This window comes from Lissotriton helveticus, chromosome 3_1, assembly GCF_964261635.1.
Source record: "Lissotriton helveticus chromosome 3_1, aLisHel1.1, whole genome shotgun sequence".
In the NCBI taxonomy this organism is placed as follows: domain Eukaryota; kingdom Metazoa; phylum Chordata; class Amphibia; order Caudata; family Salamandridae; genus Lissotriton; species Lissotriton helveticus.
In genome coordinates, this window is record NC_136061.1 from 709239084 (window position 1) to 709383262 (window position 144179).

General features: G+C 47.2%; 1 protein-coding gene across 1 annotated transcript; it reads left to right on the forward strand.

The window, feature by feature from the left end:
• The first annotated feature begins 52363 nt into the window (after positions 1–52363).
• Positions 52364–116071, forward strand: LOC144823713 (uncharacterized). The gene is made up of 5 exons (XM_078682464.1): positions 52364–52437; positions 53155–53251; positions 53337–53431; positions 71523–71658; positions 110408–116071. Exon 5 carries the CDS (start codon positions 114053–114055, stop codon positions 116069–116071), a length of 2019 nt encoding a protein of 672 aa, XP_078538590.1. The 5' UTR covers positions 52364–52437; positions 53155–53251; positions 53337–53431; positions 71523–71658; positions 110408–114052.
• The last annotated feature ends 28108 nt before the right edge of the window (positions 116072–144179 follow it).

Here is a 144179-nt window from a genome sequence, read left to right on the forward strand (position 1 = left end):
GAGCCGCTGGCCAATCTCGACCCAGACAGGCAATAGATATTGCATCATCGAAATAGGGGGACATACTCACCATATAGCATTATATGCTGATGGATTACTGTTGTTCCTGGGAGCATTGGAGGGAGCCAGGGAGCTGATGACCAAATTCAGGGAGATGTAGGGACTTAAGGTCAACTGGCAGAAGTTTAGGCTTTTCCCACTGACAGGGGTAAAGACCCACCAGATGGGCTGGGACGCCTTCAGTGGGAACCTCCATTTCTTGAGTATCTCAGTGTGAAAATATACTATTCTCAATCTGACTTATCACATTGGCACTGTAGGAGGCAGACTTAAAGGGGTCAAATGACTCTATAGAGCAATGGGTGAGGATGCCTTGCAACCACTAACTGTGCTGAGGGAACGCTGGACGGAGCACTTGGGCACCCCTGTTGATGACAAGGACTAGGAGAATGTTTTCAACAGGAACCCCAAGGTATCAAGAAATGCCCAATTTAGGCTAATAAATTTCTTTATTTTACATTAAGTCTAGGCGTAAAACTGTGCTCCGTTTGCAGAGTTTGCGGAATTCAGCAACTTCGCTTTCCAGAGAGAACACAGAGTTACTGTTAAACTCTGCATTCTACAACGGAGCAAAGTTTTGTTTTTTTAGTCCGCATGTTTGAATTGAAATTTCAGGCATGCGGGATTGACTTGCCGGGTGCTAGAAATCACCTATGAGATTTTCAGGGCCTTTCGCGGGCGCCACAAGATTTGCTAGCTGCCCGCAACCTTCTGTGAGATTTTGCATTCACCAACATGTCATTCAGGCATGCCTGCTGTTAGCGACCCCGAAAGCGCAAGTTCTACCGCTGCTACAATCTGGGGAAGATTTTCTCCTCGAGCAGCATCAAAATCTTCCCGTAGTGATGATTTGGAGTTAAAAACCTCTTCAAATTGACATTTGGTGGTGTGTTTTTCTGTCAGGTTTTTTTTTTAGTTTTTTTAACTTGTTTTTCAACTTGAAGGAAGTTCCTTAGAGTCTCACACTTCCTGTTCCTATCCAGGAGCCTCCTCCCAGTGCTTTGTCCATCTCTGGTCACTTTTCATTTGGATTTGGAGCTGTAAGGGTCACTCTTTGTGTCTGCTGCATATCCTGTTGGATTTAAGGACTTTGAATTTGTGATTTCACAAGTAAGTTGAAAATCTAGTGTTTGTTTGATTGGGGCCATGCACCTGGATTTATTTGTACTTTTAATCTATTTAAGAAAAAATGTATTGTGGTGGTTGCCCTGTTATTTCAGTAGGGGCCTAGTGATTTCTTGGCATTTCATTTTTCTTCTTTTGTAAAGGAAAAAAGTTTCACAGTTTAATACAGTTTTTACCTGTTTTTAATACATTACATTTTGAATGAATATGATCCCTAGCAGTCTGCCAATTGGCCTTCCAACCAGCAGGTCCAGTGCTAGCCATGGGTGTATGAAACAACAGTTTCTGTGGTGTTTACAGCATATATGTCAAGGTTGGATGGATTTGGATTGAAATACAAAATGTGCTTTTTGTGGTTTTTAGGTCTTGCCTTCGCAGCGCGCATGCGCTGCAAGGCAAAAAGACCTTTTCCGAGCGCTTAGGCTTTTGAGCCAAGCAAGTGCACACGTTCCATTGCCATCAATGGCAACGCGTGCACCTCAGGAGATTGACTCGTGGGAGAGCGCACCACCATCTGGCAGCAATTATCGCTCCCGCGAAAGAATAGCGCCTGCCCCCCTCCCCCCTGCTACTGTGCGAGCGCTTATTTAGGACTCTGTTAGGGCTATCATCTGGAGGGGGACGATGCCTCCAGCGGCCTGATGAGGGCAAGGGCTGCACGCGGATTGGGCTGTCAGCTGCGAAAGGAAGTAATGCATTATTACCGTTTAAGACCGGAAGTGCCTCGGGGGGCTCGTCCAGTTTATTTTGCGCTAGCGGCCTGTCCCGACATTGTCCAGGTATGAAATAGAATGTGTGTAATGTGTGTATTCAGATACGGTCATTCGCGTGTTCCCCCGCTTGAGGCCCAGCTGCAGCCCCCGTTGATGTTAGCAGGCGCGTGTCCCCCCGCTTGAGGCCCAGCTGCAGCCCTGGTTCATTTTAGCAGGCGCATGTAATTAGTGTAGTGATCCACCGCCTGAGCCCGGCTACAGCCCTGGCTGATGTTAGCAGGCGCGTGTAATTTGGTTTGATGTGATAGTTCAGTAACAGCGCGCATGAGAGGCTGCAGTAATTGTCTCCGCAGACACGCTCAGTCGCGTGTGCCCCCGCTTGAGTGCCAGCGGCGACCGTCTAACAATTAGAATTGTGTGAGTCTTGAATGATTGTTTCCCACTGTTCTTATTTTTTTATGACCCACACCGACGCTCTTCGGCCTGAGTGCTTTTTAGACGCACCCAGGCCAAGCCACACACTGCGTTCGGCCCTTTCAGACACACCCAGGCCAAGCCACACACTGCATTCGGCACACCCAGTATGTGTGAGACAACGGGCAGTCCCCCAAGTGAGTCTTGCGAATGGTTACTTACCAGGCTTCAAGGTGAACGCCATTGCGACGCCCCCAGCACACGGCCACAGCAGACGATCTGATTAATGTACGACCCAGATGGCATGAAGTGCGGAATGTAAAACATGCCCCCAGCGTTTGTCACGCCCCCAGCGTGCCCCTTGATGCGGCGCAATTGCGTAATTGGCACTTCACATAGCATGAAGGGCGGACACACGCCCACAGAGCGGACACACGCCCACAGCGTTTGTCACGGCCCCAGCGTGTCACGCCCCCAGCATGTCACGTGCCCAGCTTGCCCCTTGATGTGGCGCAATTACGACTCACATGGCATGAAGGGCGGAACGTACCACACCCCGCCAGCATTTTTCACGCCCCCAGCACACGCCCACAGCAGAACGCAGCGGTACAAAAGGGGGTGGAGATGGACGGAGCATCTGAACCAATCAAACACTCACACCCAGTCAACAGATCTGGGTTTAATCCATCACCGTTCTTTAGCCCACTCTGACACCCCAGTTCAGACATGGCCATATGCAAATCAGTCTGACCCTGTGCCTCATGGGAACAGTCCAACCCAAACTGCCAAGCCATGCCTTCCCTGGACCGGAAACAAGCTTCCTAGAACCGGTTTCTGGCATTGCAGCCGTCTTCAGCCAGGCTTGCTTGAATCCAGTGGCAAAGTGATCAAAGGACTCACGGCTGAGCATACCCTGCCAACTTATGGCGAACAAAGCGGTACAAAAGAGGGTAGTGATGGACGGAGCATCTGAACCAATCAAACACTCACACCCAGTCAACAGATCTGGGTTTAATCCATCACCGTTCTTTAGCCCACTCTGCCACCCCAGTTCAGACATGGCCATATGCAAATCAGTCTGACCCTGTGCCTCATGGGAACAGTCCAGTCCGAACTGCCAAGCCATGCCTTCCCTGGACCGGAAACAAGCTTCCTAGGACCGGTTTCTGGCATTACAGCCGTCTTCAGCCAGGCATGCTTGAATCCAGTGGCAAAGTGAGCAAGGGACTCACGTCTGAGCATACCCTGCCAACTTATGGCGAACAAAGCGGTACAAAAGGGGGTGGTGATGGACGGAGCATCTGAACCAATCAAACACTCACACCCAGTCAACAGATCTGGGTTTAATCCATCACCGTTCTTTAGCCCACTCTGCCACCCCAGTTCAGACATGGCCATATGCAAATCAGTCTGACCCTGTGCCTCATGGGAACAGTCCAGCCGAAACTGCCAAGCCATGCCTTCCCTGGACCGGAAACAAGCTTCCTAGGACCGGTTTCTGGCATTACAGCCGTCTTCAGCCAGGCTTGCTTGAATCCAGTGGCAAAGTGAGCAAGGGACTCACGTCTGAGCATACCCTGCCAACTTATGGCAAACAAAGCGGTACAAAAGTGGGTGGTGATGGATGGAGCATCTGAACCAATCAAACACTCACACCCAGTCAACAGTTCTAGGTTTAATCCATCACTGTTCACAAGGGTCTACTTTGCTGGCACGGTTCTTTTACCTTTTAAATGTATATGGTGGCCGGCTGCATAGCCTATGTCCTTCTGCTGCAACTGCCCTTTCCAACGCTGTATTGGGTGTTGTGATTGGTGCTGTGGTTACTGAGATTACCCGCCTCAAAGGTTTGGGCTCTCTCATTATAATATTAGTATGGATTAAATGGTCCTGCGCCGTTTCTTGCTTCCCCGCAGCCGCTCTCGTTCCCCTTAAGCATATCGAAGATCTGCTCCAATCTCAGAGCTCTCGTGCTACTCGCTGTTCATGTTGCCTTTGCTCCCACCCCTCCTGTTGTCAGTGTTCCCAGTTTCCCTTGTCCCTCATCCTCTCACGTTTCTGGGCACGTAATGTTTTTTTGTTTGTTAAATTTTTTTAAAATTGAAAATACAGTAGGAGACGCGCCAACATCCATGCTGATCTCCTATCTCCACAGTGAGCTGCAGGAGGTCTCACAAGCTCCTCCTTTCAGCACGCTGTCACAGCCTTACTTCCTCCGGTAGGCTTACTCGGATCCTGTTTACTAGCTAGACGGGCCTCTCCCCCAGTCCCACCTTCCTGTTGGACCCGGCCTCATGGCGTGGTCCTACCCCTCCCGCATGGAGGGCCCAGGCCGACATCGGCACTCCACCCAGCATCGGGCAGCCCTTTTGCCCGACACTGCACGCCCCAACATTGCTGGTCCGGTCACCATCCCGGACCCCCCCTACCGGCCTGGCCCCATCGTGGGCCCCTCACGACCTAAGCACGAGGCCGCGCCCGACTCCATCTTGGGCCCACCACGTCACGACCACGTGGCTCCGGCCCCGGCCCAGGCCCAGCGAAGCCCAGACATCGAGGCGCCAAGATCTACCCAGGTGGTCGAGTGGCCACTCGACAGAACCCGGAGGAGGGGAGTTTCGATGGCCCTCCAACCGTCCCCGGACGCCTGGTATCGATCGCCCCCGGCATCCCTGGGTGCTGGCCCCACCCCCCTGCTGGGTGTCTGGACACCATCTTCCCAGCCCCTCTGACCCCCAGGCGCGAGGGTCCGTACATCAAAGGACTCCAGTCCTATATCTGGGCCAGCCCCGGAGTAGGACGGCAGTTGTATCCTGGACTGGAAAGCCCTGCTGACGCTGTCACGGCCGACCCCAAAAGAACTCATTTCCTGTAACCTGAAGAGAACCTGAGAGCCTGCTGGCGCTGCCGCGGCCCACCTTTGCCGAACCATCTTGAGAGCCTGCTGGCGCTGCCGCGGCCCACCTTTGCCGAACCATCTTGAGAGCCTGCTGGCGCTGCCGCGGCCCACCTTTGCCGAATCATCTTGAGAGCCTGCTGGCGCTGCCGCGGCCCCCCTTTGCCGAACCATCTTGAGAGCCGGCTGGAACCCCGGCTCGAGGATTGAGAGCAGTGCGCAGGGTATCCCTTCATACACCCCAACCGAGACTGTCCCGCTACCCTGGCCCCCCTTTTACAAGACTTTACAGACCCCTTGGTCTACTTGTACATATCGCTGGGAACCAGCGGCCTTTATTTCCTGATAAAGCTTACGAACTCAACCTCTGGTGTGGTGTCCATTTGTAGTGTGGGGTTACTCTGCTGTGCGTTCCTAGGAGAGGGCCCTCACTCAGGAGGCCTCTCAGTAACGTTCGGCTACTTCTTGACGGAGAGGTGGACCTAGGGGTGGTCAGTCAGATATCTTCTGCCTCCCCCGGGGTCGCCTTTCTAACATTGGTGGCAGGCGACGGGATCCGAGCCGACGCAGATCGTACAGAGAGTAATTCACTCACTACCGAGAAAAACACACCGCGACCATGACTACTCAGGAAACCAGACCGACGGCGGAATTCCAGAAAGAAAAGATGGAAGATTACAGCCACAAGGAATTAAAACAATTCTGCAAGGACCTAGGAATCGCTACCACGGGCCTCAACACCAAAGAGGACTTTAAATCAGCCCTGCAAGCCTGGGCGGACGCCGATAATGCGCCGCCCCAGAATGAAGATAACCCGGGCCCGAACGGGCGCCCAGAGACCGACGCGAACCCAGCGGGGGAAAGACCCGCAAACCTGGACACGGGCCTCCCCCACGGAGACGCCCGAGAACAAGAGAGGAACCGGCTCCACGAGTTGGAGCTCGCCCGACTCCAACAAGAAGGAGAGATACAGCTGGCAGAAAGGAAATTAGCCCTAGAGCAACTACGGCTAGAAGGAGACCTAGAGGAAAGGCGAAGACAACGAGACCTCGAAGAAAAGAAACTCATGCTCGAGCATGAGCGCGGCCTCAAAGAACTGGAAATCAAGGCCAAGACAACAGAAACCGGCACCGCCGGGGGTAAGACCTCACCCCCGCCGGTGGACACGAAGGTGCACATACCCAAGGAGGTCGTCAAAGAATACTATAAGAACGACGACATCCAACAGTGGTTCAAAGCCTATGAGGTCGCCATGACCGCCTATCGAGTACCCCTCAAAGACTGGGGCGCCGGCTTATGGGGAAAGTTCATCAACGAGGGGAGAGACGCCCTGCTAGAGCTCCCCGACGCCGAGATGACCTCGTACGAACACATGAAGACTGCCCTCCTCACTCGCTACGGACTCACCCCCGAAATGTACCGGTAGCGATTTCGAGACTGTAAAAAAATCCCCGGTACCACTTGGGTGGAGTACGTGAACTTTTACAGCAGAGCCTTCGAAGGGTGGATCAGAGGCTGCCAGGTCACCACCTACCAGCAGTTGGTCGACCTCATCCTATGGGAGCATCTTTCCAATAATTGCTTCGTCGAACTCCGGCAGCACCTCCTCGACAGCAAATTGACAGAGCCACGAAAACTCACTGTCGAGGCGGACAGATGGGTGAGCAACCGAGTTCCCCGGAGTCCGATGGGAGACTACGGCCGGGGATTCCCGGGGAACCACCGACCCCGAGGCGGCGGAGGAGGCCAGAGCAGGGGCCGAGACACCCCCGCGGGGTCATCCCCTACCTCCCCGTCGCCATCCCTGGGTTGGAGGGGAGGCCCCCCAGCAAGGCCCGGGCCCCGCCCGAATGTTACATGCCACAGATGCCAGCGACAGGGCCATTATGCGAACGACCCTCTCTGCCCGATGAACCAGCGACCCGGCACCACCAGTCCCCCGAGCCGCCAGATCGCGGCCGCCGCCCTGAGTGCAGAGGGAGGCGAAGAAGAGGGCGACGACACCAAGCAGGCCGAGTGGGAGCCCGCAGCCATGATCTTAGCATGCCTGGGTGATCGAGCCATGATCCCCCGAGACCCGATCCCAGGTAACACCCAGAAATACCACCAATGGGTCACCATCAATGGACGCCGGGCCGAAGCCCTCCGGGATACTGGAGCCAGCGTGACGGCGGTCCGCTGCCACTTGGTGACCCCCGAACAAATTCGTCCCAACGTCTTGTGCCCAGTGCGGTCGGCGGACAACTCTGAAAGTTTGTGCCAGATGGCCCGCATCCCCTTCGAGTGGGGAGGGGTGTCGGGCATGCTGAAAGTGACTGTCCGAGACGATGCCCCCATGGACTGCCTCCTCAGGAACGACCTGGAAAGTTCCCTTTGGGCCGGCGTAGAGCGGAGAGAGCATCTGGGGATGCTAGGCCTTCCCGAGTGGGTTTGTGCGACCACCCGCTCCATGTCCGCCCGGGCCTCCCCCCCAACGGAGGAAGCCCCGATCGAGGAGCCGGAGTGGCCCGCACCTTCACCGCCCGCCGTCCCCGAGGACACCGACCCTGAACCCGTCCCCCAGGGGCCCAGCCATGAGGAAATCACCGAGCTCGGCCACCTGCCAGAACTAGCTCAGTGGCGCCAAGAAGGTGGCCCCACCCGCGAACAATTCCGACAAGAACTGAGCACCTGTCCCTCCCTCGATGGAATTCGACGGCAAGCCGCCACTCAAGCCGCTGGAGACCCTGCGGGGTCCCACTGGGTCTATTGGGACAACGACCTTCTCTACAGTGAACAGAAGATTGCCGAACTAGGGGCCAGCCGGGTGCTGGTCGTTCCCCTCCGATTTAGAGACTTCCTCTTGAACTTAGCACATGATGTGCCCCTCGCCGGGCACCTGGGGCAGGACAAAACTTACAGCCGCCTGGTGACTCATTTCTACTGGCCGAAAATGCGCAACGATGTGCACAATCACTGCAGATCCTGCCCGACCTGTCAAGCCAGCGGGAAGAGCAGGGGGAAAGTCAAAGCCCCGCTCCAGCCGTTTCCCGTGGTCACCACCCCCTTCGAGCGAGTGGGGATAGACATCGTGGGGCCCCTGGACCCCCGCACCTCTCAAGGGCACCGCTTCATCCTCGTTCTGGTGGACCATGCCACCCGCTATCCGGAAGCCATCCCCCTCCGAACCATCACGGCCCCAGTAGTAGGCCGAGCCCTAATGGGGATCTTCTCCAGAGTCGGCTTCCCCCGAGAAGTCGTGAGTGATCGGGGCACAAACTTTATTTCCAAGTATATGCGATCCCTGTGGCAACAGTGCGGGGTCACATATAAGTTCACCACCCCGTATCACCCCCAAGGAAATGGACTTGTGGAGCGGTTTAACCGAACACTGAAGGGAATGATCAAGGGCCTCGAGGAGCCACTACGACGCAAATGGGATGTTCTGCTGCCTTGCCTCCTGTTTGCATATCGCGAAGTACCCCAGAAGTCCCTGGGGTTCAGCCCCTTCGAACTATTGTATGGGCACCCGGTCCGAGGCCCCCTCAGCCTGGTCAAAGAAGGCTGGGAGACGGCTGTCCGAGGTGCTCCACCAGATGTCTACCAGTACCTCCTGACCCTCCGCAACCAGACTCGGAAGTTCCGGGAACTTGCCGAAGCCAACCTTGAAGCCAGTCAGGAGGAGATGAAACGCTGGTATGACCAGAACTCCTCGTCCATCGAATTCGAACCGGGCCAGCAGGTCTGGGTCATGTCCCCGGTTGAACCTTGTGCCCTCCAAGACAAGTGGACGGGCCCTTCAAAGTGGTGGAGCGCAAGAGCCTCGTCACCTATCTGGTGGACATGGAGTCCCCCAGGAACCCCCTCCGGGTTCTACACGCTAACCGGCTCAAGCCGCACTTTGCCGGCACCGAACTAAGTCTGCTGTTAGCGACCGATGACGGAGCTGAAGACGACTCCGAACCGTTGCCAGATCTCGTGAGCACCACTAAGAAGGACGGCTCCATCGAAGGGGTCATGCTCTCCTCCACCCTGACCCCAGAGCAGCACCATGACTGCCGGCAGCTGCTGGGGCAGTTTGTAGATCTGTTTTCCCTCACCCCTGGAGTCACCCGGTGGTGTGTCCACGATGTAGACACCGGAGACAGCCCGCCTGTAAGACACCGAGCTTTCCGAGTGCCCGACCGAGTGCGGGCCTGCATCCAGTCCGAGGTGGCCAAGATGCTAGCGCTAGGGGTAGTCGAACCCTCCGACAGTCCGTGGGCCAGCCCAGTTGTCTTGGTCCCTAAAGCCGCCACCCCCGGCACGCCCCCGGAGCTCCGGTTCTGTGTTGACTACCGGGGGCTGAATGCCGTCACCAGGACCGACGCCCATCCCATCCCCCGGGCGGATGAACTGATCGATCGCCTGGGGGCTGCGAAGTATCTCAGCACCTTCGATCTCACGGCCAGGTATTGGCAGATCGGCCTCACCCCTGGAGCGCAAGAGCGATCAGCCTTCTCGACCCCTGATGGCCACTACCATTTCAAGGTGATGCCCTTCGGCATGAAAAACGCCCCGGCCACCTTCCAGAGACTCGTGAATAGAGTGTTGGCCGGGCTAGAAGAGTTCAGCGCCGCCTACCTAGACGACATTGCGGTGTACAGCCTCCGCTGGGATGCACACCTGACCCACCTCCGGGAGGTCCTGTCGGCCCTCCGACGGGCCGGACTAACAATAAAGGCCAGCAAGTGCCAGATCGGCCAAGGGTCCGTGACGTATCTGGGACACCAGGTGGGGAGCGGCCTGGTGGCTCCCCTCCAGCCAAAGATTGACGCCATCCGGGCCTGGGAGCCCCCAATCACCCAAACAGCCGTCCAAGCCTTCCTGGGGCTCACAGGATACTATCGGCGCTTCATCAAAGACTATGGAAGCATTGTGGGGCCCCTCACAGAACTGACCTCCAAGAAGCTACCCCAGAAGGTGTGCTGGACCCCAGAGTGCCAAGCAGCCTTCGAGACTCTAAAGACTGCCATGTGCACTGCCCCTGTGCTCCAGGCCCCCGACTACAGCCGAGAGTTTGTGGTCCAAACCGACGCCTCGGAGCACGGCATTGGGGCGGTCCTCTCACAAGTGAACTCTGAGGGAATCGACCTTCCCGTTGCCTTCATCAGCCGGCGGCTGCTAGCCAGAGAACAGCGCTGGAGCACCATCGAGAGGGAAGCCTTCGCCGTCGTGTGGGCCCTAAAGAAGCTCCGACCCTACCTCTTCGGCACCCACTTCCGGGTCCAGACCGACCACCGTCCCCTGCGGTGGTTGATGCAGATGCGGGGAGAAAACCCGAAACTGTTGCGATGGTCCATCTCCCTGCAAGGGATGGACTTCACTGTGGAGCATCGCCCCGGCAACGACCACGCCAATGCTGACGGCCTCTCCAGATTCTTCCGCCTCGGCGAGGAGAATCCCCAAGAAGATGGGTGACTCTCCCCTGCCTTCAGCTGGGGGGGACGCGTGTTGGACCCGGCCTCATGGCGTGGTCCTACCCCTCCCGCATGGAGGGCCCAGGCCGACATCGGCCCTCCACCCAGCATCGGGCAGCCCTTTTGCCCGACACTGCACGCCCCAACATTGCTGGTCCGGTCACCATCCCGGACCCCCCTACCGGCCTGGCCCCATCGTGGGCCCCTCACGACCTAAGCACGAGGCCGCGCCCGACTCCATCTTGGGCCCACCACATCACGAACACGTGGCTCCGGCCCTGGCCCAGGCCCAGCGAAGCCCAGACATCGAGGCGCCAAGATCTACCCAGGTGGTCGAGTGGCCACTCGACAGATCCCGGAGGAGGGGAGTTTCGATGGCCCTCCAACCGTCCCTGGATGCCTGGTATCGATCGCCCCCGGCATCCCCGGGTGCTGGCCCCACCCCCCTGCTTGGTGTCTGGACACCATCTTCCCGGCCCCTCTGACCCCCAGGCGCGAGGGTCCGGACATCAAAGGACTCGAGTCCTATATCTGGGCCAGCCCCGGAGTAGGACGGCAGTTGTATCCTGGACTGGAAAGCCCTGCTGACGCTGTCACGGCCGACCCCAGAAGAACTAATTTCCTGTAACCTGAAGAGAACCTGAGAGCCTGCTGGCGCTGCCGCGGCCCACCTTTGCCGAACCATCTTGAGAGCCTGCTGGCGCTGCCGCGGCCCACCTTTGCCGAACCAACTTGAGAGCCTGCTGGCGCTGCCGCGGCCCACCTTTGCCGAACCATCTTGAGAGCCTGCTGGCGCTGCCGCGGCCCACCTTTGCTGAACCATCTTGAGAGCCTACTGGCGCTGCCGCGGCCCACCTTTGCCGAACCATCTTGAGAGCCTGCTGGCGCTGCCGCGGCCCACCTTTGCCGAACCATCTTGAAAGCCTGCTGGCGCTGCCGCGGCCCACCTTTGCGAATCATCTTGAGAGCCTGCTGGCGCTGCCGCGGCCCCCCTTTGCCGAACCATCTTGAGAGCCGGCTGGCGCTGCCGCGGCTCAACCTCTCGGAACCCCCGGCTCGAGGATTGAGAGCAGTGCGCAGGGTATCCCTTCATACACCCCAACCGAGTCTGTCCCACTACCCTGACCCCCCTTTTACGAGACTTTACAGACCCCTCGGTCTACTTGTACATATCGCTGGGAACCAGCGGCCTTTATTTCCTGATAAAGCTTACAAACTCGACCTCTGGTGTGGTGTCCATTTGTAGTGTGGGGTTACTCTGCTGTGCGATCCTAGGAGAGGGCCCTCACTCAGGAGGCCTCTCAGTAACGTTCGGCTACTTCTTGACGGAGAGGTGGACCTAGGGGTGGTCAGTCAGATATCTTCTGCCTCCCCCGGGGTCGCCTTTCTAACACTTCCCCTTATGAAACATTTGCGCAGCCTGCTGCCAATACTCCCTGTGCTCATTTCGTCTACCGATGCTTTCCATATTCCCAGTCTCTCCTTCTCTACATCCTCACCCTCATAGCAGCCTGTTTTAAGAAGGCAACATGCAGGCCAGGTCTGCTCACGGGGTGTGGTCGACCTGCCCTCGCTTCAGCCCTGGAACTGCTCTGTGGACTGCATCTGGGTCAGAGGCAGCTTTATTTAAATCCCCCTAAACCTCGGCAAACAGCCATGGTTTAAGTTTAACAATGGTGCCCATGCGCAATTTTCAGTGGTTCGGCTCTTCTAACATTTTTGGGCGCTTTTCCTACATTACCGCGTTGGCTGTTCTTTTGTCAGGACGTTCCTCTGACATCTTAGAGCCCCTGCAGACATGACAGACTGCGGCAGCAGGTTTATTTGCTAACTAAACACCACAACAGAAATGCAGCAGGCAGCTGAGCCCAGAGCGGGGGGGGGCAGCAATATAGCGCATAGCAGCTCTGGGGGGGGTTCACAGCAGGCCGCATGCAAGGCGAGAGTACACCATGCATAGCACCACTTCCAAGTAGCCAGCCCGGCTGACAACGTGGCCAAAGGTGTTTTTTCATTCTCCCCTTTCCCACCTCCCCCCTTCTATGCATGTGTGTACGCGATTTCTGCTGTTACCTTCATCATTGATTATTTAAAACTGTGCGCCTTAACAAATGCTCTTTTTAAAAATATGTCTAGAGCAAAGCAACCCCGGCCTTCATCTCAGACCAATGTCCCAGCGAGGAATGTCCTGTCTCCAGCAGTTCAGTATTTCATTTTACACCTTAATTAAAAAATTTGAATCTAATCTGGGAGAGAATAAAGCTTCTTTTCCGGGAGGGGGGCTTCTTACTAATAGTCGCAAGATGTGTTGTAAGGGAACAGCTTATTATCCTCCTAGTGCAGCCCCCTACCTGTCAGTGCTGTCTACTTTACATATTGCGTCTCCTTAGTGCATGCTTTGGCCCTGTGAAGCCGTGTAGACTATAAGGCTAGGCTGTGGCAATCGGAATTTAAAGATCCGGTGGAGGGGGGTAAATCCCACTTTCGAGAACCTCAAGCTTGATTTGGAGGGTCATGAGGTGAAACATAAAAGAGCCTTGTCCCGACTGACATCACTAACCTACTTTTTATCTTCCAAGTTGTCTTTCTCTCGGACTAGTAATCTGCTAGGTTACCCATCTGCACTACCAGCCGTTTGGCATGTTGCCCCTCTGCCACACTAAGTCCTGGTCGACTTTCTTTATGCCAGGCTAATGCATTGCCAAGCTTTTCCTTTCGCCAAACTAACCATCCTGTCCACGCAGTGTTTTTTATTTGTTTAACTCTCTGCATGGCTGGACATCTGTCGAGCTAACACTCTAGGGCGATTTTCCGCATGACTAACCGAGGCCACAATGTCTGTCATCTATACTTACCATTTACTGGCCTTCAACCTCACCACTAAGCATTATTTTTGCAACTACTGTTATTGTTGTGAACACCAGCTGGGGATAGTTTTGGATGGGCATATGTTGCTAGTAGCCCAGTTTCCACAAGTCAATTAAGTGAAGGAGTAAAGGTGTTTAGGAATTACGGTCTAGTTTCAGAATTGGAAATTGTTAATTGGTCATTTTGTTCTCAATGTCAGACAATACGGAGACAACTATGCAGATAATGTGTGTTCTAGTAAGAGGAGTCAGTTATCTGCAGCAATTTTTTAAACATTTCTAAAATTAGTGATGTAACATTCTGGGTTTGAGCTGCTTCTCAGGTTCCATTAGTAATTCCTCTGGTCCCTGTGGTAATTCCTCATTCTCTGGTACTCTAGGCAGTGCTGCAGCTGTGTCTCTGTTCATACATCCAATACACTTCAAACCACAGCATATAAGTAAAAGACATTGTCATTTACATCACCAGTAGATCTAACTCTGACAAATGCAAGACCTTTTGCATTGCAAATGCTTGTTTATGTTTGTTTTTTCATGCAAACAGTGTGTAGAAGTCAGGTCTCGGTGGGGTAATGCCTTTGAGAATGTGTTTTGTTGTAAAAAATAATGTTTTGCCCAATAATTGGCATTGCTGAATTAACAATGTTTTACCATGCCTCCTTTGTCTGGCCAGTGTGTGTGTTTGTGTGTTTTCCAAAGGCCAAATTTGCCTTTGTTCCAGATGATATATGGCCACTGGCCAGGGGCCATTTTGTATAGTTAGTGCACTGTCCCGGCCTAGGCCTGCATGTGTTTTTTGAATGTTTTACAAGCCTCCTTCCTCTTGTTGTGACCATGTGGCTGGCAGCCATTTTGTGTAGGCAGCCAGTCTGCTTTTGCTATAGGTCTGCATGCGTTCTTTGTTCTAGACCTCCAGCTGATTCTTATGACAATGTGGCTAGCGGCCATTTTGTGTCAGCAGCCGGTGTGCATTTGCCTTAGGCCTGCATGCGTACTTTGTTCTAGGTCTCCAGTTTCTTGTTGTGACTATGTGGTTGGCGGCCATTTTGTGTAGGCAGCCAGTGTGCGTTTGCCATAGGCCTCCATGTGTTCTTTGTTCTAGCCCTCCAGCTTCTTGTTGTGACCATGTGGCTGGCGGCCATTTTGTGGATCCAGCCAGTGTGCTTTCCCTCTAGGCCTGCATGTCTTCTCCTTGTTCCCAATGAATGCCTTCCTGGTCAGTGTTGTTGTTAAAATAATGTGGCACTGGTTGGCAGCCATTTTGTGCATCTAAACAAATTCCTTTTTGCAATAGGCTGCATGGATGGATGAGCAATGAGATAGCAGTTAAATAATAACGTATTATATCTTTGAGGATAACTTCACTTATGTTTAATTAGTTAAATGTTTCCATTTTTTAAAATGAAATTGTAAAAAAAATATTCATTGTTCACATTTTTGTATAATTAAAAGATATATATTTATTTATACCTTTTCCCACTACATCTTGCTTCATTGAAATCAACACCATGTCTGCAATAGATGCACAACAGCATTAATTGTCTAGGCATTTTTCCTTCCATTGTCATTTGTCAGGTGCACCTCCCTCAGAGTCAGTGGCACATCACACGTCTTGAATGGCGTGGCATCACATGCCGCAAATAAAGCAAACAGTTTTATCTATATGTTGTTGTTGTTGTTTTTGCTTTCTCTTATTCTTTCTGACTGGTCAGTGACCATGAAAGTAATTATACACTGGTGTGATTTTCCCTTTTACGAAGGAGCAGATATAGTTACACTGCATTGTTAATTAAAGGAGTAACAGCAGTGACCACACAATAAATGATATTTTTTTGTTTGTGCTACTAATTGAACAGCAACAATGCCACGTTTCACTGATATCCTTCTTGCTTCTTTTCGGTGTAGGACAAGAAGACAACAACAAGAGACATAAACACATCACGCACAGTACTACCAGAAAGAAGGCCTGTACACGGCGTGACACTTGAGTGACCCACACATCAGACATCTCTTTAACTTGTGAAGCTAAGTGCCACTGCTATCTGCCAGCTTTAGGATGGCCCCAAAGAAAGGTGCCACTGCTAAGCCTAAAACTGTTAACAAGAAAGTAGCCAGTGAGAAGAAGAAGGAGCTTACCACCACCACCACTGGTATGTTGCCCCAGATGTTTTTGGGAAAACATAAAACTGTGCCTGCCACACCGGCCTCTGGGGAGCAAGCTGGGAGCAGCACCCTCATATCAGTGGATCCACCCCAACCTAGGCCCAAGACCATGTCTGTCACAGAGGCAGTCAGTCTAATCACTGCAACGCTGACAAACTTATCTCTATCGCAAATTAGTACCCAGTCATTGCAGAAAAATCAGAGAAGTGGACAACAAGAACAACAGCCACCACTGCCAATAGTAGTTCCTCACTAGGTAGGAGCAGTTAGAGCTTCAAGCTGAGGAAATGGAGCAATCAGCTCCAGAAGATCCATTGTCTTCCAGAACAGGTTAGTGGTGCATCAGCTACTTCTTCAAGCCCTCCTTCTGATGACCTAGACGCTTTAGAGTTATAGAGGCAGATGTAGAAGAGGGGCATGACGACGAACCAGTCATCTTGAATGTTAGCCCAGCCCCAGTGGAGACCGACATTGCCTCATCCCAACTTCTCAAAGGGATGTGTCAGTGGCACGTTTGTTCAATGCAAAGCTGGCTAAAACGTTAGTGCTGGAACTCCTTCCTTTTTCTTTTGTTGAAGGGGTGGGTCTTCTTGAATTTGTGGCAGCCCTCTGCCCAAAATGGATGGTTCCCAGCTGGCCCTATTTGCCAGAGTTGCTGTTCCAGCACTACATCATGATGTGCTTGAATTGCTTGGGCAAGTTTTGCAGCAGAGTGCTGTCCACACTATCCACCTGACAACAAACATGTGTACCAGTTGCCAAACAACTGATTACATGTGCATCACAGTGCACTGGATCTCTTTTGTGGGGGCTGGAGCAAAAATACTAAGCATGGGCGGAAAATCCGTTCCGCTTGCTGATTTTGCAGATTTTCGGTAAGTTTGCAATCCGCGAGATTCGCGAATTTCCCGCAAAATCCGCGAGCGGAACGGATTGGGTCAAAAGTTCAAGCTGACTTTTTGTAACTATTTTAGAATGGTGCCGGCAAGCTGCTAGAGCCTCTAAAATAGTTACAAAAGTCAGCTTCAACAGGAGGCACTAATAGATAAAGTAAAGCAGGTGCTAGAGTTGAAGCTAAAATTCAGTTACACAATCATTAATCACCCCAAACTTGGGGTGATTAATGACTGTGTAACTTAATTTGACCTTCAACTCGAGCACCTGCTTTACTTTATCAATTAGTGCTTCCTGTTGAAGCTGACTTATGGCTGAGGGCAGAAGGGCACAAAGTGGAACAGAGGGCATAGGTTAGGCAGAGGGCAGAAGGGCACAGAAACCAGTGGGGCAGAGGGCAAAAGGGCACAAACAAGAGTGGGGCAGAGGGCAGAAAAGCACAAAAACAAGTGGTACAGGGGGCAGAAGGGCATAAAAAACGAGAGGGTGGCAGTGATGAACCAGGCAAAAAAAAACTTGCGAACACGCAAAGCGCCCCGCGAACACGCAAAGCGCCCCGCGAACAAGCAAAAATAAAAAATCCGCAAATTCGCAAAAGTTCGCGAATTTTGCGGATTGCGAATACGCAAATACGCAAATTCGCGAATTGCAAATTCGCAAAATTTGCCCATACTTAAAAAATACCTGCAGGTGTTGACACTGCTGAGATTTTTAATGCTGCTCGGAAGCATGCCTCAGTAGAGATGTTTGCAATGGAGATTTAACATAAAGCTGCAAACATTTTGGAAGACTTTAACAACAAGGTCTTTAAATGGCTGTGGCCAAGAGGGCTTAAGATTGGATTTGTTGGCACGGACAATGGCAGTAATATAGTTCGAGGCAGCGCCTTGAAACCTTCATGGGTGAGTAGTGCGCTTTACAAATCCCTGATTGATTGATTGATTGATTGATTGATTGATTGATAGTGCAGGCCATGGCAGATGGTGGTTATTTCAGGGTCCTTTGTTTGGTGCACTGCATCAACATAATTATACAGGACTTTCTCAACAAAGAAGATCAAGTAAACAACTTACTGTCCACCTGTAGAAGAATCTGCACTCATTTCAGCCATTCATTAAAGCCCGGACACAGGTAAGGGTCATTCAGCGTGATAATAGAATGCCTGTTAAAGCACTCATATAGGAGGTGCCTACACACTGGAACTCCACTTATTACATGCTTGACCGGCTGTTTGAGCAGTACAGATCTCTCAATGAATATGTCATTCAAAGAGGAGAGGCAACTGTAAAAGGCATAATCATTGAGATTGACCAATGGGGCCTAGTCAAATGCCTGACAGTGATGCTGCTTCTTTTTGAGGTGTTCACACTGGAAGTCAGCAAAGAGGGCAGTACCATGGGCCAAGCCATCCTATTGTTGTACATGCTACAGGAGGTGCCTGCAATGTATTCAGGTTTGAAAGGAAAAAACAATGTGTATGACTTGGTGGAGAACTTAATCCTTCACTTGTCTGCTAATCAAGGGTGCAAAGAGACATTGAGCCCTCCAAACATTATAGTTGTGCCACACTTCTTGATCCATGGTACAAACAATTACTGCCCACTATCATTCCTTTTTTAGACAGGGATGTTAGAAGATACAAAACATAGACAGCTGAGCAAGGCAGTGAGCTAGAAAAGGAATGTCAGGGAATTAGAGGCCCACTGGTCCAGGGCACAAGTCCTGTGGTGCAGCCTACACGTTCAAACCCTGAGGGCAGTTGTTGGCTCACAGCAGCCAAAACCAACAACAAGAACACCATTAACAACACCAAGACCAAGAGCATCAGCCCCCAAATCTGCAACTGAGCGGTTTCTAATGTCAGGGCTTAAGTCCAGCGCAGAGGCGAAAGAAAAAGAGATCGAGCAAAGTGGAGCAGCAGCAATGAATATTGAGCGAATGGTCCAGGCCTATATGGATGAGGCAACAGAGGTCTACCTTGATCAAAACCCATTGGTGTATTGGTATGGGAAGAGGCGCCAATGACCAGTGCTCAGCAGTCTGGCAATAAATATCTGGCTTGCCCTATAGCCAGTGTCACTGCTGAGCGTGTTTTCAGTGCTGCTGGTTCCATTGTCACAGTGAGAAGGACCAGTCTCTAACCCCAAAATGTGGAGAGAGTAACCATGAACAAAAAGTACCACAGGAGGAAGATAACGGAGACTCAGGTCATGGAAGTAGTATGTTAGATGACCTACATCTGAGTGTACCACCTGAGTTTGAGGACAAGCTCGACTTCCCTGACTACTAAACTTTCTTTCTTTGAAGTCCAAAAGCAAAAAAATATATAGCTGAGGATTATTATTTACTTTATTATTTGTGTGTGTCTGACTGTCTGGTTGACCAATTCATCCCCACTGACTTACTCATAGACACATTTTTATTGCTGGATTGGAGTTGCAACTGTGTCTAGTCATTGAAGAAGTCAAACTCCTGACTCGTCCTCCAAAGCCATTTCCTTTAAGCCAGACATTAAATGGAGAATACAAACAAATGTGCCTCCAACCCTGGGCCCTGACTATCTATGCTTTCCTACCTTAGGGGGACTGCCCCACCCATATGTGACATTAATAATTCGATTTAGACTGGCAATTCTCTACTTCATGAACAAACGGAGAATCTGCATTCTGCAATGTACCACCAATCGAACACGGTGAGCACACTGGAAGAACAGGTAAATGCTGACATGCATTGCATGCTGAGTGATTGTTGTTTGTTGTTTGATGGTTTAACTTGCAGTGATATGTCATCATCAATGTGTTAAGAATAGATTGAGAAGAGATGAGATGATTCATGTGCTGGCAGGCAGTGTGAGACAGGGTGTTTATTACGCTGTGATGAATTTGAGATTCCCGAAATGTTGGTGGCCTGGCCTACTGGTGGCCGATCAATGATTTAAAATTTTCCCCTGAAGGTTCTTTTTTTCCCATCCCCTTTGAAAGATAGGATATTAAGATTCCCTCATCGGGTTCAACTCCACTCCACACAATCCACAATCCACACTGCTTCATTTTTTATTCTTTTATGCTTTATATTTATACTCCTCAAAGACTTAGACCTGACCCGTTCCTTAGATAATGCAAAGTTTGCAAACACAAATCTAGTCTGCACAAAAAGTGACTCAATATTTCCCTTCTTGTTGTTCAATAACAAAATTGTACTACTACAGGCTGATCTATTACATTTTGAGTCGGGACACTGTTGGTATGAAATTGGATACCATATTCGGGGTCACACTCAGTAGGATCAGAGATGATGGAATGACTTTGAAGTGGCCTAAAGGTAAACAACAGCAACAGATCTGCACAAGTCTGTGTAGTGGTGGTGGTGAGTGGTGTGACTGACAGCGGCGGGTGGATTTTCTAATTGATAGGAAAAATGATGAGTTGCTGTGTGTACTCACTGCTCAGTGGAGTCTGGCTCAAATTCATTGTTTAATCCGAAGCAAAGTCGTGGCTGGGTGGGGGGCCCGTTGTTGAGGTAGCCTCTGGAAACAGACATTTAGGCTTGCTGCCTCTAAGTCTTCTCTTCTCTTTGCGCACTCCTCCTTATGCAGTTTAACTTTTCTCCTTGACTCTTCTATATCATTTTCAATCTATAGGCCCTGGCCTTTACCCTGTGCCAAACTGGAAAAACAATGTAACATACTCACACTTACCTTACCAAACCGCATCTACCAGGCACCCAAGATTGATGGACAGTCCAAGAGGAATGCAGATGCAACTCCCAATTTGGCAATGCAGTATCTTTTTTTCTCTTTAATCATCATTACAATTTGTGTTTTGTGAATGTTTGTTACTTGGCTCCTACAGATATTTTAATTTTATTGGATATATTTCAAAGCTCGGTTCAACAGTTACAGACTTAATGTAACTTGTGTCTCTCTGAGTGTAGACAAACAATTTGATTTTGTTTACCTGTACTAGTACTCATCATCATGCATGCATTTCCTTTTCTTCCCATAACAGATTTATGATGGTCGGCTGCCAAGATGAATGGTTGTCCTTGTGTAGTGTTTGTCTTTGTCAAATCTTTCCCTCAAATCCCCCTTCCCATCCATTCATTGAACCCCTAACCCTCTTCCCCCGGGCTGTGTGATTTTTTGAGGTGTGACTAAATTAGATTTACACCATTAATTGATCACACACTTGGTGGGAAGGATGTTGTGAAAGCAATACCAATTCAAGGCAGGGCAAGGATCTTCTTCTGCTCTAAGTATAGCCCACACTGGCAATATTATTATACATTAGATTGCCCTCTCATGCACAGTCTTCAATATATTATTTACATTTTTTTCAGACAAACATAATTCATACCTGCCAACATCATCATCCTTCCAGCACTAAAGGTTAGGCTTGTCCACTTCATAGCTCAAATCGACTTCAGTTTGTAACTTTTACTGGCCCACCATTCTGAGTTTTAGTTTAGCATTGCTTATCATGTTTTCTCGTTTGACGATCTTCTTCTTGTGTACTACTAGTTGTACTCTAGTCTCTCTCTGGTGACTGTCTCAATTTTTTGTGCAAAGCTTGCATATAAAATGTCATTAACTCTGTTTTTAACGCTGTTTTTTATTTAAAGGTAATTAGTTCCCTAAGAAGAGTATTCCTCATCCTACATTTTGAGTTTGGCTATGAAGGAGTGGAACCTCGCTTCTGGATCTGGTGCTTTCACCATGATTCAACAACTAGTCCGCTAGCATGCTGCTACTGTCTGCTACCACCACCATGGTACCTTGGGAAGCCATGCAGCCATCGCTTCGCCTAATCACAGGTAATAGAATAACTGTGGGGAATTGCAGAGCTACAATAATCTATATACTAGGGAAATTTAAATTAAATACCCATACCCCCTATTAGTCCTTAGGAGTTAATATAATTGCAGACTGCAGAGACTAGGAGGATAGAGAAACAGGACAAGTGAGGGTACCACATAATTATCTGTTGGTGTGTTACACTATCGGCAGATTTTGAAAACTGGCTGCGGGCCTGCACGGCAAAGGAAAGAGTGCGAAGCAAAAGAGTAATCCCCAAAAAAGAATTGAACCATATGTACAGCCATAAAAAATGTATTTCCCTAACAAATAAACTAAAGCCCACATCACCAGGCCCACCCTTCTCCCTAACCTCAACCAATGTCCAAATGAAGTCCAAATTGCTCAAATGTCCGTAAAAAGATGCCAAAAACCTCAATAATCAGATTTCCACAACTCCCACACTCCCACCCTCTCCCTAATAAGTCCCACCCACCAAACAAAAGATTTAAAAACGGGCAAAAGTCTAGAGACCTAGCAGCGGGCTAGGACTCGGAGCTGCTGCTTCAACCAGTCAAACCACTTCTCCAGCCTGGCTTCCATTTGCTCCATCCTCAAGAGCATGCGGCACTGAAAGGCTCTATATTGTCAATGAGGAAAGCAGCAGTGGTTGATGAATGGCAGCGGGCAGCTGCCTGACCACGGGCCGTACAACTGGAGGCACCGGGGCCTGGCTGGGGCCCTGGGCATTGGAAGTTGCAGCTGCTACCTGCCGCCTCCTCCTCCAGGACCACCAGCCGCTGAGATTCAGCCCTGATGGCCTCCAGCTTCCTTAGCCGGGCCCTGGCTGCTATCTCTTGCCTGTTGTGTTGTGTTGTGATGAGGATGATGGTGGATTGGCAGGAGTAGCAATATCATGAAAGGAAAAAGACAAATTGTAACCAATACTCTTAGCAAAACAGTAACACATTAAATTATATAGAGGTACAGTAGCAGTACATAACATTTGCTTTTATCATTGATTCCTCTGCCCATTCAATTTTGATGTGATTACAGTTCCAGGCATTTAGCACTATGGAGTATACAAGTATTCTTCTCTCTCGTTTATCTAAATTAATGTAGGCATGCAAGCTCAGCTTGCGCCTTAGACAGACATATTTGTGTTGCGTTATACTTTGCTACTTTCTGCAAGTGGGGCAGCTGTACCACACAATTATCTCTTTTCCTATCATGACCATGCTCTGTAAATCAAATGCTCACTTACACCCTGACTACAAGAAGGCAGATGAATAGTTACTAATATATGAATGTTATATGGCGTAATCCGAAGTACTACTATTGTAACCATGCAGCGGATAGGCCACCTATGGCTGACAGTGGCGAAATACCATAGGTAGAGAGTGGGCCTCGGAGGGAGGCGATTGATGATGATGGATGGGTACGGTACGGGTACATAATATATTGTGCTTGAAAACTACTGTGAGTCAAGGGAGTAGCCTGTAATACAAACTCACTCAAACCGTTGAATCAAATACCTTGCTAAAGAAACATTCCTTGTTTACTCTTCTTCCCAGGGATTTTTCCATTTTTCATTGCATATTTTTATTCTTCATCCTTGGCTTTGCTACTTAGTCACCATTTAAGTTTTACATTCCCTTCATCAAGTCTTCACTATGAATACTAATACCATCCATCCATCCAAACATGGCTATCATTCTCAACAAAGCTTTCACCAGCATACATTTGTCATTTTAACCACTCAAGCATCCTTACTTTGACCCATCAAACCGCCCAGAGGATTCCTTTCACCCATACACTTTCCAACACGCAGGTAGGCATAATTTCTTTCACCTTTTACCCATCCTTCACCAACCCATCCATGCATTCATCCTATCAGCCACCTATTCCCACCCATTCACCCACGCATCCTTCTCTGTCAGTCATATTACATTTCACCCGTGCTTCCTCCTTCCATCCTTCTTTCCCATCAACTCAACAAGGTCTGGCTCTTCTTCATAAATCTTTTTCTGCTGAGTTGAAGATAGAAGAGGCATTAGTTACTCAACTTCCGCTGTATATGCTAATGCTAAGTAAATAGGGGTGTCTTCAACTGTCACAACTTAGTATCACTCTCAACAGTACAATGTACACCCTTACAGCGAGTATTTAAGTTGTCAATAAGAAAGCAATATGACTTACCACCGTACACCACTGTCGCTGGTTCACCCCCTGCAGTTGCCAATCAGCCACATCTGGTCCCTGGATGGCGCTGCCGTCCCCACTGGCCCCGGCACTGGTGGTCCGTGATACAAGAAAAAACATGAAACATTTTTAGATGCCATATGCGCCTCCCCCTATTTCTTTTTTTCCATAGCAACATTGAAAATACATACACCACACACATCACTTGCAATTCGGGTAGAGTTATAAAATTATAAAATATCCATTTAGGCATTTTGTTTTTGTTGGTGGCAATTTTTGAAAAGCCTTTCAAGAAGACAACATGTAGTGTAAGGGACTGAACTAAGTGGCTAGAGCTAATGGTGAATCTGAGTTTTTGAAAAGAAATGTGTGGCTAACTGGCCGGACAAACTGACATCTCTTCTTGGTTGGCAAATGTAATGGTGCGGTCCTCTGCCTCCACATACTTACTTCCAGCCATGGTGTAAGCTAATCAGTTCACCATCAACTGCTGCTAATAATACTAGGTCTAGATAAGAAGAAGACACAATTTTTGGGTGCCCTATATGACCATGGCCACTCCCTCACTTTACTGATTGAGCATGCGAAAGTAAAAGAAAGCCTTCTCATCTCAACAAACATGCATCGAATACCTTACTTGGACATGCATTCTGCACGGCAGAGTGGTAGTATTAATAGTGGTACTAGTAGAGTAGTAAGGACCAATGTGTTCTCTGAGTCGTACAGTACCACCACTAGGCAGTCCAAAAAATGTATATGGGGAAAGGGAAAGCTGACTGAAAAGCCAGAAGAAAGTTAGCTGCAGATAGAGGCACTTTGAGGCCCTAGGGCCAGCAGAGCCATTGGCCGAGGAGGAGCGTTCTTCCTGCTGGGAGGCACCTCCAGCTCCCTCACCCGCCTCCGGTGACCTCTTGCCCAGTGCTTAATTTGTGCTGGTGCTTTCCGGTGCTTAGCACCGGCACCTTTTTATCAGGGCCGGGTCTACACTGCCAACTTTCATCTACATGACGACTGCACCGCAGTCTGCACGTTCGGTGTCAAAAGGTACATTAAATATAATTGCCTGACGATGTTGTTCACTTCACTCTCTCTCGTCAGTCTCCAGAGTCCCATGGTGAAGAAGAGTGTTGCTCAGTGCGTAGAGAGCGAGCCCGATAATAATGCCATCTCTCCATGTTGCGAACTTGCGATTAAAAATCAATTTGCTTTCATTGTTGTTAGTGGGCGGGCCTAAGATTGGGCTGTATTTGGCTCTACTATAGGGGTAGAGGGCTGGGGCAGCGTGCCGTGCGTAACTTTTTTCATTCCAGGGACGGTTGACCACACCCCGGCACACACACACTGCTCGAGTAACCAGCACGGCAGTTAGCAAAACGTGAAGGCGGGCATTTTCAATCTGCAGCAGCCTGCAGGCCGCCTAATAAGGCAGTGCCACCAGCAGTAACCGCAGTGAGTACTAAAAGAAAATTCTGCTTTATCTGGCGCATGGTGCTGATCACCTGAACCTAGTCCGAGCCTCAGAGGCCCCAGCAATCATGACACTGGTGTGGGAGGCGCGGCAGCCATAATTTTGAATCCCCCACTCCCCTCTGGGGACGCACAGGGCTTGGGGGGGATAGTCGGGCCTGCCTGGATAACCCCCCGTCGTCCAAGTGAGTGCGGTAGACTGCTAGGACCTCTCCTGCTCTCACCATACCAGGGGCGTTTGTGCGGCCTGCGAAGGAGGAGCAGTGCTGTTGAAGTTCCAGGAGGGCTGGTCATCCCCCCCCCTCCCCGAACACGACAAGGTTACACATCAGCATACATTCAAGGCGCAGACCTCCGGGCACTTGCACTACTCTCAGGACCGGTGAGGGGCAGTTGCGGAGCTCTACAAGGTGACTGCATTGGGAATGGGCCCCCTCCTGTATGGTGAAGTGGGGGCTGGCTGCCACTGCCTCTTGCGGCGCATCCATTACTTCTTCTACACCGGGGGCCCAAACTCATAGGGGCCAAGAAGTTTGGCAATTGAACGGCGCAATTCAACAGACACCGTACCATTTCTCTTGGCAGATCGTAGCGGTGGAATCTTCCCTCCGGGCCTCCACAGTCCACCCCAACAAACGGGATGCCTTGGGGAAGACACAAACAGCAGACCACCCTGGACAAATGTGCTACAGTCATCTCGAAGTCACCTGGAGTCTCGCACTCCTTGGAGACGATAACTGAGCCCCAAGACACCCCTGACTAAATTTTACAGGCAAAACCGGACATGAAAGCCACTATGAAAATCCAAATGAGGGTGGGGGGAGCTGGAGGTGGGGCTGCTGCGGTAAGATGTGCGGAGGAGTGCCAAACAGGTCACAGAGACCGAACAGTGCATTTCCTCAACCAAAGATACAGTCCAGACACTGACGGCCAACATGGCCCGGCTACAGGCCAAAGTGAGCAGAATGGAGGATGTGTAGGGACGCTCACGCCGATGCAGTATTTGCCACTGCATACTCTGCCTGAATAATACACTATCACTCGCCAACTCAGCAACTGAACACAGAGCCATGGTCCCAGTAGACTGCGAAAAAGCACTCGACTCAATACAAAGGAAATGTATGTTTCACCTCCTGGAATGTATGAACTTTGGCCCTCTCATCTGCAGACACATTGCAGTACTTAACTTTAAACCATCGGCCAGAGTCCGGTTGAATGGAGAGGATTCCCCTGTCAATACAGAACTAGGCACGGGACAGGGATGCTTGTCGGAATCCTCATCGGACAAAACACAGACCGAGATGACAGTGAAGGTGTCAGCAGGCTGAGCAGGGTCCAGTAAGTCACCATTATAAAGTACCACAGGAGGAAGATAACGGAGACTCAGGTCATGGAAGTAGTATGTTAGATGACCTACATCTGAGTGTACCACCTGAGTTTGAGGACAAGATCGACTTCCCTGACTACTAAACTTTCTTTCTTTGAAGTCCAAAAGCAAAAAAATATATAGCTGAGGATTATTATTTACTTTATTATTTGTGTGTGTCTGACTGTCTGGTTGACCAATTCATCCCCACTGACTTACTCATAGACACATTTTTATTGCTGGATTGGAGTTGCAACTGTGTCTAGTCATTGAAGAAGTCAAACTCCTGACTCGTCCTCCAAAGCCATTTCCTTTAAGCCAGACATTGAATGGAGAATACAAACAAATGTGCCTCCAACCCTGGGCCCTGACTATCTATGCTTTCCTACCTTAGGGGGACTGCCCCACCCATATGTGACATTAATAATTCGATTTATACTGCCAATTCTCTACTTCATGAACAAATGGAGAATCTGCATTCTGCAATGTACCACCAATCGAACACGGTGAGCACACTGGAAGAACAGGTAAATGCTGACATGCATTGCATGCTGAGTGATTGTTGTTTGTTGTTTGATGGTTTAAATTGCAGTGATATGTCATCATCAATGTGTTAAGAATAGATTGAGAAGAGATGAGATGATTCATGTGCTGGCAGGCAGTGTGAGACAGGGTGTTTATTACGCTGTGATGAATTTGAGATTCCCGAAATGTTGGTGGCCTGGCCTACTGGTGGCCGATCAATGATTTAAAATTTTCCCCTGAAGGTTCTTTTTTTCCCATCCCCTTTGAAAGATAGGATATTAAGATTCCCTCATCGGGTTCAACTCCACTCCACACAATCCACAATCCACACTGCTTCATTTTTTATTCTTTTATGCTTTATATTTATACTCCTCAAAGACTTAGACCTGACCCGTTCCTTAGATAATGCAAAGTTTGCAAACACAAATCTAGTCTGCACAAAAAGTGACTCAATATTTCCCTTCTTGTTGTTCAATAACAAAATTGTACTACTACAGGCTGATCTATTACATTTTGAGTCGGGACACTGTTGGTATGAAATTGGATACCATATTCGGGGTCACACTCAGTAGGATCAGAGATGATGGAATGACTTTGAAGTGGCCTAAAGGTAAACAACAGCAACAGATCTGCACAAGTCTGTGTAGTGGTGGTGGTGAGTGGTGTGACTGACAGCGGCGGGTGGATTTTCTAATTGACAGGAAAAATGATGAGTTGCTGTGTGTACTCACTGCTCAGTGGAGTCTGGCTCAAATTCATTGTTTAATCCGAAGCAAAGTCGTGGCTGGGTGGGGGGCCCGTTGTTGAGGTAGCCTCTAAAAACAGACATTTAGGCTTGCTGCCTCTAAGTCTTCTCTTCTTTTTGCGCACTCCTCCTTATGCAGTTTAACTTTTCTCCTTGACTCTTCTATATCATTTTCAATCTATAGGCCCTGGCCTTTACCCTGTGCCAAACTGGAAAAACAATGTAACATACTCACACTTACCTTACCAAACCGCATTTACCAGGCACCCAAGATTGATGGACAGTCCAAGAGGAATGCAGATGCAACTCCCAATTTGGCAATGCAGTATCTTTTTTTCTCTTTAATCATCATTACAATTTGTGTTTTGTGAATGTTTGTTACTTGGCTCCTACAGATATTTTAATTTTATTGGATATATTTCAAAGCTCGGTTCAACAGTTACAGACATAATGTAACTTGTGTCTCTCTGAGTGTAGACAAACAATTTAATTTTGTTTACCTGTACTAGTACTCATCATCATGCATGCATTTCCTTTTCTTCCCATAACAGATTTATGATGGTCGGCTGCCAAGATGAATGGTTGTCCTTGTGTAGTGTTTGTCTTTGTCAAATCTTTCCCTCAAATCCCCCTTCCCATCCATTCATTGAACCCCTAACCCTCTTCCCCCGGGCTGTGTGATTTTTTGAGGTGTGACTAAATTAGATTTACACCATTAATTGATCACACACTTGGTGGGAAGGATGTTGTGAAAGCAATACCAATTCAAGGCAGGGCAAGGATCTTCTTCTGCTCTAAGTATAGCCCACACTGGCAATATTATTATACATTAGATTGCCCTCTCATGCACAGTCTTCAATATATTATTTACATTTTTTTCAGACAAACATAATTCATACCTGCCAACATCATCATCCTTCCAGCACTAAAGGTTACGCTTGTCCACTTCATAGCTCAAATCGACTTCAGTTTGTAACTTTTACTGGCCCACCATTCTGAGTTTTAGTTTAGCATTGCTTATCATGTTTTCTCGTTTGACGATCTTCTTCTTGTGTACTACTAGTTGTACTCTAGTCTCTCTCTGGTGACTGTCTCAATTTTTTGTGCAAAGCTTGCATATAAAATGTCATTAACTCTGTTTTTAACGCTGTTTTTATTTAAAGGTAATTAGTTCCCTAAGAAGAGTATTCCTCATCCTACATTTTGAGTTTGGCTATGAAGGAGTGGAACCTCGCTTCTGGATCTGGTGCTTTCACCATGATTCAACAACTAGTCCGCTAGCATGCTGCTACTGTCTGCTACCACCACCATGGTACCTTGGGAAGCCATGCAGCCATCGCTTCGCCTAATCACAGGTAATAGAATAACTGTGGGGAATTGCAGAGCTACAATAATCTATATACTAGGGAAATTTAAATTAAATACCCATACCCCCTATTAGTCCTTAGGAGTTAATATAATTGCAGACTGCAGAGACTAGGAGGATAGAGAAACAGGACAAGTGAGGGTACCACATAATTATCTGTTGGTGTGTTACACTATCGGCAGATTTTGAAAACTGGCTGCGGGCCTGCACGGCAAAGGAAAGAGTGCGAAGCAAAAGAGTAATCCCCAAAAAAGAATTGAACCATATGTACAGCCATAAAAAATTTATTTCCCTAACAAATAAACTAAAGCCCACATCACCAGGCCCACCCTTCTCCCTAACCTCAACCAATGTCCAAATGAAGTCCAAATTGCTCAAATGTCCGTAAAAAGATGCCAAAAACCTCAATAATCAGATTTCCACAACTCCCACACTTCCACCCTCTCCCTAATAAGTCCCACCCACCAAACAAAAGATTTAAAAACAGGCAAAAGTCTAGAGACCTAGCAGCGGGCTAGGACTCGGAGCTGCTGCTTCAACCAGTCAAACCACTTCTCCAGCCTGGCTTCCATTTGCTCCATCCTCAAGAGCATGCGGCACTGAAAGGCTCTATATTGTCAATGAGGAAAGCAGCAGTGGTTGATGAATGGCAGCGGGCAGCTGCCTGACCACGGGCCGTACAACTGGAGGCACCGGGGCCTGGCTGGGGCCCTGGGCATTGGAAGTTGCAGCTGCTACCTGCCGCCTCCTCCTGCAGGACCACCAGCCGCTGAGATTCAGCCCTGATGGCCTCCAGCTTCCTTAGCCGGGCCCTGGCTGCTATCTCTTGCCTGTTGTGTTGTGTTGTGATGAGGATGATGGTGGATTGGCAGGAGTAGCAATATCATGAAAGGAAAAAGACAAATTGTAACCAATACTCTTAGCAAAACAGTAACACATTAAATTATATAGAGGTACAGTAGCAGTACATAACATTTGCTTTTATCATTGATTCCTCTGCCCATTCAATTTTGATGTGATTACAGTTCCAGGCATTTAGCACTATGGAGTATACAAGTATTCTTCTCTCTCGTTTATCTAAATTAATGTAGGCATGCAAGCTCAGCTTGCGCCCTAGACAGACATATTTGTGTTGCGTTATACTTTGCTACTTTCTGCAAGTGGGGCAGCTGTACCACACAATTATCTCTTTTCCTATCATGACCATGCTCTGTAAATCAAATGCTCACTTACACCCTGACTACAAGAAGGCAGATGAATAGTTACTAATATATGAATGTTATATGGCGTAATCCGAAGTACTACTATTGTAACCATGCAGCGGATAGGCCACCTATGGCTGACAGTGGCGAAATACCATAGGTAGAGAGTGGGCCTCGGAGGGAGGCGATTGATGATGATGGATGGGTACGGTACGGGTACATAATATATTGTGCTTGAAAACTACTGTGAGTCAAGGGAGTAGCCTGTAATACAAACTCACTCAAACCGTTGAATCAAATACCTTGCTAAAGAAACATTCCTTGTTTACTCTTCTTCCCAGGGATTTTTCCATTTTTCATTGCATATTTTTATTCTTCATCCTTGGCTTTGCTACTTAGTCACCATTTAAGGTTTACATTCCCTTCATCAAGTCTTCACTATGAATACTAATACCATCCATCCATCCAAACATGGCTATCATTCTCAACAAAGCTTTCACCAGCATACATTTGTCATTTTAACCACTCAAGCATCCTTACTTTGACCCATCAAACCGCCCAGAGGATTCCTTTCACCCATACACTTTCCAACACGCAGGTAGGCATAATTTCTTTCACCTTTTACCCATCCTTCACCAACCCATCCATGCATTCATCCTATCAGCCACCTATTCCCACCCATTCACCCACGCATCCTTCTCTGTCAGTCATATTACATTTCACCCGTGCTTCCTCCTTCCATCCTTCTTTCCCATCAACTCAACAAGGTCTGGCTCTTCTTCATAAATCTTTTTCTGCTGAGTTGAAGATAGAAGAGGCATTAGTTACTCAACTTCCGCTGTATATGCTAATGCTAAGTAAATAGGGGTGTCTTCAACTGTCACAACTTAGTATCACTCTCAACAGTACAATGTACACCCTTACAGCGAGTATTTAAGTTGTCAATAAGAAAGCAATATGACTTACCACCGTACACCACTGTCGCTGGTTCACCCCCTGCAGTTGCCAATCAGCCACATCTGGTCCCTGGATGGCGCTGCCGTCCCCACTGGCCCCGGCACTGGTGGTCCGTGATACAAGAAAAAACATGAAACATTTTTAGATGCCATATGCGCCTCCCCCTATTTCTTTTTTTCCATAGCAACATTGAAAATACATACACCACACACATCACTTGCAATTCGGGTAGAGTTATAAAATTATAAAATATCCATTTAGGCATTTTGTTTTTGTTGGTGGCAATTTTTGAAAAGCCTTTCAAGAAGACAACATGTAGTGTAAGGGACTGAACTAAGTGGCTAGAGCTAATGGTGAATCTGAGTTTTTGAAAAGAAATGTGTGGCTAACTGGCCGGACAAACTGACATCTCTTCTTGGTTGGCAAATGTAATGGTGCGGTCCTCTGCCTCCACATACTTACTTCCAGCCATGGTGTAAGCTAATCAGTTCACCATCAACTGCTGCTAATAATACTAGGTCTAGATAAGAAGAAGACACAATTTTTGGGTGCCCTATATGACCATGGCCACTCCCTCACTTTACTGATTGAGCATGCGAAAGTAAAAGAAAGCCTTCTCATCTCAACAAACATGCATCGAATACCTTACTTGGACATGCATTCTGCACGGCAGAGTGGTAGTATTAATAGTGGTACTAGTAGAGTAGTAAGGACCAATGTGTTCTCTGAGTCGTACAGTACCACCACTAGGCAGTCCAAAAAATGTATATGGGGAAAGGGAAAGCTGACTGAAAAGCCAGAAGAAAGTTAGCTGCAGATAGAGGCACTTTGAGGCCCTAGGGCCAGCAGAGCCATTGGCCGAGGAGGAGCGTTCTTCCTGCTGGGAGGCACCTCCAGCTCCCTCACCCGCCTCCGGTGACCTCTTGCCCAGTGCTTAATTTGTGCCGGTGCTTTCCGGTGCTTAGCACCGGCACCTTTTTATCAGGGCCGGGTCTACACTGCCAACTTTCATCTACATGACGACTGCACCGCAGTCTGCACGTTCGGTGTCAAAAGGTACATTAAATATAATTGCCTGACGATGTTGTTCACTTCACTCTCTCTCGTCAGTCTCCAGAGTCCCATGGTGAAGAAGAGTGTTGCTCAGTGCGTAGAGAGCGAGCCCGATAATAATGCCATCTCTCCATGTTGCGAACTTGCGATTAAAAATCAATTTGCTTTCATTGTTGTTAGTGGGCGGGCCTAAGATTGGGCTGTATTTGGCTCTACTATAGGGGTAGAGGGCTGGGGCAGCGTGCCGTGCGTAACTTTTTTCATTCCAGGGACGGTTGACCACACCCCGGCACACACACACTGCTCGAGTAACCAGCACGGCAGTTAGCAAAACGTGAAGGCGGGCATTTTCAATCTGCAGCAGCCTGCAGGCCGCCTAATAAGGCAGTGCCACCAGCAGTAACCGCAGTGAGTACTAAAAGAAAATTCTGCTTTATCTGGCGCATGGTGCTGATCACCTGAACCTAGTCCGAGCCTCAGAGGCCCCAGCAATCATGACACTGGTGTGGGAGGCGCGGCAGCCATAATTTTGAATCCCCCACTCCCCTCTGGGGACGCACAGGGCTTGGGGGGGATAGTCGGGCCTGCCTGGATAACCCCCCGTCGTCCAAATGAGTGCGGTAGACTGCTAGGACCTCTCCTGCTCTCACCATACCAGGGGCGTTTGTGCGGCCTGCGAAGGCGGAGCAGTGCTGTTGAAGTTCCAGGAGGGCTGGTCATCCCCCCCCCTCCCCGAACACAACAAGGTTACACATCAGCATACATTCAAGGCGCAGACCTCCGGGCACTTGCACTACTCTCAGGACCGTGGAGGGGCAGTTGCGGAGCTCTACAAGGTGACTGCATTGGGAATGGGCCCCCTCCTGTATGGTGAAGTGGGGGCTGGCTGCCACTGCCTCTTGCGGCGCATCCATTACTTCTTCTACACCGGGGGCCCAAACTCATAGGGGCCAAGAAGTTTGGCAATTGAACGGCGCAATTCAACAGACACCGTACCATTTCTCTTGGCAGATCGTAGCGGTGGAATCTTCCCTCCGGGCCTCCACAGTCCACCCCAACAAACGGGATGCCTTGGGGTAGACACAAACAGCAGACCACCCTGGACAAATGTGCTACAGTCATCTCGAAGTCACCTGGAGTCTCGCACTCCTTGGAGACGATAACTGAGCCCCAAGACACCCCTGACTAAATTTTATAGGCAAAACCGGACATGAAAGCCACTATGAAAATCCAAATGAGGGTGGGGGGAGCTGGAGGTGGGGCTGCTGTGGTAAGATGTGCGGAGGAGTGCCAAACAGGTCACAGAGACCGAACAGTGCATTTCCTCAACCAAAGATACAGTCCAGACACTGACGGCCAACATGGCCCGGCTACAGGCCAAAGTGAGCAGAATGGAGGATGTGTAGGGACGCTCACGCCGATGCAGTATTTGCCACTGCATACTCTGCCTGAATAATACACTATCACTCGCCAACTCAGCAACTGAACACAGAGCCATGGTCCCAGTAGACTGCGAAAAAGCACTCGACTCAATACAAAGGAAATGTATGTTTCACCTCCTGGAATGTATGAACTTTGGCCCTCTCATCTGCAGACACATTGCAGTACTTAACTTTAAACCATCGGCCAGAGTCCGGTTGAATGGAGAGGATTCCCCTGTCAGTACAGAACTAGGCACGGGACAGGGATGCTTGTCGGAATCCTCATCGGACAAAACACAGACCGAGATGACAGTGAAGGTGTCAGCAGGCTGAGCAGGGTCCAGTAAGTCACCATTATACTGCGTGCATTCTAACTCTGCAACCTTGGTGGGGCTCGGACTTGTGACTGGGCAGGGTGGGCCAAGTCCCAAAGGTAATCAGAGGGTTAACCCCCAGCACAGTCAGTATAATCTTGTTTTAAAAGCACCTGCTGCCGAGTTCCATCCTGGGCTCCAGTAATATTCAGGCATAAATTAAAATGTCAAGATAACTGGTGATTAATCGTCTTCCTGGAGAGAGACAGTCACAGGAATTTTGTCTAGGGGAAGTTGTGACTGTTTGTTGGAAGGTTGTACAGATGGTTAATATACCTGCTGCAAAGAACGTTTACCATGCCTATCAAAAAGTGCATATAATCTTGTAAAGTAGGCCAGTGTGTTACTGCTTCTGTCAGAGAGATCCATTTGTTACTTGCAGTTTGTAAGTTAAAATCCTAACATAGAACAGCAAGCTATTAACTAGTCTGTCATCAAAGAGCTGCATGCAAACTTCAAGTTATATATTAGAGCTATGTTTTTTTGCCCAATCTTTCATTAACCTAATCTTGCAAAAAGGGTTCATTTGGGTAGAAATCAATTCTTATTGGAGCAAACCCCTAACAATGCTGTTATGTTTTAAATTCTGAATTTGCGGTTTTCCTGACTTAGAACTCTTAAACTATATTGCCTACAATGCAATCATGCATGACATGTGACTCCTATGCCCTGTAGTCCTGTCTGATGAAACATTCCCTATATACTGATTTACAGACATAGGATTGCATCCATGCAATGTGTGTATGAGCAAACTAGTGCCCTGACACACCTTATATTACATCTGATGTTTAGCAATGCCAGTTGACAATGTGGGTGGGGCTAATATAGTACGTGGGCGGAGCCAGTGGATGTAGTGGGTGTGGCCTCGGACAAACATTTGAGCACCTGCACTTCATATTTTACAAATTAAGCACTGCTCTTGCCCCTGGATGCTGATGCATGTAAGACATAATTAAAGAGACAAGAAATAATTGGTGGTAAATACTTAATCACTCCAAAACAACTTTTAGACAGGAAACGGCAATTGCAATAACCTTGAACTTTCATAAATTATATCTTCAAAGGGGCTTACTTCCTGCCCCCTTGATTTTCATTGCGTCCGTCTCCTCAAGAGTGTTTTGTAATTGTCAGTTACAGCTCATAGAGGGTGCACATATTTAGTTTAACTACAGGAAACAGAGGAGGCACTGATACACGGTGAGTGGCTTTGCATGCAGTTCTACTGTTGCACGCCCGGCCCTCTGTTTAGATAGTCATTTTACACTGCGTTTATTTAACTTCTGTCCATTGCCTCGTGTTCGTGTGTTCAATTTAACTAGTTCTCAAGTGGGGCTATATACATCTAATGTGGTAGACTAGTATCGTGGACTGTTCTATCAATTCCATATTTCCTAAACCTACCTAGCCCGCCTATTTCAAAGACTTTGGAATTAATTGCAACAAATGATATTTGCTTCCAAGTTCCGAGAGGACACACACCGCTAAGGAAAGGAGTCTCTCTCTAGTCTGCATTAATGAACTTAAGTTCTTACATAATCACCCGAAGTGAGCGCAAATGTAAAATTGCAAACAAGTACAATTAGGTTGTGCAGAACACCCGCCTAGAATAACAATCACATATTATAAGATTTATAAACGTTACGTAACTTATCTGCATGTGAGCACATGTTTGAGATTTGGGAAAAAATATTAGCAATAACATAGAACACACAATATTAATAATAATTAGCTACTCACCAAGACCCGCGACCTCAACACCTAGCATGTCCAGCAGGCCCTGCTCTCGGTCCAGGATGTCGGACTACCGGTGCGTCGGCTGGTTGTGGGTGCGCCAGACCGCAGAGCAGCGGTACACTACCAGGAGCACCCTTGCCCACTGCTGCTGGCATGCCCGGAGCCCGTACCCGGACCCAGGCTTGCCACCTGCTGGAGGTGGAGGAGGGGAGGTGGTGGAGGGGAGGTAACGTTGCACAAAGGAAACCAGCGCTGCCACCTCCACGTCGGAAAAGGCCCGGGGCAGCACCCCTTCTGGTCGCCGCCATCCGCAGGGAAGGCGGCTCTTCTTTACCGCCTTTTTTGCATGGGTTTCTGCCATGATGCTGGGCGGGCTGAAAAGAAAATGTAGAAAGTTAAAAAAATTAAGGTAGAAGAAGGAAGGAAGTAAAAATATTAAAAAGCAAGTAATGGAGAAAAACAGTACAAAACTCACTAAAACACACAAAAAGTTGAAAAAACAAAACATTTACACTTACGAAGATCATGGGTAAGATAATAAATAAAAAAGATTTTTAAAAAAGAAGGATTTAAAAGATTTAGGAAAAGGATTGAAAAGTAGGCCCCAGCATCATAACCGAGAAGAAACAATATGGCCGCTCCCATGCGCAATCACTTGGTGCTGTTAACGCAATATTTCCCCCCGAACACACAATCCACATTGCCGTACGGTGGAAACGTCACGTGACCGGGGAGACAAGCAACTCCACTCACGGAACTCTGCGGAACATAGCAGAGTTTTTTTACCATTTCACGGAGTTCCACATAGCACGGCTACACGAACTCCGCTCAGGGTTATTCCACATAGGGCATACCCCACCCCAGGGTGCATTAACAAATATTTCCATAGGGAGGACACGGGATGCCCACGGTGTGGGGAACTAGGAGTAGAGTTGTTCCACAAGCTCTGGACATGCCCGACATTACACACTTACTGGGATAAAGTCAAGAGTGGCGGCAAACATTGAGCGGACTGTTCCAAGAAAGCCTGCCCGCTGCCCCCTGAGCCTGTTCCCCTGCACCTCCAAACATGGGTCACTGACAGGCTCCAGGACCTGGCCTTTATCCTGGCTAAACGAGAAATAACGAGGCATTGGAAATTACCCGAAGGGCCTCGAATAACACTGTGGAAGAAGGAAGCGAGAAAATGGGCGTGATGTGAGGGAAGGGTCTTGCTCAGGAACACTTAAAGGGAGATTGGCTCGGTTGAGATGGCTAGGGCTATGGCCTGGGAGGCACTGGTAGATACCATGAAAGAACCAGAATCAGGGGAATCCTCACCACTGATGCGATCCCTCCCGGGAGTCCAACACTGCACGACCCTGGGAGAGGGGAGCCGGAGGTGACCCGGAGAAGTCTAAGGGTAGTCAATAGCCAGCTTGGTGAGGTGGGAGAGATCACGATTAGGAGACTACTCAAGATTGGATCTGGAATTATTCTGCTTAAGTTCTAAAGGCACAGCAACTATAAGCAAAATGTGAGGGGGTGGGGGAGTTTGCACAAGAGATGTTATGAACGAATTATGTTGATACATGCTTCTATACATGATTAACTTCACCTCTATCCAATACCATGCCGAAAGAATCTCCTGGCCAATGTATACGCTTCATGAATATTAAATGCAATAAAATATGTTTAAAAAAAATATTATGTTGCCCTGCCGACAACAGCAATATTGGCACTATATACCTTGCACATGGCAAACTAATACCTCTAGGTTCAAACAAAACTTGTCAATGCACACAAATATGTGACTAGTTATCACACCCTTTAATATCATCATGCTTTCTCTCTGTATATTTATAATGAGTGAAGTTCATACCCAAAAAAGTGAATTATGGTCTAGTAATGAGATATTTACCAACCTTAAAGTAGGAGATGTTCAAATCCAAAGGATTTTATTTAAATTCAGCGGCCTTCTAAAAGGGGTCGGCCATGGGAACACTAAGGAACAAAAAGAGAAGGGGTTGTTACCGGAATGCTACATTCTAGGGTAAACTATACCTAATATACATGCCCCATGATGGATCTTCCCAGGAGACGTGGACATACCTAAGACACGACAAGGTAGACGTGTGTCTCAGCTGCTAAGTACATTGAGCAGTCGCCCTGTATTAATTGTTCCATCAAGTAGAAAAGAGAAGTACAATACAAATTCCTATATACTTATTGAAGTGAATAAGCCCTATAAACTATGTGGCACTGCAAATCGTGCTGACTAAGACAATGTGCATGTGGACAATAGTCCTTAAAATGCAGTGTCTATCCAGTTCTTTTGGTTTGGGTAAATGCAGGTGTAAAAGCTGTCAAGGGCCCACATTAGATGTATGTAGCTCCTGAGCTGTTTGTCTCCACTACAGTGTTAACTAGATTAAAAGCGCTAACACAAGGCAATAGACAAAAGTTAAATAAACGTGGTGCAAGGCAAATGTCTAAACAGAGGGCTGTTTACGCACATTGGAACCAAACGCATAGCCACTGGAGAAGTGTGGCTCAATGGTTAGAGCGGCAGACCCTGATGCAGAGGTCTAGCCCGGGACCAGGGTTCAATTCCCCGCCTCGGCGGGTCTTGGGCTCAAAATTACACGGACCTAATAATTCTCGCCTCGGTGCCTATTCCAATCATGGAGTCCCACTCTGCAACTCTGGGCAATAGCTTGCTTAATCTCCACAACGGCCCCCACAACGCTAAGGATGCCTGGCCTCCACCTTGGGGGTGACCAGGAGTGGACACCTCACAGGGAAAGCCAGGATGGGTTCCACAGCGGTATTCGTACAAGCGCCTTGAGACCCTTGCGGGTGAGTAGTGCGCTATACAAGTATCAATTTACATTTTTTTACTTACCGTGTAATAATGCCTGCAATAGATGTATGTAGCTCCACTTGAAGATTAGTTAAATTGAACACACGAACACGAGCCAATGGACAGAAGTTTAAATAAACGCAGTGTAAAGTGACTATCTAAACAGAGGGCCGGTCGTGCAACAGTAGAACTACATGTAAAGCAGTGCCTCTTCTATTTCCTGTAGTTAAAAGAAATATGTGCGCCCTCTGTGAGCTGTAACTGGCCATTAGAAAACCCACTTGAGGAGACAGAACCAATGAAAAACAAGGAAGCAGGATGTAAGCCCTTTTTAAGATATATATTAACAATAGATTTCAGAAGCGAAGCACAAGCGCTGTGCCGGTGAAACATAAAAAGCCCATCTCGTAACGTTATGAAAACATGTACGCAAAGGCTTTTGGGGAAGATTGTACTTAAATGCTGTCATCAAAGAAAGTGAGTGAATGATGAAGAATGTAGTCTATTTTCATGAACACCAGTACTTCGTGAGGTTAAAGTGAGGTAGTTTTGGAAGGTTAAAGGAAACTCAGGCCCAGATTTACTAATATTTTATGTTGTGTTTGCGCCACTTTGAATGAGGGAGGCGTTCCATTAGAGGGGTATGGACGTTCCTAAGTATCCAGCGATGGATTTTGTCGCAATCCCAGATTTACTATGGTGCTTAGCATCCATGAACTAGGCATAACAAGGAGAAATATCTTGATTTCTCCTTGTTACTTCCTCTTGCTAAAAGCAGCATGCTTAGAAAAAGGAACATGCCTTTGAGTATTGTTTTTATCTTAGTTTACATTTTAGAAACTTAGATGTTCACTGAAATAAACCAAAGGTTGAAGTGATGTTATAGTGAGGTGACAGTTTAACACCTTGGCTGCGGGGGTTATTCCCCCGCTGTGCTGGGGTGTGGGGGGGCGCGTGGTGTCGTGTGCTGATGACGAGCTGAGCTCGTCACGGCCACACCCATTTTCTTAGAACGCTCAGCACAGCAGGGGAATTATTCCCGCGTGAGAGCGTTCTAACGGCCATGACGAGCTCAGCTCATCATCAGCACACGAGCACCATGGCTGATGACGAGCTGAACCAACAAAAATCAAAATTAGGGAGTGAAGAGGTGGTGCTGATCAGCACCAAGGTGGACGCACCCTCCTCCAGTAAATGGTTCAGATAATCATAAAGGTCCAACCTCAAGTAGGTAACTGTGAGTCCAGATATTGTTGGCATACACAGTGTTTGTTAAAATACCCCTCACACACCAAAAGGGCCCTTGGTGTCATGCTTCATCATCGGGGTCTTCCCGTTCCGCTGCGGGACGGGGCGTGCTACGACTAGCGACTACGCTGGAGCACCTTAAATAATTGGAGTGAGTGTAGGTAGGGTCAGGGGTGTTTGGAAAAGTGAATCTAAAATGATACAAAAACTGTGTATGCCAACAATATCTGGACTCACAGTTAACTACTTGATGACGAGCTGAGCCCGTCATCAGCATGGGAGAGGTTAAGCATACAGTTTTAACTAACGAAACCACTGACATTTGCCAGTTGTAGTTATTTCAAGTACCTATAACTTGTGCCCTGAAGTAACTATGACTCGTGCACTCGCCATGCACTACTAATTACCCTACATATTACATCACTCATGACATGTTCTATGACATCATTGATAACATCATTGCAACATCTGAAATGAAATCCTTAATGACAACACTTTGGATGTCACAAAAAGAAGTAAACAATATTCCAGTTAGTGTAAACAGTTTTCACGTTGCAAGATGTCCATGTTTTTCTACTTGGTTAATTTGATCCAGTTCTTGTTGCATAGACCCCAATTTGCCTATCCATTGATGAGTTAACAAGGCTAAGAATCCTGCAATGTTCCACACTGAGTATGCAGTGTTATTAATTAAATAGCTTGCCATGGAATACCTTTTGTTATGTGGTTGTAAATTACACAATGTTTTACTAGTGGGTCACTGGGAGTTTTACAGAATATTCTGCTTAGGTGTTGGTCTTGTCTCTGTATCGACATCTACATTGTTTATCCAATGTACATCAGTGTATGGAGACCCCATATAAAATAAATCATATTGTTGTCTGTCAGTTGGTGTGTGTCATCATTTCAAATAGTTTGGCATTTCTGGTATATGTAGAAGCTTTGCATTTTCCACCTTTGACATAAGCCAAGATGGAACACACATGAAATGATATTCAGTGCAGCTCATTCACAACACCTGTCCAGGTTATCTCATATATCCCACAAAGCAGCTCCCAAAGCCATTTTCAGGACTTATACTCTTCATCATGTTCATTAAGGCACGCTCAGTAACTCATGCTGCAGATATCTCAAACCCATCATCAGACATCAAACTGGACTCATCCCTTCATAAAATGTATTCTAGTCACCAACGACTACATACAGATTACCACATATTGAACACAGACAATAGCAGAAAAGGTTGACCCGTTCTCCAGAATCAATCCTGACCCTTCAAGCTCTAGAAAACCAAGACAACTAAATCAGCACTTTGCATACTGCTTTCACTTCATTGTTTCACTTTCCACCTGATCAGCAGTCCTCCAAGGAACCCACAAAACTGTATCAGAACATTAAGGGTCTTAATCATCACCCTATCTACTTACCGTTCAGACAATATATTTTTCTAGGACCTCAACTTCCAAGGAGGTAGTGCCACTTAGATTATGAACGAGGCACTCTTTGACCTTCTTGATACAGTGAATATCAATGAACACTTCACTGAACTAAATCGAAACCCAACCAAAATCCAACTAAAAGACAACCTCAGATGACAGATAACCCTCTGCTCGTTATGCGCACACCTCATACCTGCAGCTAAAGGAGTGGCATAATGGAACTTGAAGGGGGCCCCCCCTGCAAGATACATGGAGACCCCCCCTCCAGACTCAATCAGGAGCTCTCAAGCCAGGGTACTTTGCTGGGGGGGCTGGGATTCAGGCCTCCCTGCACCGCGGGGCTGCGGGGGCCTATGTTATGCCACTGAGACAAAGTCAACTACTAGATGGCAAACATTACAGACATATCTGAAAGAAGTATTCTTGCACCCCACTTAACTGAGAAGTGCAAATAATTCAAAACTTTCTTCACTGAAAAAACAGAATCGCGCACCACATTGACAGCACCAAGCATGTCATTAATAGCCTTTATAATCCCACACAACAAAGCAAAGTGGATGCTGTTAACACATCACTCCGACCCTGACAGACCTTTATTTCGGTATGCCAACATTCTTGGCAGAAATATGTTCCACCTCTGGAGGTCAACATAGCACATACAGTCACAACATCAACAAGCTGGAACTCAAGAAGTGCAAAAAAGAAAAGACTAGAATACAACCTTTCCACGCCATGTACCTTGAACTGGAAGAACATGCCACCCCAGATCAGACTGGCTTCTGCACCTCATAGCTTCAGCAGTAGGAGAAAGATAATCTCTTAGAGAAATACCAAACCTGCTCCTTCGGCCGCTGAAGCCCAAAAAAGAGAACACAGCATCCCCTTCTTTCATCCCCTTGTTTGCACACAACCTTGAATCATTCCGTTCCCCCTGCTATGCAGGAAGCTTAAAGTCTTCCTCATTAGTTTTGTGCCATATCAGTTTCTATACAAATATAGGTTTACTATTTAAAGATATCGAGTGACAATGCCAAACGTTTTAGCATTTGCAGAATAAAAAGATTTTTTCTCATGTTTTACTAACATACATATTAGGCCTAAAAGGCCAATGTAAGCTTCCATCACACATAAAACAGCAGCAACAGTGCAAGCATCTCTTGCACACAGATCTGGAACAGCAGTGGCAGCATTAGTTCAAGCCTCCTTGAATACAGCGGGCAAATGCAGCACATGTAACAGTACTTCAAGTCTCCTTCCCAGAGCTGGGTGAGCACCTAGAAAAAAGTCCAGGAGAGTCTGCACAAGAGAGTTCCCAAGAACAAGAGCAACATCCTGTTTGAGTGACATAGAAAGGACACAGCTAACACTGGTGTAAACATTTTTTTTGTGTAAGCATGCATCCAGCACAGTGCTCAAAGGATGGGTCTGGTGTTACAAGGATATGCTGGTTAACGTATTCTAGACTATTGCCTCAGCAGGGGAACCTTCAATCATATCTCCACTGTCAGGAATTAATAGCTGGCATATCTAAAATGGCCTTCATTCTCAGGTCCTTGTACTCATTAAGCAATTACATTTTCGTATGAAATATTTACCCAGTCACATGCCTTGTCCTTTGTTAGACCTACATTATAGAGAAACTCTGCAGTTGGCTACCATACGTCAAATACTGTACTAGGCATATTACTTATTCACAAATTGAGGCCAGATAAAAATGGTTGGGCCGAAACTGAAGAAGGACAAATGTCAGCTGCCATTTATTAGACCATTAGAACAGCCATTATTGCAGTTTATAGCAATATGTGTTATACCTGACTTTAGACAGGTACTAAGTTGCCTAGGAAATATTACTATTGAAACCACCACGTGCCGAAGCAACTTTGTGGTGTGTTCAGGATGGCCACGCATCATCGCAGATTTTTCAGCGTTCAGCTTTGGTGGTGTTGGGGGGGGGGTGGCATGAACGTCGATTTGTGATTCACAGCCTGTTAGATAAAAAGCAAGATAAGATTGTGCATCATGCGTCCATCAAAGGAGAGAGGGAGAGAGACAGAAAGAAAGGAAGAGTGAGCAGAAGACAGAGAGAAACAGTGAGAGTGTGAAAGAGAGAGAGAGAGAAAAAGAAAGAAAGTGAGAAGAAGACAGAGAAAAATTGTGAGAAAGAGAGAGAGAGAGAGAGAAAGATTGAAAGAGGAAGAGAGAGAAAGAGTGTGAGAAAGAGGAACAGAGAAAGAGAGGAAGAGTGAGAGAGAGAGAAACAGAGAGAGAGGAAGAGAGAGAGAGAAAGAGACAAACAGTGTAAGAGGAAGAGGGAGATCAAAAGAGTGTGAGGGAGAGAAAGGAAGAGATGAGGAGGGATACTGAGTGCCCACATTGTGTACAAAACCGTCACAGCTTACCTTTACACCACTGCTTTGTCTCCGACCACGTGCCGCGACCTAGTGACACTCTCAAGCTCCCACATCTGAAAGATAGTACAGAATTAGTAATGGCAGAGCAGGGTTGGATTTTGATTCAAAATTGGCCCGGTTACGCTAAAAAAAAAGTGGGCCACATTTGGATATTTTCTTTCCTCAAAACACTGCTTCGACAAAATTTTATTTAAAAAAGTGGGTGTGGGGGAGATACAAAAAAATGCACAGGCTTGTGTACACTGGTGACTCAAAAACAAGTGAGGCCACTTCTGCCTAGGACCCCTGCCCTGCCTGGGCGGCCCTGTGAGAGAAAGAAAGTGATACTTCTGCCTGTTGTTAAACATGAGGTAATGATGCCCATCTGCCTCCAGAAAGGCCATTCAGACACCCACTGGGCCGCTGGCTGTATCCAAACAACTTGCCTGGATATTTGTCCTAAATTAAAACGGCAAATATTGATGTTCTGACCTATTCGGAGGAATATATCTCAAGAATTAAAAATGGACCGTCACTGTTGGGTTCTACGGTCACAACCCCTACTCTGAATGAAGGTCAAGCATTGCTTGATGACTTGGAGCAATGTAGAAAAAAGCATGTTAGAACAAATTTACATGCTATAATGATGACCGAATATTTAAAGAAGGATGTCATACCAGTTGGGCTACAGGTTAGGAATGAACCTGTAATTTTTACCAATGACCCCAAATTCCGGAAAGGCTTCAGCCATATAGGTGTTACATGTTCCCACCATTGGCTGGTACATGCCATTGATACAGCGCTGGAGCATAGTAAAAAGGAGTTAGAAATCATAGCTGACCTTGAAAAACGACTATCAGAAGGAAATGTGGTAGCTGATGCCAAGGCAGCTCTTGATAAAGTAATAAAAACAATAGCAGAGTTTGAAACCATAGAGCGAAATAAAAAAACTAATAAAATCCAAAAGGCAAACTTCGATCAGATACTTTTCCACCCGTATCTACAAGATGATTTCTTTACCCAACCAAGACAACAGTAATCGGATAACTACCCCACTTGGGGTCGTTTTAAGAGAAATGTTGGGGTAACATTTTCTGACTCTTCAGCAAGTTCATCTGATCCCAACACCAGTACAAGGTCTGGCTCTTCTAACGGTCCATACACTCCACCCTCTTTTTTAGATCATTGTGGAAGGGGAAGAGGCAGAGCCAAAATACGACCACCATTGACCAATTCCTATCCTCGGCCTCCCCCGCAACGTTGGAATTTCCAAGCAGGCGAGAGACAAATGCGCGGAATTTTTATCAGTGGGGCCCCCCGCAATAGTTGATGTTGATTTGAGGAATAATGACATGATACCTATTTTTAATCTGTCTGAGCACCTATTGTCCTCAGCTGAAATTTCGCTGTTGACAAAAGGACTCAGCTTTGTACCCACAGAAAAGTCGTGCCTTTTTGACACACAGTTAGAACTGTTACAATTTTTTCGGAATTACGGCTTAAGGCCTTCTTTCTAAATAATAATACTCCTAGGGGTGGACAGTCAATCTGGTCTACGCCCGCCTTATATCTTCAACCCTCCTTCCAGCCAAATGCCAGTTGAATTACTGCCATTTGAGTCCATGGTTTTAAAGGAAGTATCTGCTCTAAGTACATTCCTTACAACCTCTCCCTCATTGAACGTCAGGAGATGGTTAAATTAAAACAAAATCAAGAAGTGATTATCAAGCCGGCGGATAAGGGCGGGGGATCGTTGTACAGTCTAGGGCCAAATACAAGGCTGAAGTTAAGAGACAACTTGATAATACAGATCATTATTTAAGTCTAAGAACTAATCCCCTTACTGATATCCAGGGCATGATTATGAATATTACAACAATGGCTGAAAGGGAGGGCTATTTGAGTGACAATGAGTTTGTTTTTCTTAATTCAAAAAATCCACGGACACCTGTCCTCTATACTCTCCCAAAAGTACACAAAGATATATTGAATCCTCCAGGCCGACCCATAGTGTCTGGCTGTGGGTCAGTCCTGACGCCTCTATGTAAATACATAGATGTATTCATTAAAGATTTTGTTATGTCAACATGTAGTTATGTCCGTGACAGTGGAGATATTATTGCACAGCTGGAAGCAATGGAGTTTTGCCCGGACAATCAATTGTTATTGTGTTTGGACCTTGAGTCCTTATACACCAACATTCCTCAGCCGGAGGGTATAGAGGTGATCAGAAAAGTATTGGACAATCGGACAGCTCCGGTACCTGTCCCTACTGACTTTATTGCTGAGTTATTACGAATTTCTGTGACGCACAACTATTTTGAGTTTGACGGACAATATTATTTACAGATTAAGGGTACTTCCATGGGGCTTATTATGCCCCCAATTATGCTATTTTATTTGTGGACGATTTTGAACAACGATTTATTTTTGACTGTGACACTAATCCTTTTTTTGACAGCGTTTGCCATTGGCGACGCTACATTGACGACATTTTCTTTATTTGGACTGGGACGACTGACGACTTGGATGTGTTTCTTAGGTGGCTTAATTCTTGTTCGCCTGATTTAAGGTTCGCCTCGAATTCCAGCAAAACCCAAATTGATTTTTTGGATTTGACAATTTTCCCGCATGATGGAGGCCTTTCCACTAAATTATTTACTAAGCCTATGGCTCGCAATACTTTACTGGAATATTCTAGCAATCATCCTAGAGGTCTCAGAGACGGTTTGCCCTTTGGGCAGTTTTGGGAATACGCAGGAACTGTCGTTTTAAAGAAGATTATTTGCACCGTGAATTTCTACTCACGCCTAAAGCTAAAAAACAGATGAAGCGTATTCCGTGTGTTACTACTTTTGGAACGCGCAGTAACCAAATTTCTGCAATAATCAAAAGACATTGGCCGTTGATTATTTCCACTGGCATCACACACGAACAGCCCTTATTTTCCTACAAAAGAGGGAGAAACCTCTGGGACCATTTATTTATTTATTTTATTTATATCATTTCTAAAGCGCGCTGTAACCCTACGGGCATCCTGGTGCTGAAAAATGCATCTGAGGGGCTGAGCAGTAAGGACAGAAATGAGGGGAGAAGCTTTATGGAGGTGTGACATTAGGAAATAGCCAGGTCTTTATCCTTTTGCGGAAGAGCATCAGTTCGTTGGTTTTCCTAATTGACAGAGGAAGGCTATTCCAGAGGTGGGCTGCCGCTATGCTAAAGGCTCTGCCCCCATGAGTGGCTTTCCTGATCCTGGGTATACTAAGGAGATTGGTGGATGAGGAACGGAGGGTCCGTGTAGGTTCATACCACTTGAATTTGGTCTGAAGGGGTTTAGGACCTAAGCCATGTGCAGCCTTGAAAACGGTACACAGGGATTTGAAATGGATCCTCTGCTGAATGGGCAACCAGTGCAACTCGGCCAGAGCAAGAGTGGTGGAAGATCGACGTCCTCGGGAGAGCACCATCTTTGCAGCTGCCGCCTGGATGCTCTGAAGTCTGGAGATCAGATAAGCAGGAGATTCCAGTAGCAGAGCATTGCAGTAATCCAGGCGGCTAAGGATGATGCTTCTGACCACGGTTGCTCTGGTGTGTGCTGGAAGTAAGGGCAGCAGCTTTCGAAGGCCCCGCATTAAAGCGAAGCAGCTGCTCACCTGTCTGTTGACGTTGGACTCAAGACTCAGTTTGTCATTGAGATTAACCCCCAAGTTCCGTACGGTTGTTACTGGTGCCAATGGCTCACATGAGTCCAGAGGCCAAAAGTCAACAGGCAGGTTTCTAGCTATTCTTCCCACTTTGCATTGCATTATCTCAGTTTTACTGCTGTTAAACTGTAGTGAGTTTCTTTTTAGCCAGGTTGCCATTTTCCTTATGCAGGTGTGGAAGGTCTCAAGAGATTCTGCATGGGCACCATCAAGGGAAATCATCAGCTGCGTGTCATCCGCATAGTTGATCACGCTAATGCCGTGAGCCTTGATGATGGCCATCAGGGGCTGCATATATACGTTAAAAAGGATCGGGCTGATCGCAGACCCCTGAGGGACCCCATGTGGGACCATAGCAAACTCCGACTGATACGGGGGTAGTGCCACTGCCTGCCATCTATCTGACAGGTAAGAGCGGAACCACTCAAAAGCCATACCCTCTACTCCAGCGGTTTTCAACCGAGTCAGCAAGATGTCGTGGCTCACCGTATCGAAAGCGGCGGACAGGTCAAGCAGAATCAAAATTGCTGACTCCCCCCTGTCCGCCCTCATTCTTAGGTCGTCCAGGACCATCAGTAATGCTGACTCGGTTCCATGGGCTGGTCTGAACCCGAATTGTTCCTCCTCAAGGATGTTATTAGTTTCCAGGAAGAGGGACAGAGACCTACTGACCATCCGTTCCATGATCTTTACTGGATATGGCAGGAGAGAGATAGGTCGGTAGCTCTTATGGCAGTTGGGGTCCAGATTGGATTTCTTTAACAGGGGTGTGACCACTGCCTGCTTCCACTCCCTCGGCACAGTGCCTGTGCAGAAGGATTGTGCACATAGCTGGCGCAGTACAGGAAAGAATTCAGCCCCCAGTTCTTTCACTATTTTGTTGGGTAGAGGATCCAATGGGGATCCAGATGTTACTTTAAGGGCTAATTGTCCAAACTCTTGTTCTGCGGGGATATCGAAAGTGTCCAGGATAGCCCCTGGGTATCATGCGTTCTTCTGTTTCCTCATCCCTGTCATCTTTCTCCATGTTGCTTTGGTGCTGCACTATGGAGGAGGGGGCGTCCTCCAGACTTTCAATAAGTTTGGAAATTTTTTCCTGAAAGAAGGAGGCCAGACCATCACATAGTTCCTGTGAGGGTTTGATATTACTGTTAGTACAAACAGGATGGGACAGATCTTTTACAATTTTAAAGATATCGCGTGATTTGTTGGAGCTTTTTAAGATAATAGCAGCAAAGTATTCTGCTTTGGCTGTGGCGATCTCTTTCTTGTATTGAGTTATAGTCAGTCTCCAGAGTAGTCTATTCTGTTCTTCGTAGCCTCTTCTCCACTGCCTCTCTGCCCTTTTACAGACGTTTTTCAGATCTTTTAGTGTATCTGTATACCAGGGTGCGGAGGGGCTGCCTCTTTTCCTGATTGCTTTCAGGGGGGCTATGCAGTCAAGTCTCTTGGTTACATGGTCACAAAGTAAACTGTAATTCGTAGCAATATCATTTTCTGATTTAAGGAGGGTCTGCATCTGAAAGAGGTCCGTCTCCTTTTCTCCTTTCCTCTTTGGTCCGAGCAGCATTACCACGTGCCGAGACTACCACTCTTACATCTCCGTGGGGTCTCAAAAGAATTGTTGGACACTTTAAATGTGGTGGTTGTCTCATGTGTGGTACCAGTATGAATACCAAGCAGTTCATTCACGGGAATATCACCTACGAGCTGAGAGACTTTTCTAATTGCAACACAACTAATGTTGTGTACGCAATTTGGTGCCCCTGTGAGTTGATATATATTGGGCAGACTACTCAAAAAATTAAAACATGATTGGCACAACATAAGAGCAGGATACGTTGCCAAACTGAAAATGCGCTTATAGTGGCGCATTACTTGGAAAGGAACTGTTAGACCTGTCAGCCCTAGGGTGGTCTTTCCCTATTTTTTTCGCCCTTGCCTCATTCTTCCCACCTTCTTTTTGTTGGCCCTTAGGTCTTCGGGCACCTTTTCATGGCTAATCTATGTTAGGGTGCAGGTGCTCTCTACTACAAACATGGCTGCCACTGGCCCCTGCTACTGCAGCGTGGTCTTTTAGTGTAGCACCCTAGCTGGCTGGATCCCCATACAATGTTGCAATGCCTGCCTCCCATCCCCTGTCCATAGGTATAGTGGGGAAGCTCCTGGAACCTTCCAGAAGAAAGGCGGAGTTGATTTTTGCCGCCTTAGAGAGTGGTCACCTGACCTGGGCATACTTAAGCAAGGGAGGGAACTTTTTTTAGTCAGTTGGGGCATCACTGACCTGGGGAACCCACGCAGGAGATTTAGGTGGGAGGGCCTAGTTAGGAACTTATTCCACTGGGAGTGACAGGATTTAGGTGCTGCCTCTTAAGCTGAGTGAGGTGTCCTAGACTAGCCCCCTGATATGGCCCAGCGGTAGGGAACCCCAGGGTCCATCTGCAGTGACTGAGGAAAACTCATCCAGTCTCCAACTCAGACCCCCCCCCTTCTTCAAGAAACCATCACTTAAGGGCGCAGAGCCATCCAAGCGCCAAGAAGACTACTTGCCTGTGATCAGAGACTGCTGGGGGATCGACCAGGTACTGGATTGTGCCGCCCTGCGCACTCCCTGCCTTCATCTGGGCCCCTCTGGCCCTACCTGTCTCCCCTTGACTGACTTGCTTTGCATCCCCCCCCTGCCTGCAGTCCCTGAGGAATGGGTTGGAAAACGCTATAACCTGCTCCCCTGTCCAGCGCTGTATCTGTGACTGACCCTGCCCCCATAGCGCTGTATCTGTCTAAATTCCCAGCGCTGACTGAAACTGCCCCCGGGGTGCCACACATACCAAGCGCCATCGTGCCCCTGAGAAGCGCTGACTGAAACTGCCCCCGTAGCGCTGTGAGGCCCGAGTGCACAGCCGTACTCACCGTCGCAGCCTCGGACGTCCGTGTGGTGACCTTCTCCGGGCGGCCCGAGCGTGTGTGTCGGTCTTGCGGCAGCCCCCGGTGTCAGGGGAGGGCCGCCGAGATTCCTGTCAGGAATCACGTGACGGGGGCGCGTCAAGCCCCGCCCCCACCATTGCAGCCATCCCATTGGCATCTTCTCCAGCTCCTCGCCGGCTGCACTGTGATTGGCGGCCGGCGCCCGACACCCCTCAGATCAGGCCTGCTATTGGCCCCCGGCCCGTGGAAGACGCCGGAGCCGGAGACGTGGGAGCAGCGTGGGCCTCCCCTGTCGGTCCCCACCTCTGCCGGAGGGCCCCCAAGGAGAGAAGGAGCCCTCCCCACCTTCAGGAACCATCGCAAGGGGCCGACGCGGCCCGAAGAACCAAGGTAAAGCTCTGGGGGAGGGCGGAGGACCTGTATCGACGCGGGGCTTCCCAGGAGTGAGTCGGAGGCCCCGAGTCCGCCCCTCCCCCTAGGGGAAAACTGAGACTGGGCCCCGTTGGCCCCCACAAGCCTCGAGAGACTGTGAGGCCCTACTTAAGCGTCTTAGTGACTCAGGCCCACTGACTGGGTATGCCTGGGGACAGGTTTATCCCCTACTTAACTAGCCACGCCTGATTAACTGTTGAGGCCTGAATTGAAAACAAGGTTAACCACCTCCTTGAGTGTCTTATGCCTGCCAATTGAGCTGCGGGTGTATGCCTTGCACTGAATTTCTTACAGAGGCGGGCATCTATGAACCCGGATGGGGTTGTGTCATGATACTTATTGATTTACCCCATTACTATTTTGATGACCTGATTGTTGATAGTGAACTGTTGGTATTTACAAGAGGTTAGTCCATGGTTGATGAACGTACCCCCCTTAGCCTGCTGAAGAGTATAATGCGACAGGCTGTGTTATTCGATGTTTCATTTTTTAATGGAACGTTTTACTGAAAAGTGCTTGAATGAAATGCTTTACCACTTTAAAGAAAATGCATAATGAAATGCTTTAAGAAATACTGATGAATTAATTGCCCTGTCTTCAATCCTATATAAAGGATCTTGATTTTCAATCACAAAATACTGGTGTGGTCTCCATTATTGCGCCCACTTCTTGTCTCAGTGGATGATTGTGTTGAGTAGCTGCTTTACACGTAAGCCCCCGGTTGCCTTCCTGCTCGAGCCAAGCTACCCCCCGGAGAACTGGCGGTCCCAGTTCTTACAGGAACCATGCACCAAGTGAGATGCGCTGGCAAGTAATCGAGGTTATACACATTCCTGCGAGGGGTGGTAGTATCACTAATATCTTGAACAAGAGCGAGTGTCGATGGATACTCCGGTGTGACAGTGTTAACAGGGGACTTAATTCCATTGAGGAATGTCATTCGGTTATTGTCAACTAATGGAATGTGCATATAGGATTTATAACAACTATGTGTTCCCTTGTCCATTAAAAATATCTGCACCTAGAAGTAATGTTAAGCAAGTCAAGTACATTAGGCCTGTAGTATATTTCTTTCAAATATGATCTTTCTGTTTAATCTTTAAATATCTGTATTGGAAATGTTATTCTGATTACACCAATAGATGATGATTGTGACTGTATTGAATAAATTGTAACTAGGCCTCTTCTGAAGAAAATGTCTTGGCTAAAATTTCCTGTGTTGAAGATTTTCTGATCTTCATTTCCTGCATGATTTTTATATTTTCCACTTTGCGCGAGACTCTTGTAGGTTCCATATTTATAACTCGATGTCTCTTTACCAATTTAAAATGGCGGCCGCTTTTCATTTTAATGAGTACTATGATGCTGGCCAGTATTCCTATTTTCTCGACCCGATGATATCTGGCATGTTATTCTACCAGATAGTGGCCGATTTTCTCAGTTTGTCCTTGATTATCGATCGCTAATTCTGTTTGACGGCTGACTTGTGTGTAACACTATTGTACAGCAGCACATAACGTCTGACCATTTTAAGATGGCGGCCGTTTTCTTTGCCAAACTAGAGCAGACTACAGTCCCTTTTCTAATACACCGGATACAGTATTTAGCATTGCCGGTTGCATCCGCTTTACTGCAGCTGTTACGAACGCGGCACGATTCTTTGCCTTCCGAATTCCAGGATCGGTACGTTTTAAATTGCCATTACTTTTTGACTTTTGGAAGCCAAGCCTGCGATATGGCTTGAGGGTAACGAAACTATTAATATAGATGCAATGTGCCGAGGGCTAAATCGAGATTCGGCTATCATGTAAATATATTTATTTTTTTCAGTGCTTGTTTTCGGAGCAGTGATAACTATATTATATTCTACATTCTTTTACCGCGTTTCAGCACGATGATGGCTTTTTTTGATTATTTTCCCAAACTGCAACTCTGATAGCGTTCCTCCCTCTGAGTGCTAACATACAGATACCGAATAGATTATTTTTTTTAAAACACGGGTTTCATGATGAGTAATGGGCAGATATATTAGAAGAGCTGTTCTGATACCACTATGTCTTTTGTGCACTAATATGCGGCCTTATTGTTTAGGATATAGCACATTCATTATGCTATGAGCAGTTTGAATGTGCAAACTTTATTCCCTTTCTTTTTTGAAGGTGTGTTTAAAGACTAGAATTTAATACATGCATATGGGTTGTGCAAGCTAGTGTGGCATCGGAATTGTGCTGGGGTTCAATGATTGAATACTTCCCTTGAATATCAGCGAGAAACCTATAGTATCTACATGTCTCACTTTTGACAGCATTAGTCTTTCGCATTTGTCTAACTTGACATTTTGGTTGGGTTTAGGCAGAAAATGACAATCACATTTATTTCCTTTTTTTCTCCTTTCAACAGCCAAATAATGAGGCGAGCAGTTGGTTGGAATTTTGAAACCACTGCATTGACATTTAGAAGCCAGCTAAACAAGTGGTGTTTGTATCCACTATACGTGGTAAGTGGAACAGCCTGGGTTTTATTTAGAGTCTCCATATCGCAATGGTTCAAGTTGTAACCTTTGCTTTTTTTCGTTTTTCTAGTTGCTAAAAGTATCCTTGGATGACCTTAAATAAAGATTGGTCTTCCCCTATTTTAAGCTGAAGGTGATGTTGCCTTCCCCTTTTTACATATTTTGGTATGTGGACTTTTTTAGTCACTTTGGTGTTTGGTTTTGGGTTACTATTTCCTCATTCTTTCTTCTTTACTTTTATAAATTTTCACGTGGTTTCTACAAGTCCCTTTTTTCTGAAGAAGCCTACCTTGATATGATTGTACATTTGAGGGATCGATTTAATTGTAATCTCTTATTGTACAGATATTTACCGCTCAAGGAAAATTCCAAGTCCTGAAGATGACCATACAATAATATATCGGTTGAAACGCCGTTGACGCTTCTCTGTGGCCCAAATTGAATTAAGTGCACAATATTCATGTTTATGCTGTTCCTTTATCCCAATATGTAATGTTTTTGTTTGCCACTTGTCTGGTCTGTATGTTCCCTTCTTGTATACCAGCATTTTTATCTTGAGCATATCTGTATGTTAATCTTTTTAAGAATTGTTGATATATGATGTAATACATTTGTGATTTTGATATCAGTATTCTGTTTTAAAGGGCCTCTTTAACCACTTTTTCATCTCTTTCTTTCTGGGTCTTTTTGAACTGTTGAGAGTAATTATAGCTTTCAGATTTCTTTTCCCTGAACCTCTTGTTAGATGTATTGTATCCAAACAACAGCGACATCGCCCAAATCTGCCCATCAGATTGTTCCAAAAAGCAGCCCACCGTTGGAACTCAGCACTGGGTCCTTGGGCATTGCACCAGTGCTCGTGTTACCAATCCGACGCTGTGGCAGAGTATATACGAGTACGTACGCCTAAATCGCTCAGCCGTCTATCAGCATTCAGGCTGCTGTATTCCATCCACTACCGTCACCCAGAGCTATCTGCACGACGCTGCGTACCAAGGCCTCACTGTTCACCTTTTCTCGGCCACAGGCCTCTTCGCATCATGCAGCTCTATTCTGCAAGGTAACAGGTTTCACATTTGGAACTAAGTCTTGATATTGCCATGGCAGAGGACATATAGTGCACTTATCATCATCGTAGGTTGTACACCCGCTCAGTGCTTGCGGTGCTACTAACTCAGTGAGAAGTGAGGCCACGCACTCTAAACTTTAAAATGGCGTAGAGAAGGTGCACCTGTTTTTTTTGATTAGTAGGGTCACGTATCCTGTGATGCCTGTGCTGGATGGGTGTGGTGTGGGTGCATACCAGCCATCAGGGAGTGGCTGTGGCATCAGTGTTGTTAGATTGGGCTAGATCACGCACAATTGGGCTATATTTTTCCGGTTGTGTGGTAAAATGTTGGTTTGTGCTGGTCTATAAATATACATACAACGCTCCAGCAAAGTAGAATGTTAAAGGCCTTTATTAGACACATATTTACTTGGCATTCTGCTGCAACATCAATTCCAATGCATTCACCGCCTGCTTGACGCTGTTCCTGCCACTCCTTCCCTAAAGTAGCAATATTGAGCTAGTTTGAGCTACTTTCAAGTTGGCTTTGGGCTATAGACAGCTGAAAAATCTGACAACACTGGATGCGGGTGTCCGTGTTGGAGTGCTACCGTCACCCGGGTTGCAAAAGCCAAAGTGTCACTCTGTAAGCCAAGTCCCAAAATATGGCCAACATGGAAGGTACGGGGAATTACTGACCCTATATTCATCCATAGTTCCACACAAGAAGGATGGTGGGCATGAGATATCTGTGTAGATATGAATGTTTATTGCACATTCAGTGGAGTGTTACAGCTGTAGCAATACAGGGCCATGGAAAATTGAAGTTTCCGTTTTTGGCACATAGAGGGCAGCCAATTAGAGACAAGGTTGTTGTCTTAGTTAGGCTGCGCCAACATATGTACTTATACAATCACTCCGACGATCCTCACACTCTTATAAATTCAGTATACACTCTCCTTGCAGTACTCTAATGATGCAGTCTCTATATAAATACTTGTACAATGACCGAGACAAAGTTCCATATCTAAAATTTTCCCCCACTGTCAAAGGTAAGACGGTTGCATACGCTGTCCAGGGCAGTATGTAATGTGGTAGGGCCTAGGGGCAGCATGTTGCATACATAATGAACACTCGGACACAGATAGATAGTGGAAATGGGTACGGGCACGTGCACTCGACTCCTTTTTATTAACCGGGTCACATGTCCAGTGACGTCTGTGGTGGATGCGTGTGGGCTGATTGTAAGCCAACCCTCCGTGAATGGTTGGCGGTGGCAACAAGTACAACAGTAATCATTGGATGAGACACAGAGATTCAATCATAAAGAGTCAATAATTTGTACTGTTTCTAAGGTACAGGTACCAGATATGAAATCATACAGAAAAGATTCTATCGTAAAAGGTTCAGGACTTGTGATACACTGAGGTAGGACAGCAGATGTGAAATTATACACAAAATATTGTATCAGAAAGGGTGCATGAGTTGTGCTACAGTGAGGTAGGGGCATCAGAAGCATTGAGCAGCGATAATGCGTGGTCTGAGGGGGCCGCACTTGGAGCAATGTCTCTTGCCTATTAGACTGCGTCATCTGCTATTGCGACTCGATGTGAATTGTGAGCCCTGCTGTCCGCAGTGTAGGTGTATGGATCAAAATATGAAACATTCATAAAATACACTGTCAAAATATGTAGGTTTCAGGGACGTTATAGTTCAAATTGTGAGCTCTGCTGTCCGCAGTATAGACTGCCATTCAGTGTTCGTTTGGACTTGCAAGATGAATTTGGTCATTGTAGTAAAGCTATAACTGATAAGTTCTTGAAGCAAGGATACTAAAAGGATATTGTGTAGATTTGAGGGACGTTATACTTGATTGGGATTTGTTATTTCTTTTTTAAACTTCACATCACTATTATCTTCCATCTCTTCTTCAACACGTATGTTAGACCTGGTAACTTGCCGTGGGTCTCCCTTCCATTTTTGCTGTTGCCTCACATATTTTTGCTGGTGTTAGATGCTTTGGGCACTGTGCCACTGCTGTCCAGTGCCACAGTGCAAGTGCTCCCTATTGTAAATTGATGTATGGATTAGTGATTCCATGACTGGCTGGTTTGGTTTACCTGTCAGACCCTAGTACCGTGCACCAGGAGTGCCCAGGGCTGGTAATCCAAATGCTGCTAGTGGGCTTGCAGCACTGTTTTGGGCCTTCTGAGGGACTGCGTGTCACTAGGAGCTGGAAGAGCGACTCAAGAGGAAGAAGCATGTTGCCGTCACAGCCGCTGTCGTCTCAGCACAGAAATGATGCCGCTGTAGCTGTCGCTTTGCACCGCATCCCACGAAGCGTCCTGCAACCCCAAAAAAGAACGTTGCATTCGTAGGATCTAATTTCTCGATGTGAAAGCATCTTTAAGCTGAAGCTGTACAATTTTTTGCTAAGTATCTTCTCCTGTGAATTTTTTCCCACCATTTTTTTTTCCTTTCAATTCTCTCTTCTCAGACTTGGTAATATATGACCTGACATAGCAAGAAACAACAATTCAGTTATCTGCAACATATTGTATGTCCATATTTGCATTCCACATCTTCAAAATCACCGCATTGTAATCATTAATGTACTTCGATTCTTCTGTTCTTTTTATATTATAAAGTATTTTTGGGTGAATTTCGAGTGATTGTATGCCTCACTGCTGACATAAAACTGTTCACTGTTCCTGACGTTGACTTATGGTGCACTGAGTTAGTAGTACCTTTGGCGCTCAATGTGTACCTACGCTGCGATGATGCGTGGTCCAGGGGGGCCGCACTCGGACCAATGTGTTTTGTATATTGAATTCTGCCTTAATAAGGCCACGTGGCGATGAGTTATGGTGCACTGAGTGAGTAGTACCTTTGGCGCTCAGCGTGTATGTACTCTGCGATGATGCGTGGTCCAGGGGGCCGCACTCAGAGCATTGTCTTTTGTCTGTTGAATTCTGCCTGAATACGGCCACGTGGCGATGACTTATCGTGCACTGAGTTAGTAGTACCTTTGGCACTGAGCGTATATGTAACCTGCGATGATGCAAGGTCCGGGGGGCCGCACTCGGAGCAATGTCTTTCGGCTATTGAATTCTGCCTTAATAAGGCCATGTGGTGATGAGTTATGAGGCACTGAGTTAGTACTACCTTTGGCACTGAGCGTGGTCTGGGGCCACACTCAGACCAATGTCTTTTGAATTCTGCCTTAATAAGGCCTCGTGGCAATGACTTGTGGTGCACTGAGTTAGTGGCACCTGAAGTACTCAGCGTGTGCACACCCTGCGATGATGCATGGTCCGAGAGGGCCGCACTGGGAGCAATGTGTCTTGCGTACTGCACAGCGTCATCTGCAATCGCTACTCCATCTGAAATGTGAGGCCAGTGTAGATCAAAAGCAGTAGTCTGTACAGACATAAGTCTACGGTGCTGTGCCACTGGGTTCGCAGGGGGCCTCTGTCGAAGTGATCCGCGGTCATGGCGGCAGCCACGTGACAGGGTGAGGCCCGCCGCTGTGGCAGACTCCTTGGCCTTCACAGTTCACAAGTGAACCACGCCTAGAGCCCGTCTTATTTATTTATACTCCTACGCTGGAGTGGCGTACGTTCTACGAGCCCACTGCTAATAGGCTGGATTAATTTAAGATCCATGCAGAAATGCAGGATTTCATCCGAAAACTGAAACTCCATACTTTTTTCAAAGACAAAGAGGATACTTCTACACCGACGGACACCGTTTTGAAACTAAAATCGACTTTTACTCTACCTGATGCCATCTTACCTGTTGAGCTTTTGGCTTTTGAAAAAGCTGTAATGACGGATCTTGGCAAACTAACTACCAGGAATATGAATGTATTTCACAACACCAGCAGGTCGGAACAGGAAGCTATCCGCCAACTCTCAGCAAACAAAGATATCATTATCAAACCTGCCGACAAGGGGGGTGCGATTGTTGTCCAAACGGCATCAGCTTATGACCAAGAATGCTTGAGATTCCTATCAGACAGAAGGAACTATACCATCTTACATGAGGATCCTGCAGAGGCATTGCGCATCAGGATCATGGGAATGGTGGAAGAAGCCCTGGCACACAATGGGTTGTCCAGAAAAGAGGCAAATTTTCTGGTCCAAAAATCACATAGGACTCCGTATTTCTACACCATTCGCAAAATACACAAGGACCTGGATAAACCCCAGGGAGACCAATAGTCTCGAGCATCAGTTCCATTTTGGAACCTTTGTCCACGTTTGCGGATGCTTTTTTACGCCCCCTGGTACAAGCTACGGATACATACTTGAAAGATGCCAAAGCTGTACTTCACCTCCTACACAATTTACCTTTCAATCCTGTCAACCAACTACTAGTGAGTCTGGATGTAGAAAGTCTTTACACCAGTTTGCCTCATGACGAAACACTCAATAGCATAGAAGAAGTCCTGTTTGCCACACAATGGGAATGCCAAACCCAGAGGAACGTAGTGATGGAGTGCATCACTATGGCATTGACAAGGAATTTCTTCCAGTATGAGCAAACACTATACTTACAGAGCCACGGCACCAGCATGGGGAGCACCTTTGCGCCCAGTCTGGCCGGCCTCTACGTCCATCATCGGGAAGCTCACAAAATCCTCCTCCAAAGTAACCCCTACAAACACAACAGAAAAACCTGGAGACGCTACATAGACAATGTCTCGGTCATCTGGGAGGGTCACTATCAATCCGTTGACCAATTTATGGTATGGCTCAACACATAGAACCCCTTTCTAAAATTCACGAGCTCTGTATCACGCGACATGATGGTGTTTCTGGATCTCAATATCTACCCGGAAGAAGGGTTCCTGAAGACCACAACCCATTTTAAACCTACATCAAGAAACTGTCTATTGAGGTACGATAGTTTCCACCCCCGACACCTACGTGAGAACCTCCTTCATGGCCAGTTCCTCCGTCTGAGATGGAACTGCTCCAACATAAAGGATTATAAAACACAAGCAGTGGACCTCAAGACCAAACTGCAGAACCGGAAGTACCCGACACCAGTGATAGACAAAGACATAAAAAGAGCACACAACAATAACAGAGAAGCACTTTTGGAGGACAGGGTACAAAAAGAGCCTAACAAAAGGCCCATCTGTGTGACTACCTTCAATACACACTCCAACAAGATTTCTAAGATTGTGAACAGACACTGGAGGACCCTGGTGTGCGGCAACCTCAACCTGGAGAAACCGATGTTCGCCCATAAAAGTGGCAGGAACATCAAGGATATCCTGGTCCATACCCAGCCACGAATTGATCAACCTGAACAACCCACGGTACAATGGGTACAGGGCCATCATCCCTGTGGCAGCTGCAGCAGCTGCCACCTAACAAAAAAGAGTAAACACATGAAATTCCACAATGGAAGTGAATGGGAACAAAGGAAATTCACCAACTGCAACAGTAAAAATGGCATACATATGATCACATGCCCGTGCAGCCTTGAATACATTGGCATGACGTCAAGACCAGCTAATATCCGAATTGGGGAACACAAGAGCAATGTGAGGTGCAAGAAGAGTACGACCCAAATGGCCTTCCACTTTCTAACCGCGACACACACAGTGAATGACCTTAATTGGACAATAATAGAACAGCTAGCGTCAGAAAATGGACTTTTTGAGAAGGAACAACACTGGGTGTTCCGTCTAGGGACCAATACTGATTCATGATGACATCTCATGGAGTCAGCTGAAGTAATTGGTCATAAGGGGCTGCTCTTATATATTTTTTGGATTGCTGCAAACCCTTCTCCGGACATTTACCTTTGCATGATACACCCCCGAGATCGGGTGTACATTTATACCACCAGCCAACTGGTATGCCTCTTACCCTATGAAGTTCACGTTTGGGAGATCATACATAACTCCTCTGACTTAGATGATAGCCACCACGCTGTATACAGTATCGTGTGGGCCCCCCCTTTTTATGAAATTGCCCAAAAACAACTGTTTGCCACCTGTTAATGTGCTTTCTTTGGCATGTACATATTGGCTATAATTTGGTTTTACCAACTGACATTGCCTATTATAACATGCAGAGGCATGCCAGCTTACTCCACTTTGTGCCAGGAGATATATAAAGATATATATATATATATATATATATATATATATATATATATACAGATGTCTTCTGAAGACTACCACCTTCGTTTAATACTTGTTCCATGTATAACCCTTAAGGGCTATTATTCACACTATAAAAACACCGCTCATGCGCGAGCCACTCGCTCTTGCACATGCGCGTACAAGCCCTCCCTTAACCGGAATCACCATATAAAGGCCTGGGAGCCTTTCCGGATGACTGCTTGTTTTACCAATTAAGACTAATTGAAGGGGGTATTTAACTTTGACCCGCCACACTCCTCACAAAATCCACTGTCGGTCGGGTCTGTCAAGCACTGGGAATTTCCTGGTTTCGTAAGTACGGCATAGCCGAGCAAAATCAAGCAGCGTACAGACTCTGAATGTGAGTGAAACCACTGAATGGCACAGTCATGACTACATTTGGTTTACTCCACGTACTACAGGGTGCTATTAAGCACGTGACCCCCCGTTTTTGCGAAGGCTCATGATGCCAATCGACTACATGGCAGCAAGTATGCTTTATTTAAATCCCTTTTCCACCTCCATTACTTAATCCTATCTATTAAATCACAGACTATAACGCCCGACAGTAAAAAATCCAAAGAGAGCGTGTGTTTTATGTTACGTGTGTGATTGTTTTGTACTTGTCCTTTCTTTTTACAGGGCACAACACTGGAACAGGATGACATAATATGTCTAGAGAGTGCCGTTACCACTTTTTTCTAGGTCACTATACCATCGTGCTGGTTATTGAAGCTAAAATACCACGTGTATGTTTTTTCCTGTATTCTTTTTCCCGCTTTTTTTCAGGTCCTCATTGTAGGTGCTTATGAGTAAGAAAATAACAAGTAGGCACATTTAGTCTTCTTTCTTACTTTTATTAAACATACAGTTTTGTTAAGTAACGCTTACTGACAGCCTGACGTGAGTAAGGTGGGGATCTGTGCACCCTGTCCTGAAGAAGAAGCCTTTGCTTTGAAACATGTCGACGCACACGAGAGGTATTGTACATTAAATACAAAATACCTCCACCACACCCCTTTTAATAATACCAGCACGGAGGCCCATTAAAATTTTATTAGACCTCACATGCCAGGTATTTTTTAACATACACACATTTATTCACTTTGATCCCACCACTCACTTATCATTCAATACCCTCATGCACCACACATAAATTTAAAATCAGTGCTCCTGCGTAATCGTTGGTCAGTAGCACGCTGCATCCCTCAGAGGGATGCGAAGACCCCAATGATGAAGCATGACACCAAGGGCCCTTTTGGTGTGTGAGGGGTATTTAAAGAACACTGTGTGCTCCCCACTATTGTAGGGACCATACTATACCACACCTCTGTGGATTCCTCTTGTTTAATAAATTATTTATTTATACTCCTACGCTGGAGTGATGTACGTTAGACAAGCCCACTTCACTTCCGCTTCCAGGGGAGGACAACACAGCTACATGTCCGAGATCTTCCCCACTGCCTGAGGTAACATGGTTGTGTCTATTGTGCACACTACAAGCACCAGCAGTATATATACAGATGGAGAGGTTTATTATCTGTATAGTGAGGTCTGTCCAGCACATCACCACTACAGTTGGTATTTTGTGCATTATTATTATTGATGGATGAGTTGCGTCCTTCACGCATACTTGCTTGCCATACCTGGCAACAATCAAGTATTGTGTGGCTGAGGGGCCATGCAGTTTTTGGAAGGTCCGCTGTCCTGTTCTGCGCTGCCTCAGTGGTAGTAGGGAGGGGGGTGGTCCGGGGGGGACGTCCTGAGGCTGGTGGCAGTTCGTGTTTTGGCCTTCATGGGTGTTTGAGCTGCGTGATCAGTAACTCTATGACATATGTGGCACTTCAGATGTGATTCTGGGCTACGATCCCTTTCACACTGTAGGTAGTCATCTTGGTTTACACCAGTAAAATGCAGATGTTAGATTCCTACTGCAAACGTGGCTTACTCCCTATTTTTGAATTGCACCCCAGATTTGGCTGCTCGTTGAAAATATCAGGAACTGGTGCTTTTGTGTTAAATTTTGTACGGGGACGCCTACTCTGTATTTTATTACGTTAGTTGTTGTTCTCATTTGTGACAATTTTTTTTGTGGAAGCTATTGCTGGAAAACTGGAGATATTGGCTGTTTTCACTAGGTTGACAATAAAGTGATAATTTAAAATTACTGAAAAAACTATAAGTTTAAAGAAGAAAATAATTAGAAATTAGTATTTAAAAAACCCTTGAAATTCACTGAAAAAAACCATAGGGTTCAGGGACGTTATAGTTACAAATTAGCATTTAAAAAACTTTTGAAATTCACTGAAAAACCATAGGTTTCAGGGACGTTACAGTTAGTTGGACATTTCACTCATACAAAACCATAGAAAATCCCGTTATAATTAGTTGAACTAACTATAACTCGCACCGCCGCAATGCACTGCTGATGACATCACATATTACATCATTCATGACATGGTCAGTGACATCACTGATGACATCACTGATGACATCTCAAATGACATCACTGATGTTGTTGTGGTTAATCTGGACATGCTCCTTTAGTGAAGAGGGATTGCGGCTCCCTCCCTTATCAGACTTCCACTATATCTCTCAGTTGTAGAGTGATCAGTTCCAGTGGACGGACATTTACATGGTTTCACTTATACATTGACAGATGAAAAGATTGAACAGTTTAGATGTACTTGGATAGCACATTGCCAATGTATATGTGGAGATCATCTCTACTGAACCCCAGTACGTTCTGAACATGAATACGTTCTTTTTGATTTAATCACTTTGTGAGGGATCTTACAGGGCACAATTTGACGCTGGTCCTCGCAGTGTAGTATTTCACATTGCAATCTCTGGCTGACAATATCTGGTTTATATCATATCTGACACGTTGAGTCAGACCTGAGTTTTTAGTCAAAAATACTTTGCGTGCTGGGTTTCCCAGTGCATAATTAAAAAGTTAAAAGTTAAACTGCAAATCCCAAAATGAAGCATACTGTTGGCTAAAATACCACGACTGACGGAAGGTGTTGCACAGTTTATGAAGCCATTTGGAATCTCCGAACATATTTAACATTTCAAACATCACAGTCATCCCTTTTAAAAGCACATTCATACATGATGGACAACATGCTTTTAGAATACCTGTCACCCCAAAAACTATATAGTGTGAGCAATTTTCTGAATTAAGGTGGTGAGATACTGGTTGTTATTTGGAGGCCTCCTTTGACACCTACTCCCAGCCACAAGAGACATTGTGCTGGTCCATTACAGAGTGGCTCCAGACCATCCTATTTTCTTTCACTAAAATCACAGTACTGATTTTAAGCATGAAGCTTTTTTGCTTTTGCTTGAAACAGATTAAGAGTTGCTCAGCCCTACAGTTTGATGACCACTGGAGTAGAGTGTAGGTGAAGTTGTAGGGTGTAAGTGGTGGAATAGTATGCTGATATTGAAAGTATCCTGCATGTGTTATAGGATGGTGTATATCTAAGAGCAGCAAGGGCAGGTTGTTTCTTTACCTCTGGCCTTGATTTCTGATGATAAAGATAAGGCCTGCCACTTTCTCCCTCTATAGCAATTTGTAGAATGATGGCTTGAGAAAATGTGGGACTACGCAGGGTCCCTTTGTAGAAAACAACTGGAAGCCAGGAAAATCTCCAAAGGAAAACAGGGCAAGAACAGGAACAAAACATCACAAAAAGACACAAGATTGCCATAAAAAAGCAGAACTCTCTACAGAGAAAGCAATGAACCGGTGAGCACAACAGTAACACACTGCCAAGTGATCACAGCTTGCTTATAGAGTCCTGAGGTCACAAGACCTAGAAGGATCTGAAAAAAATGAAGTTATCTACCAGAAAGTACAAGTTTCATGACCTAGAAGGTTCTGGAAGGTTCTAGAAGGAAGGAAGGAAGAGACACTAAATGAAGTACATATCACATGACTTGGAAGGATCCGGAGGTGCACGAGGGAAGGAAGGGATATTACAAGAAATATAGGTCACAATGCCTAGAAGGACCTGGAAGCTTCTAGAAGAAAATGACCTCACAGGAAACACTAGGTGCCCTCTTAGATTGAAATGAAATAAATATTTTCTGGACGTTCTGCAACCTAGAAACACCTGATGTAGGCCATTCCATAAAATATAGGAGTGGGTTTTAAAAAAACATATTTCCAAGTGCAATGTCAGAGGAAAACATGGCATTATTGAGGTTGCCAACAGGAAAAAAATAAAAGCCAAAGCAGGATTAAGGCATTGGGTCCTAATCTAATTCTAGCTGTGGAACATAATGCCAGTCTGTAGTAAATGAATACTACTTGAGACAAGTGGATTTCTAGATAGAAAGTAGCGTTTAATTGCAGTACAGAATACGAGTGGTCAAACCACCATCAGACCAAGCTCCAACTGCCCGTCCTAGAACCCAGCATAGAATATAAGAACCTTATACATAGCTATGGTTCTAAGTAGGTAACACAAAGAACAGACTGACCCCTATTTGAGATAAACATATCTACAACACATCTCCCTCCCTTGAATACCAAAGATAAATTGTTTAACAAACATAATCACCCAAATAGGCAGGTGTATGACGGGAGCGAGAACTCCTCACACATGACTCTACTTGAGAGGTATCAGCATTGTCATTACTAGTAACATTTTGATGGGTAGGGCAAGAAGTAACTTGGAAATTCTCACAACCATTACACGAAGCATCACCACTACCCACTTCCCTCCTTCCACCAGACTGCAAACATTCATCAGGGGAAGTTTGAGTAGAGAGCATGTACCCATTACTGCCCAAAATGTGTTTAGAAATTGAGTTGCTAGTAATATCAGAAAGTCTTCTATATAAAGCAACCCTGAGGAAGTTCCATTTTTCCCCATTCTCTAGAACAAGAAAGTGAGGAAACACTTGTTTGACGCAAAAGGGACCCCTAAATTTCTTGAGACCTTTAGTAAACCTGCCGGGCTTAACTTTGACGAGATCTCCCACACTGACAGGCAAAGAAACCTCTTTACTTCGAGCTTGAGAAGACGGTTTCACACCAAGATTGGTCAACCAGGAAGGAATCAATTTCGAGACTGGTGGGCGTCCACGCATTAATTCAAAAGGAGACTTTTCGCCCTGTTTATGAGGGGTAGACCGATAGGCCCATACAAGTTCTTGAACTCTTTCATCCGAAAAACAACCAAACTCACAAGACATCTGAATAACTCCCTTCACTAGTCTATTAACTCTCTCACACATACCATTTCCTCTAGGATTGTAAAGGCTAGTTCTTCGATGAGTCACACCACAACTCTGCAAAAACATACTCATTTTGTGTGAAGTCAACTGTGTCCCATTGTCAGTAATTATAAATGAAGGAATACCCTCATTAATAAATACGCCTCTGAGAAAATCAATTGTGACATCAGTGGTAATGTCTTTTACAAAACGAACCGTCAGCCATTTAGAGTAACAATCTATAACCACAATTGCAAAACGTTGGTTATAAGGTATTTCGTCCATGGGACCAATGAAATCTAAACTGATTGTGTGCCAAGGCTGATTGAGATAAGAAATTTCACAGCTCTCCTTGGAGCCTACAATCTTTAACCTTTTTTCTCCCTCCTTACAGAACTCGCACTGTACAACATATTTGGCAGCATCAGAATCAATAGAGGGCCACCAAAAATTCTCTTTTACTCTGCGTTGGGTAAGAGTTTGGCCCAGATGTTCTTCATGGGCTAAAGAAAGAATTCTAGGTCTTAATGAACAAGGAGGAATGAACCGGTCTCCTCTCATCAATACTATACCATTGGAGAGAGACAATTCATTCACTATCTTGATAAAAGGGCGAACAGAAGGTTCAACAGAACTTTCTCTCCTTGTGCCTTTATTAATAAGGTCTACTACTTCCTTAAGAACAACATCCTTATCCATGCTCACCGACCACTCATCCCTCGTGAATGAACCAGAACTCAGGAAAAGAACGTCCTCCATAAAAGCTATGGCACAATCGTCTTAAGGCTCAACCCTTTCAATAGACTGAACAGGTAGGCGAGACAGGCAATCGGCTTGCACATTTTTCCAGTCATGCACAAACTCTAACTCAAATTGAAAATCCTGAAGACGTGAAGCTAGTCTAGCTAATCTCGGAGATCCCTTTCCCGTACCACCTGGAGCAAGAATATTAACTAAGGGTTTATGGTCTGACCGTATCACAAACTTATTGCCCCACAGAAAGGTCCTAAAATAGTACGTGCCCCAAACAGCCGCTAGAGCTTCTCGCTCAATGACAGAATAGTTCTGCTCAGAAGATGTTAGAGGTCTAGAGGCAAAGGCTATTGTTTTCTCTTCTGAGCCCTGCTTCTGTAATAAGACAGCACCTAGACCAATGCTGCTTGCATCCACCATTAAGATAGAAGGGCATTTTATGTCAAAAGGGGTAAGAACCTCAGCAGAAGCTAATTCTTTTTTAATCATCATAAAGCAAGTTTCTTGATCTGAGCTCCAAGAAAATTTGACCCCTTTTTTGAGTAAACTCCTCAAAGGAGCTGTTTTACTGGAAAAATCTTTCACAATTTTCGAATAAAACTCAATAAGCCCCATAAATGACCGCAACTGGTCTTTATCGACAGGTGACGGAGCTATCTCAATTGCTTCTAGTAAGTTTCTCTTGGGCTTTACTCCATCAGCTGAGAGTGTAAATCCTAAGTACTCAACTTCTTGTGTCAAAAATGAACATTTCTCCTTCCGCAGTGTAAGGCCAGCCTCATCAATCCTATGCAAAACTGACTGGAGAACATTGTTATGTTCTTCCAAAGAATTTCCAAAAATCAATATGTCATCTTGAAAATAAATGACTTTATCAATGCCCTTAAAAACTTCAGATACCATCCGCTGAAAAACACTAGCTGCGGATATAAGTCCGAAAGGTAATCTATTGAATTGGAATGTCCCCTCAGCAGTAATGAAAGCTGTAAGGTGCTTAGACTCGTCATGTAGACGAATCTGGTGGTAAGCATGCTTTAAATCTAGTTTACTAAAAGATTTTGCACCTTTGGAACACGTCCGCAACAACACACTTGTTGAGAGATCTCAGATCTACACAAAATCTGATTTTTTTGTCAGATTTCTGAGAAATCACTACTGGCGAAATCCATGACGATGCCTCGACAGGTTCAATGATTCCACCTTGAAGCATCCCTTCCAATACTGCTTTAACTTCATTTCTAACGGCAAATGGAACTCTTCTGGCCTTATGCTGAACGGGGATGGAACTTTCCTTTATTAAAATTTTATGGTGATACCCTTGCAATTCACCCAATTCGTCTTTGAACACATTGCGATAACTGTGAAGAATATCATCTGTACTAAAATCATCAACGACTAATACAGGATCACTTTCCCTTGGATCGATTATTATGTGGAGATCAAATTGATGCATCCAACCTAAAATGGCAGGACCATCAGTAGATACATAGACTCTACCATGAATCAATCTGTTTTTGAATTGAATTTTTCCTTCAAAGCACCCAACTAAATCAATCTTTCCGCCCTGATAGCCTTTTGGGTGAATGTCAGGAGCTACTAAGGTTCTATTACCCCACACACGTCTCAACAATGACATGGGAATAATAGTCCACTTAGAACCACAATCGACCATTAGACTAATGTCTTTGCCATCTATGATAAATTCAGATTTAGGTCGTCTCTCTCTATTTTCTAGATTGATTACTGCATCATCCACAATTAGAATTTTGTTAGCATTGCGTTTTAACTCGTACTGTTCACAAACAACTGTCACTCTTGAATTCGTCTTGCTTTTGCACATTTTAGCAAAGTGACCTAGCTTGCCACATTTCAAGCATTCTTTGTTATTTGCAAAGCAAAACTTTGCATCATTGCTATGGGTGGTGCTACCACACCTCGAACACACTTTGTTTTGCCATTTGTTATTATTTTGACTAACATTTTTCTTCTGCAAAACATATCCTTTTTTTCTTACCAACGCAACAGCTCCACTCTCACTATCACTATTATCGCTATTATATATAGACTTGTGAGATACTTCTGTTACACTCTGGTCTAAACCACTTTTCTGTAGTTCTACCATACATTTTTCTGATTCTTCAACGATTTTAGCAAGTTCGATGGCAACCTTTAAGGTTGGGTTTTTCGCAGCCCATAGTCTCTCCTGTATTTTGCGGTTGTTACTCTGAACTATAAGTTGGTCACGTATATGTTCATCAGCCATCTGCCCGAAGTTACACTTTACTGATAATTCCCGTAGGCGAGCTACAAATTCATCAACAGTTTCTGCATCTCGTTGTTTATTCTTGTAGAACTTGTATCTGTTTAAAACTAAATTTTCTTCTTTGGCGAACCTTGTCTCAAGTCTGGTTATTGCTTCTTTAAACTCATCCAAAGGAGATTGAGAACCTGAAGGTAAAGCTTGTGGCAAGTACTTAAATAGCCTTTGTCCCTCCTTCCCCAATGTGGTCATTAATAGTGCTTTTTTTCTCTTAGGGGAAAATTCTTCTCCATCTAAAGCCTCTAAATAGTTATTTTTTATTTATTTTTTTTGAAAACCTTTATTCGAAAAAACAAGGAGTTACATGCGCAGGCCCACAACCATCATGGCCGGCCGCAAAACAGTTGATCATAAACAGGAGGGAGGTATACCAATCGGCCAACAGGATATACGAAAAGACACCAAATCCGGTCGTGGGAAGTAAAACAAAGGATAGTAGGTTTTCGTTTGAAAATTACAAAAGGAGAGTAGGGGCTGTCACAACAAGGATATTGCACCACACGTAAAAAGGAGAAAAACCAAAAGACATGGGGGACACACCCGGATTGCGAACTGAGGCAGGCAATAATTATAACTACCAAATAAACAAAACGACCAAGACGGTAATACCAAGTAACCGGTCACAATACAATAAACCACATTCCCAGATATCACCCCAGAAATCCCACCCCAGTAAGAGAAAGTCAGGGGCCTAAAAAGACACCCGGAGAAAGAAAGAAGGCACAAAACCAAGGGACAGCCAGCCCTACAAAAGAGGAAAGAACCCTCCCAAGCTAGAAAAGAGCGAAAGGGACCATAGAACAAAAAAAACTAAAATAACAAACCCCCCCCCACACCCGCCACCCTGCACCCCTGTGATGGCTACGGCCTAGCCCATAAACAGCGTGCCTGTCGCCCCGAAACTGCCCCAAAGAAGGGAAAAAGTACAACAAGTACAAAGAATGGAGGAGGAGAGAATGAGACAACGAAGGTGGTAAGGATCAGCAAAAGAAGAAGAAGACCACCAACAATTATATATCCGGCCACCTACAACCGGCTTCCACATCCGACAGGATACCAACGGCCGGTGTAAGCAATGTCCCGTTCACAGTATACAGTCCCAGCAACGGAAGGAATAGCGACCCAAGAGAAATGTCTTAACCTAGCCCCTTGCGATCATGGTGGTTGATGGATTCCAGCCGTCCGGCCAGTGCTGCGGAGAAGAAACAATCCCGGAACAGCCAGCAGAGGATAGGAGGTCGCCCACGAAAGTCCACGTCAAACACAGTCATATGTCCGGGAATGGTACAATCCACAGGGCAATGCAACTGTAAGTCGGAAGCAGCCGGCCAGAGCGACAGTCCCAGGAATGGATGTAAAGTCAGGCCACCAGCATACGAAGGAGATGACAAAAATGGCGCCCAGGGACGACATCCCGGCCAGTGTACAAAACCATAAAGTCCAGATCTCCTCCGGATCATCGTGGTTAGCACCTCAGCAGAATCAGATCCATGTTCCTCCGACCTCTCCATAGGTACCCCGGCATGGAAATCAACAGAAATCGGCTCAGGGTGTGGCGCAGTGTACAGCACTGGGGGGCAACCACAGCCCACAGGAGAAATAGCAGCAAGCCTGCACCCCAAATCTCGGGCATAAAGACGAAGAGCAGCCCCAACCGCCTCCAGAGCACACAGGATAGCACCGGTCCCCAGCGGCGTCTCAGGCAAAGGGAGTAGAGCAGCTTCAACCACACCAGGCTCACTAATGAAAGGCAGCCCGGGAAGCCGAGCGCCATGATAACTCACCGCCCACCGTGTACTGCGCCGACTTCTCGCCAGGGGCCACCGGGCCAGAGACATGGGGGCGACTGAGGGCATCGTAGAACAGGCTCAATCGCTTTCAGGCGACATCCGGACCCCAAAGCGAACTCCGAGATCTCCAGCGTCAGAAGCAGAGGGGCAAAGCTGAAAATGGCGTCCACTAGCAGCAGAGGAAACAAAGAAACTGTTCCGACGTCCTCCAAGCCAGGCAATGGCAGAAATACAATGTATCCGGGAGCGAAGGAGCACAGAGCGGGACGAGGCGCTTCAGCGACAAGAGCAAATCGGCAGCCTCCCCTCCGCCGACCGGCTCCCCCACCTTCGCGCTGACCGCCACCGCTGTGGCCGAGGCCGGCAGAGCCAACAAACAAAGCCCCGGTCCCCCAGCAGCACCGGGCCGGGAAAGGAGCAAGGGGCGGATCACCGCCAATACAACTTGGATTTCGCCGGGAGACACACCGGCGTAGTCAGGATAGTATCACCGTTGCCATGATGGGGTAGAAGGACAGGATAGGAAACAGGATATCGAAGTAAAGCGCCAGGGTCGGCGGAGCCGATTTCCTAGGCGGCCATCTCCGTCGCGAGCTAAGCTCCTCCCTCTAAATAGTTATTAAACATGACAATCCAATCTTCCCATGCAATGCTTGGACTGCCAGGCTCTGATAGAAAAGGAGGAGGTAATGCTACGTTTATTTGTTGAGACATTGTCCACTAAAATTATTTTTTTTAAAGAAGAAAGTTTATCTCACACGTTGGTAATAAGAAAACTAGAAATGTGTTCAATGAGTCACAATTTACAATTCTGCTTACTTTGTTATATTTTTTCTTAGTTCTCATCAAGTTAGCGAGATGGCTGGTTGTTTCTCTTGCTTCAGTCACTTTGTATTATTAATGCGCTTACTATCGTGTGTTTCTCAGTTTTTCTCGTTCTGTTTTCTCTTCAGCGAAATTGAAAACACTTAAGATGGCCGCCAACGTCTTACGTTACGACGTTTAGGTCAGAGGGTGAAGAGTGCCTTCGTCGATGTTGATGTGGCAACGTACGTCGCACACGTCAAGCTCTCTGGCAACAGTCTAGTGGTGAGTGTGACGCGCGGTTGCATGGGAACGAAGCCTGATTGTGCGCGTGAGGTAAATTTCAGTTGACCACATATTTTTCGTTTATCACTCACCTTGAGTCTTCACAATTGTGACCTTTTCTTCTGTACGTCTTGTAACCGGCTTGGTTAATATCAAGAAAGGCACGATGTAGCACGCAGTGGTTTCTTTCTTGATGGTTTTTCACTTCGTTTTCTGTTTTTCTTCATAAATGTTTTCACCGCTGCAATCTCGATCAGCTTGGTCGATACTCCTCAGGTTCCTTGTCGCCAAAATGTAGTAAATGAATACTACTTGAGACAAGTGGTTTTCTAGATAGAAAGTAGCGTTTAATTGCAGTACAGAATACGAGTGGTCAAACCACCATCAGACCAAGCTCCAACTGCCCGTCCTAGAACCCAGCATAGAATATAAGAACCTTATACATAGCTATGGTTCTAAGTAGGTAACACAAAGAACAGACTGACCCCTATTTGAGATAAACATATCTACAACACAGTCCAACTCCACCTGGTAATCCCAGAGAAAGGGCAGACCTTCGGGAAGTCCGAGGGCAGAGTACAGCACATAGCAGCACCCCGGTAACTTCTTTATAAAAAAAATAATTATATATTTATTTCTTTATTGGTATTTTCAAAATAAGAAACAAACAACAATAACATCACAGTCAGCTACTCCCAGTCCCAGCACACAGCGCCTGTGCGCTAATTATGGTCAAATGTCTGTACAAAATCAAGACCCCAACCTCTATAATTCTCAGAAAAAACAAAGCGTATTATACATTGCACATCCAGTATATGGTTGATACGAACTTTTCAAAATAGACCACAGCGACTCTTAACAATATTCCAAGAGGGGGCCCATGTAATCATGTTTACTAGCCCTGATGTTTTACCTCCACTTTGTATGGAGAACCACACGATGTTCGCACACTGGCAGAAATAGACATGTTCTCTTGTCTTCCGGTGTCCCTGCAGGGGCTGTTTCTTCCTGCTGGTGTGTGCGGGCCCAATCTAAAAACGGTTCCCATATTTCCCTTGGCCTTGATGCCGACGGCATCAGTTCTCAAAAAGTGTTCAATATTGTATGCTGAATGTCACGTCCTGAATCCAATCTTTCATGGAAGGAGCATTCCTCCTCCCCCAATACATTGCCACCCTCCTTTTGGCAAACAGCAATAGCATAGCATGTAGCTTACGAGTTCCAGTTGGTGTGTCTTTAACAGCTCATTAATCCGAAAAACGGATCCGGGTCATCAGGTGTACCAATGATGTCTTGTATAGTGTTAAAAATCTTTGACCAAAGGGTAGCTAATCTAGTACAACCCCATGCCATATGTAAGAATGTTGCCGGGGTGAAACCACATCTCCAGCACCTTTTATCCTCATTTGGTGAAGCTGAGTCGGGTCCTATAAAATCTATGTAAGAATTTAAAGTGAATCAGCGAAACTTATAATTAGAGGTTAGGGCTGTTAGTTGATTGCAGCAGAACACGCATTGTTCCTCTGTTAGCAGAGTGTGCAATTCAGCATTCCATGCTTGGAAGGCCTTGGGCGTCAATAAGGGGGCGGAGTTCTGCACGTCATTGTATATCCTAGTGATGAGTCTACAGGGGGAGTCAGTCTTTAGCACGTTCTCAAGGGCTAGCAATGTGAGGGGAGGGCTTGGGAATGTATCATGGAGTGCTCTACACGTGGCCCTAAGTTTATGGTGGAAAAATAAATCCAAGTAAGAGACCCCGCGCCCCCCACGGAATTGGGGGGAGCTCTAAACTCCTCTCCCGGTTAGAGGTCTGCGAAGGTTCATATCCCCATATTCAGTGCCAAAGCCCTGCTTGTACTCTTACCCATGGTGGGTAACATTGGGTTGTGTGCAGAGGAATGGACGGGGCACATAACATTATCAGATGCGCTCATTCCTGTAGCTTGTCCCAAGCCCACCTCAATCTTTTCACGATGTCAATGTCTCCTCAGGTTCTTTTGTCATTCTGAAATATCATCATCTGAAGGGGAACCGGAGCTGCAACATCCATCTCCACGGCTGTGTGCGGCTGGAAGGGGGTGGGGTGAACCCAAAAATTTAAGAATTGTGCCTGTGCGCTGAAAGCGTACAACTGGATGTGCGGGGCACCTAACTCACCCTGGGACAGTGGTAGTGTCAGCAACTCCCACGAGATCCATGCCTGTCGACCCGCCCATACCATGGATCTCAGCAAGGAGCGAATGGTGTTAAAAATGGTTTGTGTGACAGGAATCGGGATATTGACAAATAGGGGATATTGACAATTCTGGCAGCACCACCATTTTAGCAATGGCTATTCTTCTGGCCAGGGACAAGGGAAGACCGGCCCATTAAGTGACTTTATCCTCCAGCCACAAAACTGTATGCCTGTAGTTCATGTCCCAAATTTCTTGCATGCTCCTGCTAAGCCAAATACCGAGAAATTTTACCGGGCCTTCTGCCCATTGCAGTGGGCAGTCAAGAGGAAATAGTATAGTGGCATCTGTCATGGGAAGAATTGTGGACTTTGTCCAGTTGATAGATACATGATCAATTCTCAAAGTACTGGGGCCGTGTATGCTCTGGGTCGCCCAGGTACAGTGTAACATCATCAGCATATAATGAAATTAAGAGACTCCTTGAACTAAATCCAAAGCTTCTAGCTGTGTGATGTTGTCTGATGAGAGCCGCCAGCAGCTTCATCACAATTGCTAAGAGCAGGGGGGACAACTGGCAACCCTGTCTCGTGCCCGGCGAAATGGCAAATTGTTCCGAAATCATTCCGTTCACCCTGACCCTGGTGGAAGGTTGTGCATAAAGTAATTGCACAAGGCTGAGAAAAAGGGGACTAAGGGCCAGATGTAGGAGCCCAAATACCGGTCGGTAACGGCCGATTTCGGCCGTTACCGACCGGTATTTGGGATTTGGCATGTAGGAGGCATCTCATTTACAGAATCGGTATATTTACCGATTCTGTAAATATACAGAATTGGTAAAATACCGAATCGGTAAATTTACCGATTCTGTAAATCAAGATGTAGCTGGCACTTCAAAGAGTGCCACAGGCCCTTTAGGAGTCGGTATTTACCACCCAATACTATTGGGTGGTAAAATACCGAATTCCAGTGTACATGCACATCTGTGCATGTACACCTATGCCATGTGACACACAGACATGACCTTAGGACATGTATGTGTGCCACATGGCAAACAAGCCTGCATTTGGGGAGCTACAGGGTGTCAAAGTGACACCCCGTTCCCCCTGCCAGGATTCGGTATTTACCGATTCGGTAAATACCGAATCGGTATTTTCCATTGATTCCTACGGGCTTCAAAGCCCATAGGAATCAATGGGAAATACCGATTCGGTATTTACCGAATCGGTAAATACTGAATCTTACAGATTCGGTAATTGTATAATAAAAATTACCTACATCTGCCACCTTCCAATTTACTGATTCATAAATACCGAATCGGTAAAATGCGGTATTTATGAGTCGGTAAATTAGATTTACCTATATCTGGGCCTAAATCCCATCCTCTCCAGGACAGCAAAGAGATATATCCACTCTAGTGTATTAAACGCTTTTGGGGCGTCAAGGTAAACTGCGATGGCCTTCGAGTCTGGTTGGAGATAATGCACCACAGAAAAAAAGAGGCGGACCCTTCTGGGTCTTAACCTCCATTGTCTGTCATTTTCCCCTCATTTCAAGCTCCCCCCTTCACTCTCCTGTGTTTTTCCTCTGTTTTTCACTTGTTTTTTACCCTCATCTCAATCTCCCCTTTTCACTCTACTGTGTCCTCTGTGTCTTTCCTCCACTCTTCCACTCTTTCTTGCACTTTTGCTGCCTTATTTGTAAGTTTCTCTCTTTTTGCCTTTTTCCTCTTGCCTTTTTTAGCCTGTTTTTCCCCGCCTCTGCTGCCCCCGCGGCCCCTGCCCCCAGCACGAACAGTGCGACCAGCCCAATCCAGCTCCCCTCCCGCTCCCGTACCCTACTTAATTGCGGCCACTGCGCGGCCGTGCCGCTGCTGCGCCACTGGGGCGCCAAAGGCAAGCCCGTCTGTGCCCGTCCGTGACCCGACTGCGACCAGCGCCAGGAACCATGGATTTCTGCACTGCCAACGCTATGACCCAATCCAAAGCAACCGGGGTTGGCTCTAATCAGTAAGGCTGAGCCTAAATAACTAAACAACAGAACAAAAGTGCCAATACTGATCCTCTAATTGATATCTTATGCTATCAACCAACAAAAGTCGCCTGATCAAAGATGGGAAATGCTATTCAATAGCTATTTTATTTTACAAAATAAATTTTTGAAAGTACATTTATTTCAACTTTCAGCATATACTGTCGAGAAACAGAACATTTTATGTACAAAATGAAAAATGAAAAATAGGACACAGAGCAGGGCAATAAAATCAACCATACATTCCAAAATCAATCATATCACAGTCATACCACAAACATTCACACATTCATACCACAGTACTTAACCCAAATTGAATGAGGGATAAACCAATGGGCTAAGTATTCGGTCTGCTGCTAAATAAAAGAAATTTCACAGTAATTTGTGGAAAACACTCATTAATTTTGATTTAAATCCAATGAATTATAAAGATTAAACAAACAATGGGTGTAGAATTCATAGCAGCTAGTGCGGCAACAGATCAACACTAGGGCAATACAAGAAGAGCAGACACTGGACGTAAGAGGACCTACGCGTTTCGAATCCCTAGGAGTTGGGAGAGATTCTCATCAGGGCCAGATCGCTCCTGGCGCGTGACTTTTTGGCAGAAAAGAGTAACTAGCCGGAGAAGTCCTGCGCGCGTTCAACTCAGCACTACTTCCTCACGCATGCACGAGGAAGTAGTGCTGAGTTGAACGCTCGCAGGACTTGGTGAAGAAGATTAGGACTCTTCGCTCCGTGAAGCAAGTAGAAAACCGCCCTACTTATGATACGACTCAAGCAAAATAAAAAGATCCCCGTTTTCAGAGCGGCTCGCCAAATTCTCCGGCTAGTTACTCTTTTCTGCCCAAAAGTCACGCGCCAGGACACACCACCATGTAATTCAGAGGTGACATCTATGCTTCGATCTATCTCACTGGATAATTTCCATATTGAGAGATCTGAACACCTTAATTTCAAAATACTGGCCAGCCCTACCTCCACCCTCCGTGGAACCCTCATCTACCGACCCCTAGACCCCGCACATTTTTCGCCAACTCCATCACGGACACCATCTCCCCGCATTCCATTGCGTCCACCAACTACACCCTACTGGGAGACCTCAACTTCCACCTCGACAACCAACTGGACCCCAGAACCACATCCCTCCTGGACAACCTCTACAACATTGGACTCCGCCAGATCGTGACCAAACCCACACACTCAGCAGGACACACCCTTGAAGCCCTGTTCACAACAGGATACTCCATCACCTTCAGCCACACCATCGAACTCCCATGGACTGACCATTGATGCGTCCACTTCACCTTCAGAAAACCCACCATCCACATACACCAGCACCTGCTCCCACGAAGAAACTTGACGAGAATCACCGACGACCAGCTAACCTCATCACTCAGCAACTCCACCCTAACCATCGCGGAAAAACACCGCAGCCCGAACCCTGCACAGATGGATCTCCGACAGCGCCAACACCATAGACCCCCTCAAGAAAAACAACAACACCCACGACAAGAAAGCTAGATGGTTCACCATAGAACTTCGAGAGTCCAGATGCACTTGCTGCCACCTCGAAAAGGCCTGGAGGAACACCAAATCCACAGAAGCCCACAACAACTTCAGAGCCGCCTCCAATGCTCACCACCAACTCATCAGAAAAACAAGGAAAAAAGCTAATTGAAGACAGAATCTCCACTGAGGCACACAACAGCAAAGAACTCTTCAATATCATCAAAGAGTTTACCCAACCCACGAGCGAGTCCACCGACATCCCTCCTGCACAAGACATCTGCGACAAACTCAGCACCTTTTTCCACCACAAAATCAAGATCCTGTACGACAACTTCAACGAAGACAACCAACACACTGAACCCTCACCAACCGCCCCCGACACCCTGAATCCAGCGATCGACAACTGGACAGCCCTCACCACCGAAGACACACTGAAGACGATGAAGTCAATCCACTTCGGGACCCCTACGGACCCCTGCCCCCACCATATTTTCAACAGAGCCTCCAACACCATCCCACCCATGCTCTGCCACACCATCAACCGCTCCCTGGCAACCGCCTTGTTCCCTGACGACTGGAAACACGGTGAGATCAACTCCCTCATTAAGAAACCCTCGGCGGACCCCACCAACTTCCAAAACTACAGACCCATCTCCCTGCTCCCGTTCCCAGCGAAAGTCATTGAGAAATCCATCAACAGCCAACTCACCACATTCATCGAAGAGCACAATATCCTCGATTAGTCCCAATCCAGTGTCAGAAAAAAACACAGTATGGAAACAGCCCTCCTTGCTGCAACAGACGACATCTGTACCTTACTGGACAAAGAAGAAACAGCAGCCCTCATCCTCCTCGACCTCTCAGCGGCGTTCGACACAGTTTCTCACTGCACTCTAATACGCAGACTCCACGACGCAGGGATCCAAGACATGGCCCTGGACTGGATCCGCTCCTTAATCTCCGGCAGAACGCAGTGGGTCAGTGGTAGACATGACATCATTGCTGTGTGAGTCTCCCTTCCATTTTTGACGGATTGCCGCCTCTATTTTTATATGTTTTTGCTGGATTTATGCTTTGGGCACTGTGCCACTGCTAATCGGTGCCACAGTGCAAGTGCTACCTATGTTAAATTAATGTACTGATTGGTTATTCCATGATTGGGTTATTTGATTCACTGTCAGCCCCTAGTACAGTGCACCATGTGTGCCCAGGGCTTGTAAATCAAATGCTGCTGGTGGGCTTGCAGCACTGGTTGTGCCACCCACAGAAGCAGCTTGTAAAGTGTGTCTCAGGCCTGCCATTGCAAGGCCTGTGTGTAGTCTGTGACTACCATGTCGACTTGGCCAAGTGCACCCACTTGCCAGTCCCTAAACCTTCCCTTTGCTTCATATTAGACACCCCTATGGTAGGCCCAAGGGCAGGGTGCATTGTAAGTATAAGGTAGTACATGCTCTGATGTGTGTAGCATGTTCTAATAGTGAATTATAGCCATTTTCGTTTTTCACAATTGAAGGCTACCTGTTCTCATAGGCCACAATGGGCAGTTAAGATTGTTACATTCTTACAATCCTAACTGACTCAGGGAACATGGTAGAAATTCGAATTTAGTATGCCTGAACTCAGAATAATAAAATACATATTTTAGTAAAGTTTATTTTAATATTCTGTGTTTGCAAATACCACTTTTAGAAAGCAGGTATTTGCTTGCCTAACCATTTGAGCCCGCCTCTGCTGAGTTGTGTATTCCTTGTCTGGGATGTTGTGTGACAAGGCTGGGGAAATTCCAGGAGACAGGCTGGGACAGCCCAGTGGTGAATAGAGAGATTTACATCCAGATGGGAGGGAGGAGTGCACCTGGGACCTGAATAGGGCTGGGCCTTCCCTCTACAATGCTGGCTTCACCTCCTGTGGCTTGTCTGATGTCTCTGCCCTGCACTGTGAAAGGAGAGGAGGAATCATGCCAACAGAGTGCTCCAGAGCTGGATCTTCCCTCCCGTGTGCTGGCTCCACCTCCTGTGGGGTGGCTGATGTCTTTGCCCTGCACAGTGAAAGGAAGAAGAGAGTCATGTCAACAAAGTGCTCAGGAACTTGTTTGAACTAGGCAGAGGCCTCTCTGCCTTCAGAGAACAAAGCATTTTGGGGTATAAGTATTGGGACCCTGCTCCCAAGAGATTAGATCACTTCTGGAACAAGACACCTTTCTGCCAAGGAGAAGAACCAAGGAAGCTGTAGGAGTTGGACTGCCCTCTGCCAGTGTGCTGTTTGCTGGGTTGGCCTGCAGTGGTTGCTTTATTGCCAAAGGAAAGGAGAAGGAACTTTGTAAGGACTTTTATCAACAGAATATTCTCCAAGGGCTTGAACTGTGCTTGCCTCCTGCTGAAGTCTCAGGGCCAAAAGACTTCACCTCCAGCTCCATCCTGAATTTCCTTGCTGGGAATTCTGACTCCAGTCACTTGCGTGCCGCTGGGAGCTGGAAGCGCGACGCATCAAGAAGAAGCGTGTCACTGCCGCAGCTGAAATCATCGTAACGCCGGAGAAGCGAGCCTTGGTCACATCACCCTGGAAGCGTGTGTTCATCGAAGCTGTCTGCTGTCGCATTGCCGGAGAAGCGTGACTCCATCGAGAGAGTCGCCATCGCCTCACCGGAGAAGCGCGTTGCAGGGCCTGTCGCTGCTCCAAAGTACAGAGTCGTCACAAGGCTGCCAGGGCGTCATCGCATTGTCATCGCATCAGGGTGCCATCTTGCGACCCGCAACAGGCCCACAGGCCGAGAATCTACGCATCACCTCCACACCGGTAAGGCTCACGACGAGTCCCCTACACTGCACAAGCATTGAGAAGGACGCAACCGTTCCCCTGGGTCACGGAACCTACGCATCTCCCCTTCTGCCAGTCTTTTTGTTTACACTGCGTTACGCATCCAGGTACTTTGTTGAGAACTTTGTTGCATCTACCATCAACTTGACCTAAGAGACTTTAATCATCTTTTTAAGTAATCTTAAGTGTAGTATTGTAGTGTGATTTTTTGTCGTTTGTGGTCTTGTGTTAAGTCTATATAAAGAATACTTATTTTTTATAAAAACCTGTGTTGTGTCCATCTGTAGTGTTATCACTGTATTACTGTGTATATTCACAAATGCTTAACACACTGCCTCTGAGATAAGCCTGTCGGCTTGTGCCAAGCTACCAAGGGGGTGAGCAGGGGTTATTAAGGAGTGTAATCCCCTTATCCTGACTTAGATGTAAGGGTCCCTATTTGGACAAAGGTGAATACCATTGCCAACTAGAGACCCCCAGTTCTAAAAGTCAGACTCCTCCCTTTCCTCTCAGACCCTACACCTACCACCTGCAGAGTCCCCCAGGGGTCCTTCCTCAGCCCTACACTCTTCAACGTCTACATGGCTGCATTCGCCCCCATTGTCAGATCCTACGGACTCAACATTGTGTCATATGCAGACGACACCCAACTCATCCTCTCCCTATCCAATGAACCCAATACCACCAGACACAATTTTCGAAAAGGCATGGAAGCCGTCGCCAAATGGATGAAAAACAGCTGCCTACAACTAAACATAAAGAAAACAGAAGTAATCATCATGGGCCCAAACCCAGATGCCTGAAATGACACCTGGTGGCCCCCCGCCCTCGGAAGCCCGCCCACCTCCACGGACCACGCACGCAACCTGGGAATCATCCTGGACTCAGAGCTCAAAATGGACCGCCAGATCAACACTGTCTTGTCCTCCTGCTTCCACACCTTCCGCCTCCTACGTAAGACCTTCAAATGGATCCCCCTCGAACACCAGCAGACTCTACTACGGCAACGCAATCTATGCCGGAATAAACAAAAACCTCACCCGCAAGCTACAGAACATCCAAAACGCCGCCTCAAGACTGGTCCTCAACCTGACAAGCCACTGCCGCATCTCCCAGCACCTGCGCACACTCCACTGGCTCCCCCATGTCACCTTCAAGATGCTAACCCAAGCTCACAAGGTCCTCCATGACACCCGACCAGCATACCTGAACAGCCGACTCAAATTCCACGCACCCCAAAGGATCCTACGATCAGCCCAGCTCTCCTACGTCATGGTCCCCCGCACCAGAAAGACCAGATCGGGAGGCCGCTCCATCTCCTTCCCGCGCGGCCAGTGCCTGGAACGACCTTCCGCTCCACCTCAGACAGATGACATTGCTCCCCATCTTCACAAGAAACCTCAAAACCTGGCTCTTCGACAGACCTCCTTTTTGATGGACTGGAACCTGCGAACCCCCCCACACTCCCAGGGCCTTGGGACCCTTACGGGTGAGTTGTCGCGCTTAACAAACACCTGATTTGATTTTAACTTTCCAATCCAAACCCCTCCTTACCAGCACAGCCATCCCTTCAGAAATAACTAGAATAAATAGAGGAGTAGGCATGCCCCCAGCGTCTGTGTTGCAACCTAGTAGAAGGTGAGGCATTCAAGTTTGTCTCTTGCAGCAGGCACACATCAATGTGGTGTCTAACTAGGTAAGAGTGGACCAGACGTGCCTTCCTATGATCATTTAATCCCCTAATGTTCCAAGTTAAAAAACGGAGACTCGTCATAACGGACCCCTCTTGGGCCAATGAGATACTACAACCAGGGCCCTGTGCACTGTCGTCCCTCTAGAAGCAATGCCATGCCATGGGGAAATGCGTTTGAAAGAAAACCAACCTTTTGTGTACATTGAGTACTGAAAAATGATGAACCAGGAGACCAAATCTGGGTATTCTAGACTGTGAAGCAATATACTGGCTAACAACAAAATATTAACATCCCCCTCCTCACACCACCCACTCCAACCCCCCAAATAGGTTGTGTGAAACCCTCCCCTGTCAACATTTACCACTCTGGATTATACCCCTATGAGGGCAAACCACAAAATAGGAAACCTCCCTGAGGGGCGCGTGTCGCCGGCATACACCCCCGGCAAAGTTCAGGGTCGCCGAGAGAAAGGTAGAGGGCAAAGGCCATGGAAAATAGCATAGTTCACAGATCATCCGACAGCTCGCCATTGACATAATGCAAACCAATTGTACGACCTAAACAACAAGCACACGTCTGTATCTAGTAAGATATAAACTGGAGTAAACCCCTGTAAGAGGACAATGTAACCATGCACAGATCAATTATTGGCACATAGCCTGTCTCCAGACGCCTCCTCAGCACCTGGATCCTGTGTCTGTTTCCTCTTGCCCCCAACATGCTTAGAAAATTTCAGAGCAGATTTGACGTCCGTAAAAAAATGAGCCGTGCCCTCATAGGACACCTTGAGTTTAGCAGGGTATAACAGCGAGTAAGGGATCTTGGCCTGGAGCAGAACCCTTTTAGCAGACAGGAATTCCCGGCGTGCCGCCTGCACGGCGGGCGTGAAGTCCGGGTAAAAGGAAGTTGTATTCCCTCAGTGGGTAATGGTCCCCATTCCCTGGCCAGCTGCAGTATGAGGTCCCAGTCCTAATAGTTCAGAATTCGAGCCAGAATTGTTCGGGATAAGGCCCCCACCCGTGGCTTTGGACCAAGCGTGCGGTGGGCTTGCTCGACCGCTAAGACAACGGACAGGTTAGGATCAAAAAGTTTGTGAGGTAAATCCAACACGTAGCTCTCCATTTTAGATATGGGGGTCATCTCCGGAATTCCCGTGATCCGTAGGTTGTTCTGACGAGAAGGGCCTCCAAATCTTCATTTTTGGATCTGATCAGGCCCAGTACCTTGTCCATGTGCAAAAGATGTTCTTTAGTTTCCACCTGGAACTCGTGGAAGTCCGAGTTGCGTTTTTCCAATACGTCTAAACTCGTCTCGTGCGTGCCCACCTGCTTTTTCAGGGCATCGAGTTGAGACTTGAAAACATCAAGTTTGGTGTTGATTGTGCAAAGGCTAGATCGCATTTCTAACATCAGCGTGTGCAGGTCTTCACCATGATCCTCGGCCTGCGACTCGGGCTGGCGCTCAGAGCTCCCCTCCGGATCCTGCTCCGTAGTTCTGGTGGCCCTTCTGTTTTCAAATGTTAATTTAGGTTGTTTGGTGTCCTGTTTCCCCATGATAAGAAGGCTATGCAGCACTGGAACTTCTATGTGAAGGCAAATGAAAGTCACTGACCGGGCCCCCAACGCCCAGACTCCAGGCAGTCCACCACCTACACCCGACTGCAACACTTAATGATTTTTGGGACCAGGGACCAATCCGACTCAACCGATACAATGCTCACCATTACTTGGGCAGACGCATCATGCTGCAGCTACCTCCTTATGTCCCAGTCGCGCTCCACTGGCACCCAAACCCTGGCGATATTGTGCAAAAGTCACCATCTCTGCCCAAAAAGGAGCTTCTTAAGGCCTTTAGCAGCTATGGCAGGTCTCACCCCGCAGATGCCCAGTATAGTTGCTTGCGCCGTGTGGAAGGAGCGGGCCCCAGCAGTGGAATGAATGAGCACCAGACCACCCTTTTTACCGAAGAAGTGACTCAGGCCCCACGATCTTCAGATCTGGCGTCACAGGCTCGTACCCAGAGCAGCTTGACTCCTAAATGGTGGCTGCACGGCTATTGGCAATGCAGGCAGCTGGTAGGGCCGGAGCGCAGGCACTAATCAGCAAGGTCCCGCCACGGGCCCCGAATAGTTATTCCCTCTGTGCCGTGCCCAGTTAAGCGGTCCACTACAATGCCAGGAGCACTGGGCGTGCTAGGTGAGACTTAATTAGCAGGGCACAGCTTTGTTGAGCCGCAGCATGGCTGTTTGCTTTTCCTTAAAGCTGTGGGTTGGGCAGCTCAGCGGTCACTCAGGGAGGGCCGCAATGCGCGGGTGTGGTGTGATGCTTCAGCACTAGCCCCTCAGGGAAGCCTCAGCTGAGGGCGCCCCGCACCGTCAATAGAACAGCAGAACCCGGGGGCATGGCGAGTCCCAGGAACCGTGCCGCAGTTCAAAGAGCGGTACAAAAGGGGGTGGTGATGGACGGAGCATCTGAATCAATCAAACACTCACACCCAGTCAAAAAATCTGGGTTTAATCCATCACCGTTCTTTAGCCCACTCTGCCACCCCAGTTCAGACATGGCTATATGCAAATCAGTCTGAACCTGTGCCTCATGGGAACAGTCCAGCCCGAACTGCCAAGCCATGCCTTCCCTGGACCGGAAACAAGCTTCCGAGGACCGGTTTCTGGCATTCCAGCCGTCTTCAGCCCGGCTTGCTTGAATCCAGTAGCAAAGTGAGCAAGGGACTCACATCTGAGCATACCCTGCCACACTTATGGCGGCCAAAAGCGGTACAAAAGGGGGTGGTGATGGACGGAGCATCTGAATCAATCAAACACTCACACCCAGTCAAAAGATCTGGGTTTAATCCATCACCGTTCTTTAGCCCACTCTGCCACCCCAGTTCAGACATGGCTATATGCAAATCAGTCTGACCCTGTGCCTCATGGGAACAGTCCAGCCCGAACTGCCAAGCCATGCCTTCCCTGGACCGGAAACAAGCGTCCGAGGACCGGTTTCTGGCATTCCAGCCGTCTTCAGCCCGGCTTGCTTGAATCCAGTAGCAAAGTGAGCAAGGGACTCACGTCTGAGCATACCCTGCCACACTTATGGCGGCCAAAAGCGGTACAAAAGGGGGTGGTGATGGACGGAGCATCTGAATCAATCAAACACTCACACCCAGTCAAAACATCTGGGTTTAATCCATCACCGTTCTTTAGCCCACTCTGCCACCCCAGTTCAGACATAGCTATATGCAAATCAGTCTGACCCTGTTCCTCATGGGAACAGTCCAGCCCGAACTGCCAAGCCATGCCTTCCCTGGACCGGAAACAAGCTTCCGAGGACCGGTTTCTGGAATTCCAGCCGTCTTCAGCCCGGCTTGCTTGAATCCAGTAGCAAAGTGAAGACGGCTGGAATGCCAGAAACCGGTCCTCGGAAGCTTGGCAGTTCGGGCTGGACTGTTCCCATGAGGCACAGGGTCAGACTGATTTGCATATAGCCATGTCTGAACTGGGGTGGCAAAGTGGGCTAAAGAAAGGTGATGGATTAAACCCAGATCTCCGTCCATCACCACCCCCTTTTGTACCTCTGTTCAAAGAGGCCCGGCCGGGCCTCCCGTCCAATGCGCCCAGGGTAGGCTTCAAGGTCCATGTGGGACAGCGACGTCCCAATCAGGCTTCCTGGGTTCCAGCCCTGAGGCTCGGGGGAAGCTCTAGTGGGAATCTCTAGTCCAAATTAATCGCCCCCGCTGCACACGCCCATGGCCCCGACTCTCCCCGCGAGCGGTGCAACCTCCTTCACACCCCCAGAGCGTCAGCTTCTCCCTGTGGCACACACCCAGCCAGTCCGCCAAGGTCCCACTACCAGTCCGCCAGTGCGCGACGGTGCCAGGCGAGGCAACAGCAGCAGTCCGCCCCCCCGGTAGCACTCCTACAACCACGGTGGGGTCCCAGGGAACGATGAGAAGGGGAAAAATCTCCGCCACAGCGCGGCCGCCTCCGCACAGATCGAAGGCCCCGGCCCCTCCTCTCAGGCCACACGGAGGGGCCGATTACGATGGCGGTAAATCCGCGACCACCAGTTTTACTGCCATCACACTTAAAATTCCAACCGCCAAATTAGGATGGCGGTGGGAAGGGGAAAGGTACCTCGGTGGATGGAAAGACTGTCCGCCGTGGTCCCGCAAGGCGGGCCTTTTCTGCCAGCCTTGCAGGACCAGGTAAAATGGGGCAATGGAGGCAGTGCCGTGCAGGCACCGCCGTGGGTATTAGGATGCCTGTCTTTTGCGGCAGAGTTTCCGCTGCAGAAAGACAGGTGGAAAATGCCTTTGGGGCTGTTGCGGGCCCCCAGGGGGGTGGTAGGTGGGTTGCTGCATGTGGGGGGTACCTATGGTACTCCCCTACATTTGCATGTACAAGGTGGCAGGCGCCGCACGGTGCCTGCCACGTTGAGCCTGCAAATGTGAAACATGTATTTTTACATTGTGGCGGGTGGTAAACATACAGGATGCGCCCGCCAGTGTGGCGGGCGCATCCTAATTCATTTTGCTGGACCACCGCACCTATGGCGGGCAGTCCCTTTTTCACCAACGTTTCGGCCCCAGAGTCCAGACGCTCAGGGCAACACTTCCACACACAGCAGCCACTGCAGCGGGTCACCACTGCATGCTCAGCTGGAGGCGAGCCATCGGAGCTCGTTAACAATGGTAGTTATCCTCCTTTAATTCAGATTAATACAGGATTAATTCCTCGGTCAGCGGAGCTCGCTCAGAAAGCGGCCATCTCGCTGTACCGCCATTCCACGCCCCCCACCCCGGTACCTTCTTTGATTACCCCTATGCATACTACTTCTGATTGTGACAAAGATGGTAGAGTAGGGTATTGGTGGTTGTGTAGGTGATCGTGCATGTGGGTGTGTCAGCATAGTTGGTGTATTATGTATGAGATGTATGTATTAGCATATGGGCAAGGTGGTGGTGTAGGTGGATGCATGGATGTAAGAATTGGAGTTGAGAATAAATGATGTATGTAGTGGTAGGAAAAGTGATCGTAGTACAGTATGTATGTGGTGGTGTAAAATATAAGCAGTGTAAAGTTTAGACTTAGGCTGTGGCTGAGGGTAATGGTGTTGGTGGATCTAGTTGTTTAGATTTAAGATGGGGTTGAGATAACCATGTTGATGAATGGTGTAGGGTGAGACTAGGATTATGATAGTGGTGAAGTGTGTTGATGGGAGTGTAAGTATTGATTTAGACTACAGACTAGTTGTGTGTATGGGGATCGAGGTGGAGTGGTGGGTCTATGTTATTGTGTAAGTGCTAGTATAGATGAGGGTGGTGGTGTATGTATAGGCACACTCCACTCCTGTCCCTAAGTCCTCCTACAGATTGCAGCCAATCGCATGGAGTCAATTCTGTTAAAAAAGGGGAAAAGTATCTGTGGGCAATGCTTACATCTATATTCACCGTGGCATTGTGCACAGTAATGATTGCAGGCTTTTTGCAGAGGCCGAAGATATGGAGCAAATTAAGGGGCATATTATCAAGCCTGTGCGATAAAATTATCGCTGCTTTATCGGCCGAAAACGGCCGATAAAGCGGCGATAATGGGCTTGATAATATGCTCTATGGAAGTCACGTGACCCAGTTAATAAAAGGGGCCGAGCGCTCGTGCTCGAGGCCAGTTTAGTAACCCACTACCCTGTGTCCGTGTCTCCGTGAGCGCCGTAATGAGGGCCTAGGGCCCAACACTACATTGGCGACGAGGTGGGTCTTTCCCGCGTGTGTAGCCGCTGCCTGTCGGTGGAAAATAAGGGGGAGAGAGCTGCCGCCTAGAGGGCACCCCCTAGACATCGACGCCGAGAGGCCCGCGTGGCGGGTGCTGAGCCCCGGGCTGCCAGGTTAATGAGGAGGTGACCGGGAGCCAACCCCGCACCTCTTGAGCCCTGCCGTGGGCCGCCCTGGCGAGATAAGGGCCCCAGACAGCAGCGCCAAACCGACCGGAGCCCACCCGGGTCGGCCGTGAGTGACACCCACCGCGTGGAGGAAGACGGAGCCCCGCAGCGTGACCCGAGGTGACCAGGAGCCCACCCTGTACCTCGTGTACCTGTGCGCAGCCGCCCCAGCGAGGAAGTGCCCAAGGGGTGAATAGAGGACCGACCGGTGCCCACCCGCGTCGGCCGCGATCGAGGAATCCCGGCACTGAGGAGTACAAGCCGAGCGGAGCCCACCCGCATCGGCCACAACCGGGCCGCAACTGACTGCCCCCACCGGAGGTAACCGGGAGCTTTTTCCCGCGCCTCCTGTGCTCAGCGCATGCCCCCGGCGTGGGACGAAGAAGGAATCAAAGCGGAGCCCACCCGCGACAGTCACAACGCCAGCCGGACCCAAGGTGAGCCCGTGAGCTGCCCGAAAAGCCAGGGTGTGAGCGGAGGTCCGCAGGAGCTCACCCCGCCTCAGCGACCAACGCGACAAACAAGGAGAGCGAGGGGCGGGAGCGGAGTAGCTAACCACCTCCCGACCCCCCCTCAGCCAAAACGAACGCTGCCCTGAAGCGGAGCCTACCCGCATCAGGATATCTGACTGGAGCCCCCAGCAGCAGCCTCGCCCCCGCGCAGCGGTTGAGCTGAGAGGCTGCCGCGGGAGGGGAGAGAAAGCAAGGAAAGCAGCAAACCCTCACCCGCGCAATGGGAGGACAGATGCGAGCTGCTGCAGGAGGAGATGAGGCGGTGAGTGCAGCGTGGAGCCACCACAAAATGAAGTGACTCACCACGGTTGTGAGGAGCCCTCCGGCGGCGCCCCACAGGTACCGTGTGTCCCGCCGTGTATCCCCGCGAGCCTGCCGTGCCTTGGCCATCACGATCCAGGCTGGTGACCCAGTCACACAGAGCCTGCACCAGGACAGCCAACAGCCCGGTGCCTGTATGTCCCAGAAGGCAGAGCCCCACAAAGAAACAAAATTCAGGAACGACTACCAGGGACTGCCAGTTTCAGCACCTGCCCTGCCACCCAGTGGCCCTCTGCCGCCACTGCAGAAATAAGGAAAAACACTCACTGTGGTCCATGTGCATAGCAGCAGGAGCGCAGGTAGACCAGGGAGCATGAACGGCCTCAGGTGAAGCGCTCCCCTGCCATCTTGTGACCATCAAGCGCCACTGCTGCCACACAAGGCACACAAATGAAAGACAATTTTGTGTAATGCAACTAAGTGAGAGCCTGCAGCACAACGGGAGCAGAACGTGCCAAACGCAGACGCAGACACCCGGGGAGACCAAAGCAGAGAGCATACGCAGGTCGTCCTGGAACAGCCAGTGCCCAGAAGCCAGCAGCACCGCTACCCACAAAGAGACGGCCACGCCCGAATGACGCTACGTCATCGCACGTCCTTGGAGGATAAAGGAGACGGCGCAGGAACACGCCAGGAGACAGCGCAGAAGCGCGCCAGAATCGCAGGAAATCCACAAAGAGCACTCAAGAGAACGCGCAGCAAGTGCGCCCGAGAAAAGCAAAGAGCGCTGCCATCAGCGCGCGAAAAAGAAGACCAGGAAAGGTCAACCGAGCGGTGACGCAACCCTCCTGAAGCACCACACGGACACCAAAGCCTGGAACCCCATACGGAAACACCAGCGAAAGTCACAGGAGCTGTGGCGCAACCCTCCGGACACAGCAAAGCACATGAAGAGCGCAGACAAAAGCGCGCCAACGCAGAAGGACTGCAACGGACTCAAGTGACGATCCCAGGGATCACGGACGGCATAGAGACTCAAGACCGCACAAAGCCAGAAGCGCGCAGGAGGTCGCGCCTGTGAACCTGACTGCGCAGTCAGCACCCAGGAAACCTCTCCACACAGAAACACTGCTGAACGCAGATCGGAGAGCACACACATCTCCACCGCCACAGCGAAGCCCTACAGTAGGCCGAAGGCCACCCACGGTGTCCTCCCTCACACTGCCTCAAGACGAAGTCGGCCACGACCCAAGATCGGCAAGAGAGGAGTTGCACACCCCACGCGGCAGGCCGCTGCACACCGTGTGCTCCAACGAACAGCGACACAAGACCAGACGTCACGTCGCCCAGCAAACAAGGAGCACCTCACCAAGTGACTAGCCAGCCAGGCACGCCAGAGCAAAAGCAGAAGCCGGCGCCATGACAGCGCCGCCTCGAGGTCCAAACGCAACGCTCTCGAAGAAAAGAAGAGTGACAGCTCTGTCACCCCGAAGACCGGATGAGCACAGGTGGGCTGAACAAGCCAACAAAGGGAGAAGACCGAGGACTCACAGCCAGCCAAGAAGCACACTCTGACACACCCGACAGCCACCAAGGCGGACCGACGTCCCAAGATACAGCCCCACGGATGAACCAAACATAAGCCTCAGCAAGCGCAGTCCACGTCTCATCCCAACGCTTCCCCAGGCGACCATCCATCCCCGAGCGTCGGCAGTCTGAGTCAGTCGGCATCCCTGCTCCCGAACGCAGATGCCAAGGGCGAAGATCAGCACTGAGCGGCCGCCCTCTCACCGCCTCAAGATGGAGTCGGCAGTGGCCCCACAACAGGCAAGAGAGGAACCGTACACTCTACGTGTCAAGCCGCCACCTAAGGTCAACCTCAACAAAGCGGAGGCACATGGCTGCCAAATCTCTCCGGACATCCAACACTCCCAGCAAGTCACCAAAACCTATCATCCTGAGTCTCTACATGGCTGGCAACCACCATCACCCCAGCCATCTGCACCTGCGCCAATCAACACCACTGCCAGACACCGGCAGTGTGGACTGGCAAGAAGTCAGAGTAAGACGTGGTCCGCGACCAAGGAACCAACGAGCTTGGACACCCTCAAGAACCAGAAGTATAACTATTAACAGGAGAAGGTCGCGGCGACTGGTCCAGTCACAGAGTGGAAAAGAAGACAGTGTCCTAGAGACAGGACAAGACCAGAAAGAAACGGGCGGAGTGCACGCCGCTCGGAGAAACCTGGTCAGGAGGACAAGAGCAGCGAGATGGACGGACCGCGTCGCGAAAAGGAAAACAGAATAGAAGGGCACGACGCCATCAAGAACAACAACATCCGTAAAGGTGAGGAGAGGTGTGACAAGTCTACACACCCACCTGAAGAAGAGGTGGCACGCACCACAACACCGCGTACAGTGACCCACATGTCCAGGAGAACATTGATGGCACTAGAAACAGAACAGGTTTCTATTTACGAGTTCCCCGAAAAACCCGTCGACTGCAGGAATGAACAGGCTGGACCATTGGCAACACCCACCTTTGAGATTGAGCGGAAGCCTGGATGCGGAGAGCGCTCAGACGTCCGGCAGAAGGAAAACTGACCACTCCACACCAGCCCGTGGATATCCAAGGGGCAAAGGCCTCAGGGACACCGGTGGCAGAGGGTCCCGACACGAGAGATGGATCCGTCGCCGTCTACCCTGCACGTCCCAGGAAGAGGAGGAACTTGTGCGCAAAGGAAAGAGTCAACAACCACCCTCCAGGCGGAGCTACAGAAGCATGGTAGTAATCTCATCGCCTCCTCCATTCACACCGGTTTGTGGAGTTGGAGCAACGCTGCAGAGAACACCCTGCCCAGTGGAAACCTGAAGAAGAGGGCCTCCGGGACATCTCGTGGCAGGAGAATACCCGCGAGAGGGGCGTCCCAGTGAGAGGGGTCCTTTCAACCTCTCCCTCCTTTGCAATCTGGAACCAAGCTGCAAGACAGTGAAGAAACCCGACGGACTAGTAAGACAACCTCCATCAAGTCTACCATCTGGTCATCCTGTTCGATGTCACCCCAAAAGCGAGATCTCAACGGACTGAATAACACACTGCCACAGCGCAAGTCCAGAAGAGCACGCCCACCAAAGACCAGGACGCCGAGCCCAAGAGAACGAACGTTTCAGCTGAAAGTTTCCACCGTCGTCATCTTGCAAGCAGCTGAAGAGACTCTTTCTAAAATTATGAGTTTGCATATTTTGTGTTTTTCCTCCCACAGGTTCGGACTTTATTTTGTCTCAACTTTTATTAAAGTTGGGGAGGAATGTAGTGTCCTGCTGGACACGGTCTAGTTGCCTACAGGATGTAACCCACACTTTACACCCACCCACCACTGGCGTCACGAGTCACGTGACCCAGTTAATAAAAGGGGCCGAGCGCTCGTGCTCGAGGCCAGTTTAGTAACCCACTACCCTGTGTCCGTGTCTCCGTGAGCGCCGTAATGAGGGCCTAGGGCCCAACACTACACCATAGAGCATATTATCAAGCCCATTATCGCCGCTTTATCGGCCGATAAAGCGGCGATAATTTTATCGCACAGGCTTGATAATATGCCCCTAAGTTCTTCGGCATCTTCGTTACTAACACTTCAATAATTTACTCCGCTTTAGTGCCACTACGTCAAACTGAAATAGAAAATATATGCAAATAGTAATTATCTTCTCCCATATCTTATGTTCCTAAAATATGACTTAAATTCCCCTGTCAGGCCACAAAAGTGTTTCGCATTCTCTTTTAGCTTTGTCCGTGACGTATTTACTTTTTTTTAATTTTGCAACAATGGTCACATGTGTGTGCTTTGCCTGAGTGTTCTGCGCCCTTGTTCTCCGTGGATGATATTGTCTTGAACTTCTTATGCCCGCTCTCAGTTGCATCCTGTGGGGCCCCTGTCTGAGGGCTGGAATATATATGGTTCTCTAAACAATGACGGCCATCTGTGAAGCATCATTGTCTTTAGTATCATCCTCTGAATTAGCCGGGAAGATATAAAGTACAATTCTTGCAGTGGCCCCGTGATCCTAACTCTGAAGGCTGTTAAATACTTTAAACAGTAGACGATCAGCTGAACTTGTAAATCAACCTGTGGAAAAGTGAAGAGGTCACCTGCTGGAGATTCAAGCCTGCCTTTAGCAGTAACTCATCTAAGGTGACTCACCAAGGTCACCTTTTCTTGGAAACCTTTCTCAGTTGTTCAAAAATGTTTCCATCACTGAAATATTTGTTATAATAGGAACAAACAACCCTTATGTTTGTTTTAATTATTTATGTGGTAAAACCTTTAAAAGTACTAATTTATAATCTTTATTCTTGTGTGTAAAGTTAAATGAAAACAGATGTGACTTTTAACGACTGGCCAGTGAAACTGTAGTCTTGTCTTGGCTGTGGCTGAGAAAATGGCATATTTGACAAAGCAGCACATTTTGCACAATGCCAAATTGTTCCTCTATACGAACTATTGCAAAACACAGCAAGTGACTGAGGTGTTCATTGGTGGCTCGTGGGTGCATGAGTGGTCTGCTGCTAAAACGGGTTGGGTTGATATTGAGTTCACGCTTCACTCAATACCAACAGAGAAGTAACTGACTAGCCAAAGTAACTCAAGAATACAGAATCGTTATTTACAAACCCCTTGCCCCACCCGGGCCTCACTTTTTCACGTATTTAAAAGTGACGCACCGGCAGCGCAGGGGGCTTGCTGATAAAGCCCCTGAGAGTTCTCGGTTTTCTAGGACAAGTGGCACATTTGAATTTGCTTTGTACAACAGCTCATACACGAGCAGTTTGCAAGCCACATGTCTTGTTTTTGGTACTGTACAGTTCTATAGACAAGAGAAGTGACAACTTAAAATGTGAATGTGCGTTTATTTATATTTTATTTGTATTTCAATCAAATGCGTTTGCCAGGGATTGTAACTTATGATGTGTATTTGTTTTTTCAATTATTCCAGTGGGTTTGAACACACTTCAAGAATTTTTGACAACAAAATACGAAAAATATGGAAAGGCCATGAGGTTCCACATAAGTTTTGCCTTTTTGCAAAACACCTTTTTAAAAAGTATTTTGAAGACGAGCGTAATTTGTGATGATTCGCTCATGCAGAAAAGCTAAACAAGGTATTAAACTAGCGTACCAAATGCTTGAAAGGTATTGGCATAACACAGTTTCACAAGAGAAGGCTAAGGTGTACACTTCCGTGCAATTTGCTCAGAAGTTGAAGGGGCCGTCTACCCCACACAAGAGAAAACTAAGCAGTGTCGAAAGAGTTAAAACATTCACCAACCATGGGCAGGCCAATAATGTCAGGCTATACTTGCACAATTAATACTTTGCACACCTTTCTATTTCAGCTCTTGGAACATTTTAAGAAGCTTCATAAAATATCTTATGCATAGCGACACAGTAAAGTGCATAGAACAGGTGAACCATGAAACTCATCCCTTAGCATCATGCAGGTTAATAGCACTCATCCCAGGGGCCAAGGAAGGATTGGGGGGTCATTGGGAGATCTCTACACAACGGGCTCAAACCCAACATAAAGATGACCGTGGAGAGGCCCTCAGGTGCTTTCCAAGTACAGACTCGTGTGGCGAGACTTTGGGCAGGCCAGGCACGAATTCGGGGCAGATTTATGAAGGCCTTGCGCCGCCGGTGCGTCACTTTTTCCCATGTTAAAAATGACGCACCGGCGGCGCAAGGCCTTCATAAATCTGCCCCGAAGTATGAAGCGGGGTCGAGCAGTCAGTTAAAGGAAGCTATCGACGCGTTGTGACGGGTGCTGCTGGGCGCCTCCGGTGGAGGCCTGAGCCCAGAAACCTTCAGGCAGGCCAAGTTCAACCACGCCCCAGCGGTGAGAGGGAGAAAGGGTGGTGAGTTCCCAGGACATTGTTACTGTTTATTAGAATTTGTGTAGCGCACAATAATAAAGAGAAAGGACGGTCGCCCGGCGAGCGCGCGTCTGAGCGACTACCCGCACCCGGGGCCTCATTTATGAGGCCTTGCGTCCGTTTTGCGCTGCCGATGCGTCACTTTTTGTGATGCATCGGCAGCGTAAAATATGCCTCCTGTTGCGCACTATTTATAAAGTGACGCATCTAAGCAGATGCGTCACTTTGTAAAGCCCTGCGCTACATTATACCTGCGTCAGGTTTAATGTATGCAGGGGGGGCGTTCTCCCGCAAAAAGCCTCATAGAAGTGACGCAGTGAAATCTATGAGATTTCACTGCGTCACTTCTAGGATGCCGTCGCGTCAAAATCTTGTGCCTGCCTCACAGCAGGCATAAGACTGACTCAGGCCCTTTCACATGGGGCTTGCCCCATGTGAAAGGACGCATTGCTGGAGTTGCGTCACTTTTGTGACACACTCCAGCAATGCGTCACTTTTGCGCTTACAGATACGTCAGAAATACTGACGTATCTGTAACTCCTTGCGACATGATGCGTCATACACTAAATATGACGCATCAGGTATGTCGCAAGGAGGGCGCACTGAGAAGTGACGCATCGCTGCTTTCACGCAGCGATGCGTCATTTCTCATAAATGAGGCCCCCAGTATCCCACCTGGGGAGCTATGTGCAGGGTCGGCGCGAGGCATGGGTAGTGTTGGCAGCTGCCCAGGGCCTCGTGCTCAGCTGAGAAACAAGGGGCCCACTTCACTGTGAAAGGCCACACTTTCACAGTTAGCCCGACCGTGGTGGCATTACTGGGGGTGCAGGGGTGGGGGGAAGGAGCAAACAGAATGGGGCTGGTACCAGCTGGGCCAGCAATTATGTTAGCTCAGTGTCAGGGGTGAGGCAGCGCCTTTGTTCAGCACTGGCCATTCTAGGCACCCTTTCGGCATTTTGTTGCTAGGTGACAGAGAGCAGCCTTATACAGGTAAGGAGAGGTGGATGAGGGGAGGCAGGAATAGCCAGATCAACTGGCTTTTGTAATCTTTGCATCGCACAATGATTGCTTGATGTGAATGCACAAATTGTATGTAGAACTGCCGGTGCTAGGGCAGTGTTGTGCAAAATGCACCTATTGCTTCAAGGCCCAGGGGATGGGGAGCCCCCTTTCCTGGGCCTCGAAGCGCTGGAGCCAGCTTTAAGGTCTAGGTGTGGGGGCCTCATTCCATGAGCGTTGTAGCCATTACTCCCCCTTTCCTCTCCTTTCATTTATTTGGTCCTCCTGAAATTGACCAAAAAAGAAAAAACACTTGCTGGAAATGTCTTTTTGAGGAATTTTTTCTATTGCAAAGTGCAGCCTTGGGATAGTGTAAAATACGTGTCCTGCAACAGCAATGAGCCAGAAACAGATGTATACAGTTATAAGCACCAACAGAGTAAATAGGTGGTAGAATTCTGATGTGAAAATTAACTAAATAAAGCAAGACAGAGTGGGTCTCAAAGTGGCCAGATTGCTTTTATTCACACCCAAAACTCATAAGCGCTACTTTACAGAGTTTACCAGTGAAGCTCTACTTTTATTTGATCTTCTTTGAACAACATTGTTTTCCCATGGTGGGGAAGTGCACCATTCCTGGAGGTACTACAATGCCTGGTTGATGGGTTGATTGGAAAATAAAATGCGAACCGTTCACAGATGTGGTCTTTTTATACCATGCTGATTATGAATTGTAAGGATATAAGTAATGAACATTGAAATGGGTCTCTTCTGGGCCCTGTACTCATGTTCCTAACTTTACAGGCAAAATCACTCACTAATTTCTGAATAATAAGTGCAAAAGCGTTAAGGTAACCATGTTGTTCCTTCTTACATTCCACATGTGTTACTTAATCTTGCATTCCCTATGAGTGTTTGCTTTTTCCAGGATGTTGTCACTTTTTTTATTTGCAGCATGTTGCTCTTAATTAATCGTAATTTTGAATTGTGTCACATCCAGGTGTTTATAGGGAGGCACAATTGGGTTGTAGTTGAAGGCATTGCGAGTTTCTCTCAGTGGGGCAGTATGGTGTTCGGGGGGGAAAGGATGTGGCACTATAGTCAGAGTTGATGGATATGAGACTGGGGAACTAGGTTCAGCTGTCTCCTTGTGCTTGAACCAGGTTCAGCCGCAATGACCAGTCTCCCAGATCACTCTCTTGAGGGAGCACATTCCTGTGCTAGACCTTAAAGGGTCCTGCTAGACTATAGAAGCCCTGGTGTCTTAGCACCAGCAGGTGGACCATAGCAGTGGCAATTGTGGGTTAACCTTGAAGGCCTGTCCACCACAATTCATACTAAAGTTTACCTCCAGTCTTGCGGGCAGGCCTATGAAACAGAACACCTTAGAGCAGCTGTGACCCTGCCACTGAGGTCAGAGGACCCTTGAGAAGTGCTGGCTCTAGGGCAGTGCGACCTGTGCAATCGCACTGGCTGCTGACTTTGGGTTGGGGCGTCATTTTTGTAAGTATGGTAAGTTTTTCAAAAGCACTAGCTGCCTCCTTCCTGGCCTCCAGCAATTTTCGGCAACAATAAAAATGTCATGATAACTCCATTGATTAATGTTTTTCTTAGAGCGAGATGGAGTCTTGTCAAGTGGAAAGTTTGACTCCTGAAAAGTAGGCACAGAGGGTTAACGTCCTTGCTGCTTACAACCTGTACCATGCAGATCACAAAGTGCACATAATGTAAATAGGTCAGTGGTTTACTGCTTTTGTCAGTGAGATCCTTTTGGTACTTGCAATTTATAAGTCAAACTGCAAGGTATAAATAAGAGCATTATGGCTATTTCCCCAGTCTTTGATTATCCCAATGTTGCAAAAAGGGTTCATTTGGATAGAAATAAATTCTGGTTATTTACCTTGTATTTTATGTTATTGGTGCATGTACATTGTGCTTCACCTGGGTGTTAGCCACTGGTGCCGTCGGCACAAAAGGATATGATGATTGTGCCTAAGTTCACACTCTATGCCGCACTAAGGTGTGTTTATTAGGTGTTGTTTTAAATATAAAACGGCCAAAATATCATGACTACAAAAGTATTGTGGAAATAAGTATTACATGTAAGAATATTGTTTTTTTCCCCATTTTTTTACCATAATATTGGAGTTTAATATATAGTTTACCATGCTATCTATTTTATTATGCTGTTCGATTTTATCTTTTTGAACAAACTTTATTCTTTTTCCGAAGTTAGGAAACAAATGACAGATATTACAACCTCAGCCTTGACGCCCTAATCTCTCCCCTCATGACAAATTACTAATGAGACAATATACGTCATCTAAGGTGTAGGGTGGGGGAAGAGGGGTCCAGACAGAAAGTCTAGTCCATCTGGTGTGAACCTAAGGGTTTCAGTGACACAGTGGCAGATCTTCCAGTCTGGAGCGAGAAAATCAATGTTAATCAACTATTAATCCAACAAAATGTAACCTAAGACTAAAACATAAGTCGCCTGCTATGTGAGATACAGTGAAGGTAGGATGCACACCGAAAAGAGTGTGCAATATGCACTATAATTCTAATGAGGGGGGATTGGGGAGTAGGGTGACGGTGGAGCCAAAGGGAATATATAGAGAAAGCTTTAGTCTAAAAATAGGAGCAGGAGAGGGCGTGGCCTAGCGGGCGAAGATGGTGAACGTAGCTTGTTAGAGTGAGAGAAGCCACAATCCTGCCTCGGGGACTGTCTGACCATTCTCCTGTCGCGGTACAGGTGGAGTTACATAGGAAGCGTCAGCCGTTCCGGTGGAGAATGTCCTCGTGGCATCTTCAACAGACAGACTATGTTCAACACATGCGCGGCACGATCACTCATTACTGGCAAGAGAACTTGGTCGAGGACGTCGATGCAGCATCGGTCTGGGAGGCCATGAAGCCTACACTGCGGGGTGTCGATATGGCATGGTGCGCGGCCGCCCGTCGGCGTCGTTGGGAGGCTATCGTTGCGGCGGCAGCGCGGGTCGAACACCTGGAGCAGCGATGTCGGCGGGAGGGGGACGGGATAGCGGTTAGGTTGCTCCTGCAGGCACAACAGTCCTACGCCTCTATCTTGATGGGCGAGGCGCGGCAGGCATGGTTGGCCACGCGGAGCAGAGTGTACCAGTGGGGTGATAAGTCCTGTACCATGCTACATAGGCTGTGCCAACACGTCATGCAACCCGTTACACTACCGGGACTCACAGACGGGGAGGGAGTCTCTATTACAGACCCAGCCGCGCTGGCGGCGAGTTTTGCCCGCTACTACGCAGACCTATATGCACAACGGGATTGCCTCCCGGCTGCTGCGATTGACAAGTTTATAGCGGATCTGCCCCCTCGGGCTGTTTCTGATGACACTAGGACATCCCTGGACCTTCCCCTCACAGCGGAGGAGCTGGGAGAGGCGTTGGGGCAGCTTAACCCTGGGAAGGCGCCCGGCCCAAGTGGCTTTCCGTGTGAATTTTATAAAAAGTTCCATCTTCAATTAGGTTCCCATTATAGGGTGGCGCTGGAGTTGGCGAGGGAGCGGGGTTGCATGTCAGAGGACTGGCGTCACGCCGAGGTTGTGGTCTTTCACAAGCCCGGTAGGCCCCCGGACCGACACGACTCGTATTGCCCCATATCCTTACTCAACTTTGAGGCTAAACTGCTGGCAAAGGCCCTGGCTAACCGTCTCCTCCCATACGTGGCCGACCTGGTCCCCCCGGACCAGGCGGGCTTCATGCCGCACAGGGCGACATGGCACAACATCAGGCGGGCGCAGATGGCCATCGACGCCATGAGGTCCTCTGGGGAGCGGGCTGCCTTATTGCTCGCGGACATTGATAGAGCGTTTGACTCGGTCAGCTGGACCTACCTGTTCGCCCTCCTACCCCGCCTTAACCTGGGCCCGGTGTTCACCTCCTATGTCAAACTACTGTACACTGATTTAACTGCTTCCGTGCGGGTGTCCGGGGCGATCTCGGCCAGATTCTCGATAGGTCGGGGGACCCGGCAAGGGTGCCCACTATCCCCCTATCTCTTTGCATTGGCCATGGAGCCCCTGGCTTCTTGGGTACGCATTGATGCACAACTTCGCGGCTTTGTATGGGGTGGGGGACTTTCCGATAGAATTGCGCTCTATGCGGATGATGTCCTCTTCTTTCTTGCGGATCTCGACCGGTCCGGCCCCCGTATACTGGAGATTATGTGCATTTTCGGCGAGGTGTCGGGGCTCTTCCTCAATCCACGCAAGTCCACCCTTTGGGTGCTGGGCGGGGGTTCCGGTGTCTGCCCCTGGGCGTCGGCCTTACGGGTGGCGGCTGGAGGTCTGCAGTACCTGGGCGTCTTCCTGTCCGAGTCCTCTGACATAGCGTGGGAGCGCAACGTTCTGCCGGTATGGGAGAAGGTTCAGGTAGACATCAAGACATGGTCCTGGATGACTCTCACAATCTTTGGAAGATCTGCAATCTTCAAAATGGTTGCGCTCCCGCGCATGCTGTACCAACTACAGAACCACCCATACCAGATAGATCCACGGTGGTTCCGTCGGGTCAACTCAGTGCTGGGCCGCTTTCTGTGGGCCGGGGGCGCCGCCAGGGTGGCGCTGCAGACATGCTTCCTGTCCACTTACTGTGGTAGGCTGGCCACATCGGACCTCCTATCGTATTATCAAGCCTCCCACCTTTTAGTTCTTAACGAGTGGTGGTACGGCGATAGGGGGGACCCTGCGTATGCCCATGAGCGCTCGCTGATGGGCGACAACACACTTCACACACTACTATACTCGGCCAGGCTGCGGAAAGAATTGCCCCGGGTCACACAGGTGGTCTTTGTGATATGGCGCCAGGCGCTGCGCCGTATGGGATGGTGGGGTAAATTGACGGCAGAGACCCCTTTGTGGAAGAACGGACTACTTCCCGCCTTGTCCTCGCTGCCGGGATTTGGGGGCTGGGACTCCATTGGAATCTCTTCCCTTGGACATGTGCTAACTGGGACTACGCTTAAATCCTTTCAGGATCTTAGCTTGGAATTCCACATGCCTAAATCACAATTCTTTAAATACCTACAATTCCGCCATGCGCTTGCTCCGAGCCTGGTCGGCCTCGAACGACTGCCGGAATTTAGTCCAGTGGAAGCTAAAATCTTTATGGGAGACCTGGATGACAAGAAGGTGTCCCGAATGTATCAAACTCTGGTCACTCACTGCGCCGCCTCTTTGCTCCCGCTCAAGGACTCCTGGGAAAGAGATGTTGGTCCCCTAGATGAGGACGATTGGAGGGAGGCCTTGGAGTCGCCTCGTGGGGCGGCAATTGCAGTACGTCTCCGACTGATCCAGTTTAAATACCTACATAGGGCGTACTATACCCGGGAGAGACTGTATAGGGCGGGCCTGATTGCATCCCCAGAGTGCCTGCGTTGTGGGACTGAGAGAGGTACGCTGTTGCACGCGGTGTGGTCCTGTGTTGGTCTGACCCGGTTCTGGCACGGGGTTTGGAGCTGTCTGTCGGAGGTGCTGGGGTGGGATCTCCCCCGGTCTCCCCGGTTGGGTCTTCTACATGTATTGGAGAACGTGGGCGGTAACATTTACAAACGTCACCTTCTACTGCTGGGTCTAGTGGTGGCTAAGCGGGACCTGGCGAGGGCATGGAAGAGTGACCGGGCTCCGCCACTCGGGGCCTGGAAGGCAGGGCTTGACTACTATATGGGATTGGAACGACCTGTGTTCGAGGCCAGGGGGTGCCCCAGGAAACACTTTAAAATCTGGAAACGATGGGCAGACTACAGGGACTTGACTCTGGAGCCTCCGGCTGCCCCGGACGATGATATGCCTACAGTGGAGGACCTCCAGGCCTAGAGTGACTCTCGATGATTGCTGTAATGTGATCAATTGTTGGAGCTGTTGTGATCACGTGCATTGGGTTAGGGTGGGATAAAGGGTGGGTAGATGGGACACGGGGTAGTTGGGGTGGCTGGGGGTGGTAGGGGGGGGTTTCCTTCCATTTTCTTTTTCCTTTTCTCTCTCGCTTGATTGGATTGTACGTATATTGAACTGTGCTTTGCCACTTAACAGTGCCTTCCTGATTGTGGAAAACTGTGATTATCCTATTGTCTATTCAATCAATAAAATCTGTTGTGAAAAAAAAAAATAGGAGCAGGAGCAGTGCAGTCTCAGTCTGAATCCTCCTCCTCACTTTCAGGGGGGCGGTCTGTATTCTGCCAGAGCCATCTAGGTGGGGGTAGTCAGTCAATATAGAGTCCCACCCTCCACCCGCTATTGCAGAAGACTGGGGCCACACAGGGGTTCTCCAAGAAATGTAATCTGGTGGCAGGCCAGAACCAGTGCTTGGTCAGTGAACCTAGACTTGATCACTTTCATGAGCGGGTGAGGGAAGAGTCCTAGCAGGCAGTAGGCCGTGGTGGACAGGTTGGTACAACCTGTGGCCAGCTGTATGTATTTAGTGGCAGTGTCCCAATAGTGTGACAGATTGGGGCAGCTCTTCACCATGTGGGAGAAATCTGCCCCCTGCGTATTGTAACACTGGCAGGGGTGTGTGACGCATCATATCATTTTGTCCTCCTGCTGCGGCAGCTTTGCGTGAGGGGGCGGGACGGGGGTGCCGAGCTGGGGTGGAATGGTAGAACCCTCCTAAGTGCGTAATGACTGTTTGGTGGGCCCTCTCGGCCACCCAAAATAGTCATGCACACTTTCCCTGTTCTCCATGCAGGCTGCACTACAGCTTGCATGGAGAACATGCTCAGGTCCCCAGTCCCTGGCTGAGCGTCAAACCACGGTGCTCAGACCAATCACGATGCTGCATTGCATCATTGTGATTGGTCAGGAGAGCCTGGGTGCTTACCAATCACAATTCTGTATAGCAGTATTGTGATTGGTTAGGGGAGCCTGGCTGTTTCCTGGAGTCGGAGACGGAGGGGAGGGGGGACGCGGGACCCGGCGGCAAGGTAAGTGTATTTTTTTTAATTTACCAATGTGTCTCTTCCCCCCGCACACCCGCCTTTGCCCACCCTGCCACCCGCGAGCCGTGGCTGTGGGGAAAAATATATCTCAATTCCATATTCTCCTCCACACTATCTCAGACCTTCTGAGCTAACCGCTCTGACCACGCTGCTTGCTCCGTGCTCCTGAACACCCCTCCCCTTAGAAATCTATTAACTCCTGACCCCATGACCTGTAGTGCCCTCATTGACACGTCATAGGTTAACAGCTGTGGAAAGCCTCTGAATCTTGCAGGTTGGCTTAAACTTGCTTTCTGGTCCCTTGTGCCCATATATTGCTCTATGTTCTGGGCCTGCATGGCACTTCTATTTGTATATGTACAACCGTATTTGGCCTTGGCCACATCTTATGAGTTTACTGATGACTGCACTTTCTGCCCTATATATTCTGCTGTGACTATTCATGAGGGGCAGAAGAAGCTTGTTCCAAGACGTGACACTGCGTCTGCATTCTGGCTTGGCATGCCAATAAACGGACAAAGGTGCAAGAACATTTCCTGTGTTTTGGGAGGCAGCTGTGGTTTATTTGCTTTGTGTCGCTCTGCGGAGGGTTGGAGGATTTATTGCCCAACTTAATGGATTTATTACCCAACAGAAGTGGTGTCAAGAAGTGCAACATTGGAGGACTGTAATGTCACCAGTTGGTAAGTAGGCTGAAAAGCTAAAATAACTTGCTGGCGTGACCTTTCAGTGTTTCAAATGCTCAGTTAGAACATAGTATTTAAAAAAAAAAAAAAGAGAGAGGAGGTAGTAACTGGCATCGAATTTAACTAGGGGACTGTAGAGAAACATTGATTGATTTTTTTTCATCATTGATAGAATTCTTTTCCATCAAGTGATTGAAATTTTTATCATCATTGAAATATTTCTCTGTATCAACACCTTGGAGTTGATATGCGACAGGGGTCTCCGGGACCCCATAACGCGACAGGAGAGCCTAGGCACGACAATAATTTATGACCCAAGAGTAGAGGGATGAAGAGATAAAAACAACCCTCCCAGAGTGTAGCGAGGGAAGCGGTGACCATTGGCTGGCTGCAGGACACAAGGAAATGTTTTTCAATTTTGCACTGTCCTGTCATTGATCAATGACTGTATTTAATTATGTTTAGAGTCTTTAAAAAAGTATTGTCCTGCTATGTTTATTTGAAATGCTTCTTTGAATGATATCACAACAAATTGCATCAGAGAAGTCAAATTGTTTTATGTGGTGTCTGAGTGTTCCACAACTGTATATTTTTTCTCTCAAGTCTCTCTATCCAAAATTTAACAAATTTTTACTTCCAGGAGACATATTTGTTTATCTTTCAGGGTTTAAAAATTGTGAGTGAAGGGCACAATGGGTTCTGGCAATTCTAAAGGAACTATGGAGGTGGTAAGGCCTCCCAATGTGAAAAAGACAAAGAAATTATTTAAAGAACTGTCATTAGAGAAGGATTTTAAATTACCAGCAGATAGCCCTGCAGCTCAGGTTGTGAAAGATACAAATTGTTTAGAATATGTAACTCCTTTTTGCGCACTAGTTTGGACGTGGAAAGGGAATGAAGGGCTGTGGCCTAGATTTGGTTCTCTTGAGATAGATGATATTGAACGCTTGACAGAAAGAATATACTTAAAGGGTGAACCATCATGGGATTCACATTATGTAAAAGATTGTTTACAGCAGTGGCTTTCAATTGCAAAAAATAAAGATCTCCTTTCAAAAAAGAAAGGCCAGGGGAATGCCTCCACTGAATATAAAGACTGTTCTGCAATAGCAATGGTGAATAGTGAGTGCAAGAAGCCTACTAAAAAAGAGCTAGAATTAGTAAAAGATTGGCCCACATCTTATAGCCAGTGTTTATTAGAATTAAGTAACTATGTGCAAACAGAACAGCATTTGTTGTCACTATGGCAAAAGTGTGGGTTTTCAACAATTGAAGCAGACCGGGTTAAAGAAATACCAAATGCCACTACTTCTAGACGGGCTGCTGCTCTGCTATGTATTTGGACGCACCGCCAAGTAAATATTGATATAAATACGTTGAAAAAACTGTTTATCGCCTCCAAGCCTCAAGGCCTTTTTGTCAAACTGGGGGAAGGAACAGACAATGAACAAATAACTAGTAGCGCATTGACTGAGGAGGAGATTTTGTTGCTTACTGAGGAAGAAAGGAAAAGACAGAGAGTAAATGCAACTAGTGAATTTAATTCCTGGGTCTCAGATAGAGCCAGCAATGAAAACAGCCACCAAACATTGGGACAAAACATCCAGTCTGCAGGGCCTGTTTCTCCTGCACCTCAATTCTCATCCCCTCTTCCAGCAACTTCAATTTACCCATCACTTTCAGGCCCCTACAAACAGTGTGAAAGACACAACACACCTGAGCAAGCACTGGCTTCACAACCAAGCTTAGCACGTGTACCTTATTTCCACATATCCCTGGAAGGTGATTTAACTAGGGTACCTGACATACCAACTAACCCCAGAGAGGGCAGTTTTAGAACACCAGTCTTGAATGGGCACTTATCCTTAGGAGGGGACATGCTACATGCTTTTGAATCCCCAGCCCAACCTTCCACTTTTGGTCTGAGTGAAGATTTAGGGCAGAGTGCAAAAGAGAGAAAAGATGAAGAGGAACATGAGCAGTTGACACACCTGAGGAAAGAGGCAGATGAGTTCCAAGAAGAAGTAAACATTGATAGGGAGGAAATACAACGCTCCATTAATAAACTACAGGATAAGCTAGAGAGAAGGGAACGGCTGATACATATATGGTCACAAACACGGACTCTAAAGGGAAAGGGTGAGAACTCATATACTGATGACATACTATTGAACACTAAAATAACTGCACCAAAAATAGTGTTGGGGGGACAGCCATTCTAAAACCATGGACCCCCTTGGAGGCAACCCAAATGACTAAGGACGCGCCTGACCCACTGACTGCCAGTGTAAAATATAATGAGTGGCTTCATAAAATATGTATTGCCTATACCCCCCTCCCTCGAGAGGTAGAAATGCTATTAAAAATAGGATATGGGAGCAGATGGTCTTTAGTAAAAAGTGCATTCCAAATCCCGCAGGAAAGGGATTGGACCATACTGACTAATAATATGGATGTCACAGAAAATAGATTGATTCATTGGTTAGAGTCTATCAGGGACACAATTAATGGGCTAGCAGTTAAACATGGTGATTTTTCTCAAGTCACTGCCACGTTGCAGAAGCCAGGTGAGTCAGTGGCTGATTACATCTTAAGGTACAATGAAGCATGGGATAACAGTGCAGGGGTACCACGCCACACAGAGGCCTATAAGGTATTGGCTACGCAAACCCTTATGAATGGATTGCTAGCTTCTGTGGCCCACAGTTGTAAATTACGCCACCCTGATTGGTCCACTAAAGGATATAACGAGTTGTGCACGCTTCTCATAACTATGGAAAGAGATGGTATTTTTAAGGTAAGGAAGGACATCACTAAAAATGACAAAGGAATGATGTTGCAGCAAATACAAAGAGAGGAGGAGCCAGAGGGAATGTACTATCAGGGGGCACAGCAAAGACAGGATAATGGACAAGGATACCAGAGGAGAGACAAGAGTAGGGATCGGTGCTATAATTGCCAGAGGTATGGGCACTGGGCACGCAATTGTAGAAATAATAGAGGTAGAAGGGACTGGAATGAGAGAAGTGACCAGTATAATAAAAATGATAGAAACAGGAATGAAAGGTTTGACAGAAATGAGACCCAGCCATCTGCACCACCCATGCCCAGAGACCTGAAGCAGACCCAGCACTCCCTGAGGAATCCTTTCCAGGAGCAACATGGATCAGCATAGGACAACGCGGAGAGAGAGATGGGACAAACTGCCGCAACCAGAGCCCAGTGCTTTATGATGAAGGTATCAGAGACACCAGAGGAGAATCCCATGTTTCAAATTAAGGTAGGAGATAAAGAGATCGATTTCCTAATAGACAGTGATGCAACCCTATCCGCAGTAAGAAACAAGTTGGATCCTGGTAGTGGTGAAACAGTCACTACTATAGCGGTAAATGGAATGATGATGCATGAAGAATTGTCAGAACCCCTACCAGTTTCTGTTGATGACTTCACAATGACCCATCAGTTTCTGCTGTCACCAGATGCACCCATCAATTTGCTGGGGAGAGACCTCCTCTGTAAATTGCATGCAGCATTGTATTTTTCACAAAATGGGATTTACTTACAAGTACCTGAGAACAGGTTAGAATTGGCTAATAGAGAACTTACTGCTTGCAAATTAAGTGAGGACTCTGTGTTATGTGCACCCCCTGTCTTCTCTCTCTCTCCAACACGTTACCAATGGACTCCATTACATGGAGATTTTTATGAAAACATGTTTCAAGAACTGTTTAAATACAGCCCTGACATTGAGAGTGAATTGGTCACTCATTTAGTGCAGTTGACATTAGCACCTGAGCCCATGCACTGTACTGCAGCATTTTTCACAGGAGCAGTGCCTGAATGGTATGCCTACAGGGCAGAAAAACATTTGCACTGGACAATGGAGTTGTTTGAGCACACATTATATGTAGGAAAAGAAGGGTGTGCAGTGAGCATTAAACTGGGACCACAGGAAATGAGATTATTTCAAGTGCCAGATTCTGAACCACATGTATCCATAGCTGTAGCACCAGGTTACTACCCTAAGGATTTGGGCCCCATGGTCAAACGCCTTCAGGACTTACCTAGAACAAAGGATTTTACATTTACTTTAGGACTGGTGTCTGTGTTAGGAGATGGAGAAGGGTGGTGTTGGACGTTGTGTATGAACAGAAAGGACAGGACTGCAGTTTTTGACAAACTTGAAGGGAATATGGGTTTACAGCTGACTAAAAATAAAATCCTAGAGCAAGTGAACTCAGAGGTCTGGGCAAAACACAAAAATGAGGCAGGATTGTTGAAAACATGCCCTCCCCATAAAGTGACACTTAAAGAGAATGCTGAATTACCTTATGTCCGTCAGTACAGGCTGTCACCTCAGGCTGAGGAGGGAATAAAACCTGTGATTGAATCTCTCTTGCAGCAAGGTATCATTAAAAAGACATCCAGCCCCTGTAATAGTCCTATCATTCCATTACCCAAGGGCAATACTGGGCAGTATAGGTTCATACAGGATTTACGACAGATAAACAACATTGTGGTTCCCTTAGCACCTGTTGTGCCTGACACCAATACTATATTATCTTCTATACCTGTAGAGGCAGAGTACTTTTCAGTCATTGATCTCTCCTCTGCATTTTTCAGTATTAGAGTCCATCCAGAGAGCGAGTACTTTTTGCTTTCACAGTGAAAGATACCCAATATACTTTCAGAAGACTGGCACAAGGCTATACTGAGAGTCCCACGGTATATGCGCAGGCAGTAAAGAGAGACCTGGATAGCCTACACCTGGAAGGAGGTAGCATCATCTTACAGTACGCTGATGATCTACTTGTGGCATCTCCATCCCTTGAAGCTTGTGAAAAAGACACTGTAGCGCTGCTGAATCACCTCCAGGAGAGAGGACACAAAGCTTCATTGTCAAAATTCCAGTGCTGCCAAAAAGAGGTGACTTATCTGGGTTATGTGGTATCCAAAGGAACACGCCGCATATCACCTGACAGGATAAAAATGATTCAGGGCATGCAGCCTCCGTCCACCAAGAAAGGAATGCTGTCATTCCTGGGGATGATGAACTACTGCCGCCAGTGGATCCCTGAGTACAGATCCTATGATGCCATCCTGCGACAATGTACACTACAAGATGCTCCCAACAACATTGTATGGACTAATGAACTTGCAAACTGTTTTAAGAAACTGAAAGAGACTTTGTGTACTGCGCCAGCCCTGGGGCTGCCTGATTACAAACTGCCCTTCCATCTCTATGTGTCAGAGCAAAATGGCATTGCAAATGGTGTGCTGACACAGCAGCATGGCTCTGGAAAAAGACCTGTGGCATACTACTCCGTGACTTTGCCTGCAGCAGTAACTGGGCATCCAGCTTGCTTGAGAGGAGTGGCATCAGCAGCTGTGATGGTAGAGAGGACGGCTCCCATTGTGTTGGACTACCCTTGTATTGTTTATGTGCCACATTCGGTACAGTTGTTGTTGTCATCTGCAGCAACACAACATTTTTCGACAGCCAGGCAAACAGGTTATGAGGTCACTCTGTTGTCTAACACCAATATCACCATTAAAAGATGCCCACCTGTTAATTTGGCAACATTATTACCTCCACTAGGTGATTCAGATGAGACCCCTGACCATGACTGTGTTGGAATTGTAGAGACATGCACTACACCCAGACCAGACTTGCAGCAAACACCATTGAAAAAAACGGACTATGAGTGGTACACTGACGGTTCCTCCAGCAGACTAACAGACACTGATTACAGAGCAGGGTATGCTATAACAACAGTAGACACCATAATTAAAAGTGCAGCACTCCCACCTGGCACATCTGCCCAGCAAGCCGAGCTGTATGCTGTCACAAGGGCATGCATCCTAGCTGAAGGGAAAGATGTTAATATTTACACTGATTCAGGTTATGCCTTTGGAGTTGTCCATGATTTTGGCCAGCTGTGGCAGTATCGTGGTTTCACTACAGCAGCAGGACGCCCCATTCAAAATGGCCCCTTAGTAAAGAATTTACTACAGGCAATACTACTGCCCAACAGAATATCAGTAGTAAAATGTGAGGCACATACAGGAGCTAATACTGAGATAGCCAGAGGTAACGCGATGGCTGACACAGCAGCAAAAGAGAGCATGTTACAGCCAGTACAGATGGTGCCTTCAATGGCAAAAAGTATTCCAAAAATACAGCTGATTCAGAGACAATTGTTGCTAGCTAATGTGAAAGAAGCACAATGGTCTGCACCTCCAGAGGAAGAAAGAGCGTGGAGTGATGCTGGATGTGAGCCAAATGATGAGGGATTGTGGGTACACCAGGATGGGAGGCCTGTGGCCCCACGCAGTATGTTCCTGCCCCTTACAAGGCTTGCCCATGGACCCACTCACATGGCTCAAGGAGGGATGAATGCTTTGATTAGACAAGAATGGTTTGCACCAGAGATAACAGCTTTCACTGCACAATTCTGCTCCCAATGTCTTGTATGTGCCCAACATGCTAAAGGTCGGTCCCCCGCTACCCATGATCACTTGCCAGTACCAGAGGGTCCCTTTACCAACGTTCAAATAGACTTCGCCTACATGCCCCCAGTGAATGGATTCAAATATTTGTTGGTATGTGTGGATCAGTTTTCAAAATGGGTGGAGGCGTTTGCCACTAGGAAGAATGATGCAGCAACTGTTGTGCGATGCTTGATGAATGATATAATACCCCGATTTGGGGTCCCCCAGAGCATAAACAGTGACAGAGGGGGTGAACTTGTTGCTGCCATTGTGGAAAAGATGTGTGAGTGTTTGGGAATAGAGTGGAAACTGCATGCCCCTTACCACTCACAAAGTTCAGGGCAGGTGGAGAGAATGAACTCCACAATAAAACATAAATTAGCCAAAACAACTGATGCAACAGGCCTGAAATGGCCAGAGGCGCTGCCTTTGGTGCTGCATGCCATAAGAGCAACACCATCTAGAACAACCCTCTTGTCCCCACATGAGGTATTGATGGGGCGGCCTATGTCGGTGGGGTTGAGGTTGCCTCTAACAGCATCCAAAGCAGTACTGCTGTGGACGGATGAGCAGATTTCTGACTATGCTGTTCAATTATCAGTGGTATTGAGGCATCACCATCTCCAGGTGAAGGAAGCTTTGCCCTATCCTTCCTTTGAACAAACGCACCCTTTTAAACCTGGCGACATGGTCATGGTGAGAAAAATAAAAAATGTTTTTCTTACTCCTAGGTGGACTGGACCCCACGTTGTGCTCCTGGTTACAAGAACATCACTAAAGGTGGAGGGACGTCCCGAGTGGCTGCACGGAACACGATGCAGAGCTGCACCAACAACGCCTGAGGCAGAGTCACCTTTAACAGATGAGCAACGGCCACAAGTGGAGCAGCGCGAAACACAGGACAAGGGGGAGACAGACCAGACCTTTCCTAACAACAACGCTGAGGGTCCTTCATCAAGTGTCCCAGGAACGGTGACACCAACTGATGCTGATGAGTGAAGCACGCAGGGCAGGTCCGTGAAACCGCCCCTGAACAAGACGACTACGGACCAGGAGGAGAAGCAGATGACAGCACACCACAAGAACTTTCATTATTGACACTTACAGAAAGTACCCTGGAACTGAGACAGAAAGGCACTGCCTAACAACATTTTAAATTCTGAAAGTGACATTTACCACTGTCCAGAAAATGCATTGCATTATGCTAACAATATTTTTGAGTACCATAATTATGTGTGTGCTACCTGTACTGCAACAACCTGCTGACCATCCCCTCATTGCAGTACATGAGAAAGTTGCCCAGGCTTTAGGTCTTCAAAATTGCTGGATTTGTAGAGAGTTATCCAGACACCCCAGCGACCCTATTGGTCTTTATGAAACGCCTGTGCCTATACAAAATGATGCGCAAGGAATAGGATGCCTCATATCCAATGTAACAGGATTGTGGAGAAGGAAGGATTGGATGGCACCCACGGTGTACCATACTGCCAAATATTCAAGCCCAATACCAAGTGTCTCCTACAGTAGAATACAAAGACAAGGAAAAAGCATTTCCTGTATGTTTAAAGCATCGTGTTTCAGGATATAACCCAGCTTCGCAATACTTAGGACATTTAAAAAGTAGCCAGTCTCCTAACATATTAGAATTTGATAATATCACAGGGAATTGGAACATAAAAGACAGACAGTTAGTAAGTAGGAACTGGACAGCTAAGGTACGGGGAAAACAAGTAAACTATACTTTGCATTACTGGAACATCACTGTAGATGGAGAGACACTGTTAGTAACACCTGATGGTCTTCTATATGATCCATTTATTGAGCAAAAGAATAAGCATGCTAGGGCACCAAATGTGATTTCTAAAATATTAGAATACCCCTTATGGTCAGCTCGCTGCTCATACATGGCACCATGGGCAAATGTTACGCCTATAAATTCTTCATGGATTGATTACAAATGGTGTGATCAATTCCAAAACACTTTCCCTGAAGGGGTAGGCCTTCCACTCAGTAAAAATCACACATTAGACACACAGTTACAGGGCGGAATGTATTTTGTTTGTGGCACTAAAGCATACAAGGTGCTTCCCCGGCACTGGGAAGGCATGTGTGCTATTTCTTACCTTACACCAAACATTTCAGTCGTGCCACGCATTGCAGCCCATGAGCCACTACATTTGGGGAGTTTTGCTCATAGATATAAAAGAGATATACATGCACCTATTCTGGAAACTAGACGGGGCCTAATCTTTGAACTAATGCGTATATTTATCCCTGGATATGGGGTATATGATTTGGAATTGGCTCTAGTTAATATGTCTGCTGAGCTAGCTGTAGCATTCAATGCAACAAGAGATGCACTTCAACAGTTGCAGATGGAAATTAACTCAGTAGCTGCCATGACTATTCAACATCGAATTGCACTGGACCTCCTGACACTACAACAAGGAGGACTGTGCGTTTTATTAAATTCCTCTTGCTGTTATTTTTTTTTAAAAAGTGGGAACATAGCAAGGGATGTGGCACAAATTAAGAATGCAGTTCAAATATTCCGTGGAGCAGGGAAAATTACAGATTCTGACGACTGGTCCTGGCTATGGTCATGGCTACCAACAGGATGGTTAAAGCACTTACTTTTAGCACTACTGGGTATCTTTTTAACAATAGTGATATTTTTGTGTTGTCTTCAGTGTTGCTGCTCCATGGTACAGCAATGGTGTACTAAAAGCATCCATTCAATTTACGCAGTTAAAATTCTACCTCCTACAGAGCAGGAGCTAGCCTACAAATATCTCCAAATACAACAGGATGTAGAGAAAGCACACAAAGAAACATTTCAATTAATGGCTATAGAGATATAATATAAAAGCATTAAGTATTAGTATATAATTTTATCTATGTAGAAAAATGAATACGTCTTGGATGGGTCTACGCCAATATATGCATGTTATTTAAACACTGTGTGATGCTAGTCAAAGATAAGTACATTTTGATATTTCTACCATATGTATATATTCATATTTTTCTTACAATGGTATTTGATATTGCTATCAAAAAGGAGGGATATTGTGGGGAAAAATATATCTCAATTCCATATTCTCCTCCACACTATCTCAGACCTTCTGAGCTAACCGCTCTGACCACGCTGCTTGCTCCGTGCTCCTGAACACCCCTCCCCTTAGAAATCTATTAACTCCTGACCCCATGACCTGTAGTGCCCTCATTGACACGTCATAGGTTAACAGCTGTGGAAAGCCTCTGAATATTGCAGGTTGGCTTAAACTTGCTTTCTGGTCCCTTGTGCCCATATATTGCTCTATGTTCTGGGCCTGCATGGCACTTCTATTTGTATATGTACAACCGTATTTGGCCTTGGCCACATCTTATGAGTTTACTGATGACTGCACTTTCTGCCCTATATATTCTGCTGTGACTATTCATGAGGGGCAGAAGAAGCTTGTTCCAAGACGTGACACTGCGTCTGCATTCTGGCTTGGCATGCCAATAAACGGACAAAGGTGCAAGAACATTTCCTGTGTTTTGGGAGGCAGCTGTGGTTTATTTGCTTTGTGTCGCTCTGCGGAGGGTTGGAGGATTTATTGCCCAACTTAATGGATTTATTACCCAACAGAAGTGGTGTCAAGAAGTGCAACATTGGAGGACTGTAATGTCACCAGTTGGTAAGTAGGCTGTAAAGCTAAAATAACTTGCTGGCGTGACCTTTCAGTGTTTCAAATGCTCAGTTAGAACATAGTATTTAAAAAAAAAAAAAAAGAGAGAGGAGGTAGTAACTGGCATCGAATTTAACTAGGGGACTGTAGAGAAACATTGATTGATTTTTTTTCATCATTGATAGAATTCTTTTCCATCAAGTGATTGAAATTTTTATCATCATTGAAATATTTCTCTGTATCAACACCTTGGAGTTGATATGCGACAGGGGTCTCCGGGACCCCATAACGCGACAGGAGAGCCTAGGCACGACAATAATTTATGACCCAAGAGTAGAGGGATGAAGAGATAAAAACAACCCTCCCAGAGTGTAGCGAGGGAAGCGGTGACCATTGGCTGGCTGCAGGACACAAGGAAATGTTTTTCAATTTTGCACTGTCCTGTCATTGATCAATGACTGTATTTAATTATGTTTAGAGTCTTTAAAAAAGTATTGTCCTGCTATGTTTATTTGAAATGCTTCTTTGAATGATATCACAACAAATTGCATCAGAGAAGTCAAATTGTTTTATGTGGTGTCTGAGTGTTCCACAACTGTATATTTTTTCTCTCAAGTCTCTCTATCCAAAATGTAACAAATTTTTACTTCCAGGAGACATATTTGTTTATCTTTCAGGGTTTAAAAATTGTGAGTGAAGGGCACAATGGGTTCTGGCAATTCTAAAGGAACTATGGAGGTGGTAAGGCCTCCCAATGTGAAAAAGACAAAGAAATTATTTAAAGAACTGTCATTAGAGAAGGATTTTAAATTACCAGCAGATAGCCCTGCAGCTCAGGTTGTGAAAGATACAAATTGTTTAGAATATGTAACTCCTTTTTGCGCACTAGTTTGGACGTGGAAAGGGAATGAAGGGCTGTGGCCTAGATTTGGTTCTCTTGAGATAGATGATATTGAACGCTTGACAGAAAGAATATACTTAAAGGGTGAACCATCATGGGATTCACATTATGTAAAAGATTGTTTACAGCAGTGGCTTTCAATTGCAAAAAATAAAGATCTCCTTTCAAAAAAGAAAGGCCAGGGGAATGCCTCCACTGAATATAAAGACTGTTCTGCAATAGCAATGGTGAATAGTGAGTGCAAGAAGCCTACTAAAAAAGAGCTAGAATTAGCAAAAGATTGGCCCACATCTTATAGCCAGTGTTTATTAGAATTAAGTAACTATGTGCAAACAGAACAGCATTTGTTGTCACTATGGCAAAAGTGTGGGTTTTCAACAATTGAAGCAGACCGGGTTAAAGAAATACCAAATGCCACTACTTCTAGACAGGCTGCTGCTCTGCTATGTATTTGGACGCACCGCCAAGTAAATATTGATATAAATACGTTGAAAAAACTGTTTATCGCCTCCAAGCCTCAAGGCCTTTTTGTCAAACTGGGGGAAGGAACAGACAATGAACAAATAACTAGTAGCGCATTGACTGAGGAGGAGATTTTGTTGCTTACTGAGGAAGAAAGGAAAAGACAGAGAGTAAATGCAACTAGTGAATTTAATTCCTGGGTCTCAGATAGAGCCAGCAATGAGAACAGCCACCAAACATTGGGACAAAACATCCAGTCTGCAGGGCCTGTTTCTCCTGCACCTCAATTCTCATCCCCTCTTCCAGCAACTTCAATTTACCCATCACTTTCAGGCCCCTACAAACAGTGTGAAAGACACAACACACCTGAGCAAGCACTGGCTTCACAACCAAGCTTAGCACGTGTACCTTATTTCCACATATCCCTGGAAGGTGATTTAACTAGGGTACCTGACATACCAACTAACCCCAGAGAGGGCAGTTTTAGAACACCAGTCTTGAATGGGCACTTATCCTTAGGAGGGGACATGCTACATGCTTTTGAATCCCCAGCCCAACCTTCCACTTTTGGTCTGAGTGAAGATTTAGGGCTGAGTGCAAAAGAGAGAAAAGATGAGGAGGAACATGAGCAGTTGACACACCTGAGGAAAGAGGCAGATGAGTTCCAAGAAGAAGTAAACATTGATAGGGAGGAAATACAACGCTCCATTAATAAACTACAGGATAAGCTAGAGAGAAGGGAACGGCTGATACATATATGGTCACAAACACGGACTCTAAAGGGAAAGGGTGAGAACTCATATACTGATGACATACTATTGAACACTAAAATAACTGCACCAAAAATAGTGTTGGGGGGGACAGCCATGCTAAAACCATGGACCCCCTTGGAGGCAACCCAAATGACTAAGGACGCGCCTGACCCACTGACTGCCAGTGTAAAATATAATGAGTGGCTACATAAAATATGTATTGCCTATACCCCCCTCCCTCGAGAGGTAGAAATGCTATTAAAAATAGGATATGGGAGCAGATGGTCTTTAGTAAAAAGTGCATTCCAAATCCCGCAGGAAAGGGATTGGACCATACTGACTAATAATATGGATGTCACAGAAAATAGATTGATTCATTGGTTAGAGTCTATCAGGGACACAATTAATGGGCTAGCAGTTAAACATGGTGATTTTTCTCAAGTCACTGCCACGTTGCAGAAGCCAGGTGAGTCAGTGGCTGATTACATCTTAAGGTACAATGAAGCATGGGATAACAGTGCAGGGGTACCACGCCACACAGAGGCCTATAAGGTATTGGCTACGCAAACCCTTATGAATGGATTGCTAGCTTCTGTGGCCCACAGTTGAAAATTACGCCACCCTGATTGGTCCACTAAAGGAAATAACGAGTTGTGCACGCTTCTCATAACTATGGAAAGAGATGGTATTTTTAAGGTAAGGAAGGACATCACTAAAAATGACAAAGGAATGATGTTGCAGCAAATACAAAGAGAGGAGGAGCCAGAAGGAATGTACTATCAGGGGGCACAGCAAAGACAGGATAATGGACAAGGATACCAGAGGAGAGACAAGAGTAGGGATCGGTGCTATAATTGCCAGAGGTATGGGCACTGGGCACGCAATTGTAGAAATAATAGAGGTAGAAGGGACTGGAATGAGAGAAGTGACCAGTATAATAAAAATGATAGAAACAGGAATGAAAGGTTTGACAGAAATGAGACCCAGCCATCTGCACCACCCATGCCCAGAGACCGGAAGCAGACCCAGCACTCCCTGAGGAATCCTTTCCAGGAGCAACATGGATCAGCATAGGAAAACGCGGAGAGAGAGATGGGACAAACTGCCGCAACCAGAGCCCAGTGCTTTATGATGAAGGTATCAGAGACACCAGAGGAGAATCCCATGTTTCAAATTAAGGTAGGAGATAAAGAGATCGATTTCCTAATAGACAGTGATGCAACCCTATCCGCAGTAAGAAACAAGTTGGATCCTGGTAGTGGTGAAACAGTCACTACTATAGCGGTAAATGGAATGATGATGCATGAAGAATTGTCAGAACCCCTACCAGTTTCTGTTGATGACTTCACAATGACCCATCAGTTTCTGCTGTCACCAGATGCACCCATCAATTTGCTGGGGAGAGACCTCCTCTGTAAATTGCATGCAACATTGTATTTTTCACAAAATGGGATTTACTTACAAGTACCTGAGAACAGGTTAGAATTGGCTAATACAGAACTTACTGCTTGCAAATTAAGTGAGGACTCTGTGTTATGTGCACCCCCTGTCTTCTCTCTCTCTCCAACACGTTACCAATGGACTCCATTACATGGAGATTTTTATGAAAACATGTTTCAAGAACTGTTTAAATACAGCCCTGACATTGAGAGTGAATTGGTCACTCATTTAGTGCAGTTGACATTAGCACCTGAGCCCATGCACTGTACTGCAGCATTTTTCACAGGAGCAGTGCCTGAATGGTACGCCTACAGGGCAGACAAACATTTGCACTGGACAATGGAGTTGTTTGAGCACACATTATATGTAGGAAAAGAAGGGTGTGCAGTGAGCATTAAACTAGGACCACAGGAAATGAGATTATTTCAAGTGCCAGATTCTGAACCACATGTATCCATAGCTGTAGCACCAGGTTACTACCCTAAGGATTTGGGCCCCATGGTCAAACGCCTTCAGGACTTACCTAGAACAAAGGATTTTACATTTACTTTAGGACTGGTGTCTGTGTTAGGAGATGGAGAAGGGTGGTGTTGGACGTTGTGTATGAACAGAAAGGACAGGACTGCAGTTTTTGACAAACTTGAAGGGAATATGGGTTTACAGCTGACTAAAAATAAAATCCTAGAGCAAGTGAACTCAGAGGTCTGGGCAAAACACAAAAATGAGGCAGGATTGTTGAAAACATGCCCTCCCCATAAAGTGACACTTAAAGAGAATGCTGAATTACCTTATGTCCGTCAGTACAGGCTGTCACCTCAGGCTGAGGAGGGAATAAAACCTGTGATTGAATCTCTCTTGCAGCAAGGTATCATTAAAAAGACATCCAGCCCCTGTAATAGTCCTATCATTCCATTACCCAAGGGCAATACTGGGCAGTATAGGTTCATACAGGATTTACGACAGATAAACAACATTGTGGTTCCCTTAGCACCTGTTGTGCCTGACACTAATACTATATTATCTTCTATACCTGTAGAGGCAGAGTACTTTTCAGTCATTGATCTCTCCTCTGCATTTTTCAGTATTAGAGTCCATCCAGAGAGCGAGTACTTTTTGCTTTCACAGTGAAAGATACCCAATATACTTTCAGAAGACTGGCACAAGGCTATACTGAGAGTCCCACGGTATATGCGCAGGCAGTAAAGAGAGACCTGGATAGCCTACACCTGGAAGGAGGTAGCATCATCTTACAGTACGCTGATGATCTACTTGTGGCATCTCCGTCCCTTGAAGCTTGTGAAAAAGACACTGTAGCGCTGCTGAATCACCTCCAGGAGAGAGGACACAAAGCTTCATTGTCAAAATTCCAGTGCTGCCAAAAAGAGGTGACTTATCTGGGTTATGTGGTATCCAAAGGAACACGCCGCATATCACCTGACAGGATAAAAATGATTCAGGGCATGCAGCCTCCGTCCACCAAGAAAGGAATGCTGTCATTCCTGGGGATGATGAACTACTGCCGCCAGTGGATCCCTGAGTACAGATCCTATGATGCCATCCTGCGACAATGTACACTACAAGATGCTCCCAACAACATTGTATGGACTAATGAACTTGCAAACTGTTTTAAGAAACTGAAAGAGACTTTGTGTACTGCGCCAGCCCTGGGGCTGCCTGATTACAAACTGCCCTTCCATCTCTATGTGTCAGAGCAAAATGGCATTGCAAATGGTGTGCTGACACAGCAGCATGGCTCTGGAAAAAGACCTGTGGCATACTACTCCGTGACTTTGCCTGCAGCAGTAACTGGGCATCCAGCTTGCTTGAGAGGAGTGGCATCAGCAGCTGTGATGGTAGAGAGGACGGCTCCCATTGTGTTGGACTACCCTTGTATTGTTTATGTGCCACATTCGGTACAGTTGTTGTTGTCATCTGCAGCAACACAACATTTTTCGGCAGCCAGGCAAACAGGTTATGAGGTCACTCTGTTGTCTAACACCAATATCACCATTAAAAGATGCCCACCTGTTAATTTGGCAACATTATTACCTCCACTAGGTGATTCAGATGAGACCCCTGACCATGACTGTGTTGGAATTGTAGAGACATGCACTACACCCAGACCAGACTTGCAGCAAACACCATTGAAAAAAACGGACTATGAGTGGTACACTGACGGTTCCTCCAGCAGACTAACAGACACTGATTACAGAGCAGGGTATGCTATAACAACAGTAGACACCATAATTAAAAGTGCAGCACTCCCACCTGGCACATCTGCCCAGCAAGCCGAGCTGTATGCTGTCACAAGGGCATGCATCCTAGCTGAAGGGAAAGATGTTAATATTTACACTGATTCAGGTTATGCCTTTGGAGTTGTCCATGATTTTGGCCAGCTGTGGCAGTATCGTGGTTTCACTACAGCAGCAGGACGCCCCATTCAAAATGGCCCCTTAGTAAAGAATTTACTACAGGCAATACTACTGCCCAACAGAATATCAGTAGTAAAATGTGAGGCACATACAGGAGCTAATACTGAGATAGCCAGAGGTAACGCGATGGCTGACACAGCAGCAAAAGAGAGCATGTTACAGCCAGTACAGATGGTGCCTTCAATGGCAAAAAGTATTCCAAAAATACAGCTGATTCAGAGACAATTGTTGCTAGCTAATGTGAAAGAAGCACAATGGTCTGCACCTCCAGAGGAAGAAAGAGCGTGGAGTGATGCTGGATGTGAGCCAAATGATGAGGGATTGTGGGTATCCCAGGATGGGAGGCCTGTGGCCCCACGCAGTATGTTCCTGCCCCTTACAAGGCTTGCCCATGGACCCACTCACATGGCTCAAGGAGGGATGAATGCTTTGATTAGACAAGAATGGTTTGCACCAGAGATAACAGCTTTCACTGCACAATTCTGCTCCCAATGTCTTGTCTGTGCCCAACATGCTAAAGGTCGGTCCCCTGCTACCCATGATAACTTGCCAGTACCAGAGGGTCCCTTTACCAACGTTCAAATAGACTTCGCCTACATGCCCCCAGTGAATGGATTCAAATATTTGTTGGTATGTGTGGATCAGTTTTCAAAATGGGTGGAGGCGTTTGCCACTAGGAAGAATGATGCAGCAACTGTTGTGCGATGCTTGATGAATGATATAATACCCCGATTTGGGGTCCCCCAGAGCATAAACAGTGACAGAGGGGGTGAATTTGTTGCTGCCTTTGTGGAAAAGATGTGTGAGTGTTTGGGAATAGAGTGGAAACTGCATGCCCCTTACCACTCACAAAGTTCAGGGCAGGTGGAGAGAATGAACTCCACAATAAAACATAAATTAGCCAAAACAACTGATGCAACAGGCCTGAAATGGCCAGAGGCGCTGCCTTTGGTGCTGCATGCCATAAGAGCAACACCATCTAGAACAACCCTCTTGTCCCCACATGAGGTATTGATGGGGCGGCCTATGTCGGTGGGGTTGAGGTTGCCTCTCACAGCATCCCAAGCAGCACTGCTGTGGACGGATGAGCAGATTTCTGACTATGCTGTACAATTATCAGTGGTATTGAGTCATCACCATCTCCAGGTGAAGGAAGCTTTGCCCCATCCTTCCTTAGAACAAACGCACCCTTTTAAACCTGGCGACATGGTCATGGTGAGAAAAATAAAAAATGTTTTTCTTACTCCTAGGTGGACTGGACCCCACGTTGTGCTCCTGGTTACAAGAACATCACTAAAGGTGGAGGGACGTCCCGAGTGGCTGCACGGAACACGATGCAGAGCTGCACCAACAACGCCTGAGGCAGAGTCACCTTTAACAGATGAGCAACGGCCACAAGTGGAGCAGCGCGAAACACAGGACAAGGGGGAGACAGACCAGACCTTTCCTAACAACAACGCTGAGGGTCCTTCATCAAGTGTCCCAGGAACGGTGACACCAACTGATGCTGATGAGTGAAGCACGCAGGGCAGGTCCGTGAAACCGCCCCTGAACAAGACGACTACGGACCAGGAGGAGAAGCAGATGACAGCACACCACAAGAACTTTCATTATTGACACTTACAGAAAGTACCCTGGAACTGAGACAGAAAGGCACTGCCTAACAACATTTTAAATTCTGAAAGTGACATTTACCACTGTCCAGAAAATGCATTGCATTATGCTAACAATATTTTTGAGTACCATAATTATGTGTGTGCTACCTGTACTGCAACAACCTGCTGACCATCCCCTCATTGCAGTACATGAGAAAGTTGCCCAGGCTTTAGGTCTTCAAAATTGCTGGATTTGTAGAGAGTTATCCAGACACCCCAGCGACCCTATTGGTCTTTATGAAACGCCTGTGCCTATACAAAATGATGCGCAAGGAATAGGATGCCTCATATCCAATGTAACAGGATTGTGGAGAAGGAAGGATTGGATGGCACCCACGGTGTACCATACTGCCAAATATTCAAGCCCAATACCAAGTGTCTCCTACAGTAGAATACAAAGACAAGGAAAAAGCATTTCCTGTATGTTTAAAGCATCGTGTTTCAGGATATAACCCAGCTTCGCAATACTTAGGACATTTAAAAAGTAGCCAGTGTCCTAACATATTAGAATTTGATAATATCACAGGGAATTGGAACATAAAAGGCAGACAGTTAGTAAGTAGGAACTGGACAGCTAAGGTACGGGGAAAACAAGTAAACTATACTTTGCATTACTGGAACATCACTGTAGATGGAGAGACACTGTTAGTAACACCTGATGGTCTTCTATATGATCCCTTTATTGAGCAAAAGAATAAGCATGCTAGGGCACCAAATGTGATTTCTAAAATATTAGAATACCCCTTATGGTCAGCTCGCTGCTCATACATGGCACCATGGGCAAATGTTACGCCTATAAATTCTTCATGGATTGATTACAAATGGTGTGATCAATTCCAAAACACTTTCCCTGAAGGGGTAGGCCTTCCACTCAGTAAAAATCACACATTAGACACACAGTTACAGGGCGGAATGTATTTTGTTTGTGGCACTAAAGCATACAAGGTGATTCCCCGGCACTTGGAAGGCATGTGTGCTATTTCTTACCTTACACCAAACATTTCAGTCGTGCCACGCATTGCAGCCCATGAGCCACTAAATTTGGGGAGTTTTGCTCATAGATATAAAAGAGATATACATGCACCTATTCTGGAAACTAGACGGGGCCTAATCTTTGAACTAATGCGTATATTTATCCCTGGATATGGGGTATATGATTTGGAATTGGCTCTAGTTAATATGTCTGCTGAGCTAGCTGTAGCATTCAATGCAACAAGAGATGCACTTCAACAGTTGCAGATGGAAATTAACTCAGTAGCTGCCATGACTATTCAACATCGAATTGCACTGGACCTCCTGACACTACAACAAGGAGGACTGTGCGTTTTATTAAATTCCTCTTGCTGTTATTTGTTTTTTAAAAGTGGGAACATAGCAAGGGATGTGGCACAAATTAAGAATGCAGTTCAAATATTCCGTGGAGCAGGGAAAATTACAGATTCTGATGACTGGTCCTGGCTATGGTCATGGCTACCAACAGGATGGTTAAAGCACTTACTTTTAGCACTACTGGGTATCTTTTTAACAATAGTGATATTTTTGTGTTGTCTTCAGTGTTGCTGCTCCATGGTACAGCAATGGTGTACTAAAAGCATCCATTCAATTTACGCAGTTAAAATTCTACCTCCTACAGAGCAGGAGCTAGCCTACAAATATCTCCAAATACAACAGGATGTAGAGAAAGCACACAAAGAAACATTTCAATTAATGGCTATAGAGATATAATATAAAAGCATTAAGTATTAGTATATAATTTTATCTATGTAGAAAAATGAATACGTCTTGGATGGGTCTACGCCATTATATGCATGTTATTTAAACACTGTGTGATGCTAGTCAAAGATAAGTACATTTTGATATTTCTACCATATGTATATATTCATATTTTTCTTACAATGGTATTTGATATTGCTATCAAAAAGGAGGGATATTGTGGGGAAAAATATATCTCAATTCCATATTCTCCTCCACACTATCTCAGACCTTCTGAGCTAACCGCTCTGACCACGCTGCTTGCTCCGTGCTCCTGAACACCCCTCCCCTTAGAAATCTATTAACTCCTGACCCCATGACCTGTAGTGCCCTCATTGACACGTCATAGGTTAACAGCTGTGGAAAGCCTCTGAATCTTGCAGGTTGGCTTAAACTTGCTTTCTGGTCCCTTGTGCCCATATATTGCTCTATGTTCTGGGCCTGCATGGCACTTCTATTTGTATATGTACAACCGTATTTGGCCTTGGCCACATCTTATGAGTTTACTGATGACTGCACTTTCTGCCCTATATATTCTGCTGTGACTATTCATGAGGGGCAGAAGAAGCTTGTTCCAAGACGTGACACTGCGTCTGCATTCTGCCTTGGCATGCCAATAAACGGACAAAGGTGCAAGAACATTTCCTGTGTTTTGGGAGGCAGCTGTGGTTTATTTGCTTTGTGTCGCTCTGCGGAGGGTTGGAGGATTTATTGCCCAACTTAATGGATTTATTACCCAACAGTGGCGGCCACCACTGGCTGCCAGGAATATCGCGTTAATGCGTCTGAGGGTGATATATACCCGATGTATTGTATAAGTTTAAATCTAGCATTCCGTGAAGGCCTCTAGTTTAGAGCTCTAGTCTTCAGTCAAATGCAGGACACCCAAGTCACCCATCCAATGGTCTCACAAGCCCTGAAGACTGATCTCGGTTGTCTAGAGTAGTGAAGTAATAAAGCAGTGAGATCACTCCTTTTTTCACAGTCATAGTGCAAATAATCCCAAGATCCAGATGTGGTGCTAGTTCAGTCATGTCTACCCCCAGCACATCCTCATAGGGGTCCCAATCGCTCCATAGTATAAGAAATGATAGGAGGGGAGGTCAAATTCTTCCACTTGCTCCTGGAAGGTCCTGAAATTGGCGTGACAGTATTATACTACATACATATCAACATCAAAAATATCGATAACATTCTTATCGAAGTTTAAAAAGATCGCACATCATTTAAAACGATCAACTAGGTACAAAATATTGACCACAAAAATATCGAGCAAATGACCCAGGCAGAGACCAGAACTGATGCAGAGGTGCACTGTAGTACCTTGTTCCAAACATACATGAATTTGGTAAGTAATATGTGCCCAGTAATTTCATGCAGTGCCCCCAGGGGATGAAAGAGCAAGCCCAGCCACAGGGACCATAAGGGAGTCCCCTCATCTGGGAGTGATGAGTCTCATCACTCCAACCTCCATCCATTGTGCAGCCCAGAATATTTGCATAGCCAGATAGTCCACTCAAAGTCAGGGGCAGCCAACCCGCCCTCTGAAGTGGGTAATCAGAGTTTGATTAGAGATTCCGTTTTGTTCCAATTCCTATATCAGTGTGAAATGCAGTCTGTCAATCTCCGAAAAAAATCTTGGAGGATTCATATGGGCAAAGTGACGAAGAGATACAGGAGGCACAGTAGCATTACCATTTTAGCCAGAGCTATACAGCCCATGGCTGATAGATGCAAAGTGGCCCAGAATGAGATAGATTGTCTAAGTGTCACAAGGGTCGCCCATAATTTCTCCTGGAGTAATTGAGATTCGCAATGGTATATTTCCACTCCCAGATACCGAAATGTGTGAGGTTCCCAATGGATTACAGCACCTAGTCCTTGTGGCCTATCTTCAATGAGTGGAGCTTTTAGGTGAAATGCATCAGATTTGTCCCAGTTTACCCGAAGCCCAGATACCTCACCAAAGCGAGCGAGTGCCATGTAGGCTCCTTCGACATCGGCACAATCCACACTCAGAAATAGCAACATATCACCTGCATAGAGTATTATATAGAGCCGGGACTCTCCAAAATGATGCCCTAATAGCTGTTGCCCTGTTTAATGGTCACTGCCAGGTGCTCCACTCCACGGCAAAAAATAGCAGAGACAATGGACATCCCTGGCGGGTGCCTCTGCTGATAATACAGGGTTTGTGAACAGTGCTGTCCGTTCTAACTCTTGCTGATGGGACAGAGCAACTTGGTCCACAATAGAAAGCAGCTTTTCATACCCATCTGACCATTGCTGCATACCAGAAGTCCCAGCAGAGGAAATTAAAATCTTTCTGCACACCTATAGCCACAGGGTATAGCCTTGGGGTGCTTTCCAAGGGAAGAGGCTGGTATAAACCCAACCTGATCCAGGTGTTACAGCTTTTGGATTTGCTGCATGAAGCGATAAGCCAGTATTTTGCTGAGAATCTTGTACTCTACGTTCAATATTGATATACGTCGGTAGGGGGAGATGAGCATTTTACCGTTACCTCTCTTTAAGAGTGGGACAGCCAGGGCTTCACGAATGAGGGGCACAATGAGCCCTGATATTTAGCGGCGTTGTACACTTTGGCTAAGAGGGGAGTCAGCAGATCAACATATGTGGCAAAAGATTCAACAGGGAGCTCACCCGACCTGAGTACCAGCACATTTATGGCCTTGCACACCTCCTACGGAGCCACCAAGCATGGTGGCTACACCCCCCCCAGTCGACACCTCTTGGTATCTATCACATATCTATGAATATCTGGAGTGCCAGTACCTTGGGTGGTGGCATATAATGAGACATAGTAGGCCCGAAACATGGTACTAATCTCATTTTGTGTATAAACAGTGTGACCAGTGCGAGTGTGAAGTGAAAGGACCTGCGAATGGGACCTGGTAGAGTTTGCCAGCCAGTCGAGTAGGCATCTAGTTTTGTGTCGCTTACTGTGAGCTTTAATGAGGTGTTGTCTATAATCAAAGCCTTTAAGTCTCTCAGTAAGATCTAGAAGTTTCTTACTCTCAATACAAACCTGTCACCAGGCAGCAGGAACAGGTGAACGATCTTTATCTACATAATCCAATAACCCCTCTTGCTCAGGTATCTTGCAAAGTAGTTGGGCCAGTACCACTGCTGATGTGGATATAGAATGGCCCGTGTCACCATCTTGAGCACCTCCCACTCAGTTAGCCCCAAGGATGAAGTGTCAAGTTTTTCAGTTATGTAATGTCGAAGTGTGGAGGCCAAGGCGTCATGAAAGACTGGGTCTACCACTGCAGCAACACCTAACCTCCTAACCTCCAGGAAGGGATCAGAGGTCGAGGAGTAGCCCACCTGAGGGCCAATTTGCGGGGTTATGGACTGAGTGCGTATTAGCCAGGTACTCTAGGTGGAATGACCTGTCCTGCAAGAGCTGATTATACAGCTTTTTCTCCAGTCAGACATATAAATCATACATGCCAGAATAATAGGAGTATTCCCTGAGTGTTGGATTGTGTTCTACAAATGCCATCACCACTTCCACTGACAAAAAAACTTTGATAACCCTTGAGAAGGCAGAGTATGCGGTGTAGTACACACGCCCCCCCCAGCCTTTTTGGAGGGATAGCCCCCCGCCCTGGTAACGTGGGTACTCTGAAAGATGGAAAAATGAACTTTTGGCCTCTTGGTATATGCTCAGGAATTTAAGACTCATCACATTCTATGTAAGTATTTTCACTGTGAAGGGGAATCACTGACAACATTTCAACAGACACGATATCGACCTACAATTATATTAACACGAAAATATCGACCACATAAATATCAACAATATATCCTTATTTTATAAATTACAAAAATATCGAAACAACAATATTATACTACATACATATCAACATCAAAAATATCGATAACATTCTTATCGAAGTTTAAAAAGATCGCACATCATTTAAAACGATCAACTAGGTACAAAATATTGACCACAAAAATATCGAGCAAATGGCCCAGGCAGAGACCAGAACTGATGCAGAGGTGCACTGTAGTACCTTGTTCCAAACATACGTAAATATGGTAAGTAATATGTGCCCAGTAATTTCATGCAGTGCCCCCAGGGGATGAAAGAGCAAGCCCAGCCACAGGGACCATAAGGGAGTCCCCTCATCTGGGAGTGATGAGTCTCATCACTCCAACCTCCATCCATTGTGCAGCCCAGAGTATTTGCATAGCCAGATAGTCCACTCAAAGTCAGGGGCAGCCAACCCGCCCTCTGAAGTGGGTAATCAGAGTTTGATTAGAGATTCCGTTTTGCTCCAATTCCTATATCAGTGTGAAATGCAGTCCGTCAATCTCCGAAAGACATCTTGGAGGATTCATATGGGCAAAGTGATGAAGAGATACAGGAGGCAGAGTAGCATTACCATTTTAGCCAGAGCTATACAGCCCATGGCTGATAGATGCAAAGTGGCCCAGAATGAGATAGATTGTCTAAGTGTCACAAGGGTCGCCCATAATTTCTCCTGGAGTAATTGAGATTCGCAATGGTATATTTCCACTCCCAGATACCGAAATGTGTGAGGTTCCCAATGGATTACAGCACCTAGTCCTTGTGGCCTATCTTCAATGAGTGGAGCTTTTAGGTGAAATGCATCAGATTTGTCCCAGTTTACCCGAAGCCCAGATACCTCACCAAAGCGAGCGAGTGCCATGTAGGCTCCTTCGACATCGGCACAATCCACACTCAGAAATAGCAACATATCACCTGCATAGAGTATTATATAGAGCCGGGACTCTCCAAAATGATGCCCTAATAGCTGTTGCCCTGTTTAATGGTCACTGCCAGGTGCTCCACTCCACGGCAAAAAATAGCAGAGACAATGGACATCCCTGGCGGGTGCCTCTGCTGATAATACAGGGTTTGTGAACAGTGCTGTCCGTTCTAACTCTTGCTGATGGGACAGAGCAACTTGGTCCACAATAGAAAGCAGCTTTTCATACCCATCTGACCATTGCTGCATAACAGAAGTCCCAGCAGAGGAAATTAAAATCTTTCTGCACACCTATAGCCACAGGGTATAGCCTTGGGGTGCTTTCCAAGGGAAGAGGCTGGTATAAACCCAACCTGATCCAGGTGTTACAGCTTTTGGATTTGCTGCATGAAGCGATAAGCCAGTATTTTGCTGAGAATCTTGTACTCTACGTTCAATATTGATATACGTCGGTAGGGGGAGATGAGCATTTTACCGTTACCTCTCTTTAAGAGTGGGACAGCCAGGGCTTCACGAATGAGGGGCACAATGAGCCCTGATATTTAGCGGCGTTGTACACTTTGGCTAAGAGGGGAGTCAGCAGATCAACATATGTGGCAAAAGATTCAACAGGGAGCTCACCCGACCTGAGTACCAGCACATTTATGGCCTTGCACACCTCCTACGGAGCCACCAAGCATGGTGGCTACACCCCCCCCAGTCGACACCTCTTGGTATCTATCACATATCTATGAATATCTGGAGTGCCAGTACCTTGGGTGGTGGCATATAATGAGACATAGTAGGCCCGAAACATGGTACTAATCTCATTTTGTGTATAAACAGTGTGACCAGTGCGAGTGTGAAGTGAAAGGACCTGCGAATGGGACCTGGTAGAGTTTGCCAGCCAGTCGAGTAGGCATCTAGTTTTGTGTCGCTTACTGTGAGCTTTAATGAGGTGTTGTCTATAATCAAAGCCTTTAAGTCTCTCAGTAAGATCTAGAAGTTTCTTACTCTCAATACAAACCTGTCACCAGGCAGCAGGAACAGGTGAACGATCTTTATCTACATAATCCAATAACCCCTCTTGCTCAGGTATCTTGCAAAGTAGTTGGGCCAGTACCACTGCTGATGTGGATATAGAATGGCCCGTGTCACCATCTTGAGCACCTCCCACTCAGTTAGCCCCAAGGATGAAGTGTCAAGTTTTTCAGTTATGTAATGTCGAAGTGTGGAGGCCAAGGCGTCATGAAAGACTGGGTCTACCACTGCAGCAACACCTAACCTCCTAACCTCCAGGAAGGGATCAGAGGTCGAGGAGTAGCCCACCTGAGGGCCAATTTGCGGGGTTATGGACTGAGTGCGTATTAGCCAGGTACTCTAGGTGGAATGACCTGTCCTGCAAGAGCTGATTATACAGCTTTTTCTCCAGTCAGACATATAAATCATACATGCCAGAATAATAGGAGTATTCCCTGAGTGTTGGATTGTGTTCTACAAATGCCATCACCACTTCCACTGACAAAAAAACTTTGATAACCCTTGAGAAGGCAGAGTATGCGGTGTAGTACACACGCCCCCCCCAGCCTTTTTGGAGGGATAGCCCCCCGCCCTGGTAACGTGGGTACTCTGAAAGATGGAAAAATGAACTTTTGGCCTCTTGGTATATGCTCAGGAATTTAAGACTCATCACATTCTATGTAAGTATTTTCACTGTGAAGGGGAATCACTGACAACATTTCAACAGACACGATATCGACCTACAATTATATTAACACGAAAATATCGACCACATAAATATCAACAATATATCCTTATTTTATAAATTACAAAAATATCGAAACAACAATATTATACTACATACATATCAACATCAAAAATATCGATAACATTCTTATCGAAGTTTAAAAAGATCGCACATCATTTAAAACGATCAACTAGGTACAAAATATTGACCACAAAAATATCGAGCAAATGGCCCAGGCAGAGACCAGAACTGATGCAGAGGTGCACTGTAGTACCTTGTTCCAAACATACGTAAATATGGTAAGTAATATGTGCCCAGTAATTTCATGCAGTGCCCCCAGGGGATGAAAGAGCAAGCCCAGCCACAGGGACCATAAGGGAGTCCCCTCATCTGGGAGTGATGAGTCTCATCACTCCAACCTCCATCCATTGTGCAGCCCAGAGTATTTGCATAGCCAGATAGTCCACTCAAAGTCAGGGGCAGCCAACCCGCCCTCTGAAGTGGGTAATCAGAGTTTGATTAGAGATTCCGTTTTGCTCCAATTCCTATATCAGTGTGAAATGCAGTCCGTCAATCTCCGAAAGACATCTTGGAGGATTCATATGGGCAAAGTGATGAAGAGATACAGGAGGCAGAGTAGCATTACCATTTTAGCCAGAGCTATACAGCCCATGGCTGATAGATGCAAAGTGGCCCAGAATGAGATAGATTGTCTAAGTGTCACAAGGGTCGCCCATAATTTCTCCTGGAGTAATTGAGATTCGCAATGGTATATTTCCACTCCCAGATACCGAAATGTGTGAGGTTCCCAATGGATTACAGCACCTAGTCCTTGTGGCCTATCTTCAATGAGTGGAGCTTTTAGGTGAAATGCATCAGATTTGTCCCAGTTTACCCGAAGCCCAGATACCTCACCAAAGCGAGCGAGTGCCATGTAGGCTCCTTCGACATCGGCACAATCCACACTCAGAAATAGCAACATATCACCTGCATAGAGTATTATATAGAGCCTGGACTCTCCAAAATGATGCCCTAATAGCTGTTGCCTTGTTTAATGGTCACTGCCAGGTGCTCCACTCCACGGCAAAAAGTAGCAGAGACAATGGACATCCCTGGCGGGTGCCTCTGCTGATAATACAGGGCTTGTAAACAGTGCTGTCCGTTCTAACTCTTGCTGATGGGACAGAGCAACTTGGTCCACGATAGAAAGCAGCTTTTCATACCCATCTGACCATTGCTGCATACCAGAAGTCCCAGCAGAGGAAATCAAAATCTTTCTGCACACCTATAGCCACAGGGTATAGCCTTGGGGTGCTTTCCAAGGGAAGAGGTTGGTATAAACCCAACCTGATCCAGGTGTTACAGCTCCTGGATGTGCTGCATCAAGCAATAAGCCAGTATTTTGCTGAGAATCTTGTACTCTACGTTCAATATTGATATACGTCGGTAGGGGGAGATGAGCATTTTACCGTTACCTCTCTTTAAGAGTGGGACAGCCAGGGCTTCACGAATGAGGGGCACAATGAGCCCTGATATTTAGCGGCGTTGTACACTTTGGCTAAGAGGGGAGTCAGCAGATCAACATATGTGGCAAAAGATTCAACAGGGAGCTCACCCGACCTGAGTACCAGCACATTTATGGCTTTGCACACCTCCTACAGAGCCACCAAGCATGGTGGCTACACCCCCTCAGTCGACACCTCTTGGTATCTATCACATATCTATGAATATCTGGAGTGCCAGCACCTTGGGTGGTGGCATATAATGAGACATAGTAGGCCCGAAACATGGTACTAATCTCATTTTGTGTATAAACAGTGTGATCAGTGCGAGTGTGAAGTGAAAGGACCTGCGAACGGGACCTGGTAGAGTTTGCCAGCCAGTCGAGTAGGCATCTAGTTTTGTGTCGCTTACTGTGATCTTTAATGAGGTGTTGTCTATAATCAAAGCTTTTAAGTCTCTCAGTAAGCTCTAGAAGTTTCTTACTCTCAATACAAACCTGTCACCAGGCAGCAGGAACAGGTGAACGATCTTTATCTACATAATCCAATAACCCCTCCTGCTCAGTTATCTTGCAAAGTAGTTGGGCCAGTTCCACCGCTGATGTGGATATAAAATGGCCTGTGTCACCATCTTGAGCACCCCCCACTCAGTTAGCCCCAAGGATGCAGTGTCAGGGTTTTCAGTTATGTAATGTCGAAGTGTGGAGGCCAAGGCGTCATGAAAGACTGGGTCTACCACTGCAGCAACACCTAACCTCCAGGAAGGGATCAGAGGTCGAGGAGTATCCCACCTGAGGGCCAATTTGCGGAGCTATGGACTGAGTGAATATTAGCCAGGTACTCTAGGTGGAATGACCTGTCCTGCAAGAGCTGATTATACTGCTTTTTATCCAGTCGGACATATAAATCATACATGCCAGAATAATAGGAGTATTCCCTGAGTGATGGATTGTGTTCTACAAATGCCCATCACCACTTCCACTGACAAAAAAACTTTGATAACCCTTGAGAAGGCAGAGTATGCGGTGTAGTACACACGCCCCCCCCCCCAGCCTTTTTGGAGGGATAGCCCCCCGCCCTGGTAACGTGGGTACTCTGAAAGATGGAAATATGAACTTTTGGCCTCCTGGTATATGCTCAGGGATTTAAGACTCATCACATTCCATGTAAGTATTTTCACTGTGAAGGGGAATCACTGACAAAATTTCGACAGACACGATATTGACCTACAATTATATTAACACGAAAATATCGACCACATAAATATCGACAATATATCCTTATTTTAAAAAATACAAAAATATCGAAACAACAGTATTATACTACATACATATCAACATCAAAAATATCGATAACATTCTTATCGAAGTTTAAAAAGATCGCACATCATTTAAAACGATCAACTAGGTACAAAATATTGACCACAAAAATATCGACCACACAAATATCGTAATTTTAATATATCGACTATACAAAACTATAGAAAAATACAAAAAAATAAATAGCTAAATATTCATTACAAAATAAATTAATATAAATAAACATATTTTTTTCATCAAAATAACATGAGAAAAACAATCAAATACAAAAATATTATTAACAAAATTATTACATGAATTTTTACTAATATAAAAAAGATTTATTATAATTTAAATATATAATCTAACATATAAGCAAAACTACTTTAATATATATATGCAAAAATATACACAACTAACCAATAATTAGCGTTTTCCATATTTGGAAAACAACTACCAAAACATATATAAAAAAGACAAATTAACCAAGAGAAACACTCAAGTTTTAACCCCTTCGCTGCGGGGGTTATTTTCCCGCTGTGCTGGGAGGGAGGCGGACGCGCACAGCGCCCCTATGCTCATGACGAGCTGCGCTCGTCATGAGGCACGTCGCTCCTGTGCTCATGACGAGCTCAGCTTGTCACAGGTGCATTAACGGCCGTGGAACGCTCAGCACAGCAGGGGAATTATCCCCGCATGCGAGGGTTCCACGGCTCATTTTTTTTTTTTTTGCTGAAATTTATTTTATTGTTGCATCAAAGTATACAGGTACAGTGTAATTGATCTGCTGACATGGCCTCAACATTCAGCCACGAACAGCCAGGCGTGCAACGTTTTTTAGTATCTATATAACTGGTGCTAACATACATTTTCTTGAATGATCAATGTAGATCGTACAAACATGTCCGCAGGTCGGGAAACAGTGAATCTATATCGCCAATGGGGCGGTGGATAATAGCAGGTATATAGGATCCCACCTTGAGAGCGTTGGATCAAGGTCTGCACTGTCCATACAGTGGTGGCACCTGATAACGAGGGGGACAAAAACCGTGGGTGGGAAGCATATGGGCGCTAGCAGGGTCTAGGCAAGGGGATACTGGCGACGGGCGTCAGGGGGGGGGCCTCGGAGCTAGTTGGTCTGCGCACCATGAGAGGGGGAAGGAGGGGGATAAGAGGGGTGAGCAGGGGGTGAGTACCCCCGGGGATGCAGGCATCGAGGTGGGTGGCATGGCATACGAGAGTGTGAGCAGGATGTAGAGGGTGCCGGGAGACGGTCCCGGGACGGTAGGTACCATGTAGAGGTTATTGATTCTCTTGGGTGGGGGGGGGGGGGAGGAGTAGGCTGGTCTTCTGCATGTGTGGACTGTCGGAAGCTGTGGAGGAGCATGGCCCAGTCCATGGACAAGGGAATTTTACGCGCACCCCTGGCTTCTTCCTCTCTAAGGGCATCCTCCTCCGCCGCCGCCCATTTACCAACCGCGCCCCTCCATGCCGCTACAGGGGGACCCTCCGGGGAGCGCCAGCGCATGGTTATACATCTGTTTGCCAACAGGAGTGCTAATGATACGAAACGTCTGCGCACTGGGTCTCCCTTGGGAACATGAAAGATGCCTAGTGCACTGGACTCCCAGGTAGCTAGTGTAGTGAGACCCGTGAGGTCTGCCAGAGTGTCATGTACCGCCCGCCAAAAGGGATGAAGGTTGGGGCAACTCCAGAACATGTGCCGAAAGTCCGCCGTAGGGGAGCAGCATCTGGGGCAAAGGAATGTTGTGGAGGGATAGAACTTCTGCAGGCGCGCTGGGGTGAGGTATGCCCTGTGTAGGATGTAGTATTGGATGTTCTTGAAGCGGGCGTTTCTAGAGACGCGTTTAGGGGCCTCAAGTGCTTTAGTCCATTCAGAATCGTGTAGTGCGCGACCTATGTCCTCCTCCCATGTGGCTCTCAAAGTCGTAAGGGGAGTATGTGAGAGTTCCCGGATGGACTTATATAACCAGGTGATTAAGTGGCGTCCCACCCCCATTTGTAGGATTGTGTGTATTACTGGATGCGTGTCTGGCTCGCCGATGCTGAGATTAAAATGGGGCCGGTATCCGTCAAGCAGCTGTCTATATCTGAGGAATTGGCCTGAGGGGAGTCCGTATTCAGCGGTCAGGCGGTCCAGCGATTTTAGCTGGCCTTCCTCGAAGAGTGATTCCAAATCCGTGATGCCACAGAGAGACCACTCGGTGAGCAGTGGAGCGGTGAAGTAAGAGTCCTGTCTGGGGCCGCCTATCAGTGGCAATAGCGGGGAGTACGGAGGTCTATTAGGGGACAGCCGGTGGATTCACATCATGCACCGGCGCGCCATCGCCACTTGAAGGGGGTATGTGCGCCGAGGCTTGGTGCCCGGGAGGAGGAGACGGGTGAGTTCTGGGGTTGCGATTCTGCCGGCCGAAGTGACAGTCTCCTGAGGGTAGCGGTCCGCCGTCCAGTAAGACAGCCATTGGAGTTGTGCCGCGAGGAAATACGCCTCGAAGGATGGAGCTCCGAGTCCACCCTGCGTCGTGGGAAGTTGGAGGGTTTTCAGGGCAACCCGGTGACGGCCCTCGCCCCAGATGAGGGTTCCTAGGAGGGAATCGACAGCGCGGAAGAAGGACCTGGGTGGTATAACCGGTAGGTTTGTGAAGTGGTAAAGGAGTCGGGGAAGCATCACCATTTTAGCTAGGGCTATCCGTCCTATCGGGGCCAGGGGGAGTCTATTCCAGAAGGCGACAGTCGGGCGCAGACTAGCAAGCACTGCGCGGTGATTACCCTCAAGCATGGCCGCCGGAGAATGGTATAAGCGGACACCGAGGTATCGGGGAGCCTCCGCGGACCATGAGAGTGTATGTGGACCGAGCTCGACCTCCCGGGGGGGTAGGCTCGGGTGTAGGGGGTAAACTGTGGACTTGTCCCAGTTCACCAGTAGGCCCGAGGCGTCTGCAAAATCCACCAGTGTCGCTCCTATGGGGGCCAGGTCCGTTTCGATGTCCCGGACGTATATGAGGAGATCGTCCGCGTACATGGACACGCAATGCATGTCGTCCGCTAGGGGAATGCCCCAGTTCACACCCTCCAGGCGTAGCCGAACCGCCAGCGGTTCGACCGCTAACGCAAATAAGAGCGGCGACAGGGGGCACCCCTGTCTCGTGCCCCGCCGAACTCCGAATGCTGGTGATATATGTTTCCCGATCCGAACTCGGGCGGTGAGATCGGTATACAGGAGGCGTGTGTACGCCATGAGTGTCGGACCGATATTAAGGCGCCGCAGGACAGAGAAGAGATAGGGCCAAGTGAGGGTGTCAAATGCCTTTTCCAGGTCCATAATGAGACAGGCGGCGCGAGGAAAGCGGTCACGCACCTGATCCTGGACATGGAAGACTCGACGGAGATTCTGGGAGGTGTTTCTTCCCGGCACGAAGCCGCATTGGTCGGGGTGGACCAATGGGCGAATGATCTTCGCATACCGGTCCGCCAGGATTTTCCCCAGGATCTTACAGTCGGCAGACAGGAGCGTGATGGGGCGATACGACCCCAAATGGAGTGGGTCTCTGTGGGGCTTGGGAAAGGTGACGATCACGGACTCTCGTAGTGACTGGGGCAGCCTGCCTAGATGAAGAGACGCCCCAAACACCCGCGACAGACGAGGGACCACCAGGGGGGAAAACATCGAGTAGTATTCCAATGGGAAGCCGTCCAACCCCGGCGCTTTGTTACGAGACATGGCCCGTATCGCCTGGGTGATGTCAGATGGGGCAATCTTGGCGTCGAGGGAGCGTTTGTCGGTGTCCGATATTGTGGATAGAGTCAGAGGGTCTAGAAAATTGTCTACAGAAGATGGGGAGTACTGGGTCGGGGTCCCGTACACTCGTGTATAATGACGCTGGAACGCCAGGAGAATCTCGGCTTGTGAGCGCACCAACACACCGTCCGGGTTGATAATATCTGTGATCGGCTTAAGTTCGGTGTCCTGCTTCGCCATCCAAGCCAACAGCGCCCCCGTTTTGTCCCTGTCCTTATGCATCCTAGAGGCGTAAGCCCTGAAATTATACTTCCGGAGATCGGCGCAGGCGGTCTGATATTCCGTCTTGGCCTCGGCCGTGAGCACAGCGTGTTCTTCCGAGTCGTCAAGTCGTTTAGTGAGTGTGGCTAAAGTCTGCTCCGAGGTCAGGAGCGTCCGCTCCAGGGTGCGGCGAACCCCCACCACCTGTTTGATGCATTCTCCCCTAGCCACCACCTTAAACGCGTCCCACTCCACAAGCACCGACGACGCCGTGTTCGCGTTATGTGCGAAGTAGTCCCGTATGCAAGTTTCATGCATGTCTCTGAATACTGGGTCGGTCAGGCAATCCCGAGGAAGGCGCCAGGTGGGGACCGGTGGGTGGGGGGGGCGCCAGGTTAGTCGCACAATGTGAGCGTCGTGATCCGAGAGGATCCGGCCCAGGTAGTCCGTAGACGTGATCTTAGGGAGAATTGGTGCAGAACAGAGGAAGCGGTCTAGGCGGACCCGGAGGTTGTGTGGGATCGAGTGGAAGGAGTAAATGCGAGCCAGTGGGTGGAGGTGTCGCCATGCGTCAGTGAGCGCCCAGTGTGTGACCCAGGTCCTAAAGAGTTCTGCCTGTCGGGGGGCCGGGGAATGTGCGGGAGGAGGATGTGAGCGGTCCAGGGTGGTGTCCAGTGTGCAGTTAAAGTTGCCCCCCAGTACCCACGGGACTGTGGTGAACTGGGCCAGAATGCCCGTGAGGTGATCCCAGAATTTATCCTGGTCTGTATTAGGGGCGTAAATGCTGCCAAGGAGTATTCCCTGCCCGTCCAGTATTCCCTCCAGAAGTGCATACCTCCCCTCTTTGTCCACCACCCGTCGGAGCACCCGGAAGGGAGTACCCGGTCTGACCCAGATCAATGCGCCGCGTGCAAACGCTGAGTATTGCGTGGCACAGAGGGTTCCACGCCATTTAGATTGCAGGCGAGTGAGTTCGGTAGCATTTATGTGTGTCTCCTGAAGGAGTGCGATATTGGCTGACATGCGTCTAATGTAGGCGTACACAGAGTATCGTTTGCTGGGCGTGTGCAGGCCCCGTACATTCAAAGTAAGGATGTTAATGTCTGAGCGTGGGACTGCCATTCCTGGGGTGCCGTGGTAGGGATGAGGGTCCCCCTATAATACCCAAAAGTCGCCTGTGTATATGGGTCACGTGTGTTCCTGCGCGCCAAGCTTCCACAATTGTAGGGGAGGGACGAAGGGGAGTAACAACTAGTATAACCTTGGGTGGGTAACAGTCCCAATACTGGGGATATAGCACCGGAGGTGGCATATCCAAACTAGTATCCCACTAGGGGAGAAATACAACAGTTAACTGCGGGGGTGGCAGCATGTGTCGCTGCTGGGCCTGTGCGCGGGTCGGGCTCCTGTAGGAGAAGAGTCCATCGCTCGGACGCACATGCTATAATCAGGCAAAACAGTCTAGGCACCTAGACATCGCGCAATACAACAGGTGATCATTAGAAGGATACAGGAATCGACAGTTCATTGTTCATGAGGAGGTGTTAGGTTGGTCGGCCAGGGTAGCGTCCAATGTAGGTGCCGCCATGAGTGGGGAAGAGATCGGGCCAAATCCCGACATCGTTCCATCGCTGTCGCGGTCTTTCTCTGGGGTGAACAGGTGTGGGTGACTCTCTAGGTCTGATGCCGGGGGTGACGTGTGAAGCTCGACCACCGCTCGCAGGGCATCTCTCCGCTCTTGCATGATTTGCGCGAGGTCGGGCGACCTTGTGGGGGAGGACGCCTGGCTCTTGGGGCGGCCAGTCTGGGCACGGTTCGCACCCCGCCGTCTAGATCGTCTGGGGTCGTTGTTGCGGGCCCTCTGGGGTCCGGGCTTAGGGATCAGCGGGCAGTGAAGTTCAGCCCAATCCTGTGCTTCCGTCGCCGTGGTGAAGAAGAGGGCTTTCCCATTGTACAGTACTTTGAGGCGGGCTGGGAACAACAAGGAGTACTGTAGGTCGTTAGCGCGAAGGCGCCTCTTGACTTCCAGAAAGGTGGATCGCCGCTGCTGGACCTCCCGGGCGTAGTCCGGGAACACCATAACATGTTGATCCTCCACCTGCAGGGGGCCCACTGTCCGGGCTGCTCGGAGTACCGCGTCTCGGTCTCGGAAATGTAGGAATTTAGCTAGCATGGGTCGTGGAGGGAGGCCGGGTTTGGGTGCCCGGGCCGGGACTCTGTGGGCCCGTTCGATGGAGAAGTACGGTGATCTCTCACTCTCCGGGGTGAACGATCTGGTCCAGGATTCCATATAGGTCAGAGGATCCGAATTTTCAATCCCCTCCGGCAGGCCCAGGACGCGGATGTTACATCTTCTCGAGCGTCCTTCCAAGTCCACCGTGCGCTCTTCTAGGGCCTCCACGCGACGAAGTACCTCTCTCATGTCCTCCTCCTGCATCTTCACCACGGGTCGTAACTCGGTCACGGTCCGTTCGCCCTCCTTTACCCTGTCCGCCAGTTTACGGTGTTCGTCTCGGATCAAGCTAATGTCCGTCGTCAGGGCACCCAACCTCTCCTCCATTGATAGGCGAGACATTTCGATCGCCGCCAACACCTGGTCCAGTTTCGCCGACAGTGCAGGGTCTGTTTGTGACGTATTGGCTTGCGTCCACGTCCTGGTGTGTGGCATCTTTTCAACGGCCGTTTCAGGGACAGCCGTCACCTGCGGGGCCCTTGGCTTCCCCATAGGTACTGTCGGGTGGGCCACCGGGTCTCCGCGCCCTCCGGGGATAGCAGACGTATCAGGGCCAGAGGCAGTCCAGTGTCAATCGGCCCCCCCCGTCCTCCCCGGCTTCAGGGCGGCTCTCCTCCGTCTCAGGGAGCCTTCACCAGTTCAGGGCGCCAGATGTGGTCCGTGGCTGCTGGGGCCGATGGCCACGGCGTTAGGAGGCCCTGCGGGTGGCGCAGTGTCAACCCCGGCCGGGGGGGCCAGAGGTCAGGTGGTGGGAATCCGAGGAGGACCGAGGCGGCGGACAGCCACCGGCAGCGTCTCGAGGTCTTCCACACCTCTTGGTGGCAGATCGGAGGGCGATCAGGCTCCCAGTGTGTGATCAGGGTCGGCACCTCGGAGCCCCGGTGTAGCGGCTGCCACTGTGCGCGCTCGGGCACTGGAGCGAGAGAGGGTATAATTTACAACAAGGGGGTGGTGAGGGAGAGGGCGCGGTCCGGCGCAGACCTCTGAGGGCCGGTCTCGCCGTTGTTCCGGGACTCCTCGTGGTCACTGGTACCTCCTTCAGCACGAGCGGGGCACCCCCGCCCTCGGGGTGAGGCTCGCGTTTTGCTTCTGCGTCAGGCTTCCATGGGCGCCATTTTAGGGTCAGGCACCCGGGATCATCAGGCGACGTGTGGCGGTGAACGCACTCTGGGTCCCCCAGGTAGGCAGCGACCTCCTATGGGGCCCCGAGGGAGGAGGGGGCCACCAGGGCGCCGGCGTCGAGATCCTCGGGGGGGGAGGGGAGAAATCCGCACTCACCGCCCTCTGTGTAGGTTGCGGGCTTCCGGAGTGCCCCGCTCGCGAAGGCGACCCGCTCGTTGGCCCCCCGCAATCCGCGGCGGCAGGCCGGCTGAGGCTGGTGGCCGGTCAGGTCCTTGGCGGGGAGACAGCTCCGGAGCACCGGAGCCTTTGGGTGGTGTCCGCCATCTTGGGTGTCAGGACGCTGAACGGAGGAAGGCGCCGTCCGGTGCGCCCTCCCGGCGGGCTGGTCTCCTCACCTCCGCAGGCTCCTCCGCAGCAGTCAGCCGACCGCGTTCGCCGGGGCCGCCGTTCAGGGAGCCGTTCCTCAGCGGCTCGCCCTCCCTCAGGCCAGAGCCGCGTCCGCCATTTTCAGGGGTTGGCGCCACTCGGCTCCGGCAGAAGGCAGTCCGGCTCGCGCCATCCGTCCGCAGCAGTTCCGGGTCTGTCGATGGACGCCCCAGTGTGTAGGGACATCACAGGTGCTTTCTTGGGCGAGTTGAGGCTCCCGGCGATCTCGGGAACTGGGCAAGATGCTAGCCCGATCGCGGAGCCTCAGCAGGACACAGCCGCCATCGTGGCTTGCTAAGCCACGCCCCCCGAGGGTTCCACGGCTCATGACGAGCTGAGCTCGTCATGAGCACCGGAGCGCCATGGCTCATGACGAGCTCAGCTCGTCAAGAGCATGGAAGAGGTTAAACTGACCAATAAAATGAAACTAACAATATCCAAAGCACTATATAAACGAACAAACTTAACTCCTATTTCACACCTGAATTAAACAAAGCTGAAGAAGGAGAAACTCTGCAGAAATTGGACCGAAAAATAAAAAGATCAACATATAAAAACTATTAAACTCTATGAAAAGTAAGTAAACTAAAATATACTAACTAATACTAAAAGTAAAAAACCTTAAACAATAATTTACAAACGTTAAAAACTTATCTATGTCTTTATTCTTTTTTATTTTTCCACTTCAGACAACTCTAAAGAAAAAAACAAACTACAGAAAACACCAAAAAAAGATACAACTGACAAAGTAAGTATTTTGCAAACTATATTAAATAAAACACCCACCCAAACTCAAAACACACCCCAAACACCCTCCCCACCACATATAAAATGTTTAGAAACAAATATTAAAATCAACCTGCTTTTTATTTCAGACAAAGAAAATACAGAAAAAACATTTCACAACTAAAGAATAAGCATCATCACATTCAACTACATAAAGACCAAGGGGCTTATTTACAAGCTCCTTACGCCACTTTTGCGTAATTTTTAACATGGGAAAAGTGACGCAAAAGTGGCGCAAGGGGCTTGTAAATCTGCCCCCAACTTTGTAAGTATATTTTGACAAAAATGTTTTTTTTAAACATTAAAATGCAAATAGCAACATATTTAATCATTCTAATATACATTTATTATAGATTTTCCTGCATCAAAATGACTGAAGGAGCACAGTTTATTACAAGCCAGAAAGGAAAAATGTGATTGTGGTATATGGGATATGTTTATACGCACGAGAAGTGATTTGATTTAAAAGTTAATTGGAAATGCTCAAAATACTATTCAAATAAATGTTACGCCTGTCCTACAACAAGGGAAACCACTGTAATTTTCACAAGAGAACATAACCACCCCCAAACATTATAGAAAAAGAAGTTAGAGGGGCACTTGAAACAATCAAAGAGGCTAGCACAGGTTCATAAAAAGCAACAACTGTAATTTTAAAAGAACAGCTGCCTAAAATTTCCACAGAAACTACTTCACAAATTCCATCCATAGCTTCATTGAAAACAACAATAGCACGCACTAAAAGTGCTACTACTACTTCCACCCCAACTCCTAAAACATTTGACAAAGTTATAATTAGCCCAGTATAATATATAACTTTAAAGAAAGAACCATTTGTCATTTATGATTATAAATGCAGTCAAAAAGATTAATAATGTTGGGAACAGCAACTAATTTAGTAACTGCAACAAGCTCAATTCTGGATGATGGATGGGACTTTTACAACATGTCCCAAACCATTTTTCCAACTTTACACAATACATGGGCTGCATCAGAATTGTAATATTCCCTTTATTTATACATTACTACCAAACAAACACAATTCAACATACGTAGAAATGCTAAATAAAGTAATGATTATGTCCCTCAAAAAATTATCATAGAGTTTGAGCAATCAATGATCAACGCCATATTAAAGACATACCCCAATACCTCCATTCAATGATGGTACTATCATTTTAACCAATGCTTATGGAGGCACCTGCAAAAATCAGAACTAAGGGGCCCATTAGGATGGCGGGCGGATTGCCCCCGCCAGGCAGGCGGTAGCCACCGCCAGCCTAGCGGGGGCAATCCGCCCGCCATCCGCACCTAAATTCCCCCCCGCCATATTAGGATGGCGGGGGGACCGCGGCAGACGGAAAGACCGTCCGCCGCTTTTCCGCCCCGGTTGCGTTTAATATGGTGGCAGTGTCTATTAGACACCGCCAGCCATATTATGATAGGCTCAAACAGATGCCTTTCTGGCATGCGGTCTTCACTTCGGGGGCCCCCTGCGGGCCCCCACGGCGAAGGGGGGATGGGGGTGCACATGGGCCTGCATTTGCATACACATTGCGGCAGGCACCGCGCGGTGCCTGCCGCTTTGTGTATGCAAATGCATACATGCATTTTTAGCATTGTGGCGGGCGGTGCTGAGAGCACCACCTGCCACAATGTTAAAAATGCATGATGCTCCCGCCACTGTGACGGGCGCATCCTAATATGCAGGGCGGGACCGCCGCTCAGCTCGCGGGCGGTCCCGTTTTCCCCAAGGGTGGCGGGCAGGCAAAGTCCGCCCGCCATCCTAATGGGGGCCTTAGCATAGAATATGCAACTAATTCATCTTTTGCATTTCAAATAAAAAAATTATAGCACTAGCTTTTGTGCCAGTCACAGATGTTGCTGAACATAATAACATATTATTTTAAAGCCCCTTTTACCAGCAACATGAACAACAACTAAGTCCACCATTGGACTACTTTGAAGACATCTGGGTTGGCAGATTACATAGATCTGGCCACAGAAGACAACCTAAATTTCAAATTCCCTGCTGGAACGTATACACAAGCACATTAAATCAAGAAGCCAAAACTAATAACGCCATGGGAGGATGCCATAACGCCTTCCAACAAACAACAGGTAGAGTCAGACCAACACTAGAAAAATTGATATCGTCCCTACAATAAGAACAAAGTTATCAGGAGTTCCAAATGGAACAATCTTTAACTCAACTGAAACCAAAAACATCCAAGCAGACTAAACAAATGTACAAATACCTAGAACAGCAAGTACAACTGTACCTTAGTACAAGAGACCTGGCGTTTCTAGGAATCATAGCAAAAACTCTACTTTAAAAGATCCATACAAATAAAATCCAAAATACTCATCTTTTGAACATAACATACAACCGCAATGTATTTATTTTACCACAAATATAATTACTATGTGTAACATATTTTGAACTTTAAAATAAAATATATTAAGGCACATTAATTATATATGTAATAAAATAAAACACAACAATATTACAGAAAAATATTTCCTTCCCACAATTAAAAAAAAATAATAAACTTACTGAGTTTCTTCCCATAGCTGTAAAATCCATAAAATAATCCACACAACTTTCCCAAATGAAATGGAAAAATACAACTGTAGGAAAAAATAAATCCTCCATCGAGAAAACGACCACCCGAAAATGTATAAGATATAAGAACCACTCCAAGAAACCCGAAAAAATAAAGAAGTGTAAGAAATATAGTAGTTAGTAAAACTAACATACACTTCTTTTAAAAAAAAAAAAACAGACTTCTTCCGGCACCGGTAACTTCTTGAAATAAAAACCTACAAAATAAAAGCACATACACTCCCACCCACATAAAACAACATATAAAAACTTAATAACATTACTACTAACCTTAAATTAAAAAACAACACATTAAACACCGGACTTTTAACTCTCTAAACAGGCATCAATTACGTAAAACTACCTTTACAAACAATGCGTAACTATAACATATAACAGTTCCGAATATCACTAATAAATATCTCAACACACTAACACTATCTAACAATGTCCAAAATACATTTTCAACTCATTTAATACAAAGAAAACAAACCTTACCTTAAGCGACGTGAACCAGCTCCCAACCGCGAGCTTCTCTTCAACCAAAAGACCCAACACAACATCGAGCGATTACAAAATACAAGGCCAAAACCAAAATAGCAAGTTTAAAGAAAGTGAATTTAGAATATTTAATTTATTAAAATTTTATTTTACATAAAAAAAGGTACAGTATTTAACTAAAATACTACAAACATCATGCAATGTATTAAACATTATTACATTATTTTCAACAATTATTAATATTTATTATAATAATTCCATAAAATAATAACAATGAAAAAACAATGTACATAACATTGTTGTTAACATTTTGTGTATAATAAAAATACACATTGGGGCAAAAAATTTATTAATTGAAAAAGATATGTAATAATTAGCAATATTAATATTAATATTGTACATATTCATTTTATTATTAAAAAGTATATGTTTGTAAAAAGAATATAAACATTATT

Excerpts from the sequence above, each read along its gene's own strand:
- LOC144823713 (XM_078682464.1), top strand. The coding sequence starts at position 114,053 with ATGGGTTCTGGCAATTCTAAAGGAACTATGGAGGTGGTAAGGCCTCCC.